The sequence below is a fragment of the Pinus tabuliformis genome, chromosome 6 (assembly GCF_031772625.1).
Source record: "Pinus tabuliformis cultivar Carrire ecotype Pingquan chromosome 6, CPIR1, whole genome shotgun sequence".
NCBI classification, from domain to species: Eukaryota; Viridiplantae; Streptophyta; class Pinopsida; order Pinales; family Pinaceae; genus Pinus; species Pinus tabuliformis.
Window position 1 is genome coordinate 269,456,545 of NC_142292.1, and position 144,179 is coordinate 269,600,723.

The 144,179-nt window shown below is 37.0% G+C and overlaps 1 protein-coding gene across 1 annotated transcript; it reads left to right on the forward strand.

The window, feature by feature from the left end:
* The first annotated feature begins 29,394 nt into the window (after nucleotides 1-29,394).
* Nucleotides 29,395-107,203, forward strand: LOC149258401 (glycine-rich domain-containing protein 1-like). Its single transcript, XM_089414740.1, has 10 exons — nucleotides 29,395-29,558; nucleotides 98,425-98,542; nucleotides 98,635-98,889; nucleotides 99,003-99,497; nucleotides 99,643-100,169; nucleotides 100,255-100,385; nucleotides 106,151-106,305; nucleotides 106,400-106,552; nucleotides 106,733-106,868; nucleotides 106,965-107,203. The coding sequence occupies exons 1-10, from the start codon at nucleotides 29,395-29,397 to the stop codon at nucleotides 107,201-107,203; spliced, it is 2,373 nt and encodes a 790-aa protein (XP_089270866.1).
* The last annotated feature ends 36,976 nt before the right edge of the window (nucleotides 107,204-144,179 follow it).

Consider the following 144,179-nt stretch of genomic DNA (forward strand, 5'->3'; position numbering starts at 1 on the left):
TGCTAGTCCATCATTCAAAAACAAAGAGGATAAGTTATTCATTGAAAATCCACTTTCCTTTCATCTTCTCTTTTCGGAAATGCAGAGGGTGAACATCCTTCCTTCTCATCTACCCCTCTGTGTGATTCGTCAAATCATGAGGATGTCAACCAACACCCTGAATTTTCTGATCTTGGTTGTCATGGTCTTTTCACCTCATCATCCGATCATGATGTTGATTCACTTGTCATTAATTTGTCTAAGCCACTGGTCTACGAAGATCCATCTATCAACGAAGTCGAAACCCCACAAACCATTGAGGCAGATCAACCCGAGATGATGGTTATGTCAATCCCTCGCTGTCCTGAGGTTGATTTTGCTTCTGATCATGAAATTGTTCAAACACTCAAGGCTCCCCATCACTCATCTGTATGCATTGAAGATCCATCTAACTCACAGATCACACTTCCTCCACTCGAGCTACACGATCGAAACACGAAGTGTGGCTGTCTTCACTATTATATCTTTCTTGTATGCTGGTTTGCATGATTGGGTTACTCGCGGGATAAGCCTTCACCAACATGGGTCTACCAATACGTTGATGGCTACATTGGAAGTATCACTTCATGTGATCAGGCCCATGTAGAGTTAGTGTAGGAGTAGGAGTAGTGTTTGCTTTTAGTTTTTTGCTTGCGTGCTTTTTTTATTTCATGCTCTGATTGCTTGTTTATTTGCTTTCTTGTTTGTTTACTTGCTTTGCTTTCATTTTTGCTTCTGCTCTTTCTTTTCTTTGTTGATTGTTAGTTCGTTCGCTTGTTTCATTCATAGGTTAGTTTTGCATGAAACCATGTGTGACTCATGAAACAAGCTAGGTAAAGTACAAGAGGATTTATACATCTATCGCTACTTGGTTATCTCTCATCCTACCTCTATATGATGAACTTGTTACTCTTATTCCATGATACGTCGAAGGAAAATACGTACTCTTTGAAGTGAACCTTGGTGTAAGCACAACGCTTGCACACTATCTAGTGTCACTTTCTCTAGTAAATTATTTTTGGGTTAAGCCTTGTCAGCTCAGTCAAGTAGAGTAAGGTGAGGAGGAAAACCTTAATAGGAATTTCAGAGATACATTAAAATACTTCTCCACTGGAACAACCTTTGAAATGAATTAGTGCTATGCATAGTGAAAATGAGAAATGAAAAAATGAAAAGTCAAAAAATTCAAAATGAAAAATGAATAAGGTGAAAGAAGAGAAAGGATTTTTGCAAAGGGAGGTGATGCAAGTAACTCCATCGATGTACCAACCAAGCTCGCTGGAAACGGAGCCATGCTTGTGTTCCTATGTGACTCCACTCGAGTATTGTCCAAGCCTGCTAGTAGTGGAGCTACACTAGAGATGAAACTAAGACTCTAACGACTTTACTGCTTGTGCACCAATATACCCCTCAACCCTAATTGAAACAACTATGTTTCCCTGGCTTGGAATGTGTGTCAATCAACCAAGAGTCTGGCAGATGCTACCTCTTACATCAAGTTAGTGTGAAACTAATATGAGCTAAGAGCTGAACAATACTTCCAGAGGTGTTAGACTTGCTTTTCACGAACAAGGTCTATGTAGGTAGCTAGAGTTCTTCCAGTGTGTCGCCAAGTGTTGTAGCAGCTACAACCACCCTCAAAAATTTTTCCTTAGCCTATTTTAGAGCCTCCATACCAACCTTTCATAGCACCTTTTCATGCTTCATCAAGTGCTCAAGCTTCAATGCTTTCCTCGCACAAAGGCAGCTTGTCGATCACAATTTATCCATTTCCCTCACAAGCTGCTTACCTAGACTTGGTCCAGCTGCAGACTGAGCAGCTTCCCCTTGAAAATTGTGCATTCCTGTAGGGAAACCAACCTTTCCCTCTAGGAATTGTGGAATCCTCTCTGAAATCCTGTTGGTCTCCTAGATTGCGCAATCCTGCCAGCCAACCCTCCTAGCATGAATTGCACAATTTTTCCCATCAACAAGCAGTTCAGCCCAGGATTTGTGCAAATCTAGGTAGAAATCAACTATTAGGCCTAGAAATTGGGCAATCCCCTTGGGAAGTCATCCTAGATTAAAGTCAGGAATGCACATTTTTCCCAAGCAGTTGAGCATTGGCATGCATGGACAGTCCAATTGACCAGTTCCACCCGGGACCAAGGAAACTTGACTTGCATGCATGCATGACTTGATATTCCCAGAATAGAAAGAGGAAACATGCAAAAGGTATCCCATGATTTAGGGAGCTATTTTTAGCAGCTAGGGGTTACATGCAAAGATGGTTCAGAAGTTTCCCTCCAAGTGTCGCTTTTTCCTAGATTTGTGACATGCGCATCTTGAGACCAAAATTATTTATTCGACACATCAGATCTCATTCAGTCACATTGATCTTGGAGCTCTGACATCCCACATCACATCCAAGACTCTTCGACACATCCGGCTCAGCTATTCATGGGTAAGTGGCCTCAACTTGTCTTTTTCAGTATTTCTGTCGCTTTTTGTGTATTCCTTGTGTGAGTGTTGTTTGCTTGATTTATTTGAATGTTTGCTACCATTTACATATATTCTATCTTTTCCTAGCTCTGTTTCAATTTTCATTGCTATGTCGTTGTTGTCGCATGCATGAAATTATTTTTCATAGACGTTCACCCAACTGGCGAATGACCTCAGCCACATGCATGTTGATCTGTTTGCTCAATCTTCCATTCATGTTTTGCATGCATTGTTCATCACTTCTGCTATCACTTAATGTCACCATGCATTTCATCAACTTACTTGCTTTCAGTTTTCCGTTGCCGAGTCGTGCTAACCTTGGCTCGGTCTCTGCCTTCACCAAGGATGTATTACACAATTTGGAGAAGGAAGGCTCACCTTCCTTTCTAGATTTGTGCATTCTATCCCAACACTGACCTCTTGGATTGAATTGTGCATTTTTGGAGGTTAATGGCTACTTGGCCCAAAAATTTGTGCAAAATTGTCCCTCGGCCAACAATATTTCCCAATTGGAATCGCACATTGTGCCATCCCAGCAACCCACTACCCAACTAGATTGCTCATTTTTTAGATCCACCAGCCAGTTCAACCTTTAAATCAGTCCAGACTACCTTTTGTGCAGTCCTAGTAGCCAGGCACTCAGCCTCCCAGTGAAATTTGTGCAATCTTCCTCATCAGTTCCCCAAGTATGTGTTGTCTCCTTCCCCGGATTTACTTTGTTTTCACTAACATATTTCTTGCCATGCATGCTGCTTTTTTTCCATATCTTTCAGGTGTTCATCTGTGTCAGTGGCTTCCAAGAGAACATCATCCCAAGACACTGATGGTGTCACAACTGGAACAACAGTTGAACGGGTGTCCTCTAGCATGTCGATCTACGAAGATACGAAGCTGTATCTAGACAAGGACATCAAACTGAAGTGGAAAGAGGTGAATGAAACATTCACAGGTAATTTTGTGGAAGACCTTGAAGATCATTAGGTGTGTGTGAACATACATAAGTTTGACCTGTACCAGATTGCATGTAGATACCCCACGTTCCTATGTGTGGATATGATTCACTGGATTGCCTCTCACACTACCCCCGAGATGATGACGTTGAGCAGTGTCAGTGGGAAGAAGCTTGCAACTTTCTGGGCACAAGATTATGATAAGATGTATCATATGGACAAGCCTGTGACTATCATGACCCCTCAGTTTAGCTTGTCCAATAACAGAAGCCACTCCAGAGATATTCTACAAGATTGGGTAAAGGAGCTAGCTCGTTTCAAGATGACCCCTAACTGGATCTATAAGACGAAGATATTGAGGAAGGAATACCAATACTTGGTCATATTCGCATGGAAATTGAGTGGCTAAGCAAGCACTGAGACCTTCCCTCAAATTTGGGTGGTCGCGTTGGACCAAATGGCTAGAGAAGGAAGACCGTGTAACTGGTCTGACATACTGGCCCATCAGCTGAAGGAACAATTCATTAAGGTTCGATAGTCACCCAAAAGGCATGCATGCAGAGACTTATTTGTTTGCCTACATTCTAGATGTAGTCTATTCCTGACATGAGTTCGTGAGCTTAGGTTGGGCATGGTCACTGGTGGACACTATTGTGAGCACATATTTCAAGCTATTCTCTGAGTGCAGCTTAAGAGGAGTGATGATACGACTGTTTGACCATCTTTTCACCCCAGTGTATAGGCTAATATTCGAACAAGATTGACCCTGCATGTCAGAAGAAGCGATGAAGGCATTGATAGGCATTACAGATTGGTATGCATCACTGGACGGCACATTCATCAGAGTGTTCAGTGTGGAGAAGCCTCCGCGTGTTCTACCAAAGTTTTCTTTGGATGTGCTTGTCATGCAGGAAGTAGCGTATCATATCTCAGCAGGATTAACAACTAGATTTCACTGGAAGAAGAAGGCACCTTGGCCCACTCTTCCGTTGCAGATTGGGTTATACGAGATCCGGAGCATCAAGCAAGTGGATTTCAAAGCTAACCAGATGAAGAAGTACCTGTTCAACCTCTGAAGCTTCAACCCGTATGATCCACATTGCATTGTGAAGGATCACTGCATGAGAGTTCAGTTCAATTGGATCAATGGGGCATGTCATTGGACCGAGGAGGACTCATGGAGTTAATGCTTCAATTCCTCTAGGCCCAATGAACATGTTGGTTTCGCCATAGAGTGGCTAGCACAGCAGCATGAAGCAACATCACTGAGAACACCAGCAGTAGTAGCAACAGTAGAGGCAACAGAGCCAACCATACATGTGTGCGATAAAGGGAAGAGAAAGATTGTTGGCCACATGGAGGAGGAACAAAGCTACAAGTTTCGAGCAAATCAGCTTGTAGAGCAAGCAGCTATGGCTATTCAACATAAGAGGCAACAACACAAAAAGAGAATCGCAAGAAGGCAGAGAGATAATAAGAGAATGGAAGAAGCGAAGAAGGAGTTGCATGAGCTGAGGGAGCAACTTTGGAGATAACAACAGTTGTGCCAACAGAAGAAGGAAGTGCAACAGTAGTAGATTCAGTAGGGGGCACATCACATGCAGACAGACGAAGCAACGCCCATACAAGTAGTTGATTCTTCTCAAAAGATGGCATCAGGCAAACAGGGTGAGCCCTCATAGGGGAAAGACTTTTATCATGAGATAGAATAGGCTTTCGAACAGTTGGATGCAGACATGGAGCAACCAGAATTGGAACAACACATTGGCCTCATGCCTCACCACAGAGAGGTTGACTTGCCCGCTAAAATTCATCCAGATGATGAGAAAGTATCAAATGACCAAGGATGCACTAAGATCCTTGGTGGTCAGTTAGAAGCAAAGATGTGTGATAACTCCTTTGATGAATCTCAACATAGAGTTGTGCACCCTAATAGAGTACTAACTCTAGAGGACTAAACATCCCCTATGCATGTCGAAGAACAATTGATTGTGACCGATGTGCACAAGAACCCAACTACTTTGGCTGATGCAACTAGAGTGTATGTCGAAGCCACTAGCTCCAATGTTCGGTTCCTCACAACTGAGAATGAGAAAATGGAGAAGGAATTAAAAGTGGCCAAGCAGGGAGGAGACTTGTTGACAATGTCTACCCGAGCTGAACTAAAGAAGTTAATACTAGAAGAATTTTTGTCCTTGGACATGGTTATGCGAGCATTATACTCCAAGTTTAGTACCATGCATCAAGCAGTCATTCATCTTCATGGAAGGAAGCATCAATGTGTGAGAAGAGCTCACATCTTGAAGAACATACATGCTAGAGAGAAGTCTTTTGGATTAATCACAGAGTAAGGTTGATAGCATGCGAGCATGGATGATGAAGTATAAAGGAGCCCTACTTCATTTTCCAAAGTTGATGAAGGCCAATGTGGTCGAGATGCAAGGACGTATCCAGAGTCAGATCTAGAACTATGAGGACCTATCGCAACTCATCACTAACATACAGGCTTCCCATGCATGAGTATTCAAGAGCATGGAGGTTGTTGTGCACACGTATGTGATTCCATCAATTAGGACTCTCACCCGAGCGAAGACCAAGAAGGAGGTCCAACTGGAACTTGACTTGTACTTCAATGAGTTGAGGCACATCACCAGCAGTCTAGACTTTCCTATCAATGTAGACATCATGCGCAAGTATGTTGCTGGTTCGACCACATTGAGGTCAATGATGCGTATGCTTTCAGATGAGATGGACAGAGGAGCCCAAGCAGTGTACTCGGATGCCATGGAGGTAAGGTCCAGGTTCCAGACGGATGTCATATCGGAACACATGGACACTATCATAGACTACCAATCTTGGAACCAATATGTTACTGTTTATCAGCATAAGGATGTTGAGCAGTTGGACTTCTATAGTTATCTAAGTCAGAGTGTTGTCTAGTTTGGCTTGTTCAAGCCATTGTTCACATGGGTACATGTGCATTGTAATGTTGAGTCATGTCAAGTGTAATTCAAGTCTCAAGAGTGAATGTAATAGTCATAGAGTAGGTGAAGAGTCATGAGGGTAGTTGAATGGTCACAAAGGGGAATGTCAAAGGTCATCCCACCCTTTTCTATAAATAGTCCCTCATAACTCATTGCATAGGCTTTTGGTCAGCGAAGCTTCTACTAAGACTATCTTGAAGAAGACTTGGACAGTATTGTAATGCGCCTTGGCTTCTCCACTGAACAGAGCTAGTTCATCACTTTGGAGGAGCAAGCGGATGTGGCTGTAACGTTCCATTGATGGGGCTAGTAGGTTTACATGGTGTATTGTATGATTGTGACTTACACTTATTTATATAATAAAAGCCAACACATTTTCATGCATATGTTGTTATTGTAGTTGGACTACTCCGGTTGCCTTAATGATATATGTTGTTTAACTTACATACTTGTATATGAACTGATTTGTATGAAATTATACGAATCTTGTTGTTAATGTGTTGCATATTTTGTTAATTCTGTCACCATCCATGTCAACTGCTCTATCAGAAATCAGACAGACCTTTCTCATGAACCTAGTTATATCAACTGGCACACTCGTCTCGGAATGATCCATGAGTGTTGTTCATGTTATCTTACCTTGTATGTTGTGATTTTCGCATCTATGTCAACTGCTCTACTATAAGTTGTGCATGTCCTTTGTGTGGTGTGTTCCTAGCTGAGTTGGGACTGACCCCTTTCAACCCGGAACTCACTTTCACCTTCTCCTCCATTTGAATTGTTGGAACCTCTCATACACATTCCTTGACTCACTGCATCCGACACACCCTTTCTACTGACAGAGTTATCTTACTTGCCTCTGAGCAACATTGCGGTCAAGGCATTACCTTACGACCCATTGCTGGGACTCCTACACCAAACGGTCTGCGGTCTAATTGGGACTTCTTACCGGGGAGATCCCCTTGACATGTTGGTGGGTCCGGCACCATCAATAGGTTTGTATATGTTTGCACAATCACTGGTTTCTATCATAGAGTGCTCAGTCTGGAAGTGTTTGTGAAATTCTTTTTATTTTTTTCCTTATTCCTCACCAAGTGTGCTTTCTTCTCAGACAGCCACGCTACTAGTGCAACTTTTATTAAAACAATTGTGACAATCCCCTGTTTAGTGCCATTTTGGTAGTAACAGCTACGTTGATACCTGAGATTGGAAGAAAACCTAGGGTTTCTCTATTAAACTTCAATGTGTCTGAGCCCCTGAGGTCTTGTTTGTCTTTCATGACTGGATTTATTGATGGTTTGACTAATTACTTCATTCTATTAGCAATTTTTTACTTCTTTGAACTTTCAATTGCTTGAGTGCAATTGGACTTTTTTAGGGTTTATAGGTCATTTGATTTCCACTTGCCGCCTGCGAGTGTCATTGAATCTCTGGTTTGTTGAATGATTAAGTATGTTCATCTGGTAAAATCACTTGAAACATTGATTTCCATCAGTTTCATTTTGTCTTGTGCAAAGTTGATTTTCATTTGTACTAGGTCACCTTGCATTTGAAATCCATCTTTGTCATTTATCAAGCATAGATTACATTGTTTGGTTTACAAACTAAAATGAGTATATTTTCTTATTTATTCAAAAAAGAAAGTGAAAGGAATTTTCATTGAGTTATTTTGAATTTGGTGTTACTTTGATTGATGCCTTGTTTGCATTAGGCGTTTTTGAATCAAAATCTTCACTTTTTCTTTAGTTGAAGCTTAGTTGCACGTGAGCATCTAAAATCAAAGAGAACATCATATAGGTAACATGCATCTTAGTAAATTAAAAGTCATTTATGCTTTCAATAGATTGCATATTCATTAGTGAAAGTGAAGTTTATTTTTGCTCCATTTTTCATTTGGAAAAGTTAGTGGAGGCATTGATCCAGGTGGACGTTGGTGGCCACCCACCTATCCCATTTGGACCCCCACAATTGTCTCTTTCAGTTTTTCAGTTTCCTTAATTATAGCACAGTTTACTATTTTTAGCAGTTTTTCGGGTCCTAAACTTCTGGAGCCGTTTTGAGGCCCTAAACGACGTTTTTTGGGAAATCCACCGCCAGTGATTTTTCTGATAAAAATCGTCTTTTCTGTCGTAGTCCTCGGAGAGATCTTTCCAATGGGCTATCATGTGCGTCAGACGGAGATAATACGACCAATTCGCAACCCCGGGAAGTTGGTTGTCCAACTCACCCCAAAACGGGACCCACAATTTGGCGTTTCATCTTCTAGGGTTAGGTCTTGGAATGTGAATGGTTTTCCATTGTTTCTCAATAATAAATAGGCCTTCGAGCCTCATTGTAAAGACACTTCGAAACAGTACAGAGGCATGTAGCCGACACATCTCTTCTCAGAGATAAGCTACCATCGCCCTAGCTGGGTTATTTCTATTTGTAAGCATATTTCAGTATTCTCCATTAATGAAATGAAGTATTATTTCCGCTGCATCTCTGTTTTTATGGTTATCGCATCTCTGTATTTATGGTTATCTCTGTAATCTATTGCGTTCCTGCTTAAATCTGGATCAGTGGTATCAGAGCGATATGCTTTTTCTCTGTTTTTCTTTGCATGTCCCCAATGAGGTCGGGATATAAGGAGTTAGGGCTTGAATTGGTCGAACCTTTGCAAGACCAGCCTCGCAAATCTCGACGACCTCCCATGGCGGATGAGAAGAAAGACAAGGGGGCAGGAGATCCTATCAGAATCTTACTCGAAGAAGCCCTCGAGTGGCAAAGGAACGCGATGATGGATAGCTTTGCGCAGATCCTTCAGCGGCTACCCAGAGGCGACGCATCGGCTTCCAACAGCTATTATGGAAACGCCACACCGTTTAAGGTACAAGTTAATTTTGAAATCCCCATCTTCGAGGGTCAAATAGACGCAGATGTCGTAGATAAATGGTTAAATCTGCTAGATGGGTATTTTTCTGTTCATGAATTTTCAAGTCGGGGAAAGATTGTTTTCTCTCTTCTCAAAGCAGCCCCCCACGTTAAGGACTGGTGGGAAACATACTGCGAGAAAAAGGATGAAAGTACAGGCTCACTGTTTTCAGCCACCCCCACTTGGAATGACTTTCTGGATGCCATCAAGGAGCAGTACTAACCTGTAAAAAGCTATGAGGACAAATACATCAAATGGACCACACTGCGGCAGGGACGAGACCAAGATGTACCAGAGTTCACAAATATTTTTCATACCCTTCGCACACAGTTGGGTATCAAAGATTCTGAGCTGCATCTGGTACTCAAATACCGCGGCTGCCTACATAGATACACCCAGGAAGAGATGGAGTTCTTGAACATCTCCTCACTCGGCACAGCATACCGATACGCTATCAAAATCGAGCAAAAGTTCAAACAGAAGAAGCGAGACTTTGGATCTGCAAATCCGAAGCCCAAAGGACAAAGCCAAGGCAGGGTGACCCAAGACAACCCCTCTACACTGCAAGAAAAGAACAACACCACGAAGCCGAAGAAGGACACAAGAAAGTGGTGTGAGTTCCACAAGAGTCCCACTCATAACACAAGTGAGTGTCGGACCAAGCAGTCGCTGGTGGCTGAGTTGAAGGCTTCTGAATCAGATGCATGTTCCGACTCTGAGTCAGAACCCCACAAGGGGAATGACAAAGGGAAGCAGATCATTGATGCGGATCCCAGTGCGATTGTGCTACTGCCAAGATCCAGAAAAATGAGCCTGAAGATCTAGAGGAGGGGGAACGTCTTTTCCACTCACAGATGTGCGTGAAGGGTTCACCGCTGCAATTCATTGTCGACAGTGGCAGCCAAAAGAACCTCATTTCAGCAGAGGTCGTGAAGCGGTTGGGCCTACCAACTACACCACACCCACAGCCGTACAGTATCGGTTGGCTTCACGAAGGACGACATCTCAAAGTTCGCCAGCAGTGCCGCCTTCCCTATAGCATCAAGCCCTTCACAGATGAGGTATTGTGTGATGTTACACCTCTGGATGTTTGTGATGTACTATTAGGCCAACCATACTTGTGGAGGCGACATGCTGTGTATGAGTCAAGGCCTCGCGCTGTCATCATTTCATTGGATAATTCATTATACAGGATACCGGAGGTAGCCCCACCTACCGCCACCTCTTTGATCACTACTAAGAAAGGCAGCAAGCTCATCTCACAGACTAGGAAATTTATTTTCTGTCTGGTTCACTCCCAAAGTAAGGGGAAGATCGGTTCTACATCCATGACCTCTGTGAAGGGTTCCTCCACACAGCAGTAGCAACAGAGGGATACAGTCTTGACAGAACACAGGAACAACTTCTCCTTACCCGAAGGGGTACCACACAAGTTTCAGGTGGGCGACAAAGTTTGGTTACATTTGCAGAGGGAGCGCCTTACTAGAACCCATCAGAAACTCAGATCGCTTCGACATGGTCCTTACACCAGTAACAAGGCTGTGGGAAACAATGCTTTGAAGCACAGCATTCCTCCATTCCTTCGCTTGCACCAATTGTTCAATGTGGACCATCGCCGACCATGCTTCCCACCATTTCTGGACACATCAGAGATTGTAGAACAGCTCACTAGAGACCCAGCTCAGCAGAAGCTTCCTCATCTCAAGGAGGAACTCAACGCAATGGGGACCATTGCTTCCTAAGGGGGGAGGAATGATCCAGGTGGACGTTGGTGGCCACCCACCTATCCCATTTGGACCCCCACAACTGTCTCTTTCAGTTTTTCAGTTTCCTTAATTATAGCACAGTTTACTATTTTTAGCAGTTTTTCGGGTCCTAAACTTCCGGAGCCGTTTTGAGGCCCTAAACGATGTTTTTTGGGAAATCCACCGAAAATCGTCTTTCCGTCGTAGTCCTCGAAGAGATCTTTCCAACGGGCTATCATGCGCATCAAACGGAGATAATACGACCAATTCGCGACCCCGGGAAGTTGGCTGTCCAACTCACCCCAAAACGGGGCCCACAATTTGGCGTTTCATCTTCTAGGGTTAGGTCTTGGAATGTGAAGGGTTTTCCATTGTTTCTCAATAATAAATAGGCCTTCGAGCCTCATTGTAAAGACACTTCGAAACAATTCAGAGGAATGTAGCCGACACATCTCTTCTCAGAGATAAGCTACCATCGCCCTAGCTGGGTTATTTCTATTTGTAAGCATATTTTAGTATTCTCCATTAATGAAATGAAGTATTATTTCCGTTGCATCTCTGTTTTTATGGTTATCGCATCTCTGTATTTATGGTTATCTCTGTAATCTATTGCGTTCCTACTTAAATCCCATATTGTTTGATGCATTAATTGATTGAACTTTCTTCCCTCACTAGTGTATAATTCATTGAAATGAAAGGTTTCCTTTTACTCATATAGTGCATTCTAGGATTCAAGTGACATCATTTGAGCCCAAAATTGAAATATAATTCAATAAAAACATTAGCATTTACTGAATTAACCTAAGGAGAATTTGGAACTTAACAAAAACATTTAGAGGTCTAGGATAGAGACGTGTTCCATCATATATAAACCTAGCAGCTATCGTTAACTACCTGCATTGTATCCCGGGGGTGAAATCTCATTGTAGTACGAAAGTATATCGGAGGTTCTCTAGTACTATTGGGTATCTCAGAGGCACTCTAGTATGGCAAGTATATGGAAATTCTCTCATCAAACACTTATGCATTAGACAACACTATCATGAAATTTTGCTCCCCGTACTGTTGAGTATATATTGAGAGACCCCACTAGGTTGCTATCCTTTGGCCACAGGTAACTGAGTCAGCTGCCTTGTAAATGTGATACATCGAACACAACAGTCGGGCAGATCATCCATCGTATGTTAAGTCTTTCATTTCGGCTAAGGTGTATATAACGATTCATGGATACTTGGTAAACCCTCTTGCCTATTACACCCTTTGTGATTAAGTTTTTGTTTTTAAGTTATAAAAGTTAATTTCCCATGATAACATGACTTACCTATGGAGTTATCCTTGGCCTCACATTGCTTGATTAACAGTAAACTTTAATTGTAGGCTCAAATCAACCACCCCTTATTGTTTTTTAGAAAAGGTCATCGCGGCTGAACCATCAGGTTCACCTTACATTTCCCCTTCATCATCTGACACTGAAGGGTCATCACAAGGAGTTCATCCTAAGATTTCATAGTCACTTGAAGCCTAAGGTCTTGAACTTGGAATTATCCTGAGTATTTAGCCCCTTGCTTCTCATCCTCTACCTAGAGACTCATCATCTTAGGAATATAATCCAGAAACTCCTAAGAGTCCACAAAGCTTTTTTTTATTCCATTTGAATCCACTTTTTCATCCATTGGTTATATCTCCTCAACAGACTTATATTCCATACGATAATCTTGGTGTGCCGTTCGAGTTATCTCCACGATCATATCAAATTCCCCCTTGTCACGTATTTCCACCCATGGCTTCAGAAGGTGAGTTTCCAACCTCTTCCCAATGTCCTCTAGAAGTCTTAGGCACTCATACACTTGGCATTGACAATGATTCTGAATATGACTTCCCACCCAAAGGTTATCCATATGTGGGAAGTGTTGCACCTCCACCACCGCCTTAAAGAAATGAAGTTTTGTTTCTCACTGGTTATACTTGTTTGGCTCAATTGGTTTCAGGTACTCCAAGTGCATCTTCACTTTATCACAATCCTGTTTGGTCATCGGGTGCCATGCCTACTTCTAATCCATTTGGATCAAACGTGGCCTCTCAAATTCCTGTACCAACTACAATTTTGTTAGTTCCTCTACAACTGACAAATATGGTTGGGGAATTAATGTCCCTATAAGTTCCTCGGGTCCTCCATTAAGTGGACAATATGTGCCAGCACCTATTCCACTTCATGGTGGGAATAGCAACCTCCGCCTTATGCACCTCCTGTTTCGGGTGGAGCTTATGTAACTGCACATCAAACTCATGCTTTCGGGGCTAGTCAAAATGTTGGAAGTGTACCTTATCCTAGTGGATCATCGATTCCATCTGGATCAAGCCAAATTCCATATCAACAGCCTCTTCCAGCCCAGATACCATACCAACAACCATACCCTCTATATGGCTCACAACAACCTCAAAATCCACCTTTTACTTAACAGGTAGGCCCTTAAATGTGACCTAGTTTAAATCCCTCATTTGGGGCATCTGGTCAAATTCAAGATGGAACCTATCAGTATCAACCTAGAACTCGACAAATTCCACAAGGAACTTTCCAACAACAACAACCTTATGTACACCAAGGACCTAATGTGCAACAAGGGATCGACCAACAACCATTGCAACAGCAAGGACAACCCTTGCAGCAAAAAAACCAACCCTTTTATCAACAAGGGAAACCCTTACAACCACAAGCTCAACCCCTACAACATCAAGGATAACAATTCTACCACCAGTATCAATAGTTGCAACAAAAACCTTATAATCCATATGCTTCGCAAGTCATTTATCCACCTTATGGTTTTCAACATCCCATGGCGGGTCCGTATCAAACTTACCCTGGTTAAAACCCACCTTTGTGGGGGCAGAATCAATCTTTGTATGGTCTGAATACCGCTTAGTGGGGGAAATATCAAGCTCCTTATGGTCAAAATCTACCACTTTGGGGACATTAACCGTACCAACAAGGATGGAATCCACAAGTTGGGCATTATCAAAGGCCTCCCATGCCTTTCAATCCATAATTTCCGTTTCTATCAACGTTAGAACTACCAGATGCGTCAAGAATCACTAATGATACAATACTTCATTCAGCATATTGGCCTCTGGTTCCTACTAATATTCCTAGCAATTGTCTGAAATTCGAAGGAAAGTTTGGAGAAGACCCCCAGGCCAATGTTATGACCTACCATTTATGGTGTTCATCTAATTCCTGGGTTGAAGCCTCTGTTCGTCTACGTATTTTCTAGTGAACCCTCACGGGTGCTGTCGTGAAATGGTACATCGAGTTGCCCTGAGGTGCCTATGAAGACTTCAATTCTTTGGCAATGGCCTTCCTTACTCACTGCCACTTACTTGTTCACTATGAAACTAGTACCCATCTGGTTATGTCTTTGAAACAAAATACTACTACCCACATCTTTGATCATATTCATGAATGGATACATCAACGTTTCCTTATCATGTTTGAGATACCTGATGAGCTGCTAAATGAAAGGTTTACCAAATCATTTTTCAAAAAAATTGCCAAGGAAAGGTTGTGTAACCAAAGATCAAGCCATTTTCCATGCCCAATATTTGGATTTGGTGTATTCCCAATTTGGTAGGTTATATGATGTCTTTCCTGATGCTCTGAGACCATCTATGGATATGACATCTTCTAAACCTTTGGATGTACCACTTATCGATGGTATTATTGGATCAGTGACTCAAACTTCTAGTAAAGCTTCTTCGAAGAAAAAAATCATTTCGAATTCTGCATCCAATCCTCCTTCGAATCCCTCTTCAAATCGTGGTAAAACCTCTGAGGTTAATGCCATTCATTATATCCTGATAGACAAAACCTCCAAATCTAAAACAAATGTTAAAGGAAAAGTAAAATCTGATACCCAAAATAGGATCCTCCAAATTCATCTGCTGATGATACATATAAACATAAGCCCAAATATCCTTGCCTCATTTGTGAGGAAGATCACTATACCCAGGATTTTCCCCGTCACGCAGAAGTTAGTCGATTGTTAAAATGCACTCAAGGGGCACCAGCTATACTGAAAGAACTCTTTCCATCACATCAGACGCAATTGGCACAATAACCACAATCTTCTACATCTCCTGGTTCTCAAGTTTATATGAGTGGAACAATGCCTATTTTTATCACCACTCGATCAAAAGACTATCTGACTCCTCCCATATAGACTGTGGAGAAAGAAGTTATGAATACACCTTCTACTTCTACTCCACCTAGTTTTTGTCCTCTTCATATTGAGAGACCTAGTAATTATTCCGTTATCTAACCACCTCCTAAGGGTGTCCTTCAGAAATCATCCTATAATCTAAATGCGCAAGCTGCCCAACATTAAAATATTTTTGAAGATTTAGTCAAGCACCTTCGACGATGTCTACCTTGGAAGTTGTCCAAAGTTTTCCATCACAATAGAAATCATTACTATCGGCTATATGAGGAATTAACCCTATTGATTTTAGTTTGATTACTTTTGACCTAGAAAATCATGTTCCACGTCTTCCCCATCAACTTGAATTTTTAATCCAAGTCATTATAAAAGGAAAGACGATTCATCGAACTGTGATTAATGAGGGTGCTTCCACCTGCATTATGTCCATTTCATGTTGGAAAGCTATAGGCTCTCCCCCTCTCAACCAGTCTTCGAACACCTTAGAATCCTTTGATGGCAGAGGATATCGTCCTTACGCTATTCTCACAAGTTTTCCCAACATGTTGGAAGGGAAAATTGTTGAATTATAACCTTCTACTTGGGCGAAGTTGGACTCATGCTATGTTTTGTGTGGTTTCTTCTTTGTTCCATGTGCTTAGTTTTCCTCATGAAGGGAAAATAGTCACTGTTGATCAGTTAGCCTTTTTATCTTATGGTTCTTCTAATCGAAACATGCCATATGTTGGGAATACTGACATTCCTTATGAGAGTGTTGGGGCAGGTCTTTTTAAAGACTCTCCTCTTATGGGAATTTTTTCCCTCCCACCTCTGAATGTTGCTTTTGTCAACATGATCTCCATTTCTTACAATCCTTGGATCGTTCCTTCCCCTGATCAGGTTAATTCTTTTGGCGATGTCATACCACTCAGCCCAGCAAAACAAGCCTATCAAGCTACTGTTTTGGCTTTGGAGGCCTCTTCTAAAAGTCATGATGCTCTTAGTGTGCATCTAGATGCAAATTCACAGTCTCCTTGGCTTGGTTCTTGGGATTATCTAGATCCCTTGAACGAGACATTTCCCACTGACGAGAGTATCATCGAGGTTATGTCTCTTGAGGAAACTCCCTGGAACGATTCTCATCATCGTTCCTCATTTATCCCATGTCTCTAAGAGATTTCATTGTGTTTAGATACCTTTGCTTCCCGTACACTCACCCATCCACTTCAAACGCCCATTTTGGTGCATGAAGTTTTGTGTGAGGGAAACATAGGGAATGTTATTGTTACCATGCCTATTGAAATTTCTATTAAACCAAGAATTGTCGAAAACATCCATGTCAGGGTTTCTGTTCTCCTAATGAGATCAAGATTTACACTGCCCTTTTTAAGGAATTCTGCGATGTCTTTTCTTGGTCATATGAAGAGATGCCTGGCATAGATCCTAGTATAGTTGTGTAGGAAATTCCTACCTACCCAAATGTGAAGCATGTTATTAGTGACTTTTTTTAGTGAACCCTAGAAAGGCAACCACTATTAAGGGAGAGGTTGAAAAACTTCTAAAGGCTGGTTTCATTTACCCCATTCCATTGATAGATTAGGTTTTGAACATTGTCCCTGTCACTAATAAACAAGGGACTATCCTCGTTTGTGTTGATTACCATGATATCAATTGGGCGTGTCCCAAAGACAATTATACAACTCCTTTTATTGATCAGATCATTAATGAGTGTGCCGGGAGTGAGATTTATTTATTTATTTATTTTTCTGGATGGTTTGGCTACAACCAAATTAAAATTATTCTCACTGATCAACAGAAAACTGCTTTTATCTAACCATGGGGAACCTTTGCCTACAAGAAACTCCCTTTCAATCTGAAAAAAGTTGGCGCTACCTTCAAACGAGCGATGTCTTATGCTTTTCGTGACATCAAACACATTGTTCAATTGTATCTTGACGACTTACCGACTCATTTTGCTAAGCGTCATGATCATCCTAACCACCCACGAGCGACTTTTCTTTGTTGCAGACACTACAATATCCATTTAAATATGCATAAGTGTGTCTTCTACGTTGAATCGGGTCATCTCCTAGGGTTTTCGGTATCTAAGGAAGGCATCCGGATTTACCCCCCCATAGTTGAGGCCATTTTAAATTTACCCCCTCTATCATCTTTACATCAGTTGCAAATCTTGCAAGGGAAAGCTAATTTCCTTGGTCATTTTGTACCCAATTATGCTTATCTTGCCAAGGGATTTACTCATTTGCTGCAAAGGGGATCCCTTTTATTTTGGATGAAATTGCTCAAAAATCTTTCGATGCATTAAAGAACACCCTCATTAGTGCTCCTTTGTTGCATCCCCCCAACTATCATCGAAATTACTTCTTGTACTTGCCCGCAACCAATAGTACTATTGCCATGGTACTGGTGCAAGATGATGACGATGGAAACAAACATGTGATTTACTACTTAAGCCAAAATCTCATTGATACCGAACATCGATATCCCCATGTTGAGAAACTTGCTTTAGCAGCTGTTCGCGTTGTTCAATGCTTTTGACACTATATTCTCTTGCAGAAAACTACTGTGATTTTCAATTGCAACCCCATGACCTACATCTTGACTCGTTAGTTGCTGGGGGGAAATATTCTAATTGGATTGTTATCCTTCAAGAGTTTGATTTGGAGTTTTCTACAACCAAATCAAAGAAATCTTTAGTTTTCGCTAAGTTAATTTGTGACCTTCTCTCCGCAACCACATCTTCGACTTTTGATGAGTTTATTCCTAACAAGACTCTATTTCTTATCAAAACACTTGACCCATGGCATGCAGATATTATTGTCTATCTCCAAACCAAAAAATTTTGATCATAGATGTCCAATTCTGATTGTCGTCGCATTTGACATCAGTCCCAACCATATCGAATCATTGGCAATACTATGTACCATGTTGGTGTTGATTCTATCCTTTGTAAATGTTTGACACTCGAATAAACTGAGAGATTCCTCAATCACTACCACTTTGGGGCTTGTGGTGGTCACATGTCAAGGTACACTACTACTCATAAAATTTTTGTTCCATTTATTTCTAGCCTTCAATCTTTAAATATTGCATTTTAGAAGTCCAAAAATGTCACACTTTCTAGATTTACAACTGTAAATAGCATGCCCCACCCACACCCCTACACCCAATTGTTACCGTTGGCTCCTTTGCTAAATGAGATATTGATTTCATGACCTCTAACCCTCACTCATACAGGGGGTGTGGTTATATCCTCACTGCAGTTGATTTTTTCACTAAATGGGCCGAGGCAATGCCCACACATGATGTTGATGGTAAAATTGCTACTCAATTTCTTTTCAATCATGTCATAGCTCGATTTGGTGTCCCTCAAGCCATCGTTACTATTCATGGATCTCATTTCCTAAATTACATGATGGAAGAGCTTACTGCTCTATTGGGTTTGTGTCATGACAACTCAACTCCTTATTATCGATAGGCCAATGGCCAAGTTGAGGTAGTCAACAAAGTCTTGGTTACTATGCTCCAATGCACCATTGGGATGCATAAATCAAATTGGCATCTTATGTTATCTCTAGCTCTTTGGGCTTACCAAATTGTAGCTAAGACTTCCATTTGATTTACACCCTTTCAGCTGGTGTATGGCTTGGAGGAACTCTTCCAATTGCGTGTGAAACTATTTCACTAAATCCATTGAACTACCCCTTGATACCTCACTTGAAGAGGAACATTTACTTTACCTTGAGAGGCTCAACCAAACTCACCGCTTTGCAGCGTTAGTAATTAGATCCTGAAAGAAAAGAGTTAAGGCTCAATATGATAAAACTGTTTCTCCCTGCATTTTTGCTAAGGGTGACTTGGTCTTGCTATATGATCAAGCCAATGACAATTTGGGAGTTGGGAAATTCAAACCAATGTGGCATGGGTTGTACATTGTCAAACGAGTTTCACAAAAATGTGCCTATCTATAAGCATGCTGGAAATGAGACTTTGTTTCCTCATGCAATGCTTGTGCCCCAACTACTGGGGCCATGGTGTGTAGGATTGTTCACAGTGAGAGGTTGGTTATGGTCCTTATGTCAATTTTTCCACTGCGGGTATTTTTGGCCCCTAGACAATGCCTCACAATGACCATATACGTGCTTTGTCCTCTAGTGCGTGATCCAAACAACTGCATCCGTTGTCCCTTTTGGGAAAACCCAATGATGAAATAGATGTCAAAAACCTCTATTTCAAGCTCTTGATCCCTGAACATGAACAGTTGAAGATCTACATCCCACCAACTAATCAGGTGTTGCAATAAATCAGGTTGTGATCTAATCAAAGAAATCATGAAGAACTTGAGAAATAAACATGCTCATAGGGGATCAATACAATCTTGATCCTGCATAGCCTGATGGTCTTCAGCTTCATGACCCCTCTCTTTCCATTCAATCACCGTTTTGGATTGGTTATCCTGCAAAAAATTAACAAACCGACATTTCATGAGCATCCATGGAGAGAAAATAAAAAATAAACTATTTCTTTTACAGGGAATTTCACTTTAAAATTTTCACCTCCGCGCTAGCATGCCTATTTATGAGTTTTCTTGCACTGCTAGTGTTAGGGCCTAATTGACCGTAGGGTGATCAATGTGAGACCAATGGGTAAAATCCACGCTGGTCGCCCATGATAAGAATTTTTTTTTATCCTTCCTTGTACCCTTTCCTATGGATGAAAATGCATAAATGACTACCAAAATGAAGGGAAGGGACATATCTTTTACCTACAATGAGCGGCTTGACGAATGGTGTCCTGGATTGAGTGTGCTCCTTGCTTGAAAATCGACGTAAATGAGGTAAAAATGCTCTCACAATTGCAAATTGGTAAAATGGTAAAAATCATTTACTTTTTTCCCTATTTATAAGCTTTGAATAGTATTTTTACCAAATTAGGGCATATTTCACTCATTTTTTAATATTTTTCCTCGAAATCGGTAATGTGTGTTCCTTTATGCAGCGATAGGTTATATATTCTTGGTGACAGTGATTTATCTTGACTGATTCAAACGAGTTCTATTTTATCACTTTTTCGGACTCGTCGAAAATAAACAAAAAGTGACCCCTCGGAGTTATCTTTAGTCTCTTTTCTGACTCTCAAAAAATGAAAATATTAACAAGTACCTGTCATTTTGAACTTGTAAAAGTAAATGAAATGACGTCTTCCTAGTATAAGTTTAACCCTTTTCCGGACTGAGATAGACTATTGTACGAAAAAGGAATACCTTAGTCAAACATGGCTAAGAGGTTCTCTTCAATATCATTTTCTACCATTTTGGATTCAAGAGATGATTTACAAAAAGGGACCTTTGGAGTTTTCTTTTTCGCTTCTTTTTCAAACTCTCTAAACATGAAAAAGATGTCGAGTTTCACCTCTGTCGGACTCATAAAAACTTAAATGACGCGAGACTTGTCACTATGAACAGACCAAGCTTCTCCTTCCTAGGGCTCATGAAACTTACTAGGATGGATTCATCTAAAGGATGAACTTATATGGCAAGCATATGCTATCCCCTTCAAGCTTGCAATAAAAAAATATATGGGGTACTCGCCCAAAACGGTGGGGGAAAATTGAAAGTGATCATATCTTGTATTTTGTAAATCCATCATATCACTCTTGAATATGACACTCATTTGTTGCTCATGTCGGGTTTGGTACATCCTCATTTAGTCACTTTCCTTCCTGGGTTTGGGAAATCCATTTTTCCTCTTATATGATTATACCATTTCTTCATCATGACCTTTGATCCTATGTTGAGTCAAATGATTCCAAACTCTATTGTCGTGTCGTTGATATGTTAAAGAGAAGTCATATCTGCAGTTCTTTATTGTTCATACACTGTCTGAATTTCTGCAACAGTCTTGGATCACACTTATCTACTCTACTACATCCTCTTGTTTCAGGTCGATGATGTGGGATTCATTATGGCCCTCCTTTGATGGATCACTTCCTGTCGACTTTAGCTCATTATCCGAGAAGATGATCTACAAACTCCCTTCCAATACCTTAGAGATTGCATGCCTCAATGGAAAGTTATTTGCATTTGACAACACGTTTACATCATTGACCTTTGATCAAATGATTCCACAGGTGTTCGACTTCAGCTTCACTCTCCACAGTCGTGGATTGTGCTGATTGTGCCTTGAGAACCATTGTCATTATTGGTGGTTTCTCTCATGCCCGTTAACGGTTTACATCATTGATCAGTAATCAAGTGGTTTTCTATCATGTTCAACTTTGACACATCTATTCACATGATTATAATTCATACATTTATCGGGTCGAGACGGGAGCGCATGACAATGGACTTTGTCTAATAAAGTCTAAGTTGCATGGAGTTATGAGTTATTCATGATTGTACATAGGTTTCCTCTAGATGGATGGTTGTGACCATACTGTGGGTCCATATTCATGATCCTTCTCATTTGGATGGTTGTGACCATGCCGAGGATCTTTTCACATGATCCCTCCTATTCAGATGGTTGCGTCCATACCATAGATTCATGTATTATTAGATTCCTATTCATGTATCATTGGGTATGATCTCAGATATGTATATGTATATGCTTGATTGGCAGGTCTCCTGACGGTGTTATTCTCATCCTTGGACTAACTTGTAAAGCATCTCAGCCATCACTCCCTGTTCTGCCTTCATGCTTTAGGGGGCATCTGTTACACAATATTTTGTCACACCTCCTGTTCAATTCCTATGCATATCTTGAAGTACCAAAACATTGACTACTGTGCAGCATATCCATCATGATATAAATACCAAAACCTCCCTGAAGAATCAAAGGAAAACTACCATGAATTCATTCAGAAGAAGGTTAATTAAAAACCCTAATTTTAGCATTAGCGTGTTCTCCTCCACTGCGTTCCCTTGCTGATGGCAGGTTGCTTAGTTATACACTTGCACTGACAGTGTGGGTTTCTATAGGAAAACTTGTGTTGAACCTCTTCTGGAAGATTTCCAAAACTGGAGGAGAAGCTTCGCTCACTAGAACCTTCAAGAATAGCGAGCTGGATATTGGTTGTTGTTGATATGGTCGAATTCTCTCATTTGGGTCTCTTGATCTTATCATCATGGGATTCCCCCTTGATATGTGGACCTTCCTCCCTCATTCTTGGATCCCCAACTCCCTCTCCCTTCCTATAAATTCACTCCCTTCCATTCCCAAATGGTTGGTCATTGATTGTTGCATCCCTATGCTGAGATTACGCTTACATGCTACCCATTCTAGCTTGGAGAAGGAGTGCTCGAAGAGTATTTTCTTAGACTTGGACATCCACCAAAAGGAGGCCTCCAACATCAAGGCATAGGTTGTATGCTTCCCTTTTTAGCTTATTAATATAAACATATGATGTTCACTTTCCATAATTGTGTAAATGTTTATGCTATTAGCTTAATGTTCCTTGATCTATTAAGCAGTTTATGTTTGATGTATGCCATTTATACTTGTGTATTTTTCATTTCTCTTTGATATTCATTGTAGGGACTCGGATGTGAAGAAAAAGTAAGGAGTGAGGCTTGGAGCGAAATATTCAAAGCCATATCCAAGGACTAAGCAATTAGCATCAGAACGAGGTAGGTTCCTCCTTCTATTTGTAGTTGTAAAACATAATCTAGGAAAGCATATGATTAGTTTGTTAAGTTTGTTGCTAGAACCACTCATTAGGCTAGAGAGATCACCTGAGTCCACACAGGGAATTTTCCTTCACAAAAAGGTAATCCTTTTGGATATGTTACATAAGTTGTTTTAGTAATTTATTCTATGTCTTGTATCCTAGACCTATTGGTTGCATAGATGCCAAGTGTTTGAAATAATTATAGTTTAGGTTGGGGATGCTTAGGCCTAGTTCCGAGGTTTGTTTTGATTGATCAACATTGTTATCATGTATTTAATGAATTCTAAAGGTTGTAGCAAATTCCGGGCAGAGGATGAGATTCTGGGCTAGCAAAGTGGCTTAAATCCAAGGGTTGCTGGCACAGAACTGGCAATTTTTGTTCATAGTCACTGGAAGGCTTGTGAGAGTGACTTTAGGTTTTCGGTCACTCCCTTGCCCATATCATGAGAGTAATTATGGCCTAAGAGACCCAGAACAACAGTGGGACCTAGGGATAAGTTGTGTGAATGCTTGACTTGTCTCTAGAGGGTTCTGTTGATGATGTTCAATGACTCTGTGTGATGTTCCGTCAATTCCATTTCCTTAAGTTTACCAAGGAGATTGAATCCCTTATAGTAATCTCTCTCATCACATGTTTTCACGGCTAGTCGGCTGCTTGGGTTAGCCTGGGAGGAGGGGGTGTTACACAACACCCCTCAAAATAGTTCATGGATGGACCTTTCCAATATATATTAGAGAGCTCAAGGGGGTCCTCCCTCCTCTCCTCTAGCATTACAAACTACTAGTTCATATGCCCAAGGATCACATGAACTACTCTCCTTATTTTATTGGCAGTTAACATAGTCTCTTTTTAAATGCTACCCTCCATAATGCTAACCAAAAATAAAATTCCTTTCCTTTTCAACCCTATGAGGCCACTTTTTGGGTCTGTCAAAATTACATTTTCCCACCTCTAAAGAGGTTGATGCATGCAACAACAACCCTTGCATGCATGACAAGATTTATATCAAAATTGTGCTTAACCTTGCTTGTTCCTTTTACTTCTTTAGTAGTCTTCTATTTTTTTCCTTGTAGCTCTTCAGTTCAACCTTCAAGCTCTTCAAAAATTCTATTCCTTCAGATAAGTTTCCCCTCTCTTTCACATGGTGGACTTGGTTAATGCTAATATGCACCATCTCATGGTCGATGATTTTATTTCTTGCTACAATTGAGTCTTCTTATATATTATCACACACACTCAACTGTCAGTTATGTCAACACAAACAAATCAACTTATTACCTTGCCATGCTAATACCAAGGATTTTTATCTCCTGATGTTCAAACATCTAAAATTCATGTTATCATGTTCCAAGAACCAACAAATGCAAGTCAACATGTCTACAACCATGTTATCACTATGTTTGAAATCAACCATTTACCAAGACTAGCACCCATGTCCTTTGTAAGGTTAAAATCCGATTAGAAAACAATCTAACACATCAGGACATGCTCTTTCTATCATGTCATAATTATAATATCATCATGGATATGCATACACCCCATAATCTACAATCAACACACAATCATCAATCACGGTGCTACAACTAGCACCTACTTGCACACAACAAGCAGTCATTAGAAAATATCATGCTCTAACAGAGTTCCATTTTTTTTTCCAAAAAGGTCTAGCATAAAACCATTGCTTTTTCATTTCATCTATGTAGAGCCCTTTCATCCAAGCATTGAACCTATATTCCCTAACATTAATTCGTAACTGATCCCATCATATTATCATACTCCATTAGAGTCAACTTTATCTCCAAAGGTCGAGTGTTGAACCTTTTGCTCTGCTACCATCAGGGCCCTAGCCACATCATTATGAAACCATGCCTCCTTTCCTTCTCGGCTAGTCAAGGTGAGATTCCATACCTCTCAAGTACAACAAACATCTCTCCATATACCATAGGGAAACTTCTTTTTCCTCAACGTCGTTACCTACAACTCTACCCCACTTGTCCATTCCAATAGCAAGAGAACCCACAGTGTGACAACAACATTTCTCTATCAAATGTCAGGAATATTTCCATCTCCTAGCCTCATCAGTCGTAACTCGTCCACTAAAATTCACACATGAACCTTTTGTGGTCCATGACCCACGATGACATCATGCCTCCACGTTGCCCGTCTAAAGATGCCATGTGCCATTGAAAATTATGTCACTTGACCCTCCAAGAAAGCCTTTAGTGCCTGCCATGTGTTATTTTGGTTGCATGCCACATGCTCATCCTTTGTACATCCCTCTACCTGCTTGGCTTTGGCTTGGGTCCCACTAGGGTCTCAGCTCCATAAGCAAACCCATATATCTCCATTACAAAACTTTTAGGGTTGTTGTGGAGCCCAACCTATAGGTCTCCATGTGCTTTCACCCTAACATGTTCTTGCTATAACATCAAGGGAAACCCTCACCTCAAGGCCCATGGCTATGAATGTCACATCTCTTGATGGATGGAATATTTTTCCCTCCTCCATCTAGCGGTCTCCATGTACTAGGATTGCACCACCCATGGTACTTACTTCCCACCAAGGCCCACAATCCAACATGAAGGTCTCTATCCCCTGACAGGATGTACTTCTACCTTGCACCATTCACATAAGTTTACCACTTTGCAATCCCATGATGCAACAAAGGTCTAGGATTTTGATAATGGGGATATAACTATCAAATACCTGGTACACTTAGTCAGTTATTCTCCCTCTCGTGACATAAAAACAACTTAAAAATAGTGCCTGTTGATCCTCACACATGGATTTAACACCTCCATCCCTTTTAGTCATGATACCTACACCCAACAAATATCAAGGGAGATTAAACCAACTCCCCTGCATTGTCTTCGACCATCCAAGCCTCCATTGGAATTCTTGTCAAGTAATAATTTTTGGCCATGGGATTTTGTCTACCACATGAACACATCCAATTTTTCATATAATAAGCGTGTTATGAACTATTAAGAGCATAGTGATTTCTAAGGGACCCTCAAGCCCATATGGCACAAGGACAAGCATTCATACCATTCATGAGCATAATAAATGATACTTGCAAGTGCATCTCAACATTATAGGACTTATCAAACCATTACAAATGAGATAATGACTCATAAAACATTTTATTACAATGCTTTGCATTCCAACACATGTAGATAAACATTTCTCTTGACAGTCACTCAACCAATAACACACAACAACATAAGTAATCGTCACTTTACATAGACAAGCATGAAAGTGAAGAAAATCATTTATTTTGATTATATAGAGATCTCAATACCTTCTGAGCTAGATATACCTAATATACACAAAACATAGTTCACACTACTAATGAGGACACCATTGAGGGACTTATCTGATAGATATGTAATTCACCAAGAATGCCACAACCACATGATTCATTCAATCCCATAACATTATACTCGTATTCACATAAAAAAATTATAAGTTAATGGGTATAAGGTAACTAAAGAATCCTTGGCTACTATAGACCATCAGGCATATGTATACCAACCCTCCTGCAATGAGTCATCTAGGTTAAATCCACCTAGTTCAGACAATTCAATTCGCCATAATATCTTCAATGGCTAGTCACTCTAGATATATGATGAACCAAACATTATTAATCGAATTTTATAGGAGATAGTCATTGGTCATTCATAATACAAGTATTTACAAGAAAATAAACACTTATCTTATACAAAGATGGTGGTAACTAGAGAAGGGACTTCGACTCTCCTCCTAACCATAGGTTAATATGCACTACTATATATCTTGCAGATAAACACCCCTGACACAAATTAATAACATAAGTAATGAAGTAATCAAGGGAATAAGCTCCATCTAGTCAATAAAATACCCAAGAGTCCAAGGATTTCACAATGATTCCACCTACAATCCCGATCATGAATTTTCCAACCACTATGACTCCTATTCAACACCAACTCATTGTTCCTTTCTTTCCTTCAGTCATGCACACCAGTATATAGAAAAATAAATGCCCCTATCTATGCCTATCTGTATAAAGTCATTTTGTTTCCTCCTTGGCCTTCTCTTTTTCACCATCTCCCCTATTTGTCTATGCCAAAAGGAGTTTCTTGTCCTCTTTTTTCCCTCTGTATGTGCGTATGTATATGCCCTATATCATGAATGATCCAAAAAAAAAAAAAATTCCTCCTCATGCAAATTACCCTCTCTTTCTTTGCCCTCGAGCCAACACCACATCCTCCCTACTTCTACCTATCATGCTAACCATACCAACAAAACTTACTAGGCATAAGGACAATGGGGCTCATCCTCCTGTGTAGGATCCCCATCCCTTTTCTTAATTGTCTGTATCGGCTTGTATTTTCTTATAGATGAAGCTAGATAACTTCGTAATTACACCCCTAAGTGTAATCTTTTCCCAAGCACTTCCCCCAACAACTTCACCACTCAAGCTTTGAATATATGTCCTCTCCTCAACTGGTCAGTGTATTGCATTTTCTACATTATTTACATGAATTTACAATTCATAATAATGTTTACAAGAGGGATTATAAAAACTGTTTTTACAGAGCTAAACCTCAAACATACCTATGTTCTTCTTGATTCTCAGGGAAAAAATCACCTCCCTCCCCCACTCTTGTCACCCATGGGTTCCATTTCACTTCTCCATCAAACCTTAAGAAGAAATGTTTATGCTTGAAGAGACACAATTCAAATTTCTCCTTAGATAATCTTACTTTCCAACTCTTGCTAAAATGTGTTCTCTCAATGAACCACTTTGGATCAAAAAATGTAATCCTTTCTAATTTCTCCCCATCCAAATTCTTATCCTCTTCATTTATATTCTTAGCCTAGAAAGATTCTCCAAGAAGGCTTATTGTTGATTTCATTGTCCCCATGGCATCCACCCTTTCATCTTAAAAACAAATTGATTTCTACCTAGAATTTTTTTTCAAGATACATATTTAGGTAGTACTTCCCAAGTTCTATTCATTAATTCATTCCTTGCAAAAGATCCATTATAACATTTTCCCCATTTTCCCAACAAGTCTCACAGCAAAGAAGGCCAAATTACTATTGATTTTAATTGAGATAATATCACTCCCCATACATCAAATGTGAAAGGGAATTTCAAGAAGAGATAATGTATATTTTTAGGAATTTTCTTGCACAAGGTGCACCACGAAGGTACAATAATACCCATTTTCAATAAATTAGCGTCTCTTAGGATCTTCCTATGAGCCAATGTCAAACAAAAGAAATTAATTTTTGGGAGGTAGTTCAAGCTCCAAATAAAGGGTCAAGCTAAGAAGAGGGAGGTATAAATCTAGGGAAGAGAAAATATTGATAACCCCTTTTAACAGAGTACAACTCACCCGCCCAACCCCATGAGTCTCAATCAAACAAGGAGGACAAAGCACATCCAACAAGAGCGAAGAGATTTGGAAATACTAACAAGATCTTAGATGACCTAGAATGTTACCCCAAGCCTAGCTCAACCAATGCTCATCAATAAGCAGAAGGAGATATCCCACCAAGGGATTTTATGTTGGGAAATTAGCCAATTACACAAGGGATGAATAGGGGATTTGATCCTAGAGGAGGATTTCCCATAATTTCCTCAATCAAAAAATTTATTGATTTCCCAATTCTTAGAGTCCAAGTTAGCTTAGACCTAATTAAATGAATAGAATCCAACATCAACTTCCATATTGAGGAGATGCCTCTATTGTGAATTATATGATGATTACAAGATTCTCTCCCATTAAAACATTTTTAATGAAGCACTTGTTTCCACCAATCATTATCTTTTGTGATTAGCCACCAAACTAGGTTTTCCCCACGGGATCTATTCATTCTAAGGGGGCTTCTTATTCCAAACTCCTCCATGGATTTTGGAATCCTCGCATGAACGATTAAAATATCGCGGATATCGCGGATTGTGGTGCTGATTAGGTCACTGAGATTCTGCATGTCTGTGAGCTCATTTTCAGTGACTCATTATTAAATATTAAATATATTGTAGCTGTTTTTATTTCAAACTCTGAACAATTCTAAATTATTTTGGCACAATTTAGTGCGCAGACGCCATCATGATTCACAAGGTTGCGTTCAGAGAAAAAGGTCAAACGGTATATGCGAACCCTTCAGATCCGATTGATGATTGATTGCACTGGATAAGAATCTAAACTTTATTTTTTGGAAGATTCAGATCCGATTGATGATTGATTGCATTGGATAAGAATCTAAACTTTATTTATTGGAAGATCTGTGCGTGCAAAATGGTTGACTTTATTTTTTGATTGTCAGTGTATTTACGGCCCTTTTTTAGTACATTTATAGAGATGAAAATATAACAATTGCAGTAACCCTAACTGATAACTAAGATTTAAGGTTGGGGAGGTTTTTTGCGAAGGATGAATGCGGCGGAGGAAGAGGAATGGCGAAAAGCACAGGTGATAAGTATCAGCGCAGGCCTGGATCTCATCACTGCTGCGAAACAGCAACTACAGTTTCTTGCTTCAGTCGACAGGTATCGGTGCCTTTATGATGGACCAGCTTTACACAGAGCCATTTACAGGTAAAATATATGTGAAACTTCTCATATACAGAAATCTGATATTTTTTTCTATATAATTTTGGATATTAAATGTGGTAATATTGATATAAACATGATAACCAGATTCTCTGAATTTTCTTCTGTTTGGATCCTAAATTTTGTTGGGTACGACTGACTTTTCTTTGGCTGAATTTTTGTATTATTTCAAAATGAAAATTTATCGGTTTGGATTAATCACTATTTCTGTGAAGACATTTTATTTCAATTTATTCGTGTGGATTAATCATATTTTTTCCTTTTGGTTGAAGATTTTTTATCTCAAGTTAGGGTAGATGACGATCTGTTGTTTTTTTTATTTATTTTTTTAATTGATGTCCTAAATTCATTCTCAAAAAATATGCTTAACAAATGCTAAGTCTGAATTCTTATTAAGCGCTATATTGTGTTACATAGTTGGTTAGGTTGGAATAAATTTAAAAAATTAGATTCCTACCACTTCAGCCCACCAATTTCTTAGGGATTTGAAATTATTCCAATTCTAATAAGTTCCTCCATGATAAGTTCCTTATTATTATTTATAAAATTCATTTATATATAAGCAAATTTTATTTAGCAAAATGGTTAATTTTACAATAAAATGTGTAATTCCTTTTTTCTCAAATTAAAGTTGACCCATAACTTTTTTAACATAGTTAATGAGGTAAATGTGTGCATTGGTAAGACATTCTAGTGTTGCAATAGTTTTTTTTGTTATATTTATGTTGTCTTTGGCTATATCAATCACATTAATATTTTTAATGTGATTGTACTAGTTTTCAAGATGTTTATATGGTTGAATTTTGTATTAATCATTAATTATTTTATTAATTGTTGCATATGCTGAATTTTTATTTATTGAATTTCGTATGAATCATCATCTTTCGTTTTCTCAGATCTCATTTATGATTTGGATATTTATGTTTATGATATAAACTTAAATACTTGTTAAAAGTAATAATATTTTTTAATTCAATTATATATATAGATATATATATAGATATATATGAAAATTTGTGCTTATTGGACATAATGAATCAAAAAAATATACTTCTTTTTTGCTAAAGTTGAAGAGAGAGGTTGTTGGTTCCTTGTAAGACCATAACATATCCATGTAAAATAGTTATTATCTTACAAAGTTTAAAGATACCAACTCACAAAATATGATCTTGAGTGGGGAGAATTACAACAATTCCATCCAATTACCCAAATAAACTAGATTCACACATACACAATTTTAAACAAAATTATACTTTAAATAATTTTCATCCTCTACTATATTTAAAATTAGCAATTTTTTTTTATTAATACCATATTTATACTTCAGACAATTTTCATCCTCTAATATATTTAAAATTAACAATTTTTATTTATTAATGCCATGTTATTTTATATTTTTTATTATATTGAGTTTCCTCTTAGCCAAAGATAAGAGAGAGGTTACTAGTACCTCCCAACACCCCAATATTTTAGAGCAACATAGTTATTCTCTTCTAAAGCATAAACATACCAACTTACAAGACATGATCTTGAGTGGGGCGGATAACAACACTCCACCCAATCACTCAAACTAAATTTAATTTATAGATATATCCATCATTTCCATAAAAAATTTAAACAAATTTCAGATATGTTTCATCCTTTAGTGTATTTATACTTCATATGTTTCATCCTTTAGTGTATTTAAAATCAACAAATTTAGTATATTAATATCATGTTATTTTATATTTCTCTGGCCAACTTGAAACAAGAAATCCTCTCATAAAGGTTTTGGTGGTATAGTTTTTATATAAAAATAATATTCCTTCTCACGTTCGACTTCATAAGATCTACCCCCCTTAATCAATATATATAGATCCAAATTTCTGATTCTACACCATATAGATTTTTTCACAATTTAGTATTTCGCTCCTATAAACTCTAACTCTTATAAGAAAAATAACCTAGATAAGAATTTCCCCTTCAATACCTTAGAATAGGATATCCATAGTCTAAGGAATGAAGATAATATCATTTTCCTTAGAACTACTACTAACCACGCTACTCTCCTAAGTAATAACTCTGACCCTAACCCCCTATCGATAGATGAGGATTCTAACTTAGCTAATAGATTCACAAGAAATTCTAAAGATACAACCTAGAACCTATTTGGTACTGAGCTTATCAAGCTTTGTAGTTCCCAAGACTTGATAATTTGTAATAGAATTAATAAATGACCAACTTCTAGCCGAATGAATTGTATCGATGGGTTGGGTAGTAGCATTGCAGACTATCCTATATCAGACACCCATGTTCTCAACCATATTGTAAATTTTGACCTCGTAAATTACCACCATCCTATTCTGACCGCAAACCTCTATCCTTAACCCTAAATATTGACATGCAAACTAACCACATGTAGAAGAATTGTGAGAGTCAAAGGCACATTTGTTTTGACAGAACTAAAATGGATCTCTTCTTACAAGATTTAAAGAGCCATTTAGGCTTCTTAATATATAATGATAATATTGTTGAAATCTACTACAATTTTACTAGAACCCTTTCCACTACCGTTAACCAATTCTCTATCGAAGTGTCGTATAAAAACAATAATAGAAATTTCAGCCCTTTGTATGATAATGATCTTAAAAATTCCAGGAAAGTGATTAGAGATGCTCCTAACAAAACTGTAAAGATTGAAAAAATAAGTGGGTACAAATATCTTATCAAAAGGAAGAAAAGGTCTTATATTAATAAGAGGCAAGAGTGTCTTCTTCACCTTACTAAAGTTGAACCTAGAAAGTTCTGGAGGAATATCCGTGTTCGTAAAACAAAACAAAAAAATAATTCGATCCCCTTAAAGAAATGGGATATTTATCTTAAGAATCTTTATGGCTCCCTAGAGACCATGAGAAACATCTTTTCTTTGCAATATGTGGAGTTCAGGATTAAGAAACTCACTATTGGGAAAGTTAGGGATATTGAATGCTACCAAATTGAAATTTTCAAAATGGGAAGGCCTATCCTCAACTCTCATATTCACAATCTTCTCAATTTGGCCGTAAAACATTGCTTACTTAAGCCTTGGATGCAAATCCTTATTGTTCCTATCTTTAAAAGTATGGATAAAAGCATTCCCTCTAACTATAGGACCATTTAATGATTAGCCACATTTTATCCAAACTATATGGGATCGTTTTCGAAAAGAAGATTAGCCTCTTACTTGAAAACCATGGTAAAAGAGCTAAAGAGAAGGTTGGTTTAAGGAGACATCACTCAACTATTGACCATGTTTTCACTCTTAATATCATTGTCGAGTAACGTCGCAATACTAAAACTGATCTTTTGTTTTGTTTTTTTTACTTTCATAAAGATTTCAACACAGTTCCTCAAGATAACCTATCGAAAAGACTCGAATAGTAATGGTTTCTCTCGAACTCAGGGTTGTTGTGATTCGACTATATGAGAATGTTTTTTCCAAGCTTAAGATCACCGAGAGTTGGTCTAAAAAAATTAAATCCAATATCGACATTAATGAAGGGTGTCCCCTATCCCTTACCTTTTTTGGCATCTGCATTGATAAGCTAAAAGAGTGTTTGGAATTTGCAGGATGTGATGGCCCCAAGCTTGCTGGCATGGTCATTACTCTTCTCCTTTATGCTGATGATATCTTCATCCCATTTAGAAGCCATGATGATCTCGAAAATAAGCTTAAAATCCTCCATGATTATTTCTCCAAGATGGGTATGACTGTTAAAACCGACAAGACTAAAGTCATGATAATTAAAACCAAAATGATAAACCATGATAATTTCATCTATGAAAACTATTACTTGGATAATATTTATTCATACAAATATTTAGGTATTGACATTCATCATCAACTCTACTGGAATTATAGCATTAAGGAAAATATTATTAGAGGTTAAAAAAATTACTATGAACTTGAAAATAATTGTAAGTCGAATGATCTTTGGGTTTGAAGTAAAAAAATATACTCTTTGAGACTCGTGTCACCCTTGTTATTTTAGCTAATTGTGAGGTTTGGGGTTGTAATATATCTAGAGAATCATAGAGGAAGATTGAATTACTCCAAAATAAATTTACAACCTCAATATTAAATGAAATACTCTTTATCCCATCCTCCTGATTGGAGCTAGCCTTTCTCCCATTGAAAGCATGGATATGTTTATGTATCTATTTTATGAGAATAAGCTTTACAAAATGGGAGCCAAGAGGTTACCCAAAATTTCTTCTGACTCTAGTCAAAACCCCCACCTCTGGCTTAAACAAGGATCGCACAAGGATGCCCAAAATTGGCTCAACCATTGGGGAATAAAGGAGAAGATCATCTTGGAGAATAAGGATAATATTAAAAATACTATTACTTCATAATTTAAGGATAAGTTGTGGAATGCTAAGGAGCTAGAGTGGTAAATGAAGTTGAAGCATTATAAGGAGGTGATCAACCTCACTCTTGCTAACCAAAGTTGTCTTTCTACTTTGAATAATGCTACGAATAAATGAACATTGTGAAGACAAGAAATAATTGTCACGAGCTTGAAAGTGAAACTAGGCATTAACACCTTGGGATGAAAGAAGCTATCACCTTTACAATACTAAGATGGTTGAAGATGAAAAGCACTTTCTCTTGAATTGTCTAGCTCTTACTCGCATCTGTTCTCATTTCAAAAACATCTACCACACTACCAACCTCCTTGACCTGTTAAGTCAACAAAACTATAGTGATATAGGAACACTTTTTTCCCTTCAATTTTTCCATAGAAATAAAATATTAAAGAGCCTCAATTAATCTTACTTTTTGAAGGTTTGATAGACCACATTGGTCTTAGTGGACGTTCATCATCATCATTATCATTATCTATAAAAAAATATTTAATTTTAATATCCATATTAATAAATATGATATTGATTAATTGTATATTTTATTTTAAATAAATAAAATTATGTAAATTAAAAAATATAAAAAATAAATAAATAAACATAATAAATTATTATTATAAAATGATAATTTTTAATAAAGATGGTAGATAGATGATATAACTTAACCTATTTTAAAAAAAAACCCATGTTTAGAAAAAGAAATATTATTTATCGTAGAGGAGACAACATAAGGTACATAATTTTTATCCTTAACATGTCACTGCATTCACAAAGTGACATCTAGTTTTCGTGTTGGTGTATTAATATAACCCATACCAAAAATTTTATGAAATTTTTTCCACTTTCCTATGTTAAACTTTATAATTGAATTTATTTTTAAGTGTTGGTGTTGGCTCGCCGCCACCACCAAGGCTACAGAGCCCCACGCACAACATCATCCATATTTTCGGAAGATGTATACATGTCACAAGTGTACCAAGCAGTATTTCATCATCGGAGAGCTAAAAACACAATCGGTGGAAGTTGTCCTACAACACTACATTCACTAGGAAGGACAATATTTTCAGCCATAGCAACCTGTTTGAAGGTCACCATCCCATCCTTCCTTCCAGCGAAGCCACCACCAAAATCAGAAGAGGAAAATAACACTCGGGCCAGTGAAAATCGGTTGGATTGTTTTGTGGGAGATGTGGCAAGGATGGCTAACAATACCGAGAGCTATTGCAATTCCTATGGTTATGACATGCTGCTTCGTGTAGGATCAAACCAGCAAAATGAGGCGATAGTAGGTTCTATAAATTTGACATTTTTTGGGGCGATTTATCATATTAGTATCATATTTTATAGATAAACATTAATAAAAAAAATTCCCATTTTTTGGGGCGATTTATCATATTAGTATCGTATTCTATAGATGAACATTAATAAAATAATTCCCATAGCCTTCCATGTGAAGGCTTCCATCTCGATAATGTAATAGTGTTAAAAGATAGGGTTTCTCAGAATAGATGAAATATTTCTATGGATTTCCATGTTAAACCTAATCATCTCTGAATGTGCGCTGCATGAACATTATTAAATTATGTAATGAAATCGAGTCTAGTCTTGACATTGTTCTTCTCTCTGATACTTATTTAGCAATGTCTAGGGAAAACCCTAGAGAAAAACATTATTGAATGTGTTGTAGGAACTTCATAAATAATCTCATTCTTGAAACCTGATTTTATGTAAGATCTCAAACAACTAATTAATCAATAGATATGGTACATTTTAGTGTTCTAATTGAAATGCTTATAAGAAGCTAAACACAAAATATTAAAGATCTAAAAAAAAGATGCAACCCTTATTTATATTATTATTTGAAATTGATACATGCAAGAATCATCAACCATGAAATTTCCCTACCGAATGGCATTCACGACTACTCAACAAGGCTACTAAAAACACTAAAGCACAATCCTTGACAATGAATAGATCCACCAGACAAATCACACCCACGAGGTTTTCGTCCCGGGGATCAAACTAGAACTGGCCACACCAAGTTCTCAAGAAAACACAATAATATAGATAGACTCAAGATGATTCAAATTCCTAGCTCCTGTCCCCTTTAATATGATTGATGGACTCTCTAGAAACCTTATTTTATTATTTTCCCTTGAAAACGATGGTAAATACTATGGGCAGATCTAGTGGGAAAATACCATGGTAAATACCATGGGTAGATTCCATCCATTTTGACCACATAAAGAAAAGGGAATATTACAAATCCTCCCACCCAAAGATTGTGATACAAGAACATTGTATTTTAGTAGACATAGGGGGTCTTGTGCTTTCAAGGAAGTTGGTTTCCTATGTTTTGAATTAATGCAATTATTAAGGTTTTGAGTGATTTTAATGAGAAAAGCTAGAATAGGGATCTAATTAAGTATAGTGAGGCATATTAGTAAATATTCTCGAATATAGGATAACATGAGAGAATTGGGATAGTTGAGAGATTGAGAGATTTGAGAATTAATTGTAAATCTTAGATTAGGAGTTAATTCATGATTTTTTGGATTAAAGAGGATCCTTAGAGATAAGGAAGAGATTTTAGGATTTTGTTGAGAATATTATGGATCTAAACCAAGAATTGGTTGTAGAATCCCTTTTGTATAAATGTAAGCCTAAAAAGCATAGTAAGAGGTTGGTTAGCTAGTTAGCTAGGAGTTAGAGTGCGAAGAGTTTGAATGTAAGCCTATGGCAGATTGTGAAACAGAGGCCACTGATATTGGAAATAAGGCCTAATAGAAGAAACTGTGTAAATACTTGTTATTAATACAAACAACTCAATTTTGAGTGTATGTGTGTGTGTGGAGTAATATAATTGTAACCTATGCGTGAACTAGAAGTAACTTCTATGTAACAGAGTTGCATGTGCAGAATTAGAGGCGAAATACAAAGAAGAGTAACAGAGAGGTGTTATGGATTTGTACACATCGACAGCACAGGAGGAAACCTTTAGTGTTACAGTGAAGGTGGAAGAGCATAAAAGCGTGAGCAGAGTTAAGGAGGAAGTTGTGTAGTGGAACAGTGAAGGACTAGAACCCTGAAGAAAATTGGAATCACAAAAGAACATTGAAGAACGACATAACCACGAAGTAAAGAAAAGGGCGAAGAAATGAAGAACGATGCACAAGAGTCATTGAATCTGAAGATCAACGAATGAGGCTGAAGACGATGGGCGACCAAGATTAAGTGGTACAATATAAGTAAAAGAAATGAATGGCAGACATTCAATCCAAGTACTTGCAGAAGGTGAAAGGTGGGAATTGATCCGGACCATCAAATCGACAGATCTGGTAGATTGATGGTGATTAGTAACCGCGTCGGGGGTAGAGAGTGTACGGGTTCTTTAATCATGGTTGAAGGCCCGTAATTGTTACTAACCATTGGTCGTAAATCCAAATGCTTACGTCGTAGTCAACTACGGGGGTTGAAAGCTTGATAACCCACATGCTAATTGAATGGTCGCGGACCATAAGATTGGATGGCCTCCGCCATCCAACAGATATCGGGCCGTAAAGAGATCGAACTTTAACCTCAAGGGCGAACCCGAACATCTATAGGTTAAGGTTTATAATCTATATCTGCTCCGTAAGACCAGCTAAACATTGTGCAAGTGGTCTGTGTGATATCATTGTGGACTGTCAGATCAAATGGGTTTTGATCTATGACGCAGGATCACCGAGCAACTCTGCTTATCAGGGAAGATATCAACCATCGGATTAAAGGTAAGATTGATGGTAGAGATTGAAGCAGACCTGAGAAGGTTATAGGCGCGGTATTATTTCATTTGAAGTCTAGTTGTGTTATTGCATATCGCATGCAAGAGGAGAGGAATGCGATGAAATCACATGTTGGTATGATGCGAGATTGCGATAGCCGTTGATCTGGTGGACAAAATCATTGGTGGAAAAGAGCAATCGCATGTCGCAAGTCAGCAATTCTGAATGCACATTCTATTTAGTCCTTTGAACTCCATGATTGCGATAAAGGATGAGCTGGAATGTAAAGCAGGATTTGGTTAATATGCGCAGTTATAGAATTAACCAAAGTTATCATAAAGGATGAAGGGTTGAGTTAAAGGGTTCTATAGCAAAGGATTACCAAGGATTCAGATTGGAGTTAGTTATTAACTCGTTCCACATGATACCAATTAAGGGGTCTTGAACCTTAAGTAATGAAGGTTTGACCAAGAAGGTCTTTTAAATTCCTGGGAAATGCGAGATTATTCAATTTATATGCATACTGTGGGTATCACAAGTTTTCCCTGTGTCATTTGAATCAGGGCTAAATTGTGACTGAAACATTTGATATTAAAGCACAAAGAAATTTTGTGTGAAAATTTCTTTGAAAAGAATTTAGAACAGAGTTATGTTCTGAAGGTGTGTAAACAGGCGAATGGTGATGAAAGCAGGCAAGAGGAGATTTGATTCTAATCTGACAGACAGTAAGCACACAGAGATAAAGTATAGCATAATATTGGGAGAATTGCAGATGCAAGGGAATAGAGGACAATCCATTCAAAGTGTAAGTGAATGGTAGAACAAGATCGTGCAGAAGTCTTGAAGGAGAGATGGTATGTTTTAATTTAATATGATTTGAAGATTGGAGAGTGTGTGGTCTTTATATTGATACACAGGTAACAACAAAATAAGGTAAGAAGTTTGCAATGGCCTAGAGCAAGGAGTGCTCAATTGGTTCAAGAGGAAAGAACCAGAGAGATGCTAAAAGACTCAGATCAGAGGAGAGAAGCTTAGTGAGGCATATGTAGCAAGAAGGAGACATTTTACTGCAGAGGTATTGTGGCAACTCACAATAAGATCATAAGGGCAATTCCATAGAGGATGTGGGTAGAATTGCTATGTAATGAAGGACACTGATAAGACTTTCTAAGTTAAAGAAGAAGTGGTCAGAACTAAGTATTTCATTGTGATTGAAATACGAGAGGATAGTTGTGTTCTTAGAATATGCAGATGAGTTGAAGCCTAAAGGAGCAGAGAGAACTGCTCAAAAGAGGTTCTAGATATAGAGAACCAAGGGCTTGCCAAAAGACCAAGTACAAAGGAAAGCTTGGTGAGGTAAGAGACAACAGGGAGGACTTGTTGTTGCATAGGCTTTAATGCAGCTGATAGTGAATGAGTGAGGAACTCATAGAGATGGAGGAGAAAATGACTACTTATAGTCATAGCAGAGGTTCCGAGGAAGACCATAGCAGAAGAAAAGTGAAGAAGGAAGATGCCAAGGAAAATGGTAAGAGAATAAGTCAAGAGGAATTTGACAAAGAAATTGGAGAGATTAAAGAACAACTTGATGCATTAAAAAGGATACTGGAGGAAAGCTAGAGATTAGGTTGGGTATTAAAGAAGAAGCTAGTAAAGTTGCATAAGCTACAGAGAAGGATAGAATAGAGGCAAGTAAATTCGCTGATGGGAAAACTCAAAGAAGCTGAGTTGGAAATGAAAGTTTCCATTTGTGAACCAAAACAGGGTGAAGTTCTGGGTGAAAGTGAAGAGTGGAGATTAGTGAACTATTGGGATAGTTCAAAGAAGCATACTGAAGTGTTGCCAAAGGAAGAAGAGACATTGATGTCTTATGTTTTTAAATATAATTATTGTTTTGAGAGTGCAGGTTTTGCAGAGGATTGGCAGCCTTATGAAGCTATCATAAAACTTGATAAAAATTACCAGAGTTCAGAGGAGAACTTGGATCAGTATACTGATGTATGGACAGAGGATGAAGAGTACCTTTCACAGGATAAGTATTCTAGAGCAGAGTATGATGAAGAATGCTTCTTGAATGAGGAAATTATTGAATTGTTGCAACAGAAAGAAATTATTGAATTGTTGCAGCAGAAAGAAATTATTGATGAATTGATATTTGGAATTGTTATAAAACAAGGACAATTCCTTGTGCGAAAATGAGATGAAGATCAGCCTGAAAAGCTAATATGTGAAACGTTAGTTGAGGCTGTTGAGCCCTACATTTTTCAAACTAACAATTGTTCTGTGAATAGAGGGATTATAAGTGTTGAACAGGAACTTATTTCTATGGAGATGAATGAGACAAAATTGTCTGAGGAAGGCAGTCTAATTGAATCATTGGCAATAGTGACCATGTAAAGGATGAAGGTGGAAATGGAGAGCATTGTGATAAGACACTTTCTAAATTTAAAGAGGAAATGGAATTGCTAGAGAATTTTCTAGGAGAGCGTGGCAATAGAAAAGAAGTGGTTATAGCATTACTTAATAGTAGCAGAGGTTCTTTAAAAGACATAGAGACAGAAGAGTGTTTTAATTTACAAACCAATAGTTTGTTTGCAGGAATAGAGAATAGAATGAATGAGTGTGATGTTGTGATCGAAGTAATTGAACAGAAGTTATTTGGGAATGAAATGGAAGTTCAGAAGCAACCAAAGGGTAAGGATGTAAGGGTGGCAATAAGGAACTAGCAACTACAAAGAGAAGGTAACCAACATAAGGTTAAAGGAAAATTTAAAGAAGAGACTATGTTAGCTAAAAACATAGTAAAGGATCATCATTCCATCATGATGATAGGCACAATGGAGATAAATAGGGAAACTGTTGAAGCAATCAATAAAGAAGAAGGACTAAACTCTCATCAAAGGATCAGTGAATGGGAGATAGAATTGGAGCTATTGGAGAAATGGCTGAAAGCACCAGTAGGGAATAAGGAAACTAATAAAGATTGTAAAGGATATGCAAGAGAGGAAGAGGAAAGAGTCCAACAAAGAAGTGAGTTGGACATTGAAATTGAACTAATCTTGGATTTGATGAGAAAAGAGTCTCAAAGGGGGAAGACAACAGGAAGAAAGCCAAGCAGCAACAAGAAAAAGACAACAACAGACTGTGAAAGCATAGCTAGTGGGGAAATGTAGCATAAAGTGTGGAGACCTGGAGAAAAAACAATAACAGCAACCAAGGATAGACTATAGAAAAAAGTATGGGATCCAGGAGGACACAAATCAAAAGCATGTGATTAGGAGATCATGATTATTTTCAACCTTGAGAGTCTGATGCAGGAGAATTTAGCTCAATAATATCATTATATTTTAGTAGACATAGGGGGTCTTGTGCTTTCAAGGAAGTTGGTTTTCTATGTTTTGAATTAACGTAATTATTAGGGTTTTGAGTGATTTTAATGAGAAAAGCTAGAATAGGGATTTAATTAAGTATAGTGAGGCATATTAGTAAATATTCTCGAATGTAGGAGAACATGAGAGAATCAAAACAGTTGAGAGATTGAGAGATTTGAGAATTAATTGTAATTCTTAGATTAGGAGCTAATTCATGATTTTGTGGATTAGAGAGGATCCTTAGAGATAAGGAAGAGATTTTAGGATTTTGTTGAGAAGATTATGGATCTAAACCAGGAATTGGTTGTAGGATCCCTTTTGTATAATTGTAAGCCTAAAAGGCATAGTCAGGGGTTGGTTAGCTAGTTAGTTATGAGTTAGAGTGTGAAGAGTTTGATTGTAAGCCTATGGGCAGATTGTGAAGCAGAGGCCACTGATATTGGAAATCAAGCCTGAGACAAGAAATTGTGTAAATACTTGTTATTAATACAAACAACTCAATTCTGAGTGTATCTCTGTGTATGGAGTAATATAATTGTAACCTGTGTGTAAACTAGAAGTAAATTCTACGTAACAGAGTTGCATGTGCAGAATCAGAGGCGAAATACAGAGAAGAGTAACAGAAAGGTGTTACGGCTTTGTACACATCGACAGTACAGGGTAAAGCCTTTAGTGTTACAGTGAAGGTGGAGGAGCATAAAGGCATTAGCAGAGTTAAGGAGGAATTTTTGTAGTGGAACAACGAATGACTAGAACCATAAAGAAAACTAGAATCACAAAAGAACATTGAAGAACGACATAACTGTGAAGTAAAGAAAAGGGCGAAGAAATGAAGATGAATGCACAGGAGTCATTGGATCTGAAGATCAATGAACGAGGTTGAAGGCGATGGGTGACCAGGATTAAGTCGTACAATATAAGTAAAAGAAATGAATGATGGATATTCAATCCAAGTACTTGCAGAAGGTGAAAGGCGGGAATCGATCTAGACCATCAGATTGGCATATCTAGTAGATCAATGGTAATTAGTAATCGTAGCGGGGGTAGATAGTGTACAGGTGCCTTAATCGTGGTTGAAGGCCCATAATTGTTATTAATCATCAATCGTAAATCCAAATGCTTATGTCATAGTCAACTACGGTGGTTGAAAGCTTGATAACCAGTGTGCTAATTGAAGGGTCACAAATTGTAGGATTGGATGGCCTCTGTCATCCAATGGATATCAAGCTATAAAGAGATCGAACTTTAACCTCAAGTGTGGACCCGAACATTTATAGGTTAAGGTTTATAATCTATATCGGCTCCGTAAGACCAGCTAAATGTCATGCAAGTGTTTTGTGCGATATCATTGTGGACCATCGGATCAAATGGGTTTTGATCTACGGCGCATGATCACCGAGTAGTTCTGTTGATCAGGGAAGATATCAACCATCTGATTAAAGGTATGACTGATGGTGGATATTGAAGCAGACCTGAGAAGGTTATAGGCATGGTTTTATTTCATTTGAAGTCTGAGTGTGTTATCGCATATCTCATGTGAGAGGAGAGGAATGCGATGAAGTCACATGTTGGTAAGATGCGAGATTGTGACAGCCATTGATCTGGTGGATGAAATCAATGGTGGAAAAGGGCAATCGCATGTTGCAAGTTGGGGGTTCTGAATGCACATTCTATTGAGTCCTTTGAACTCTGCGATTGCGATAAAGGATGTGTTAGCATGTAGAGCGGGGTTTGGTTAATATGTGCGGCTATAGAATTAGCCAAAGTTATCATAAAGGATGAAGGGTTGAGTTAAAGGGTTCCGCAACAAAGGATTACCAAGGGGTTAGATTAGAGTTATTTATTAATTCATTCTGCATGAGACCAATTACGGGGCCTTGAACCTTAAGTAATGAAGGTTTGACTAGGAAGGTCTTTGAAACTCCTGGGGAAAACAAGATTACGCAATTTATATGCATATTGTGGGTATCACAGGTTTTCCCTGCGTTAGATTGCTTTCCCTCAAGAAATCCACCTTTATCCACAACAAAAGCATCTATATACTAATACCTGGATCCCATACAACCCAGTGTGTTATTCCATGCATCCATGCTAAATGATCATGAATGGATCCTTTGATACCTTGATCTCAAATAATCCTCTAGTCAATCCTACCCTTAATAGATTCACCTAGATCCCAATGCCGCCTATGTCCTAGGACTAGTGGGTTATGATACCATCTCAGCCGTCAATCACTGTCTGTACCTATGGGCCCAAGTTACAATATTCCCTTAGCTAAGGGTATCCTCCTAAGAGTCAACCCATCGATAGAGTTCCAACTCATAACATCTTGCCAATACATCATGTGGGAAGGATCTAATGCAGTAATGCCTACATATGGTATAAGTATACTATGTTGATGTTTCCTGATGCTCAATTCATGCTGCTCCACTCAGTCACCCAACATGATCCATTTGGTGGACTTTGCCCTATTCTCCCCAATGTATAAAGGCAGGTTGGTAGTACTGCAAGCCTTAGCTATGTACTCTTGTAGATGGATGCTCTAGAACTCCCAACTATACTCCTCTTGTTGCTTTATGAGGGACTTGAGTCGCTTCTCAACACTAGACAACTTGGTCATTGATTCGAAACCTACCCCTATGAGCTCATCAAATTTTCTAATCTCATGTAAGATAGTGTCTCAGACTGTCCAGGCTCTCTGCTTCAAAATAATAAGATTTGTCTTGAAATGCATGATATTTTCACGAAATTCCTCTACTGGAAATTCTAGTGCCCTGTTGAATGCCTCCATATCTATCTACACCAGACTCTCAACTATCATATCTCTCGCTTGAACCTTTGACCAGCTCTCCAAAAATGGCTCATCCTGCATACTATATTTTTCATCTTGCCCCTCATGTTAATGCTCGTCATGTTTGTTTATTACTACTAACTCCTCCTTTGAGTCTCCTTGAATGTCTACTTCATAGCATTATCCACATGTGGGGACAATTTGTTGTTCACCCTCTCTAGTTGTTAAACATGGATGTATAGGTGGACTATTATCTAAACCTAATTTCCCATACTCTTTATGGATGTCCTCCTCAATGTATACGGACTCAACTATACAAGAGTCTACCACATTGTCAGGAGTAATTACGTCCTTCCTTTCCCCATGTACTTTTTCAAGCTAACTAATTATCATCGGCTTGTGCTGCAAGTCTCTCTAACAAACATTGTGTTATTGCTCACCATCTGTACTTGACTACTCATATACTTTGTGGGTAATGTCCTAAAAACCGATGAACCCAACTATAGGTGAATCCCCATAATATGGAGTCTCCAACTGTTCAACCCTTGTCTCCCCCTTATCGCCTAGACATGAATGGTTAAGTGTGGAAGGTCCTTTGCAGATAAAACATAGTCCTCTCCTTCTTATTTCATTCTTGCTACAGGTTTTACCACCTTTGTTATTGCTTCCTCCATCAATCCTTTTAAGCTCCTTCTCAGTCAACACGCTTCTGAGAAATTTTATGTTTTGTATGACCAACCTCTTGACTAGATCATAGGCAACTAGTGATACAACTAGATCCTTTCTCCAAATGGTTAACAATTTGGATCTCGGTATCTTGTATATTTCAACGTCTCCTTCTAAAAACAAGGACATAATCTTTTGCATGCTTGTTTTGATAATATTTGGATGATCTAATGTAATGCTGGTGTCTAGAACACCTGAAAGATCAAGTCCTTACATTTTATATTTAGCATGAATGTGTGAAAGTTGAACCATGCCATGAGTTCTAAGATTTTGTTCTACTTTTGAAAGGTAGGAAGCATGATGTTTTTCAACACTTGAGGGGATTCCACTATTAGCTGCAATATCTCCCTCGTCATATCATTATTGTAAGGCAGTAATGGTGATGTTACAACTATGAGCCTATTGAGATAAGAAGCAATTGTGAGCCTGACCTATTCACAAGGATTCTCCCAGATTTTGGATTATACTAATGGAAGTATGTATGGATTGAGATCCCAACTAGGTTTATTCCATTTTGGCTACCCCACCCTGGATAGATGTGTCTAATTCTTACAACTTATGAAGGTCTATGTTTGACTTCGTTTGTTACAACTCAGAGCCAAGTTGGAAGAGCTTAACCCCTCTAATGTGTCCTTCCTTCACTTCACATGGGTTTTTTTGTTGCATAATGGCATAGAATATTTTTGAGAAAGGCCTGCTATTCTAATGTAAAGTGGTATTGCTGAGAAAAGGCCCCCATGTTTCTTTTATTTCATCTAGAATTTTGTCCAGAATTTTATGGGTGTTTTCTAGGGAAGGTCCCATTTCCCCTCATACCAAAGCATGAATACACTAATTCTTCAACAAATTTGGCCCCAAGATAATCTAGGTACAAAATTAATTGATAATAGATAGACCTAAGATGATTGTCCCACTTCCTTTCTTTCATTTTTCCCTTTTTGTTTTTTACAAAAAATCCCCTTTCTAATTTCAAACTTCAAAATTTCAAAAACCCCTTTAAAATTCTAAACCCAGTTAGAAATTTCAAAGCTATAAACATGTCTTAGTCCATAACCCACCATCTATCATGCTCCAAATACAGCTCATTTCCACACTAAGATTTTTGAGTAGAAAATCTGTCTAGATGGAAAGGGAATCAGTTGTCACATGAAGACTTGGATCTTCATACGCCAATCAAGACTCCATGGACCCAATAATTTTTCCCTTGTGAGTGATCAATGGATCATGTGTGGCCCTGAATTTGATGTTGTAGGTTTCAAATGTATAGGCATAAGAATATATTTGACGATGGTAATCCTCTACACCAAACCATCCATACAATGCAACATACTATATAACAAAAAAAAACATAGCATTTCTTTTTTTAATTATGGTGACCCACCATGAATATTTTGATGAAATATAATTTACCGGATTCCATAAAAATACGATGGATTTTCCTCAATGATTGATGTTTGAGTGATATTGATGTGGCAAGATGAATTTATCTGCTGCCTCTCAGCCCTGTCTCATAATCAAACAACTCTGGTAGGGGTGGCCTTGAAATGACAAGCGACACCAAAATTCATGTTGGGATGGGGTCCCTTGTGTTTTTTGGGGGTTATGATAACCCAATTTTTGGTACAGTTTTCTAAATAATGTAAAGTCTCCGCGCTCTATGGATGCAGAGCACGTAGATGAATATGACTCAAAGGGGCTTAGCCCCTTGTTTTATGTAAATTTTTGAGTTGGTTTTGAGATTCACCCATGGTCCATGGACCATGGAATTGTATGAAAAATATATAAATAATGTCTTAACAAAGGAACAAGGAGAGTTATAAAAAAGGGAAGAACAAGAGCGAACTAAGAGAGAATTGGGTTGAACAGTCTAGGATAGGAGCTAGGGCATGAAGGTTCTTCTTCCTATGCTTAGATAGGGAAAGAAAGGCTCTGCAGCTGATTGCGGGGAGGCCTAGGTAGAGTCCACAATTGAGTGCGCTAGCCCCTAAAGCTGTGTGCATAAGGGAGTTCGAGTCTGTAACCTTGAATTGAAGATCAATAAAATTAGTTTTTCCGAATAATTTTTGAGTATTTTGTTTACCTCTGTTAATGTTATATACTACTGATAAATTATTTTTTTATGAAATATTGATTGAATGTTACACAATTCTCTTGAATAAGTCTTAATAATGTACGCAATGCATGTTTAAATACTTTTGCAAAGACTCTGTCGATTTCTATTATGTTCAATAATGACTTAAGTAAATTTGTGCAAACACTAAATTAGGACTGCTCTCTGATGTGCATAAGTAGGAAAAATGACTATTAGAGGTATGCAAGGACTAATCATAGGCCTTCACGAAGGTTTGAAGGTCGTTTTAACAAAGTTGTAGCAACGTGCCCTAAGAGTGTATCGATCTATGTGGAGGCAGATCCAAGGCGCCGAAAGACATCACACTAGTCTCTGGATGCAGAAACTTATTTCTTTCATCCCCCTATACTACTTCAGGTGATACTGCAGCCTTCGCTACATGGGTTTTTTCCGAAATGGCCAATAGTGTAGGGTTTTGTTGGTTGGCACAACTAACTCTGAACCTGGTTCAGGGCCCCCTAAGCTAACAAATGGTTCCATTGTCAGGACTAGGATCTGCTTGAAAGAGATGTGTGATGTCACATCATTGGAATTTGACTAAGAAAGAAATTGAAACGTGGTTGGATCGAAAGATTCGCAACTTCACAACACAAGAAAATAAGAATCCGCGCCTATCAAAGGAGGAGTGGTTGAATAGGTATCCATATACTAGGATACATGAGATCTTATTCTACACCTTCCCCATTGAACTGTATGAGTGGTTAGCTAAATTGATAGAGAGTCAAGGAAGGTGGAAGCTCGATAGTCCTATAGTGTGGACCCTATAATTAGTGTGATGACTATAAACTTATGAAAACAAGATTGTGCGGGTTGACGATCATTGGCTCGATCAAATTCTGGGAGGATTTGTTATAGAATTTACAGTTGATACCTCAGTCAGGCATAGTGAAGTGGAATGGTGACTTTTCTAAGGACCGCGAGGTAAGTATTTAAGATCATTGAATACTTGGATTAAAATGTTGTTATGTGAAAAATGGGTGATGCCATTACCTTGATGTTCAGATCTACGCGAAGCGAACGATTCTTTAGAAATCATGAAGGATGAGGACCAGAGTATAGTCCATTGATTGGACCTCCTCCAAGTCATGATGAAGGGGTGGGGCAGACTCCCTCACAAAGTGTTGTTCAGCTAATCACTCAGGGGATTCCTCGAGAAACTCATCCTTTCCAAATTTGTTTTTGTTTTTGTTCATTCCTTTTTTTTTAAGAAGTTAAGGGAGGCTCATCAACTCCTTAAGAGTCAAGGATGGTGTAAAAAGTAAAAAAGTGCCAATAAAAAAGTTCCTCAGTTTCTTCATCATATTTTTTAAGGGAGCCACCATTTGAATGTGTAATAAGATAAAAACTAGTATGGTGGTGATTTATCATGAACAATTTATAATGTATCCAAAAAATAGACATAATAAGGTATATTCATAGATAGAGCATGTTAGATTAAAAATATTCACCAAAAGGATAAAAATCATGATGATCTAAAGGTTACTGCTTTTAAGGATTTAGATCAAACTCATAACCAAAAATAATGACCAGCATGGAATGATAGTAATGGGAACAACAACCATTCATTGTGATGGATAAACAATTGTGCTTTTGAAAAAGGGAAAATCAAATGTTTCATTTGAAGAGGGAACATCAATTATTTCGTCGAAGAGGGAACAACAACTACTCCTTCAAAAAGGGAACAACAATTATCTCATCAAAGAGGGAAAAACAATTGCTCCTTCGAAAATGGAACAACAATTGTTTCTTCGAAAAGAGAACAACTGTTTCTTGGAGAAGGGAAAAACAATTGTTTCATTGAAAAGGGAACAACAACTATTTCTTCGCAAAGGGAACAAAAAATGTTTCTTTGAAAAGGGAACAAAAACTATTTCTTTGCAAAGGGAACATCAAATGTTTCTTTGCAAAGGGAACAACAATTGTTTCTTCAAAAAGGGAACAACAATTGTTTCTTTGCAAAGGGAACAACAATTGTTTCTTCAAAAAGGGAACAACAACTTGCGACGAAGGAAACAACACCTATGCTTCAAGGAGAGAAAAAGCAGTCGAGTATAAAACAATTTTTGTATCAAAATTCTATATTGCTAAATAAGAAATAAGAAAAGAAAGATAGAACAAAATTTCTAAGTCGGTTTCAAGGAAAATATGTACATTATTTACAATATGGAAAGAAAACAATTTTTTTAGAAATGAAGTTGTTGGGTTACCATCCTTTGCAGCTATGATTTGGAGAGTAGGGTCATTACTTACCTACTAATAAAATGACTCCCTTGTGAGTGGCTAATGATAAAGTCACAACCGATTTCCATTCACTAGAAAGGGAGCACCAAACCCATCAATGGTGATTAAAGTTATGGTGCCATTATTATGCACTTCTTGAATCTCATAAGGGTTGAGCCACCTTGATTGTAGTTTCCCTGGTAATTCCTGGAATCTGGAGTCATAGAGGAGTGCCCAATCACCTTTCTGAAATGATTTATTTTTAATAAGCCTATCATGCCACTTGGCCCTTTGTTGTTGAATAATTGTTGTATGTTGCTAGGCAAGTAAGCATGCTTCATCTAGTTCATTTAATTGTTGAAGTCGTTATGTTTAGGCCTCTGTAAGATCCATTCCAACCTCCTAGGTTGTCCTAAGAGTCTTTATCTCAAACTCTATTGGGAAGATCAGTTATTTTCCAAAAACATTTTGGTAAGGGGAGTACCCAGTAGTATTATGCCATGTTGTGCGATAGGCCCGCAAGGCCTCTGGAAGTTTAGCGACCCAGTCCCATCAATTTTTCGTAACTATCTTAGTAAAGATTTCTTCTAGGACTTTATTGGTTCTCTCCACCTATCCATTTACATGTGGGTGATACGGAGAGGTAACTTGATGTTTGATATGATTATTTCATAGAGTAGCCGAAATTTTATGCCCTGTAAACTGTTGTCCTCCGTCGGTTATTACCTCCCTTGGTAGGCCATATCGTATGAATAGTTCAAAAGGGAAAGTAATCATTGTTTCTTATATGTCCCGTGACAAGGCTACTATTCCTACCCATTTAGTCACATAGTATGTGGCAACCAGTATATAGACCTTTTGATTTGAAGGTGGGTTAAAGGGCCCAACAAAGTTAAGCACCCATCCTTCAAAGCATTCCACCACCAACTGAGGCTACAATGACATCTCATCATCCTGGCTAGGACAACCCATCCTCTGGAAGCTATCATGAGTTTGAACATATTTCCTAGAATCTTTGAATATGGTGGGTCAGTAATAGCCCATTTGAAGGATTTTATGCTCGGTTCTGAAATTTGTGAAATGTTCTCCATAAGTCTCGTCATGATAGGCCTTCAGGATATCATAGACCTCATCTTCTTCAATACACCTTTGAATCTATAGGTTAGACCCAATGTGGAAAAGATACCCTCCCATCCATGAAAATCGAGCATTGCGTTGGACAATCAGGTTCCTTTCCTTGGGAAACAAAGGTGTTGGTAACTTCCCAACTGCTAAATAATTCACTACATGTACATACCAAGACGCTTTAACCATTACAATGAGCATGTTCTCATATGGAAATTGATCATATACTGATAACGGATCATTCGTCTTAGGCACCCATGATAGGAATTCTACAATAGGATTTTCTTTTCCTGGTCGATCCTTTATGGTAATATCGAACTCTTACAATAATAATAGCCATCGAGTTACTCGCCCATTAGTGATTGGTTTGTTCGCCAAGTACCTGATAGAAGAGTGGTTAGTATATAGGAAGTCTGGATAGCCTGTTATATAATGTCTAAAATTATTGATAGCATATATAACAGCGAAAAATTATTTTTCTACTAGTGTATAATTTAACTTGGCAGGGTTAAGATTTTTGCTAATATAATAAATAGCATAGGGCTTCATGTCCTCTTCTTGTCCAAGAACAACACCTATAGTTGTGTCTGATGACTCTGAAGAGATATGGAAAGGTAACTCCCAGTTTGGTCCTCACAATACTGGTGCAGTTGAAATCAATTTCTTTAGTTCTGCAAAGGAAACATCACATTTGTCAGACCAGTCAAATTCAACATTACCTGTTAAGACATATAAAGGTGCAATAATTTTTGAAATTTTTTCTATAAATCTGAAGTACTAACCTACATATCCATGGAAACTACGTACCTTTTTCTGTGTGCAAGGTGTAGTTAGTGCAAGAATTACCTTTATTTTCGTTGGATCTACCTGTATTCCAGCCACAAAGATGTAGTGTCCCAGAACCACACCTTCGGTCATCATCATGTGACACTTTACGTGGCTTAGGAATAACTTGGTAGTAATGAATTGTTCAAGTACCTTTTCAGAATTCCATAAACCCTGCTCAAAGTCACTTCCATAGGGGGTAAAATCGTCCACATAATTTTCAAGTCCTTCATTATTCAGATTAAAAAAAAATTCTCAATATTGCTCTCTGAAATGTGCCTAGAGCATTGCATAAGATAAGGGGTAAAAATCTATATGCAGACATACCCCAAGGGTAGGTAAACATATTTTTATCCCAGTCTTCAGGGGAAATCTAAATCTGATTATAGCCATTGAAGCCATCAAGGAAGGAAAAAAAATCCCTGCTAAGGTATCAAGAACTTGATCAATAAAACGAAGAGGGAAATGGTCCTTTTGGGTGGCTTTGTTTAGTTCTCTGTAGTCCATGCAAATTCACCATTTCCCATTTTTCTTGGGAATGACTACCAACGGGGAGACCCATTGACTATCTGAGATAGGATAAATAAAATTTACATCCAACAATGTTTTCAGTTCTTCTTTCACAATTTCTCTGTGGTGCAGATTCAACCTCTTCTGAGGCTGCTGGATGGTGTGAGTGGCTTTCTCAATGTAAATATAATGGGTACACAACTGAGGATTTATACCTTTCATGTCTGAGTATTCCCAAGGAAAAGCTTCTTAATATTTCTGAAGAACCTGAATAAGTATTTGTTATTGATGACTATCCAAGTTTCTATTAATATTAATCATTTTACCCGGTTCAATCTCAATTGGTCTACTATTATAAACAACAATCGTGGGTATATGCTGATCATCAGTGTCCCTCAAGGGATATCCTTGTGCTTCATTATCGAGGATGTCCTTTAACACTTGGCATTTCGGATTATTCATGGAAATGGGTCTATTAATGAAGCTATTAATCAAATCATCTTCCGTTTGATTCTTAAATTCAAGAGCTTTTTCCAGTGTGAGAGGAGACCGTATGCTTTCCTTCAGGTATCTAAGTGGGTGTAACTGAGCATTTACAATACGCGGACTTGGTTTATCTGGGGGATACAAAACAATATTTTTCACAGCATTTCCTTGGGTGACAGTCATGTTTCCTGCACGACATCCTATATAAGCATCTGTTGTTGCTAACAAAGGTCAACCCAATATCAAAGGAAATCCATCTAGCCTACTTCTTGGGTTGATGAATAGAAATTCCATAGGATATTCCCAGGAGTCGACAGAGACAGTCACATCCTATAAGGTTCCTTCTGGTCTAACCACTGATCTCTCGGCAAGTTCTAATATGGTTGAGGTGGGTTCTAAAGTTGTAATGCCTAGAACTTTACAAGTTTCAGCAGTCAGAGTATTAATGGCTACCCCAAGATCTACTAGTGTGTTTCGAAAGGTACAACCATGTATCTGAACTGTAACTACAGTGTTTCCTTGGTCTTCATATTTAATTAGTGCTTGTTTACCGAAAAGTAGATGAGATAAAGTTCCTACCACATGTACTGTTGGAGGATTTTTTAATTTCCTCCCAGGATTCTTCCCACATAATTCCTTAATTATCTTTGCATAAATCAGGATGTCATGTATGGCCTAGAGGAGTGGAATATTTATACATAAATTTTCCAATTCCTCTAAGATATCAAAATCAGGATAGACAACTAGTTTAGCTATCGCTAGTCTCTTAGGAAATGGGGGAGAACAAACTATAATTTTATTGGGGTTTTGTTGCTCGACTGTGTCTTCTCCCTGTTTTATTTCCGTGGTAATCATAGTCGAAGGATTTATTGTGGGTTGTTTTTATTTTTCACTCTCTCTATTTTCTTCCGTAGTAATAATGTGCCTTGAACTTAGCCAAAGCTCATTTCATTCTACTCGTTCTGTTTCATTATCCAAATTCTAAAAAATCTGCACATATTGAACTGGTTTATTAGTAGGATTCAGATTTGGTTAAGCTGGAAATTGGGAGCATACTAAAGGCTGAGGGTTCTAGAATGGAGCTAGAAATGTGGGCTGAGGGTGAGAACCCATTCCCATGGGTAGATTGGTCATCCCCATAGGTCGTTGCCAGTTTTGAGACCAATTAAGGTTGTGTGAGGTGGAAGTAGCCCATTGTGAAAGGTAAGGATTATAACTGAATTTTGCCAGAAGGGGGCAAAGCATTGTGAAGTTGGCCAGGCAACCCCTAGGAAGGGTTGGTTTGGCGAGGGTGACATGGAATATTGTTGGGATTCCATGCAAAGAAGGGTGGTTTACCTTACCATGTTCTTCTAGGATTCTTCTATTGATTATATTGTGTAGGAAAGAACAAAGAAGGGCCTTGTGGCATGCCTGAGGGTCGCGCTTGACATTGTCAATGTTGAGCCATTAATTATGTCGAGATGTTCCTTCCTCAGCTTCTTTAAGCACTACTTTTAATCCAGGACATGATGGACACATATCTATTGCATGATCCTTGGTAATGTGGCATGGAGGAATCTCTACAAATTATACTGAAACCATTCAACATATTCTTCTAAAGTTTAATTATCCTTCACATTCATTTTGAAGATCTCATCTTTTAGATCCCTATTCCTATAGTAGTCCTGGTATTTGGTGAGAAAATTTCCCTTCATTTCATCCCATGAGTTAATGGTACTTCCACCTAAACCCATAAACCATCACAAAACTGCTCCCTTTAAGGTAGAGGGGAACAACATCAATTTTTGAGGATTGGTGGTGTAGTCGTATCCTCTACACAGGACATCAAACTCAAATAGAAAAGAATATGGATCCTTTGAGGTCATCCCATGAAAGGTTGGGATATTTTGTAAAGGAATGGCCTTCATCGGGGCTTTGGCTACTCGGTTGACGATAGGATATTCCAATGTCGAGGTTTCACCTTGAGATGGTTGATTTTACATTTGATGAAAGATGTGCCAATAATATTCACAGATTTCTTGGTAAGGGGGTGTTATTTGGGCAGATGGAGTATTCAAAATTCGAAGGGGCTTTACTGCACTAGTTAGATCTGGGATATCAGGTACTTTGTTTTTAGCCAAGGTCATAGGAGATTCTAATTCAGATGGTTGTGGGTCTAGTTTAGCAGCTCCACTAGTTTCTCCCTCTCCTTCTTTTAAATTACATGATCTTCCCTCTTGTGAAGGACTAGAGTGTAGATTATTTGTGTTTTTAAAACTCTGCTCATATCCTTCATTTTTTCTATTGATCTCGACATAAGCTACAGTTGGTGATTCTGCTGCTTGAGGGACCGAAGTAGAGCCCTTTCCATATACTGTCTTGGGTCCTACTGATGCCTGAGATTTAGTTCTCTAAATTATTTTTCCTATAAAGGTTGGTCTCCCAAGGGTATATGATCCCTGGCCTTTGGTGGTTTTTGGTACTGCTTTCTGATCTATTGGTGTCTTTCTTCTCCTATTCATTCATGCCTACACAACCTATGTGTATCTACTGAGAGTGGCCACTAGGAACAAGCTTTTTGCTTGTTGTATATGTAAGTTCTGACCTCCCACCTTCAATGCCCAATTCTCTTTAGAGATATAATTTAACTATTATCCTGACAACCTCCCCGGCAACGGCACCAAAATGTTGGTGCACTAAGATGAATTTATAAATCAATCTTAATCCTACATTAATATGTCAATCTGGGATTCGTCTTTCTATTTCAAGGTTGTAAGAATTTTCTGTGCGATAACAATCAGATATTGGAATGCAAATAATTAATCCTAAATCCTAACTAATCGTTGCATAAATAAACAATTTCTCAACAACTCATTAACTCTAGAAATTCAAATGCAAAACAAAAATTATTCTATGGTTCAAAATTGGAAAGATGAATCAATTGCAAACTATTTTCAGATAAGTATCTCAATCTAACATTCTAAATGCCATAAAGAAATCAAATTGAATAATCAATACACACGTATTTAAGGAAATTGCTCAAATTACACTAATCAAAAGGAGCATCCAAAGCTAGAAATAATGAATTCTGTAATAACAGAAAGTGTATACAGAGAGAAAATAACAATCAAATACAAGACTTACTTCACTATGAATTATAAAAACGACATTAACTGAGATGTAAAACTTAGTCAATCTCAACTTGTAGAAGGAACAACAATGTAAATCGTGATAGAAAAGAGTAATTAACATAATACAAATGAGCAGTAGATCTTCCAGTGACCAGGCTTGAAGCCTCTAGAAGGAACTTCTATAGAAACTCAATGCATGGATTTAATGTGAAATCTCCAATTTCTTCATTCACTTTCAAAAATAAGTTAAAAAATAACTACAATATTTAAGGTTGAATCTGCATTCATAGTCTTGCCGGAAATTAACAATGATTAAAAGTTAAAATCTGTTTTCATCTACTAGTGTTATATATTCTCTGTGAAATGCTAGCAAATCAGAGCTTATCCTGAGGATCAGAAGATCCTCAAGATTACTTAGCTGAATAATTGGATTTTCCACGTTAATTGGATGTTTTACCTCCTGCCTTTATCTTCGCCCACGTAGTTGAAATAACAACATCTTCCTTTATTGGCACTGTTGTCTTATCCAAAGGAACATCAGTTGTCCAATCCAGTAATCCTGCACATAAACAAGAAAAAACTTAGGAGGAAATTCTTTGAGAACATGTTCAAGATGAGAGAAAATTCATGAAAACCATATTATTAATCAAGTAAATGAGGAGAAAAAACATACCTTTTCCACAACCCAAAAATGACCTCCTTTTTTACTATGAATAATTTGGCCTCTAAAAATAAAGAATTTGATCTTGGAATTGGAAGAGAATATGTCCTTGATTATTAATTCAAAAATCAATCTTCCATAGTTATATCCAGTTATAGGAAAACTGGAAAATATGAAACCACATGGAGAAATTTTTGTCGACGCGTTTCGAACCAACTTGTCCTAATGATGAACCACACTGGTTGGTTCGAAACGCATCGACAAAAATTTCTCCATGTGATTTTCGCCGAATAATTCTTCAAAAATTTGATATGGATCACAGAAGTCTCAATTCAATAATATGAAGCCAACTAGGGTGATATTAAATACCACCAAAGATAGAAGATGCTAGTTAGTGTGAGAAGAAATCTCACCAAAGATCCTTGCATAAAACCCTCAGGATGGGATGGCACAACTCTGATACCTCTGTAAGATCCAGAACAACTAATTAATCAATAGATATGGAACATTTCACTATTCTAATTGAAATTCTAAGAAGTGAAACACAAAACACAAGAGATCTAAAAAAAAGATCAAACCCTTATTTATATTACTATTTGAAACTAATACATGCTAGATTGATCAACCATGGAATCTCCCTGCCAGATGGCATGCACAGCTGCTCAACAAGACTTGAAAACACTGAAACACAATCGTGGACCCTGAATGGATCCACCAGAAAAATCACATCCACGGGGTTTTTGTCCCTGGGATCAAACTAGAACTAGCCACACCAAGTTCTCAAGAAAACACAATCAGATAAATAGACTCAATATTATTCAAATGTCTAGCTCTTATCCCCTTTAATAGGCTTGATGGCCTCCTTAGAAACCTTATTTTATTATTTTCCCTCTAAAATGAAGGAAAATACTATGGGCATATCCCATGGGAAAATACCAGGGGTAGATTCCATCCATTTTGACCACATCAAGAAACATGAATTTTACATTTTAGTGAACCATATAGGTTTGTTTTCTCTTCTCAGTCAACTATGTTATGAGTGTTAAATTGAAATAGTTGAAATCGTAGTGGATATTAGAGCTCAAAGTAATTATTTTCTCTTATCAACCTTTAGTTTTTTGTTACATTCTCAACTTCAAGTATTTTATGGAAATTTGCATCACACGCTTCGACAATGAAATAAAAGATCATTTTTTGTTTAGAGAAGAGTTGTATTTCACTAATTTTTTTGTTCAAAGAAGTTAGAAACTCATTTTTAATGAAAATAATGGTCTAATTTGGAATATATTTTGACTATCACACTATTGTCAAACTTTCATGTGTGCCTGATGTATGCACTATAGCCCAAATCCATCTAATATATAGTTTGATATGCAACTTTTAATTTTTATATCTTGGCATGCCTCTTGAAACTCTGGTTTGTGTTGCAATGAAAACAACACTGGCATATCCATACAAACATGAACTATAGAAGTTCAAAGGTTAGTGTTGAAATTAGTTAAACATGCCTATGGCATGTATCTTAAAAGCCTTATTTGGGTTGAAATGTGAACTAACGTTGAGTTGTCCCAGGAAAACATGAACTCTGGAAGTTGAAAGCTTAATTTTTTTTCAACGGGTTATTTAGAATGTTGAGTGAGGTGACCAAAGAAAATGAACCCTAGTAAGGTGTTCTCAAACTCCACGTTGACTCTTTGGGTTATTTACATATTTGGCAGATTATTTCATATCAAGATGTATGTCCAAAGAATGTGTAATTTGAGAAATTTTCCCCTTTTTAAATATAACTATTTTCAATACATTTTATATAGAGTTCAAAATTTTTAGAATTTCCAAATTTCTATGTTATTTTATTAATTGAAAATTTTAATTTTTAAAATACATCAAAAAATCATAGGTTTTTTCTCACATGACTTGAATACAATTTTATAAAATCATATTGTCCATGTGGTCTAGGATAAACAATGATCGGGTGTTAGGATAAATAGTGATCGGGTGCTCTATTAAGGCACTCCTTGAAGTCCAATCACCGATTCAATTCCCCACCCCGATTGGGATAATATATTGGACATGATGAAGATGTAGTCGTGCCAAGTTACACTTTTTTTTAATAAAATCATACTAATAAAAAACATTTTACAATATTTTTTAAAGTATTGTTTTTTTATAAGATACATATAATTTATATATATGATTTGAAATTAATATGTGTGTGTGTGTGTGTGTGTGTGTGTGTGTGTGTGTGTGTGTGTGTATTTTTATTTAATTATTTAATTATTTTTCATTTAAAAAAAATATTTTTATATTTCAATTTAAAATGAGAATTACGTTTGTATGTGGCTGAAATAAATTATAGATGAAAAATATATGAAATTGAAACTACATTGGTAAGAAAATGGAATTGGAGACAACATGGATAGTTGTTCCCATCACCTTAGTGAAGAAAAAGATCAAGATTATTTATAATTAAGTCATATATCAAAATGGACCAATGGCTTATTTGAACTAGAAGTGTCATTTTCATGAAATTGCTTTACTCCCTTAACATAAACTAGTACAACTCCTAATTGGTTGTTTTCATTTTGTGACTTTCGAATAGTACGTTTCTCTGTGGGAGAATTGACAACTTGCCAATGGGCTTGAAGCTATATATCTCTATATAAATTTAGATGTATATAATATATTATATAGTAATACATATATTATATAAGTATATGTATTTTGTTAGTGTCAATATTTGCATGTTTCCATCAATGATCAAAAATCCTCTTTTCATATCATATTAGGGTCCCATTCTGAAAGTTTTGTCATTCCACTAGGTCGTCATGCAAAAATTTGGTCACTGAAGGTTGAATTAGGGTTTTCTTTACTCCTTTTAGAAATTTAGACCTTGCTAGCTCATTCCAACCTTGCTGAGTATCCATTGTCCATAAAGTTAATGACATCATGCCATCATATCAGTCATGTCATCTTGAAATTCCGTCCTTCAAGGTCTCATTAGGTCTTTTAGGGTTTTTCAGGGTTTCATTAGGTCATTAGGGTTTCTAAGGTTCCAATAAAACTCCATTCCATTGCATAAGACCAACAAGTAAAGGGTGATCGAATAACATCTCTTCACCATGTGTAGATGATTTGTAAAGAGAAATGCTTATTTCATCATGTAATTTTATGTTCACTATATGTAATAAGTATTGTTCCTAAGCTGCCAACTCAATCTCTATATGCCAACTTCATTAAAAAAAGTCAAATTCAAAGAGTTCTCAAAGACCATCAAAAGATCAATTTGTCAAAGGAAATAGTCAAGTGAAAGGATAATGTTTCAAAAAGTTAAGTGAATGCCAAAGGGAGTTGTCTTTTCCCAGGGGTGTTCAAATCATCATTTTCCACAAGCACTAAACCCTAACTTCCTCTCCCAATGAGCTAAGGTTGCCTATGGAATCAAAGACATCTGAGTAGAGGAGGCATAAGGGAGGTCATTTTAGTAATTATGAGGCCATTCCAAATTCATGAAAATCATGCCTCCATCATTTTTCAAGAATTCATTTCAAGGGACAAATCATTTGCCAAACATAGGGCTAGTTTTGCTTCAAAGTATGTCTCCAACCAAACAGAGATGGGATTTATAAACGTGAGAGAGGTTTTTATCCATAATAGTCCAAGGATGAAAAACCACCTTCATTTTTTACATAAGTGTCATCGTTTTGGAGAAATGTCAAAAATACAGTTTCTACAAGAGAGTTGTTGTACCTTTGGAGTGACCTTGGGAAAATCATTTTTTCTTATAGATGCAGTATGAAAATGACTTTATTGATGATTAAAATGATAACTAGGAAGAAATATCTTTCTCATGAGCTATCATGAGATTAATTTGGAGTTGAGGAAGACCTCCAAGAGTTTCTTGCATGATCACACTTCATTTTTTCATACTCATTCTGCACTTTTTGACCAGTCTTGGGTGAATGAACTTTTGGAGGGTACAATCAAGTCCATTTTGAAACATAAAGGAATATTTGGAAACTACATAGGACAAGCTTTCCAATGTGCTATCTTGGGCTAAATTTTGACAAGTGTTGAGAAAATTGTGCAAGTTGTGAATTATTGTGTTTTATGAGGCATTTTTAACACATTAAAAAGGTCAAACATGTCGTACCTAGGGTGCTGAATTATTTTTTGGGACATCTAATGAGAAAAAGGTCAACATAATTGGATTCAGAGTGATGAGGACATGCACCTTGTGCATTTTCTAGGCATTTGGAGACAAACAGGTCAGTAAAAAAGGTCAAAAACCACCAAAAACCGACTTTTCTGCCTCATTTCTGGCTTGGGCGCTACGCATTTACCAGTCTTGGGAGATTGAGTTTTTGACAAGGAAAATGAGCTCCAATTTGAAAACTGAAGACATGTCTAGAAAGTAGACTTGAAAGGATTTCAAACAAGCCATCTTGGAGAAAATTTGGACACCGAGAAAGCACCCAAAAGCAGTCTTGAACTTGGAGGGCATGTTTGAAAAAAAAAGGGTGTCTATGAAAAAGAGAGGGTGCATTTGATAGTCTTCTCCAATTTTTTGAGTTTCTCTCCTGTTTTGATTTTCAACTTGGCAAATGATAATTTTACCTATATAAACGATTAAATTGGATGTAATTATCATGTTTTTACTATTACCTAGGGTAAATGCATTAGGTAAATCAAACAGGTGAGGTGTAAGGGATCAGTTCACTTAAGATAGGAATGAGTCACTTGGCCCATCCTACAATTTATCTTTTAGTTCATATTTTTACGTAGTATCTTCCTCACCTTATGGATTCGACCCCTAAGGATGAGGGGAAGTGGTTTTCATGTCTATTTAGTCCATTTATTCACCACACAGAAAGGTTGGACTTAGTTGGATGTTGTAGTATTGATCAAAGACACTAGTGTAATCAGTATTTGGTAGAATTTAATGAATGAGTTACATCTATTTTGATGGAATAGCTGTGGTATGGAATTTTGACACAGTTTCTTCTTATGTTGCATATGTTTGAATGTTTTTTACTCCCATATTTCATTTCACTTCTATGATATGTTGATTTTCAAGTTGATGAGGAGAATACATCTTATATGCTCTATTTTGGGGAAATCTTCATAATTTATCCATTTTCTTCAATTTAGAAAGAATACATGTTTGACTTGTTCTTTCTAGCACCTCACCGGTCTTATCCATCTCACTTTAGAACCTTAAAGTGTCTGAGTGCCTACCTACCTTACTCCATCAGATGACTGCAATCATACCCTTATTTTCCCTGACCTAGTCTCCTTGACCTAATCCTCTTCCAACAAACACACCAAAATCAAATTAAACAACCTCTACACATCATATCTAGCCTAAAACCCTAATCTACCCAACCTTGTTGGCTATGATCCTTTGGAGAGATCCCTCTCAGACTTGGTAGGACTAGCTACCAAGTCAAAATATTGGTCTGTGGTTACCTCAACTAGACTCCTTCTCAGCCTTGGAGACCCAGAGGAGTGATAACATACTGGCGACGTTGCCAAGGAATGAAAGATTCATTTTCCCTTGGTGTACGACAAATTTTAGATATAGTTTTTGATGGTGAACAACAGTTGGACACATAGGAAGGATATACCATTCACCTGGTCACTCCATTGACTAAAAGATCCGGAAAATCAACACTTCATGGCGACTCCAGTGTATTAAGATCAGTAGCTTGAATAACTTTCAAGATGCAATCTATTGTAGGAAGGTACGCTCCAATGAAAAGAGATCACATTCTAGGTTTCCCAAATAAAATGCCTAAGGTAAATTGGCAAAGTAATTTTCCTATCTTCAAAGATGTCAAAGGTTATGATGCTTCTCTTCATCTGGTCAGATTTCACATGCATGTGTGTAGGTTAAAGATTTATTTTCCTGAAGACTGCTTGCTGAAGATATTCATGGCCACTCCAGAAGATGAAGCTAAATCTTGGTATGAAATTTTTTCACCTGCTTGTATTTATTGTTTAAAGGTCTTCATACCATGTTCTTTGAAAGGTATAACTAATATTTTCCATCCTTAATATTAGTTTAGAACTGTTGTAAAAATGTTGATAGTTTTATTGAAAACCTTGAGAATGTTTATGGTGATCATGAATTCATAGACAATGAGATCATGGAAGCCCTGTATGAAAATCCATTTCAGCAGCATAAAGAAAGCTTAGAGGATACTTGTCAAGATGCTCAGGAAAGTTCACAACACGCTGAATATTTTTGTATAGTTGAAAATGATGGAAGACAAGGTCTTATTTTAGATCTACTTACAGCAGAAGATGGTATGAAGGAAAATCAAGTTCCAATTTCAGATTGTGATAAGGTCAAGCTAGCTATTCCAAATCTAGATTAGAATTGTGATGATGAAGAGTATCTTGTTCTGGGTCCCATGAAAGAGAGCTCTATTGTTGAGATCACCTTGAATGAACAAAACAAAGTTATCGACGCAAGTGTTCTCATCCCATCAAAATAAAGTCTTCAGAAGGAGGTAATCCAATCCCTTTATGATAAAAAAGAAAAGATCTTTATTTATGTAAGTGAAAAATCTTCTTTCGATGACTTTGTGGTAAATGATAGGAATTTTAGTTTTCAGTTTCAAGGACAATCTGAAGAAGCTAGTCACTTTGATACACAAGACCATATTCAACACCCTTGTGAATCTTTAGGAGGGAAAGAAGATGATTATTGTTTTAGCAAAAGAAAACAAAAATTATTGTCTCCTTTGTCTAAAGATGAGATAGATCAACTCCTGAAAAGTCATGTTACAGCCCAAGCTAATGCCGATTTGCAGTGTTCACATAGTCAAGAAGGTGTTAGTGAAACTTCTTTCACTTTTGGAAATGAAAATCTAAGTTTAAATGAGGACGGTCTTGAAATTAGATCGATATATCAGCTAACACATATTGTTTTCTTTCTTGAAGAATGTTTTCTGTTTAAAGATGACTTAGACTATGAATTTGAGGAGTGTGAGCCTGAGAGAGATAGTATGCTAGAAACTGAGTTTGAATTTCTCATGCATGAGGAATTTACAACCAACGCTCAGATATTAGAAGGTTATACTTTGCTATGCCTTCCTATTAATCAGCAACCAACTTTTCTTTCATATCAGAGTGAAGGGAGTACTTGTATTTTTGTTGTTGGATATCAAGACAAGGTAATGCTTTAGGATTTTCAAGATCCCTTCGACATTATTTTGCAAGCATTGGAGAAGATGAATATTTTATGGTTTGTTAGAATAAGCCTTGGTTTCAGTTGTTATTGTGAGTTTCCTACATGTACATCATTTTTCCTGCTCGAGGAAAGTGAGAGCAGAATTTCAATAAGTAGCCATCTGCTAGATTGGTTACACTGGAAGGATAACTTCACATTATTGTACATATTTCTTTAGTAGGCAAGTGGTTGTGATCAAGATTTGAAGCCCTCAAATCTTGATGGTTTTCTGCTATTAATAAGTTTTGTATGTACTTGTGTCATTTGGGTTGTCAACATTTAGTCATGCATTTCAGTTTAAGTTTTTGATCGTATTGGCCCACGTGGTTAGGCACTTGGTCTACGGTGTTCTTGACACCTCCAAGGAGATGTCATCCCCAATAAGGTCGATTTTAGTGTCAATATTTTCATTCTATCATCAATGATAAAAAAATCCTCTTTTCATATCATATTAGGGTCCCATTCTGAAATTTTTTGTCATTCCACTAGGTCATCATGCAAAAATTTGGTCACTGAAGGTTGAATTAGAGTTTCCTTTACTCCTTTTAGAAATTTACTCCTTGCTAGCTCATTTCGACCTTGCTGAGTATCCATTGTCCATAAATTTAATAACATCATGCCATCACATCAATCATGTCATCATGAGATTCAGTCCTTCAAGGTCTCATTAGGTCTTTTAGGGTTTTTCAAGGTTTCATTAGGTCGTTAGGGTTTCCAAGGTTCCAATAAAACTCCATTCCATTGCATAAGACTAGAAAGAGAAGGGTGATCAAATAACATCTCTTCACCATGTGAAGATGATTTGTAAAGAGAAATGCTTATTTCATCATGTAATTTTATGTTCACTCTATGTAATAAGTATTGTTACTAAGTTGCCAACTCAATCTCTATATGCCAACTTCAATAAAGAAAAGTCAAATTCAAAGAATTATCAAAGACCATCAAAAGATCAATTTGTCAAAGGAAATAGTCAAATGAAAGGGTAATGTTTCAAAAAATTAAGTGAATGCCAAAGGGAGTTGTCTTTTCCCAAGGGTGTCCAAATCATCATTTTCCACAAGCACTAAACCCTAATTTCTTGTCCCAGTGAGCTAGGGTTGGCTATGGAATCAGAGACATTTGAGTAGAGGAGGCCTAAGGTAGGTTATTTCAGCAAGTACTAGGCCATTCCAAACTCATGAACATCATGCCTCCATCATTTTCAAGAATTCATTCCAAGGGACAAATCATTTGCCACACATAGGGTCAGTTTTGCTTCAAAGTATGTCTCCAACCAAACAGAGATGAAATTTACAAAAGTTAGAGAGTTTGTTGTCCCTAATAGGCCAAAAATGAAACACCTCCTTCAGTTTTTACACCGGTGTCATGGTTTTGGTGAAATGTCAAAACTACAGTTGCTACAAGACAGTTGTTGCACTTCTGGAGTGACCTTGGGAAAATAAATATTTCTCCTAGATTTAGTGCCCAAATGACATTTTTGATGTGTCAAATGCTAACCCGGCAAAAATATACTTTTAATGAGCTATCATGAGCTCAATTTGGAGTTGAGGAAGACCTCCAAAAGTTTGTTGCAAGATCACACTTCATTTTTGCACCCTCATTCTGCACTTTTTGACCAATCTTGGGAGAATAAACTTTTGGAGGGTAAAATCAAGTCTATTTCGAAAAATAAAGGTATATTTGGAAACTAGACAGGATAAGACTTCCAATGAGCTATCCTAGGCTCAATTGTGACAAGTTTTGATCAAATTGTGCAAGCTGTTAATTACTGTGTTGTTTGAGGCAATTTTAACACAGTAAAAAGGTCAAACACGTAGCACCAAGGGCGTTGCACTCTTTTTTGGGGCATATAATGAGAAAAAGGTCAACATAATTGGATTCATAGTGATGATGAAATGCACCCTGTGTATTTTCTAGGCATTTGGAGACAAACATGCTAGTCAAAAAGGTCAAAAACCACCAAAAACCCACCTTTCTGCCTCATTTCTAGCTTGGGCATTGCGCATTTACCAGTCTTGGGAGATTGCGTTTTTCACAAGGCAAATGAGCTCCAATTTGAAAAATAAGGCATGTCTAGAAATTAGACATGAAGGGCTTTCAAACAAGCCATCTTGGAGCAAATTTGGATACCAGGAAGGCACCCAAAGTCAGTCCTAAACTTGGAGGGTGTCTTTGACAAAGAAAGGGCACGTTTGACAAAGAGAGGGCGCGTTTGATAGTCTTCTCCAATTTTCTGAGTTTCTCTCTTGTTTAGATTTTCACCTTGGCAAATGATGATTTTACCTATGTAAACGATTAAATTGGATGTAATTATCATGCTTTTACTATTACCTAGGGTAAATGCATTAGGTAAATCAAACAGGTGAGGTGTAAGGGATCAGTTCACTTAAGATAGGAATGAGTCACTTGGCCCATCCTACAATTTATCTTTTAGTTCAGATTTTTACGTAATATCTTCCTCACCTTATGGATTCGACCCCTAAGGATGAGGGGAAGTGGTTTTCATGTCTATTTAGTCCATTTATTCACCACACAGAAAGGTTGGACTCAGTTGGATGTTGTACTATTGATCAAAGACACTAGTGTAATCAGTATTTGGCAGAATTTAATGAATGAGTTACAGCTATTTTGATGGAATAGTTGTGGTATGGAATTTTGACACAGTTTCTTCTTATGTTGCATATGTTTGAATTTTTTGTACTCCCATATTTCATTTCACTTCTATGATATGTTGATTTTCAAGTTGATGAGCAAAATACATCTTATATGCTCTGTTTTGGGGAAATCTTCATAATTTGTCCGTCTTCTTAATTTTAGAAAGAATACATGCTTTTCTTGCTCTTTCTATCACCTCACCGATCTTATCCATCTCACTTCATAACCTTAAAGTGTTTAAGTGCCTACCTACCTTGCTCCATCAAATGTCTACAATCATACCCTTATTTTCCTTGACATAGTCTCTTTGACCTAATCCTCTTCCAACAACCCCACAAAAATCAAATTAAACAACCTCTGCACATCATATCTAGCCTAAAAACCTAATCTATCCAGCCCAATTGGCTGTGATCCTTTTGAGAGATCCCTCTCCGGCTTGGTAGGGCTAGCTACCAAGTCAAAATATTGGTTTGTGGTTACCTCAGCTGAACTCTTTCTCATCCTTGGAGATCTAGAGGAGTGATAACATATTGTATATGGAGAAGCATGCTTTGATATATATGCAATGTGTGTATATATAATGCAATGAGAAACGTTGTTTGTATTTTTTCATGGACGATGTAATACAAGCTCCCTTCCTATATGAGTGTGTATGTTCATTATTTTATATGGTTTAGAGTGTATGTATTCATTTATTTATCACCATGAGAACCTTGAAGTGTGTGGTAATATTCTTCTCGATATCTTTTCATTGTTTGATTTTGATTATCCACAAAGTTCGGCATTATTTTATTGTTAACATTTATCCTCCACAAAGTAGAACTTGATTAATATTTTTATATAATGAAATATATATGCGTTAGATTCAACTATCAAAAATATTCTAGGAAGGGTTTGTGATTTCGATAATTAACGGAAACCACAAATTCACAAAATTTGACATGGGGCAACAATTATCCCATTATATTTTGCATTTGATTTACATTTCCAAAAGCCAACAAACCGAAAAAGCAAAAACAAGAACCATGTTTACATTTCCAAATTTAGCCAACAAACCGAAAAAGCAAAAACATGTAGAACTTATGCAAAAACAGTGACATTTCCACCATCTTGCTAATTAAGGAAAGTGTTGTTCTTCCATTTTCTTTTAATAATAATTCATTAATTTATTTTATTTTTATAAACTGAAATTAAATTAATAAAATCTCTTTCTTTTTTTTCTTTCATCAAGTTGTTTGATTTATCCAGAGATTACTAAAGGCTTGGCATTTGGATTGAGAAACCACAACCCAAGGGCATCTAAGACATCAAAATCAGTTGGGGACCGCACCTGGCCTAGGCCACACTAGCCCTTAACATGGATAGATTTGTTTCCATAGGGTTTGGAACTGTTTACATTCACATCACGGAGTGACTTAATAGTACAACCCATCACCATCTATTATACATGCCATGGGCTAAAATATGTCTTGCTTAAATTATATGTGTATTTATATTATAATTAAAATGAAATTATAATAAAAGCATATAATGAAATAAATTTATTGGTTTAAATATATGGAAATTTAAAAAAAAAATGAAATTTTAAAATTTTAAAAAGTGCACACACACACACATATATCTTGTAATTCTTAAAATATTTTAAAATATATTGACGGACTATATTTTAGAATCTATTAACAAATAACTTATATATTATATAATAATAATCTAAATAACAATTGAATTCTAACAACATTTTAGGGAGAATTGGCTTTTCTAGGATTTATGCCTTGCAAACCAATCTACAAACCCTACACACCCTTTTGAATCATGCAGTCTCTGATAAGTTACGTTTTAGACTCAGACTCCATTGCCACTGCCAGATCTGAACGAATACATGAAAGCTGACATGGTGAGAGATGTGAACCCCTCCTTCAAGAAAGTTATGACTAGAGATAACTGGATGCATGCCATTAGTGATGAATGACCTAAAATCCTAATGGAGGAGGGGAACCACATGATAATACACCTCTAGGAGCATAATGGAAAAAACAATTCAAGAGTCGATTTAACAACAAATCCAAAATATGAGGTAAGGCCTAATAAATTGGAAGGATATGGAAAATATATGAAGGATCATGCCCTTATGTGTAAGTTCATTGGAATATGGCCTTCTATGAGAGGGCTAGTTAGATGGATCTATAACAAATGACAACCAAAAGGCCAAATTAATATGGAAGTGGGAGCAAAGGGTTTATTTATAGTTATATTCAAAAGTCTAGAAGATAGGGCTAGAGTCTTTGAAAATAGTCTTTAATTTTACAATAATTCAAGTTTATCTATGTAGAGTTTGGGAATGCTACAACCTTGAAAAAGAGAAATTTCTAGTAGCCCTCTTATGGGTGAGCTTGTTTTCTCTACCCAAAGAATTCTAGGATCCAAATATTCTTGAAAGAATTGGTAACCCAATAGTCTCTTTTTTTAAACTATTAGAGCTCACAATACAAGGGAGGTATACCTCATATGCTATAATATGTCTCTACATCAATATTTTCCAGCTATTATTGGAGTTTATTGAAATCAAATGCCAAGATGAAATCTGGAACCAACCTTTGGATTATGAACATGTTCCTCTTCATCACCAAGCTTGTCATGAATATGGCCATTTGTATATAGATTTCCCTATGCATCAAGAAGAGGCTCAAAGGGAACCCCATATGATAGATCGATATGGTTTCCAAAGGACAATAACTAGACAAAGAAACGTAAGGAACCATTCCACTCAACTAGAGGTATCCTCAATACAAACCAAGAATAAGTACTCGACACTCACAAATCATGATGTGAAACTAGATCTACTTGAGGATCTCATGAATCTGGAATCAAACATAAAGTAAACCTAGCCAAAAGCCTCACCCAAGAGGAAACCCTCAAAAATGCCATAGGAATCCCCTACTCAGGATGAGATACCATGCCAGATGTGGAAATAATGGACGCAGAAGAGGACATAGACAACTTGAATAGAGATGAGAAAATATTGATAAAATTTCTTAAGGAATATACAAATAAATATCTAAGCATGATTCTTGTGCATCAAATGATCCAATGTCACCAAATATACTTAAGAGTGAAAGACCAATTGCAAGCATCCATCGAGTAGTTGGGATCATCGAGCAAGGGTGTAGGAATGCATGCAAAAATTTGAAAGGGGAAAGCTCAGTCATGTAAGGAAATCAAAAATAGAGGAAGAAATATGAACAAAGGTTTGATCTAGATAGTCATGGAGCATTTTTTCAATACAAGTCAATTAACATTGTTGTCATAGGTGTTTGCCTCGTCAAAAAATTCCACAAAATGAAAAACATTTCATGGAACATATGTGGTATCAATATTAGAGGTAAGAAAAGATATCTCAAATATTGAGTTAAAAAGGAAAGCTTGATAATTTTCATGATACAAGAAACCAAAATATCATGTGAAAGAGTTAAGGGAATAGCCTCTCAATGTTGGAGGGGATGTGAATCTATAGGCTTATATGCTAAAGAAAATGCTAGTGGTTTGGTAAGTCTCTAAAAACCTCAAGAAGTATGCTTCCATGACTGGAAAGTGCTCCCATGAATATTCTCGAGTAGATTCCAATATGTAGGAGCCACAAAAACAAAGTGCATAACAAAAATTTACAATCCACATAAACCTGCAGAAAATATAGGATTTCTCGAAAATATTAGGATAATAAGGTTAATCCACAATTAGGAGCTATGGATATTAGGTGGATGATTCTAACTTAAATAGGAACACAAAAATTATAGATATAATCATAAATACAAAGATGCAACAGAAATAACACTTCATTTCATTAATATCAAATACTGAAATATGCTTACAAAGAAAATGGAAATAAGACTAGCTCGGGCGATGGTAGCTTATATATGAGAAGAGATGTGGTGGCTACATGCCTTTTAACTATGTTACAATGAGGCTCAAAGTCCTATTTATTATTGGGACAAAATGGAAAACCATAAACATCCAAAAAACTAAGCCTGGGAGATGAAGCGCCAAAACTATGGGTCGTGTTTGGGTAAATTGGTACATCAACTTCCCGGGGACGTAACTTTGGCATACAATCCAAGTTTGATGCACACAATACCTCGTTAAAAATATCTATCCGAGGACTACATCTTTTGAGTGGAAAAAAAAGGGCTATGATTACCCTATTTTTCCCAAAAAACTTTGTTTAGGGCCACAAAACGGCTCCAAAAGTTTAGGACCCAAAAATATGCCAAAAATAGTAAGTTGCGCTACAATTAAGGAAACTAAAAGACTGAAAGAGATAATGGTGGGGGTCCAAGTGGAATAGGTGGGTGGCCACCAACATCCACCTAGATCAACCTCCCCCCTTAAGAAGAAATGGTCCCCATTGTGTTGAGTGCCTCCATGAGATGGGGAAACTTCTGCTAAACTTGGTCCCTAGTGAGCCACTTGCCTTGGTGTAGGAGTTGGCTAGCTTTCACAACCCAATATAGTTGGATATTTTGTTGGTGAGTTGTGTCATGTTCTTTGTTGTCTACATTTAAGTCTGTTGGTGTGAGTTTTTCTGCAATGTCTAATGTGTCTAGTAATGGTGGGAAGTATGGTCCAAGGCAGTCCACAATGAACAATGGGTCCAGGCAAAGGAATGGGGAAATGGTCAGCTCAAAAGCATTGTCTCCCACAACCTTGGTAATGGTGTAAGGACCATATTGGAGTGGTATGAGATTTCGATGGCCTCTGGTAAGGCATTCTTTCTATAAATGCAACCAAACTTTTTTGCCCACCTGAAACTTGTGTGGCACTCGATGTTGATCATGCCTCTTCTTGTACTTGGCATTTGACTTCTCCAAAATGCCATGAGCCTACTCACAAATGTGATGGATGCGTTCAATAAATTTGGTCGCCTTATCAGCCTCAGACAATACATGTGTGGATTATGTCTGTGTAGTCACATGAGGCGTGGCAACATCAATCGGACAAACTAGTCAAGCTATGGAGAGATCTATTATAACTATGTTGAACATAAGGAAGACTCTCATCGAGGTTTGTGGATGCTTGGAGTTGTACATGTGGAGTATGTGCACTATCATCCTATTGATGACCTCTATCTGGACAACAGTCTAGGGATGGAAGGTAGTCGACTTGGTGAGCTTGATGTCCAATAGTGTCCAAAGGCTTGACCAGAATGTGCTTAGGAACCTACTATCTCGATCTTATATAATGGTCTACAGGATCCCATAATGTACCCATACTTTTTCAAAGAAAAGTTTGGAAGTGTCCTCTACTATGATACTCTTATTGCAGATCACAAATATAGCCATCTTAGAAAATTTGTCCACAACCACAAATACACAGTCATTACCGTACTTGGTAGAAGGGAGCCTAGACATATAGTCCATGGAGATGGATTCCCATGGTTGGTTGGGAGTAGGCAGAGGAGTATACAGGCTTTTCTTCTTGATGGTTGGCTTGGTGATGGCGCAGGCAGTGCAGGATCTTATATATTTCCCAACATCCAGTCAGATTTTGGGCCAATAAAAGTAATTTTGTAGTACACCCACATTTTTCTCCACACCAAAATATTGTTAAAAATAGCAACAAGAAATTACAATTTAATTTGTTCTTGAACTAAATTGTGAATTAAAATTGTAATTCTATTCTCATAGAAACTTGTAATAAACAATTAAGTTAAATTGACTTAATTAACTTAGGAAATTCAAGTTGGAAGTATATCTAGAGTCATGTAAAGTGATCCCTAAATTTTAGGGGCCCAGGTTGAGTTCTTAGGAGTTGTAATTAGATAACTAAGTCTAACTGAGTTATAGTCAGTTAAACTAGTTCTAACTGTTAGAGGAACTAGTAGAGGTCTAGCAGTGGAGTAGTTCACTAATTCATCACCAGTACCACACCAATTAACTGAATATTCACTCACAAATAATTCATGCATGTCAGTTCGAATGAAGACCCACTTGAGATTAGAGTTCGGGGACTGTTTACTATCAGTTGTATAATTTTCCAAGTTGTACATATGGTGCATACAATCAATTGATGACCTATATTTGGATTGCGTAGTTATTTGTATAATTTTCTAAGTTCTACATATGGTGCATGCAATCAGTTGATGACCTATATTTGGATTGTGAAGTTATGTAGAGTGGATTTCCGAATAAAATATTTGTTGATTCCTCTAGGAATTGCACAAGGAAGTAGGGGCTTGGCAAGCAACAAAATTGGCTAAATGTTGGCTTGAGCTAGCTTTTGCGGCAGAGAGTTAGATTGTACTAGTGCGGGAATTGTTCAGGATGAACAAGCATTGTATTTTCTTCTCATATATTCTAGCTAATGCAATATATATATATATATATATATATATATATATATATGTGTGTGTGTGTGTGTGTGTGTGTGTGTGTGTGTGTGTGTGTGTGTGTGTGTGTGTGTGTATATATATAGTTGTGGTTTTTAGTAGTTTCTTTCCCTAGAGAAATATTGTGTTATGTGCGATTGATATTCTTCCTCTTTCTAGTTAATGTTTTCATCGATCAATTTTGGTTTCTTTTGAAGAGTAGAGTAGATTCTTGTCTTTTGTTTTATCATATCACATAAATTATTGAATCCACATAATAAAAATCGACATGGTATTAGAGCTGAAGACAATATAGAAGAGGAGATTTCAAGTTTGGTGTGCAAGTGAAAATGGAATTCTCAAGTTCATACTTCAGAACATAAATATGTCTTTCTACAAGTTTCTACTTGAGTATGCCATGGAGGGAAGCTTGAATTACATAGCTTCGAAGAAAAAGATGGAGGAAGTGCTGGAAAAAAATGGCCTCAAGGAATTCATAGATCATGAAAATCCTAAGCCTCCAACATCGGATGCTAAAGATCTGGTTGAATGGGGAAGTGTGTGCAAAAGGCGAGAAGGATTATCCTGGAGGGAGTTCGATACCACGTTGTCTCGAGTCTCCATGGAAAGGATACTCCATACTCAATGTGGAAGGCATTAACAAACCTGTTTCAAAATAGTAATTTCCATTGGAAATTGGTACTGAAGGACGAACTCAGAAAGATCAAGATGGAGAAGGGTGACTCTATTCCGAAGTACTTAACCAAGTTCACCCATTGTTGGGATGAGATTGGAAGTGTCAAGATCACTTTTTCTGAGGATGATATGGTGAGCCTCGCTATTCTAGGACTTCCCAAGAGTTGGCACAATTATCATGACTCTTTCAATGGGAGGGAGAAGCTACTAGATTGGGAATGGTTGTGGTCGTATTTGGTACAGGAAGAGATTCAAAAGAATACTAGAGACAGATCCTCATCAAAGACTAATGATGAGGAAAATTGTGCCATAACGGATAAGGAAAATAAAGGGAAGGGGAAGGCATCCCATTCAAAATCAAATTCTTGTCATGGAGGCAAGAAGAAGGACATGTTGAAACTTAATTGATTTCATTGTCACGAGTTGGAAAAATTTTCCACAAATTGTTCACTCAAGAAGGTCGGTAAGAAGCCCCCTGGAGGAGCAGCAGGAGGTGAGGTTGTTTCCTCACAATTCGAACTATACTTTATCCTCATCACATGTATGGTGTCATCGATGATGGGTAGTGTATGGTACCTGGACAGTTGAGCTTCTTTCCCAATGACTGGTAACAAATAGCTCTCTAGTAGCTTGGAGGAGAAGGATCTCTAGATGCATATTGAGATGGTTGATGACGGGAGGTATAGTCCTACCAGTCTTCATATAGCTACCTTTCAGAGGGAGTTGGGTGCTCCCCTCACTTTGTGATATGCTATGTATGTTCCTGGTTTGAAGAAGAACTTGGTATTTGTTCCCATGTTGGAGGATAGAGTCTATGATGTGATCTTTAGTAAGGGAAAGGCATTCCTTTGTCACATAGCCACGGGATAGGTAGAGAGGAAAGGGGTTCGGGTGAAAAGTCTCTACAAGTTGGAGGTATAAGATTATGTTGCCTTGAGCATGAAAGTAGAGAGGGTGAAAAGCTGAGACATCAGTGAGTTGTGGAACAGGTGGTTGGGTCATTTTCATCATGGTGGTTTGAAAATCATGCATCAAATTTCTATCAGTCTTCCCAAAGTCACACTAGAGAAAGTTGACACATGGAAAGGGTGTACTTTGGGAAAATACACCAAAGCTTCCTTTCATGATAAAGATAGTTTAGCACAGGATATCCTCATTCGAGTCCATTTAGATGTGTGTGGACCGTTCTCAACAACATCCATGGCCAAGCACAGGTATTATGTTATATTTGTTGATGATTTTTCTTGTAAATGTTGGATCTTCTTCATGCAGAAGAAAGATCAGAGTTTTTCAAAAAATTTTGAATTTAAAGCATTGGTCAAGAAAGGTACTAGAAGGAAGGTTAAAGCTCTCAGCAGTGATAATGGTGGAGAGTATGTGTCAAATGAGTTTAAAAACTTATGTGTGCCAAAAGGCATTCAAGGAGAGGTGACAAAACCTTATGACCCATAGTAGAATGGGTTGCTAAAAGGAAGAATATAATCATATTAGGGTCAGCATGGGCAATGTTGCATGATTAGCGCCTACCACGACACTTGTGGGCTGAGGCATGCAACACAATTCTTTATTTGCAGAACATAAGCCCTCATCGAATTCATGGGATGAGTACATGAAAAGATGCCCTTTCAGGTAAGAAACTAGATGTGTGTCACTTTAGGATTTTTTGTTCATGGGTCTACTGCCATGTAACCAAAGATGCATGGAAGAAGCTTGAGCCAACAACAGAGTTGGGTATATTTTTGGGGTACACTGATACACCTCACAACTATCGGGTGTACCTATCAACCAACAGGATGGCAATGGTTCGCAGGGATGTAAAATTTGATGGAGAGAAGGCCATGAGATGTTCCCTTAAAAGCCAACTTCAGCTACATGTGGTTGAGGAGCCTTTAACTCCTAAGTTGAAACCTCAGATTGATGTGGATCAGCCACATGCAGAGGATCAAGGAGTGGAGACACCCACCTAGGAAGTCTTCCAAATATGGAAGAAAGCACACCAAAGAGGCTGATAGGTTATTGCATGATACGAGAGAGAGTGTGGGAGCACCCACATCACAACGTAGGTAGAGGAGGTCACTAGAGAGGTACACTAAATACATGGCTCTTATGAGAAAATGTGTTGAGACAGAGCCATATTCTTTTGAGGAGGAAGTGCAGCAACCGGTTTGGGTTGATGCCATGGTTGAGAAGTATGACTCCATTGTCAGGAAGAGTGTTTGGGATGTGGTCCCAAGACTGGAAGACAATTCAGTGGTGAGTTCTTGATGGCTTTACAAGGTAAAGCAAGCAGCAAATGGTAGTATGGAGAAACATAAGGCCAAGTTTATGGCTTGAGGATTTTCTCAGGTAGAGAGGATTGATTACAATGAGAATTTTTCTCCTGTTGCAATTTACTCATCAATCAGATCCATATTGGCACTGTCAGCATAGATGCGATGGAAGATACATCAGATGGATGTAAAGACAGCCTTCCTTAATGGCGTGATTGAGGAAGAGATGTATATTAAGCAGCTTGAAGGTTTTTAGACCTTCGACCGAGAGTCGCATGTGTGTTGACTCAAGCAAACGTTGTATTGGCTGAAGCAAGCACCCCGTGCTTGGTGCACCAGGATTGATAGCTACTACATTGGGTTGGGCTTCAAAAAAAGTGAAGCAGATGTGGACCTGTATCATTTTTGTGGTTGAAGGTAAATTTTTTACTATTATTTTATATGTCAACGATTTGATTCTAACAGGTGATGATAAGCTGATGAAGTATTTCAAAGAGGAACTTGCAAGATAGTTTGAAATGAAGGACTTGAGGCTCATGCACTACTTTCTGGGCATGGAAGTAGGGCAAGGTGATGAGGAAATTTTTGTCTCTCAGGGAAAGTATGCCAACGAGATACTAAAAAGGTTCCACTTGGAGAGTAGTAAACCCATGGAGACTCTTCTAGCAGGTAACTAGAGGAAGGAGGATGCTACTTCCGGTGAAGTAGTGGAAGCTACTATTTACATGCAGCTTGTGGGTTCACTCATGTATTTGGTGAACACATGACCGGCCATGTGCTATGTAGTTAACCAGCTTAGTCAAGCGATGGTTAAGACAACCAAGTTGTATTGGAAGGCAGCCAAGCATGTGTTGAGATACCTTAGCGGCACTGCCCAATATGGTTTATGGTATAAACGGATAGAGGGAGTGAAGAATCAAGGCTTCACCAATGCAGATTACGCAGGGATTCCATCTAACAGGAAGAGCACAGTAGCAGGATATTCAATATTAGGTCAACAACTATTTATTGGTATAGCAAGAACAAAGATCAATTGCACTTAGTTCAGTAGAGGCAGAGTACATAGCTACTAGTCAAGCAACTTGTGAGGTTATCTGGATGTGGAAGATTCTCGTTGGTTTGTTTGGTCAACAGATGGATCCAACTGTGATTACTGTGACAATCAGAGTTGTATCAAAATTTATGAAAATCTAGTTTTTCATGATCGGTCTAAGCATACTGATATCTAGTATCATCATATTGGAGATTATGTGCAAAGGAGAATTATGTTGTTGGAGTACATTCCCACAGAGGAGCAAGATGAAGATATTTTGACAAAGGTATTTTTAAGATGAAAATTTGAGTTTCACAGAGACAGGATTGGGGTATTTGGTAATCCATTTCTTGTTGAGAGGGAGGGTTAAAAATAGCAACAAGAAATCCCAATTTAATTTGTCCTTGAATTAGATTGTGAAATAAAATTGTAATTCTACTCTCATAGCAACTTGTAATAGTTAATTAAGCTAAATTGACTTAATTGATTTAGCAAATTTCGGTTGGAATTGTATATAGATTCATGTAAAGTGATCCCTAAATTCTAGGGGACCAGGTTGAGTTCTTTGGAGTTGTAATTAGATAACTCAGACTAACTGAGTTATAGTCAGTTAGACTAGTTCTAAATGTTGGAGGAACTAGTAGAGGTCTAGTAGTGAAGTAGCGCACTAGCGCATCATCAATACCACACCAATTAACTAAAGATTCACTCACAAATAATTCATGCATGTCAATTTAGATGAAGACCCAGTTGAGATTAGAGTTTAGGGACAATGTACTATTAGTTGTATAATTTTCTGAGTTGTATAGATGGTGCATGAAATTAGTTGAGGACCTATGTTTGGATTGCACAGTTATGGAGAGTGGGTTTCCTAATTAAATATGGCTTGATTCCTCTATTAATTGTGCAACGAAGTAGGGGCTTCACAGGAAGCAGAATTGGCTAAGTGTTGGCTTGAGTTGGATTGTGTGGGAGAGAGTTAGATTGCGCTAGTGCATGAATTATTTAGGACGAACAAGCATTGTATTTTATTCTCAGATATTGTGGTTAATGTAATATAGATAGTCAGTGGTTTTAGTAGTTTCGTTCCCCAGAGAAATATTGTGTTATGCGCGATTGATATTATTCCTCTTTCTACTTATTATTTTCATCGACCAATTTTGGTTTTCGCTGAAGAGTAGAGTAGATTCTTGTCTTATGTTTTACCATATCACATAAGTTGTTGAATATAAATAGTAAAAATCTACAAGTGCCCTGCGACTCGACTGTAGTGCACCTCCCAAACCAGCTGGACACGCTTGCTTGAAGTAACACAAAGGTGGCCTAGGTAGCATAATAATGCATCCTAGAGGTGGAAATCAAGAACTTTCTTTCCATCTACTAGCATTTGGTATGTGGAGGTGAACTCTAGATCATTTCTGTATAGTTTTAGACATCCAAAGGTCTCATGGCCACAAGAGTTGAGAACAGTATTTAGTACTACAACTGGGGGCTAGATGAGGCAGTCTGCAACATGATTGGTGTTACCCTTTTGTATTTAATGTTCAAGTGTAATTGTTGCAGATACATAGACCACTTTTGATGGTTATTGTTTTGCAACTTCCCTTGTGTCTGTATAAACTGAAGATGTTGGTGATCGGTGTGGATGATAGTCTCCTTCTCCAGGATGTAATGCTTCCATTGTCATCAAGACTATATGATGGAATACATATCTTTATCATAGGCAGGGTACTTCTGAATTGTATCAGAAAGTGTCTCACTATGATAGGCCACTGGATGTTGTTGTTCGGTGAGGACTGCACTAATGGCATAGTCTGAGGCATCTATCTCGATTTCAAATGGATGTTGTGGGTCTGACAATTTTAGTACCGGTGCGAAGCAGAGGTGGTGCTTCAACGAAATGAACACCTTCTATTAGAACTCGGACCATGAAAAAATTTGTTTCACCCTGCCCTTCATAATCTGAATCAAAGGCCAAGTGATATGGGAGAATCCCAACATGAACCTCTGATAAAATTTTGCAAGGCCCAAAAAGTTTTGAAGCTCTATTAGTGTGGTCAGAGATGGCTAATTTCGAATGACTTTGATCTTAGTCAGATCCACATGCATTCCATGCTCATCTTTGATGTAACCCAAATATTGGACCTGCCTCATGCTAAATGTGCATTTCTCTAGGTTGTCACATAGTTTGTGTTGTCGAAGGACCTGCTGAATGTGTTACAAGTGTTCTTCCCAACTCTTGCTAAAGATGAGGATGTCATATAGATAAACAACCATGAATGAGTTGCTGAAGGTTAGCAAGATGTCATCCATTAGCCTCATAAAAGTAGCAGGGGAAATTTTCAACCCGAAAGGCATAACCAACCATTCAACAATGCCTTCCTTAGAGTTGAAGGTGGTCTTCCATTCATCTATGGGCTCTATTGGAACCTGGTGATAGCCAGACTTTAGATCGATCTTGCTGAAATACTTGGCCCCCTTGAGTTGGTCCAGAAGGTCATCAATCTATGGGATTGGATACCTGTTCCTGACAGTGGTTTTGTTTAGAGATCGACAATCATTGTAGAGACTCGAGGTCCCATCCTTCTTTTGTACAAATATAATCAGGCTCCCACAAGGTGAGGCACTTGGTCGGATGTGCCCTTTTTGTAGAAACTCCTAAATTTCCCACTTGATCTCTTCAATTTCCAAAATGGAGCGACGATATATCGAAACGTTGGGTAGAGGTGATTTGGGAGTCAGATCGATTGAATTCTTGATCTAACAGTGGAAAGGTACCCCTATGGGTGAGGAGAAGATGTCCCTGTATTCTTCCACGACCATATGGACTTACTTTTGCTGCGTGAAGGAACCCTTCCTAGGGGCCATGGATTTGGCTATGATATTACCCTTAATTTGAGAGCGAATAAAAAAGGAAATGAATTTCCAAGTCTGGGAGATGATCTTACTACATTTCTTAGCAGAGATCAAAGGGATGGTGGTAGGCAGGGCTACCTCTGGTATCCTATATAAATTATTACCCAAAGAAATAATAACATAGCAAGGTTTAGACTCATATACAACATATTTCTTCCACAAGTATGGTTGTCCTAATAATACATCACAAACTTCAAGAGGAGAAACATCACACAGTACCTCATCCGTGAATGGCTTGATGTTGTAGGGAAGGCAACACTACTAGTTGATGTGGAGATCTCGTCCTTGGTGAAGCCACTCAATGGTGTATGACTTCAGATGTGTTGTAGTTGGCAGGCCAAATCGTTTCACGGTCTCTACTGAAATGAGGTTATTTTGGCTCCCGCTATTGACAATGAACTCCAGCAGAGAACCCTTCACCCACATTTGTGAGTGGAATAGGTGTTACCCCTCCTTTGGATCTTCAACCTCAATATTCTAGATTTTGGTGGTGGCCACGGTGACACTGGGCTACCCATCAATGATCTGTTTTCCTTTGTCATTCCCCTTGTCGATTTCTGGATCAAACTCAGAACATGCATCTTATTCAAAAGCCTTCAGCCCAGCCACCAATGACTACTTCGCCCGACACTGATCATTTGTGTTGTGAGTGGAGCTCTTATGGAACTCACACCACTTTCCTATGTCCTTCTTTGTCTTCTTGTTGTTTTTCCTTGCTTGTGGCTTCAGCGGGTTATCCTGGGTCGCCATGCCTTGGATTTCTCCTTTGCTCTATGGTTTGGGTCCACCTCTCCCTTGCTTCAGATTTGCAGATCTAAGTCTCACTTTTTTTGTTTAAAACTTTTTCTCAATCTTGGCAGCATATCGGTACATCATGCCGAGCGAGAAGATCTCCAAGAACTGCATCTCATACTAGATGTACCTATGTAGATAGTTGCGTAATTGACTACCAAATGCCACTTAGAATCCTTGATAACCAACTTCGTGCGAAGGGTATGAAAAACATTGGTAAACTTCATCATGTCTTGGTCCATTCCCTGCCACAACGTGGTCCACATTATGTATTTATACTCATAGCTCCCAACATGGTAGTACTTCTCCATGATGGCATCTAGGAATGAATTCTGGATGGGTGTGGCTGAAAATAGTGAGGGTGTATTTTTTTCCTTCTTCTCACAGTAAGTTTCCCACTAGTTCTTGACGTGGGGGGCAACAATGAGAAGTGAAAAAGTAATATTTTCCTGGCTAGAAAAATCGTGAAAAGAAAAATATCCTTCTAATAGATATAGCCCTTTATCTACGGTGTCTGCATCTATCTGGCCTTCAAATATGGGGATGTCAAAGTTAACTTGTACCTTAAAGGGTGTGGCGCTTCCAAAGTGTAACACTGTCCTCCCACATCAACCAAAGTAACTATCCAAATGGGGTAAACATGTGATGATAGGTTATTATGGTTGGATTCGACGTCCTATGTGACCTTAAGGAAAGGGAATCAATACAAACACAACAATAAGACCTTCCACATCAGCTATAAGACCCCTGAGAACCATCCCAACACCTCAGGAAGTTTGCCCCTAGGTCCCACTAAAGTTTCTGAACACTTCACCTCTCGACGCTCAAATGACATAGGCCTACTAGCATCTAGGAGTCTCTAAATGCTCTCATGTTATAGGCATGTCAACATCTAGCGACTATTTTTTCCATTTCAATGCCAGTGTCCCTGGGATTTAAGCCACTTTTTCAGGCCCAGAGCCCAGGTCACTTCGCATAATGGAATGAAATCTTCAAAATAGTAAAATAACGGGGAAAAAATGATGCAAAAGAAATTAATTGAACAATCCCTTAACCAAACCCCTATTAGACATGACAGGAATTTCGTCAAACATATCACAAATATGTAATCTACAGGGGTAACCAATCAAATTTAAGCATATTTATCTCATACTTATTTAACAATCGCTAATAACCATTGTTCCCTCATGTCATTTGTTGCATTATCATCTATTAGGTCATAGATACATTGTCCATTCATTTACAAGTAAAAACATGATGAGATCCATACATAGTCACTATCATAAAACATATACATAACCAACATAGTAACAACAGAAATACCATAAATACATTATCCATAGAATCCACATAAAAACCAGTACATTTACACATGAAAATCTAACGGAATGAATTTCACATTAATGAATATAGAAACCAACTGGGGATGGGACTACCATGTTCCACCTAACTATAGATTTCTTGAGCCAAATCTCTCTTCAGCCAATCACCCCCGTGCGATATTCCAAGCATGAATTTGGGACTCATAACCAACTAAAAAGAAACAAACAAGCATGGATGCTACCAAATTTCTCCACCTACACTGTGAGGAATTTGAGTGCCCCCTAGTCTCTTAGGCTTTACTATAATCCAGATTCTAATCTAGGGATCACTAGGCCCTACACCGAGGCCCACTCTCCAAGCTTTAGTATACATCCCATCTTGGGACTAATATGCCCAACAGAGAGAAATCCACCTCTTCTATTTACCATATATCCTTCCATTCATGGGTAAGGATTCCTAGGCCCACCGAGGCACACAATCCTAGCTTTACCACAACCCACACTTAGGGGTTACTATGCCAGTTGCTTTACCATGATCCACAGTCTGATTCAAGGACCACTAGGCCATGTGCTTGCCATTTTGGATATCCACCCCACTCAGCTTCGAATACATCCATCAATCTAGCTCAAGCAAAGTATGAAAACCCATCTCATCAAGGCTACCGTGAAATGGAAAGGGTAGGCTGAAAACACTTCAACACCTAGAAAAACCCATGCCATGATAGAAAAGAGTCATATGCAATACCGTGAATGCCAAATATAGCAAATAAAATATACATGCAAATCGACACCCACAAAGAATCTTGTTGTAGTTGCTTCATCTTGCTCTTCCTTTCTTGCTTCTTCCTTCCTCTTGCCTTCTTTTCCTTCCTTGATCCAATGCCAAAGTGCTCCAAGAAAACTCTAAGTGTCCAAGAGTGAGAGAGAGAGAGAATAGAAGAGAGGTCCAACAAAACTGAACTGACTAAGCTTACCAACTGATCCTTAGAAACCTTTTTATCAATTAGGCCTCTATTTTCTTCATTTTCCATTATTTTCCTTCATTTTCCTCCTCACATGCAACCTATGACCTTTCACCTTCCTTTTCTCTCAATTTCCATTATTTTCATAAATAATTGTGCCAAAAAATTCATTTTTCCTTCCCAAAGCCTTAGCCATAATAAACTGAATGAACATCCACTAGGATGTTTTTCCCACCATTCAGCTTTGAATATGTGTCCCATCAACCCTCATCTTATATATTTTTACATGGATTTTTAACCAGGGTTGTTACAAAACCTTCCCCCTTGGGGGAACACCATCCTCGGTGTTCAATGACACCTATAACTAGCAAGACTATTGAAAGAAAAACGTACTACCCATAGAGCTTTAAACATAGATTGTTGTAGTATTTACAATGACCATCTGCTAAAACATGACAAACATATCGTTTATTAGAGATTTATAACACAACTCATTACAATATTTACAATAATAACCACTTATACACACATACACATTTGCTTCACCCAACGAATAATCATACTGTCTATGGAGCTTTATAAATCCAGCTCGATATAATATTTACAATAATATACACATATGCACATTTTCTCAACCAGCAAACAAAAGGATACGATGTCTACATCCACAACAAGGAAATCTAGAGGCTCACACCTCCACCCTCAAGATAATACCAGGATTTAGCTCCTTCCCAAGAAGTCCAGAATCCACAACAAGGCCAAATTTTCATCCAATGTCTTGCGCTATAATCCTACACCACTTTTCCTCTCATTGAACAGTTACCGACTCATTGTTTCATGGCTTATTCCTAATGTGCATTTGATTCCATCTGGAAATGATAATGACAAAAACAAATATATCCCTAGTCTTCCTTTCTCTACTACATAATCCCTCGGGAAATCCATTCACCCGTTTTTGTGTAGTCACATGCCTTCCAAATTCCACTGGTACCACCATCCTGGGTAGTCCATCCCTTGGCAAGGCTTCCTCACATTAGAATATGCAAAAACTGAGTATATCATTGCATCAAAACCATCATACTGGTCATGGCATACTCATGGAAATCAATGGACACTATTGGGTACCATTGTCCCACAATGGCCCTGCTCTTGAATACTTTACCAACATACTGCTGCATTTTCCAATTCCTTTTGCTTGACACTGCTAATTCTTGTAGTTAGCTTCAACCACCCAACTATGAATTTCCGTTCTTCCCATGCCAAGCACATAATTTCCATTAGATTCAAAATAAATTGAAATAACTTCAAATCATACCTCATTGGTAGTCCATAAATAAGGTACACTTGCAATTATGTTCACTTCTTGTCACAGTAAATCAAACTAGAATACTTGACCAAATAATCATCTATAAACATATCACATTAGGTTAGGTCAAGGCACAACCATCATAGATCAAAATCATAAATCACATGTAACCATCATAAACCAGAATCATAGATCACATATAATCATCATAGACCAAAACCATAAATTGCATGCATAATAAAACTGAAATAAAATATTGATACTTATCCTTTAATCAATCCTTAGCTTCTACCTTGTCCTTATTCTGTATGCACACTATATCAATTTCCACATCCGACAAACACCCAGTGCCTTCTCCTCAACCATGTGCACATACACATAGTGTGCATCACACACATGCAACGACACACGATATACAACACCATGAAATATATACATATACACCTAACACACAACACATACACTTCCACCCAGTGTACAACACAACACAATACATGTGCCTAGACCCAGTGCACACCATCACACAATACATACAACTACACCTGGCATACAACACAACACAACACAATGCATGTACTACATAGAGTACACATAACGAGTACAGCACAACAAGTACACATGTCACGATACCACAACTACACAAAGCACATACATAGTACCATATGCACACAACACAACATGTATGACATGCACATAATACCACATGAACACCAGTACCACATGTATGGCATGTACACAGTACCACTTGGACACCGCACCACCTGCACAACGTGTACACAACATCACATGTACACGGAACCACCTACATAATGTTTACACAATGCCACATGTACATTGCACCATTTGTACAATGTGTACATAATACCACATGTACACAACATCACATGCACGACATGTACACAACCCCACATGTACACAACATCACATGCACGACATGTACACAACCCCACATGTACACAACATCATATGCATGACATGTACACAGCACCACCCATACATAATGCCACTTTTACAACATGTACATGGCACCACATGATCACAACATCACTTGTACAATCATGCACACAACACCTTATGCAAACAACATTAATGGTACCACCATGTACATAACATTACATAAACAATAGGTACACACACTATATATACAACAACACCACATGCGCACAACATCACAAATGAAACATGTATAACATATATAATATATGGACAACAGTAGTACCACACATCCAAAACCACACTATCTCTAAGAAGAAACCTTGCTTCCAGTGTCTCTCTACCATCTATGCTTATCCTAGCATGCCACAGGGCACATTTATTTCATCCCGTTGATGCATCCCTTGGTATAGCATGTCCATAAGATAAACATAGGCATAATACAAGCATACAATATAAATTCATATCCACATGATACTGACCTCATATATTTGTCATGAATACTCTTCCCACTTGATTCCTCATAGCCAGGAACCTCTTTTTGCCATTTACCTTCATAAGCGACCATTCCTCCACAAGAATGATCCCTAACAACCCTTTCACGTAGTGACACATATACATACACACACACACACACACACACACAAACACACACACAGATATATAATCATTAGCATAAACAAATCATCATCCTGTCAAACAACGACATACATACACACATATATACATCAAACAACCATGATCCATGATGACCCTGTCAAACACGACATACATACATACATAAATATATGAATACATATATAAACATGATCATAATTACCAAATATCATAAGGCCAAGGTCAAGAGAACTCCTTTTATCCATGCACATCATGCACTAAATTGAGAACAATTGTTCCAAACATATCGAAGGCATTTGACACCTCAGATCTGTTTACTTTACCTTTCCTAGTTATCTTTGTCATGTTTGTACTGCCACCATCCATTTACCACAATGGACCCAACTAGTCCAACAGACTATCATAGTCTTACCTTTCGTCGTGCTTACTCATGCGTAGAGCTTCATATGAGTCTTACATTACCTATTGGGTACCACATGAATCTCCCTAAGCTCCATTAACTTTCCTCTTTCCCAAACCAATTCCAAAGACTCAAAACATAAAAGGAAAGACAAGAAACAAATAAGAAGAAAACCATCAAAATCAAAAACACCGTGAACAAAGTGGTATGGCGATACACTAGATGTAAACAAATCCACTATCAAACACAAAAAATCGCCAAAATATCAAAAGCACAAGACTAGCAACAACACCATGACTCAATCCCCATGGTTCCCAGTTCTTCTAAAGGAAAGCTCAACCTGAGCCTTCTTCATAATGTCATGATAGTCTCTCTTGCCATGCAACTCCCTGCATCACACTATCATTAACACATATCTGTCACTGCATAAATAAACATAAAAATACATCAATTAACTTACCTTACTATGCCAATCACATTGCTTGCAACTGAACACATCCACACCATGTCTCAAGGGACTCCAATTCCCTTGACAGATCTACCTATAACTGGACACCAGCAGCTATACCTATCAAATACATGTCTATGAATATATCACATATCCACATAATTTTAGGAAAATTAGGGTTAAGAAGGCTTTCGGTATGCAAAACACTCATTCGTTTGGAATTAGGGTTTCCAAACATAGCCAAAGGAATTCTTACCCAATTCCTTTCTTTTATCTTTTTACTTTGTTGCAATAGAGTCTTACTATGCAATGTAACATCACCCAATTGTTAGTTATATAACACATCGACTATTACCTTGCCAAGATAATACCAAGCATGTTACCCTACAGCTGCTCACACATGTTAGCCACATGTTCAAATTATCAAGACAATCATATCTATCAATTTGAAATCAACCTTTACCAAGACTAACAATCATGTCATAATCCATAATCAACTCATAGTCATTACTAATTAGACATAATGCTACAATTGTCACCTACTACACTCAAGTACATATCAACTGTCTCAACACATATGTGTTAGTACAATTATCTTAAAACAAGATCATTACAATACATACTCATATTATGAAATTCATCAAACATTCAACCAACTTGCAAACATACCACGTTAAATAAATCAATTAGAAGACAAAATAGACACCAAACACTCAAACACCAAATAAAAGCCATAATCAAATAGTAAAGCACAAAGTAGATGGCATAAGCAAGTTCATACCTTAATGTATCTTAGGGGAGGTGATCTTTTCTACACAATCAATCCAGATTAACATGATCAAATGAACTGCAAATGAGGTCATGATATTTGTAATAGTCACTAGCTAACATGTTAACATCATAAACTCATAAACATTTTCCGCTTATGCATAACAATCACGTATGCAAAGTCAATCTAGATTAGTACAACACCATATCACAAAAATTTCGGCTTATACCTAAATATCGTAACCACAACCATTTGAATATGCCAATCTAGTTTAACACAATACATATAACATCAAGATCTTAAATGAAAGAACCTTAATCATTAGGTTACTATCATATACAATAACAAGTTAACCTATAACATGATCATCAACCATATATAACCTAATCATCAAGCTATCTATAATATAACAACAAAGGTTAACCTATAACATACTCCTCAATAACATAGAACATAATCATCAAGTTATCTAACATAAAACAATAGAAATTCATACAACCATAGGTTACTATCATTCATGACTATCTGACACATGTGCATATGACTACACTAATAAACTATCATCTATCATGTATGTAACCATAACATCAATAGACATGTACATAAACCTAATGTATATAACCCTAATGATTTTCACCTCCTGCTCCATCTCAACCAACACATTAGAATCATAACATACCAAGACCATCATGATGACCTAATTTCATACAACGACCTCACAATGCATGTCTGATCTACCATACATGCATAACTATAACCATGACAATGCATACATAACAACATATAGACACTGACATGCATAACAAATGCATATCCAACCATACACTCATGACGACACATCCAACAAAAACATCATCAACCTTCAAATTATGACATCACTACAACCATGATCAACACCATGCAAATGAAACAAGAACATGGACCATAATGATGATTAACACACATGCAACTAACATGAATGTATGACCAACACACAACCCATCCAGTACAAGGAGTGAACTCTGCTCTTATACCACTCTGTAACACCCGCCTCCCACATCTACCTAGGTAACTGACCAAGCAGGGTAAACATGTGACGAGAGGATACTATGGTAGGATTCGACCTCCTATGTGACCTTAAGGAAATGGAATCAATAGAAACAAAACAAATAGACCTTCCACATCAGCTACAGGACCCCTAAGAACCATCCCAACACCTCAGGAAGCTTTCCCCTAGGTCCCACTAAAGTTTTTGATCACTTGACCTTTGGATGTTGTCATGACATAGGCCTGCCAATGTCTAGGAGGCTCTAGACACTCTCATGCTATAGGCATGTCAACATCCATGGACTATTTTTTCCATTTCTATGCTAGTGTCCCTAGGATTTAAGCCACTTTTTCAGGCCTAGAGCCCAGGTCACTTCCGAGAATGGAATGACATCTTCAAAATATTAAAATAACAAGGAAACAACGATGAAAAGAAATTAGTCGAAAAAACCCTTAACTAGACCCCTACTAGCCCTGACAGGCATTTTGTTAAACATATCACAATTATGTAATCTACAGCTGTAACTAATCAAATTTAAGCATAGGGACCTCATACTTATCTAAGAATTGCTAAGAACCATTGTTCCCTCATGTCATTTGCTGCATTATCATCTATTAGGTCATAGATACATTTTCCATTCATTTACAAGTAAAAACATGATGAGAGCCATACATAGTTGTTGTCATAAAACATATACATAACCAACATAGTAACAACAGAAATACCATAAATACATCAGCCATAGAATCCACATAAAAACCAGTACATTTACACATGAAAAACTAAGGAAATAAATTTCTCATTAATGAATATAGAAACTAACCGAGGATGAGAATACCACGTTCCACCTGACCATAGATCGGTTGAACCAAATCTCTCTTCAGCCAATCACCCCCATGCCATATTTCAAGCATGAATGTGGGACTCATAACTAACCGAAAGGAACCAAACAAGCATGGATGCTAAGGGAGTTCTCCACCTACACTGTGAGGAATTTGAGTGCCTCCTAGTTCTCAGGCTTTACTGTAATCCACGGTCTGATATAGGGATCACTAGGCCCTACACCAAGACCCAGTCTCCAGGCTTTACTGTACAACCCATCTCGGGACTACTAGGCCCAACGGAGAGAAATCCAACTCTTTTCTTTACCGTATATCCTGCCATTCACCGGTAAGGATTCTTAGGCCCACCGAGGCACACAATCCTATATTTACCACAACCCATAGTCTAGATCAGGGGTTACTACACAAGTGTCTTTACTATGATCCACAATTCATTTCAGGGACCACTAGGCTATTTGTTTGTCATTTCGAAGATCCACCCCACTTAGCTTCGAATCCATCCATCAATCCAGCTCAACCAAAGTGTGAGAACCCATCTCATCAAGGCTATCAGGAAATAGCAAGGCTAGGCTAAAAACACTGTCACACCTGGCAAAACCCATGCCATGACAGAAAAGAACCACATGCAATACCATGCATGCCAAATCTAGCAAGGAAAATAAACCTGTAAATCGATACCTGCAAAGAATCCTGTTGTAGTTGCTTGATCCCACTCTTCCTTGTTTTCTTGTTCCTTCCTCTTACCTTATTTTCCTATCTTGATCTAATGCCAAAGTTATCCAAGAAAACTCTAAGTGTCCAAGAGTGATAGAGAGAGAGAATATAAGAGAGCTCCACTAAAACTCAACTGGCCAAGCTTACCAACTAACTGTCAGAAGCCTTTTTATCAATGAGGCCTATATTTTCTTCATTTTCCATTATTTTCCTTCATTTTCCTCCTTACATGCAACCTGATACCTTTCACCTTCCTTTTCTCTTAATTTCCATTATTTTCATAAATAATTGTGCCAAAAATGCCATTTTGCCTTTCCGAAGCCTTATCCATTGCCTTTGCCAATTTCCTTCGCCCTAATAAACCGAATGAACACCTGATAGGATGTTTTTCCCACCATTCAGCTTGGAATACATGTCCCATCAACTGTGGTCTTATATATTTTTTACATGGATATTTAACCAAGGTTGTTACACAAAGTAGCTATTGGAAGGAGATGCATCACCTTTGGGTAAACATTGAAGGATCTGGGTAAAGTTGTCCATCATCATGTTCCTCTATCACTCGAGCACTTCTTCGAGCAATATTTTGAAAGGATCTCTTGCCCCCTCATCTTTCTTCTCTTCCTCCATGGGAGACTGTAGGGATTTGCAAGGTTGGCCTTGCAAAGGTTTGACCAGTTTGATCCTTAACTCCTTATATCCTGACCTTGTTGGGGACATGCAAAGAAAAATAGAGAAATGGAAGACCGCTTTGATACCACTGATCCAAACTTAAACATGAATGCAACAAATTACAAATATAACCATAAATACAGGTATGCATAAGAAATAATACTTCATTTCATTAATATCAAATACTGAAATATGCTTACAAACAGAATGGAAATAAGACTAGCTTGGGCATTGGTAACTTATCTCTAAGAAGATATGTGGAAGCTACATGCCTCTAAACTATGTTACAATGAGGCTCAAAGGCCTATTTATTATTGAGAAATAATGGAAAACCCTAAACATCCAAAAACCTAACCCTAGGAGATGAAGCACCAAAACTATGGGCCCCGTTGGATAAATTGGCACATCAACTTCCCAGGGTTGCAACTAAGGAATACAACTCTTGAGTGGCAAATGAGGGCCCATGTATGCCCCATTCTCCCCAAGAAATGTCGTTTAGGGCCTCAAAACGACTCTGAAAGTTCCAGACATGAAAAACTGCCAAAAATAGTAAATTGTGCTACAATTAAGGAAACTGAAAATCTGAAAGAGATAGTAGTGGGGTCCAAGTGGAATAGGTAGGTGGCCACCAACATCCACCTAGATCAGTGGAAATCACAGCCTTATCAAAACCTTGGAAGAGAAGAAGGGGTAGATTAGAATATTAGAACTAGAGGCACATTAATTAGTGACCTACTACACCAACATCAAGTTACATATTTGACCAATATAAATGGAATCTACACTGGGAATACTCACAAAGGAGGAAAACATCAAGTTTATAAAAATCTAGATCAATTTATAGTTTTAGAGACCCTTCTAGAACAAGATATTTTTGTTGAAGCCTCCATCCTTCCAAGTATTGGATTGGATCATTGGCCCATAAATTTGGAACTAGACCTCAAAGCGATTCCTTACAACCATCATTTTATCTTTGACAACTTTTATCTCTATGACCCACACTTTCTTTCAAAAGCCAAAGGTTGGTGGGAAAAAATCTATGTCCAAGGTATAAGTAGTATGCATACATTTCAACTGAAGCTCAAATAATTAAATCCAAACTTAGATCTTGGAATAGGAAAGAATTTGGACACATAATCAAGGCGAAAAAATCTGTGGAATCTTGTATTCAATAGGTGCAACAAGAAATTATTTAAGGAGGTTGCATGGATGCCTTAGTGTTGGAAGAGGGGTAGTTAATCAATCAATTAAGCCATGGAGAAAGCAGGATGAGCTCCTTTGGAAACAAAAATATAAAGTGCGGTGGATGAGAGAAGGAGAGAGGAACTTGTAGTTCTTCCATAGGGCTATGGTAATGGATAAACACAACAATATAATTTTTTCTCTCACCTCTTAGCATGGGTAACATCTGGTGCAACATGTAGAATTGGAAAAGGAGCTAGTATTCTACTACCACTGCTTTTTAATGGAGTCTATACCGAATGGTGTAGAATCCATCCGATGAATTACATATCGCATTATAGCCTTAATACATCTAGCCCATAATGAAGCCTTGATTTAGGCAGTCTCTTTCACAGATGTGGACAATGTATTGATGGTGCTACCAAAAACAAAGATATGGGACCAGAAGGATTTACAACGTACTTTTTCCAAGCCCATTGGACTTTCCAAGGTCCAAAGGTACATGCATTAGTAGAAGAATCCCATCTCCCACAATCAATGTGGCTAGGATGTAATGCCATTTATATCACCTTAATCCCTAAATATGATAGAGTTGACTCTGCCAATGGTTTTAGACCAATATCCCTTTGTAATGTCATCTATAAGATTATATTGACTATAATTGTCAAATGTCTTAAACATCTACTTATTTTAGTCATATCTCCTAAAAAGGCAATCTTGGTGGAAGAATTTCAAATCTTAGGCAGAATAGTGGTTTCCTAAGAAGTTATCTACACCCTTAAAAAGTCAAAGAAAGTAAGGATGATGATAAAACTTGATCTCTCAAAAGCCTATAATCCATTGGACTGGGAATATATTCTTCAAGTCCCCCATGCATTTTGGTTTTCACATCAATGGAATTCCTAGATTAAATCTGTAGTTTCTACTCACTTTTTTTCTATCCTTCTAAACAGTTCCCCAACATCGACTTTCAACCCATCTAGAGTGTTGAAATTAGGGGATCCAATCTCTCCATTTCTTTTCATTATAACAATGGAGGGATTGGGTAGATATATTAAATTTGTAGGCTTCCAAAATAAGCTTAGGGTGCTTTGCCTGTATGGTGTTGATATCCCCATCACTCATCAACATTTCGTTGATGATATTATGTTATTTGGATTACCAATGGTGGGTGAGAATAATACTTTGCAAACAGTCCTCAGTAAATTCGTGGAGGCCTTAGGTACAATGATTAATAGTGACAAAAAAATATTTATTTTTTCAATTCTAATGCTACTATAGATAAACATCTAGTTGTTTACTAAATAGTAAAGTAGGGAAGCTCCCCACTAAGTACTTGGGAGCTCCTCTAGTTGAGAACTCTCTTTGTGTAGCTTATTGGTAGGGTGTATTGTAGAATCTTTGTCAAAAGTTCGATAGTTGGGAATTTTGAAAACTTGACTTGGAAGGATGTCTAGTACTACTCAAATATGTCCTTCAATAACTCCCAATATACCAACCATCTATAATGGAAGCTCCTTAAGCAGTCTTTAAGGACATCACAAAATTGTAGAGAAATTTTCTTTGGAAAGGAGAAAAGAGAGAAATAAAATGGTCCTTGGTTACCTGAGAGAAAATATGTATTCCTAAGATGGCACATGGTTTAGGTATATGAGATCTAGACATTCTCAACAAAGAAATGGGAGGTAAAATCTAGTGGACATTGATCCATGGGGGGGATTAATTATGGAAACCAAATTTGAATAGGACATGCAATCAATACTCGTCTTAATAGACTAAGTTAAGAGTAATGGAACACCCCGAAGGATCCTCAATATGGAACCTGGAATGAGTGAATCAGAGTCTTATTCAAATCCATGCCTTCTGGAAAATCAAGGATGGTTTGACGACATTATTTTAGAAAGATGCATGGCAACAATTGCCTTGTATGGGAAAGCAAGAGGAACTTTGAGACTTGGAAGCTTTTACATTAGCATTGTAACATTGTTTTAAAGTAACAAAATTTTAGAAACCATCCCCTAGATCTACTTTATGGAGATATTGGAAGACTATGGAGGATTATCTTGATCACCTTGCCACAACAACATAGCCCATACTAGCTAAAGAGTTGTCAAACTGTCAAATCTCAATTGAACAAGGTCAAGATAAACTCTGATGTGTATATCAAACCAAAGGAATTTTCATCTTAAAGGAAGCTCATACTTTGTTGGTTGGCCACAAATATCTTCTAAAAAATCCAATTTGATGTAAGATTTGAATGCAAGGACACCGACTGGTCACTCAATTCTTATGGTTGATAGGAAGAAGAAAGATACTCTCTTGTGACCAAAATTGGAAAAATGGATTCTAGGGTCCCTTAATCTTCCCTCTATGGAGGAATCAAGAGAAGAATGTGAAGCATTTACTTAATGTGTGTCCTTTTTCAAATTTTCTATGGACCCAAATATTAGTTTTATTTGAATACTTATACTGGAACTACAATGACCTTCTAGAAATAATGGAGCAATGACAACGACATATTTTCAACAATCTGTCCTTAATCAAGCATGGCTCTTGCTTTCACAATTTCTCATGTGGTTAATATGGAAAGAAATAAACAAGAGGATATTCAAGCAGATGGAAACTAAAGAAGCGAAACTATGGAAATCCATCAATCGAAATGTCACAAAAACCATCTTAGTTAAGGACTAGACTCATGAGGATTGGAAAGCTAATCAACATGAGACAGAGATTCTAAACAAGTTGGAACTTCCACCATATATGATTACTCATATAAAAAACAAGTCTTTGAGCATAAGAAATGATTCTCTTCTAACATTTACTCTTCATCCAATGGGATTTGTAAAGTTTAATTGTGATGATGCTTCTAAAGGGATTCTTAGTCAATCTGGATATTGTCAGATATTTTGTGACTACGAGAGATAAGCACTAGTTATTTACACTATAAATTATGGGATAGAAAGCAATAATATAACTAAGTTAATTTCTTTGGATACAAGTCTAAGTCTTTCCAAGAATGAAGGACATTCCAATTATAGGTAAATGGTGATTATCAACTAGTAGCCGTAACAACCAAGAGAATCTTATATGGGACTAGATTGGAGAAATTATGTAAAATATGTAAAATAGAGATCTTCATATCTCAAATTCAAATCTTCATCCATTCCATTCCTTCCATAATTATCTACCATTCTCAATGATTAGGACACAAGGTCATTGATTTTATTATTAATGGTTAGGAACAAAATATCTACTTGACAGTTACATGGTATGATGATGTGTGGCAAAATTATGAGTATCTATAACTCATTCTCGGTCAAGACAAAAAATCTTTGATCAAGGTGTTGGAAGTAATGTCAACCCGGGGGTAGCTCACCACCCTTCCTCCTCTCATCACATTTTAGATGGGGGGATGGTGTGGGTATCCCACCCCATGTACCCACACATGTTAATCAACTTTCATTCCTTTCACATTATAATGGCATATTGTACTATGTGTGAGCTCTTGGCTAGGTAAACTTAGCTCCATGTTCTTTTACAGCCCTCATGACATTCCCTTATAGAAAGTGGGATATTTCCCCCAAGGTGTTGGATTTGTGGAGTCCAGACCCAATTATTGTGGCCCTACATTTTATGGTAATCCTTTTGACCCATCTCTAGTGCAGGGGGAATATCTCTCTCATGGTGTTCGTTTTGGGAAAAAAATATTACATGATTGTCTTGGCTCCTGGGAAGCTGGCCTTCAGTGCATGCACATGCTGGTGACCATTCATGTGAGGTGTAAGGTGATAATGAGCGATGAGGTAATCTCTGGATGTTGGTAGCAATAACATCAGAGGATAGAATAGGGGCAATTAGTGACTTGGAAAGATTTTTCCTTTGCCTGAAGCATTTCCAAGCCTGGTGGGTCGACCATTACACTGTACTTTTTCTATGTCCAATATCTACCTCTCTTTTAGTTTGATAGTCTTTGCATGGTGGAATTTAGTTCATAACCTACAAAGTGTCTTGGTGGTGCACACTATTATTGGTGTCACTAGATTCCTATGGCTATTAGACCCTACCGAAAGCCCTTCCCTCTTAGCTTATCCTTTGTTACAACATTCTAGATTATGCTCTTATCTTTCCTAGCAACTAATGTTATTTTTTTGTCCACTCTACTATGAATCATATCATCATATTTTATCAATCTCCCTACCTACTAGGGGTCATCCTTATTTTGGCCCTTCGTATCTTGTACTAGCATGACCCGGTAGCAGATGCATTGTCACCGGCACTATGGAGGCAAAGGCCCTCAATCTCATCCATCACCTTAGTCCTAGGCTCAAAACACTACATCCATATTATATGCTTCCACTCCTTTAGAGATCCAATATGGGGAAATCCTCGTTTAGGGCCAAATCCACATATATATCGCCAGTAAGACCAATTTTCCTGATCGAGTGGACTTCCTTTCACTTGACCAGGAAACATTCCACCTATATGAGACCTCAAGTGTTAAAATCACTCCCTACCTAGCACTACCCACTTGGTTCAACAATAGATTATGTAGCAGTAGCAAGGATAATAGTGGATTAAGTCCTTGACGTAGTAGCCATTACTATGATGACAATGAGGAAAGTTTCCAACTAGAAGCCTTGACTACCAATGACCACCAAGCATACTTGGATTCTGAAATCTAAGCTAAAGTAGCCAATTAGGTTCCTGACCCTAGGCATACTAGGGGAAATTGAAGCAAATATCATAAGTCCATTACTCTTCATTGGCAAATGAAGGCACTCTTCGGTAGGGTCCTAAAGGAAAAGCATGAGGACCATAGTGATATCATCTCCTTTCTAAATGAAATTCAATAAATCCAACACCACTAGCACTCTTGTATCATCAGTCTAGATGCTCATTTAGCACACTTGGAGGTCCATCTTCAGCATAGCCTGAGGCCTCTAGCCCCATCAGGTACAAGCACCCAAGATCTGGCCCCACTCACGTCATCACATACTTGATGCTTCATTCAACCTCTTGGCTTATTCCTTTTACTTTCATTAGAATAGTTGATTTTGGTTGTTATGTATTTAGCAGTAATGGGTATTTTCATTTTGATAGACCTATATCTTTGTTAGCTATCAGCAGTTTAGAATTCCCTAGTGGCACACTATGGAAAGACTCAATTTAAATAGTGATCTTTGGTTTTGTAAAATAATGTTTTGAGCCAATAGAAATTCTAATTAAAAATAATAATAGAAAACAGAAAATAATTAATATAATATATTAAATGTATTAAAAGTATTAAGGTGTTTTAATAACTTAGTTTGATACCTGGTGGAAGCTTAATGTTTGGCCATTTTATTTTTTTCCCATTTTTTTTTTGCTGAAATTTTATTAGAAAAAATTATTGAAATTATAAAATTGTCATTTTTTTTTATAAATAGATTCAAAATGTTTCAATATTTAGATCATGCAAAATTAACATCGTCTAAATTTAGTAAGTAATTTGATTCAAAGTGTAACTGAAAATTTATCTATCTATATAGATAGTTCATAAGAGTTTGGGAACCAAAGGATAAAAAAGTTGGCGAATTTTTGGATTTTATGAAATTGTTTCTTTTAATGCATAAATAAATTTAGCATTATCAAATAGATTTATTTTAATTAGATTTTGTAAGGTTAATCTTTAATATTTACAATTTTATTTATTTATTTAACCTACAAATTTGAAAAAAATACTAATTTTCTTTTTTATTATTTTTAACGACGAGGACAAATCATTTTGAATATTATTATTAAAAAAAAATATCATTTTTTAATTTGTTTAAATGATTGTTTTAAAATAGAGAATAACAGTGACCCATTTATTTTTGAGTCTACAAGGGAGAAATTGCGCGGTCCGAATCCGAGCAAAAAAAATTCAAAAAGTCTTGTAGATGTAGTGTTTGAATTGTGTTTTTGATGGTGGAAATGTATTAAGCACCATAAAAAACGTCTAGGACACTTAAAATTTTGAAATTTAACAATTATAACTTGGATTTACAAAAATCCTTGCAGGATTTTCTCTAAATATAACCAGAATTTCGATTACTTTCCGGGCAATTCCTCCCGCTAGTTAGACAATGGCATTTTTATTTCTTTTTTCTAACACATATTTAAATGAAATGATATTAGTCTATATTATAGATTTGTTCATATATATATATATATATATAATAAATTTAAAATTCAATGATAAATTACAAAATAATATAATTAGTTAATTATCTATTTTGAAACATTATATTTAATAATAAATATTAACATTATTATTAAATATTAACATTATAATATTAAAAATATTTTTTATTTTTTATTTTAATAATTAACTGTTATCTTTTAACATAGAGTAAGGATTCACAAATATATATTCCTATCCAGGGAGGGAATTTGACGAGAAAATTGTCCGTAGGGTGATCCTTCAACATAGAGTTAAGGATTCGAAAATATATACTCCCATTCAAGGATTCGAAAATATATACTCCCATTCAAGGATGGAATTTTACAAATACAATTTAAAATATCACTTAAAATTTTACAAGAACGTCAAAATTCTTAGTTGAAATTGTGAAAACTAGCCATGAAAGTGTGAAAACCATTAATTTTAACCAATAAATCTATTTTGAAATTCCAACTCTGTCCCATCCAGTGACCATTCACCTTTTCATTTTGTCTTTAAGAGATAGCTTAAGTGGAAAATGGTAAGGATCAAATACCGATAGAAGAGTTAAGGATTTACAAATATATCCTATCATCCATCCACCATTCACCTTTTCATTTTGGATTTAAGAGATATCTTAGCTCGAAAATGGTAAGAGTCAAATATCCATATTCATTATTTTTAAATACCCAAAGAAATTTTATACACTCCCACCCACCATTCAACTTTTCATTGTGGATTTAAGAGATATCATGCCTCTACACTAGTAAGGGTCATATATCCAAATTTATTAATTTTAATAACGGATGAAAGTTTACTGTAGCTTTGCTCTTAACACTAACACACTACTTACCTAACTTTGATAGCAATAACATTTCTCTGCCTACAAAGAATTAAATTTAAAACACAAAGCTCATAAGAAGGAAAGTTATTTGTAAGATGCAATACTCAATGCATGACCCCAATGCTTTACAAACTTGAATTTAATTTACATATGAAAATTGTGATACAAGGGAAATGCAAGGGACCGATGACATCATATCAACACGCCATTGGAATTAAATTGATATATTAAAATTGATATACAAGAAACACATCACATACATACGCTTATTAAATAAATAAATTGAAAATATTAAACTCAACTGGTCGTAAACTCTTAGAAATGGTTAAGATGGTTAAAAAAATCCATAATTGAAAAACCTAGTCCTAAACTAAGTTTCATATATAAAAATATCTGAATAATACATGAAACTAAGTTTCTTTGTTTCTTCGTTGATTCTACATTGTTATAATTTTGTTTTTAAATAAATAATATACATTTTTTAATTATAATATTAAATAATTCTATTTCTAATAATATACAAGATTTTTGGTTATAATATTTAATATTGTTTTTAAATTATATTGGACAGGTACGAGCAGTGCTGGCTCCCATTGCTTGCTGAACACACCCTATGGGACGATGCAAAATTTCAGCTTGTTGTTCCTCTCGATTGTGAATGGATCTGGCACTGCCACAGGCTCAATCCAGTATGATCAGATCAAGTCATTGCTCTTGTAATGTTTAACCATTGGAGTCTGATTTCTGGTTCTTATTGCTTTTTATAAAATGTGGTTTGCAGGTCCAATATGGAAAGGATTGCGATAAGATATATGGCAGAATACTGGATGCTTCTTTTGTGGAGTCATCTACCAGAGAAGCTGACAGAAAAGAGACAGAAATGATATGGAAATATTTGTATCCAGAAGAACCATATGAGCTTGATTTGAGTCATTCTGTTTCAGCAAAGTCTCCTGGAATTATTTTTAGAAGCATGCTTAAGATCCAGTATGATCTTATTGAAGCAGTCCGGAGGCAAAGTTCCTTTTTTCACCAGGTATTTAAATTTTGTTCTGTTTCCTCCTATTTTTCAGTATTTTTCTTGTATAGGTTTTGCTATATTTTCTGTATCAGCTTCATATTTTGAACTAGATGATGTGGTCTCTGCAGGTGTCCCGGCCACACATGTTCGATGATCGGTTCCTTAAAGGAGCTGAAGAAAGATACAAAGGGTTTCTGTACCTTATCAAGAAAAACAGAGACAGCTCTGACAACTGCTTCTGTGTTCCAACCTATGACATTGATCTGATGTGGCATTCTCACCAGCTGCAGCCGATTGCCTACACGAGAGACATGTTGAATTTGCTGGGCAAAATGCTGGATCACGATGACATGGATTCTGACAGAAGCAAGGGTAAGAAACTGGACGTTGGATTTACAGAAACCAAAATACAATGGGAAAGCACTTTCGGCAGGCGCTACTGGAGAGCTGGGGCTATGCACAGAAGAGACGCACCTTCACCCGTGTCCCTTGCTCCTTTTTTGTCAGAGAACTGTGATCGTGAGGACACTGGTGATGAGGACTCTGATTGTTTACATGAACCTCTGTTTCACTCTAATAAAGATCGGTACCACACGGATCAGACACCAGTAAAGACTGTGGAGGTCGGTTTTGCAACAATCTAAACCTATTTCCGTTTCGGCCTTTTCAAAATTTCATTCCTGCATGTAATTTCTGTGAAATGCATAACTTTCTCTTAGAAAGAGAGTTTGAAACTCAGAACTATACCTGTGGTTGATCGTTTTGCAGGTGCTTTTGGAGGTGGTCGGCATCAAAAACGTACCTAATGACCACAGGGATCTGATGTTTGTCAGATTTTACAGGGATAACTGTCCTGAAATGGAGGCCAAAAAGATACAAATAAACTCTGAATCTCGATCCAAACCAATCGCTTCCTTCCAGTGTACAGCCACTGGGAATTTTATCTTCGAGCTCATATCTCGATCTTCTCCGACTGCAAAAAAGGCTAGCAAAGTTGTGGGCCAAGCATCTATTCCAATGCAGACGTTGCTGGATTCAACAACCTTATCAATAGAGAATTGGTTTCCATTATCAAGAAATGCGCAGTGGCCAGTTGGTTCCGAACCCATGAGCTTGCACATTGCAGTTTCTATAACTCCTTCCACATCTTCTTCTTATCTGCTCTGGTCTATTAGGCCACATAGCTCTGAAAGGAAATTCCAACTTCTGGAACTTATCCTAGGGATTAACCGAGCAAAAGCGGTGAAAATATATTTTGACCATGATGATAACGAAATCTTCACGGTGAAAACAAGGTAAAGCGTCGAAATCTCTGTGTCTGCTTGCTTTCAAGATCAAAGCTTATAACAGTGATTTGTTTTGTCTTTCTCTCGCTTGCAGAAAAACGGCAAAGCCATACACTGGCTCTATCGTTAGATCCGGGGAAGTAAGTTTGCAAGGCTTACCTGACAAGAGGCGAATTGTCACTGTTTATCAAAGAAATCCGAATTCTAAGCCGTCGAGATCTTACGGTAAGAAGCACCTTAAAAACAAAAAGAAAATAAAAAATGCATGGTCATTCCCATACCGCTGATTTTCTTTACACAGTATTCATTCCCATTGGTGGTGGTGGTGGCGGCGGCGGCGGACGTTTTTTTTAACGGGAATGTAAATTCGATTGAAAATTCTAAAATATTTTAAAAGTAATATGAAATATTTTTAAAACATTTTGAAATATTTTACAATTTTGATAAATATAATAAAGAATAAACATAAAATAAAACAATAAACCCAATTTTATATTTTAAGATTACCAGATTTTGATCAATATCTTAAGATACATTTATATCTCAAGGTAAATTTTTTTCAGGGTTTCATGTGATTTGCAATCCTCTGTGGCACGTCAATATTTGAGGGAAGATTCTTTGGAGCAACCTCACTCTCAAAAAGCTTTGGTTACCCTAGCCGCAGTGATTTGGGGGTTACTTTTAATGTTAAATCGAAATTTTCCAAAGGGTTTCTACCTATTTCAAGTTTGATTCCGCAAAGATCTGTAAGTTGAAGCTTGAAATAATCCTAATCAAAATATTTTAAGGCCATGTGCTTGATCTGCGCTTAAACCTTTGTTTCTCTCTTGGACAGTTAGGGCTCTAGGTGATTAAAAGCAGATTTCGAGAGCCATTGTCTTTTTCCTAGTAGGATTGAGGTTTCTCTGGGGCGGATTGATCTATTCCCTTTCTGGACGTTGGCTTTCCTCACCGCAAGTTTTGAAGGATCCTCGTCATTTATACGAATTTTTTTGGGCGTTCTATGCAGTTGGAGCGAAATTTTTTAGATGGATTATCTGTTTTGATCTGGAAGAAATGTGAAAGCCTTTAGCATTGAATTAATTCCTAGCCTATCTCTTGGCCGCAGCATCGAATTCCCTTGAGGAGCCATGAGTACTTTAATGGGAGTTATCTCCTCGGCCATTCGCATTCTTCCGCATGACTTTTTCATTCTTCCGTAGGGGCATGCATAAGCTTGGGAATCATCAATTGACCTTGATCCAGATGGCTCCCAGCTTCGCAAAGATATCTGTTGGCTCAGTTCCGTCTGCCTCTAGGGGGCAAGCTCCTGCCCATATCGCCAGTGAAGTCCTAACTCCCTATGTCCAGGTGGTCCAAGCCTCACTCGATGAGGCTTTGAAGTTTTCTAAAAGTGCCCTAATCTGTCAGTTCAATGGTTTTTTATGGCGGCTGACAGCTCTCCACAGTTGGATCTCAGAGGTATGGAAGTCTATCATTTATGACAAAATTAATATCTACCCCTATGCTAGGGGTTTTTTTATAGTAGATTTTGAAAACCCTGAAATTAGACAATGTATTCTAGATTCTGACCCTTGGTTTTGGGAAAAATCACGCCTATTCATAAAGCCATGGAACCTATCATTCGATCCATCAACAACAATCATAACCTCAGCACCAGTTTGGGTGAGATTGCCAAATCTACCCTTGCATATCTGGAATCTCTCCTTGCTAAAAGCCATTGGAAATGCAATTGGGAAATTTTACTGTAGGTGCCCAGAAATAGAGGAATATGCCAGAACCACCTATGCACGCATCTGTGTGGAAATGGACTTCAGCGCCAAATTCCCAACTGAAATAAACTTAACAAGTAAAGACTATGTGTCGAACCAGAAACTCGATACTTAACAAGTAAAGACTATGTGTGGAACTAGAAACTCGATTATGAAAGTGTCCTCTTCAGATGTCGATCGTACTTTGAGACAGGCCATCTAACAAAAAATTGCCCAAAAGCCTCCCAAAAAAATTCTGCTAGAAAGAATCACCACAGATCTACATGGTGGGAAGGAGCACAAAAAGAACATTACACTGTCATCAAAGAAGAATACTCTCCAGAGAACTCTGAATCGCAAGAAATAGGGCACAAAAGAAACAACTCTCAAGAAAAACAGGGGGAAAGCCCCGTCCAACAGCAAAAAATTGAACTCAAAAACCCCTCAAGCATCAACAGTTATGAGGATTTGAATACCGCACAAAATAGATCTTCATTTAACAACAAAGTAGATCTCCCAAACCAAACTTCTTCTCCAACTATCTTCAAAAGGATGAACACAACAGATCGTGAAGCTAAGACACCAATGTCCCAAAAACTAGAAGAGATGAAGGAGATGCAAGATAGAGGAATTTGGAAGACTGTATAGAAAAAAAAGAAAGCTATAGCACCAATCTCACTAAGAAGACGAGAAGCCAGACAATTAAGAACTAAGAAAATTATAGGTCCTGAATGGACGTTAACCACCACCATCATCATCACTATAATATATTATTGTTTACATCTAAAAAGACACTTTAAGATTTATGAGTAAGAGCTATGGAAAGTCAACTCGAAAAACAACTTTAAAATTTTAAAATCTCACATAACTATTTACTTCTTTGGAGAGGATTTTGCATGGTTTATAAACTATCTATATATTTATGCTTTATTTTTAGCATATACCATTGAAGTATTAATAGGTTTTAATTTCAATTTTTTAATTGCGAGCTTAAATAGAAATATTATTTTTTCATTTATTTATATTTATAAGTAAGTGTTAACATTTTATTGATAAAGTAAATATAAGTATTATTATATATATATATATTTTATCTAGCTATTTTTAAAATTTATAATAACCATGTTATTCTCCTCTGCATGTTGTTAGTTTTTTTAATAAAATAGTGCATACATTAATAATTATTTAATTATTTTATAAAAAAAATTATAGGTTTTTTATTTTTTTAACTTAAAATGATAATAATAAAATGAATTACTATTTTATAGAAATAATAATTATAATATTTAAATAAATTTTGAGAGTTAGTTTAATTGGTTGAGTTCTTATAGTTAAAGTGTTTTTCCATTGAGAGATTATAGGTACAAATATTCCATGGATATAACTTTCCTCAATTTCAGTGAATAAAAAAAAAAAAAAAAATAATATGAGAAACAGTAACAAAATAAAAATAATAATTGTCGTTTTATTAATTAATTAAATATTAATATAACCATTGAGATAATAAGACAATATATTAATAAGATAAATATAAATAGTTTCAAGTATAACCTTTTAATAAATTTATTAATATTATCAAAACCCTAGTCAAATATAACCGTTGGGTTAATAATTTGACTTCAATATATATTGATTAAATAAACAATTAATTAAATAATTAAATTTATTTAAATAATATAAAAGTTTTCCCTTTGCCTCCCTTGGTCAAATATAGCGATTTTTCTAGGTGTTAGGTTGACCTCTCTCTATTTAACCCTCTTTCTAGATCTACTTCTTCATAGTGACGTGAAGATGAACCACACTTGTTGGTTAGAAACGGGTTGAAGATGAACTACACTGGTTCGAAAAGCATCGACCAAAATCTTCAATGGTGATTTCTTCTGAAAAAACATTTTATACATTAAAAATAAAATATTCTACACTGGTTCGAAAAGCATCGACCAAAATCTTCAATGGTGATTTCTTCTGAAAAAACATTTTATACATTAAAAATAAAATATTTAAAATAAGATAAGAACCTTAGGTTTTATTAGTTGACTTATAAAAGATTTGAACATGGGATCTTTAACATAGCTCTCTATTATCGAGGTGATCACCAATTAAGCTACCACCATGAGCATTATAATATTATTGTTAATTTAAAAAGAATTATATATATCATAAATGATTTTTTTTCCAGTTTAAGTTTTTATTGATATCTTTGAATTTAATTACATATATTATAAATTACTATAATACTTGTTTCTAATAATAAGTATATTTGCTTGTACTCATACATAATTGCCTAATAACTATTATAAATATATTTTAATTTTAAATTTATCAAGTTTTGAGAGGGATCGAATCTCTCAAGATGCAAGCTTTTTTAGTGCAAAACTTGAGTAAATGTTTGCATCTCAAGATATTTGATTCTTGTGGACTCTTGATACATATAGAATTAAAATGGATCTATGCTTATTTTGAACAATATATTAAAAAAATGTTTTAACTATAAGAATTTTTAAAATTTCCACTTGTTTTGTATAATATATATATAATTAATTAGCTTATTAGGGTAGCTTGATCAACGATCCTCTTGATTGTGAAAACTAAAAACCCAGAATTTAAAGATTCAAACCAACAAAATATATATATAAGATAATTTTGTTATTAATATTTTTTAATTTGCTCATATAAGTATTATTTTGAAATATAAAATTAAGTAACAACATCTCTCGTACTTTACATATTGATATTGAAATGTAAAATGCTTATCAACCCAACAACAATTAATTAAATTTTAAATTCTCAAAATCATTTAATTTTGAGTTTTATTTATTTTTAAAATAAATATAAATTTGTTTCTAATATTTATAGTGAGTTAGATTTTTACTTTTCAAGTATCTTTACTCAATGTAATTTTAATATAATTTTATTTTTATTTTTTAATTCATTTCACTTGCTCACATTTAAGTATTTAGCTAAGGATATTTGATTAGTACTTCGTGGAATTTTTAATTAAAAAAATTAATAAAAAATTACCATAATATATACATATTTATTAACTAAATTTGATATTGGTAAAAATTCTTTTTTGAAACTTAAGTCATTCTAGTTATCTTATATGGATGTGAGGTTTGGGGTTGTAGATTCTCTAGAGATGCATTCTAGTTATCTTATATGGATGTGAGGTTTGGGGTTGTAGCATCTCTAGAGAATCTTGGAGAAAGATTGAGCAAATCTAGAAGCGTTTTATAACGTATAACCTCAAAACTAAAAGCAACACACCTTATCCTATTCTCCTTATAGAACTGGGTTTTTCCTCATATTGAAAGCTTAGCTATGACTAGGCTTCTGTTGTACAAGCACAAACTCAATAACATAGGAGGCCATAGAATTCCTAAGCTAGTTTTAAATTCTAGCTAAAACCACCTAAGGCTCAAACGAAGTTGGTATAAAGACACGAGGGCCTCGTTAAACCATTGGGGGATCCACTAGAATGTTGCATTACAAAACATTAATAACATTAAAAATATTGTTACTTCTAAGTTCAAAAAAAAAATGTGGTGTGAGAAAGATTTAGCAGCTAAAAGAAAATTAAGATATTATAAGGAGGTCATCAACCATGGATGGAAAGGTTCTTCCATCTCTTTGAGAATACGAACATCTAGGATGAAAATCACTTTCTCTTAGAGTGCCCGGATACAACCACATTAGATCTCAGTTTTAAAATCTTTGTTGCAATCTTCCTAACCTTTTAGGTTGTCAAAATTACAGTGAGCTCTCTAGGCTTCTCTCCAAGCTTTTTGAGCACAAGAATAAAATCTTAAATCAAACTAAATAATTCGTTTCTTTAGGTGCTCCTTAACGACCATTAACCACCACTACCACCACCATCATCATTATCTTACTTAAGATTTTTTTTTTTATAATTTACTTTTGGTTTATTTTTTTTTATTAATTTATTTTAAAATCTCTCTGATCATTCAATAAACCAGATTAAGTTATTAAATAATATCTATTCACATGAAATTTAGACAAGATAATTGTATGTTTCGAGTAAAGATTTCTCAAATTCCAACTCCACAACTATATATGTTACATATGTATTTACAAATTGGTCCTTCAGGTTTCTTTGCAGTGACCTTCCGAAACAGCATAAAATGTTGTAAAACATGTTTTTGGGTATGGTAGGTTTCAGGTTTATGAATTTCATTTTAATTTGGATGCTGACAGATGCTGACTTATCACCCACAGCAGGAGAAACTGCGGCCACTGCCGAGGAGCTGCGGACAGTCGGAGGAACAGCAGAATGGGCTTTAATGAATCATTCCTGCAATCTGCTGATTAGAAATCTCAATACCATTATTAATGAAGAACCCATATTCGAGCTCGGAGGAAACCTCGGCAGTCCTGTAAGTTTTTTTCGGCTTTTCCTCCACCTCCCTCTCTGCATATCATAAATAAGTTTAATATTGTTCATTAACATTCCTGATATGGATTACACAGTTGAGGCTATTCTCCGGTAGAAAGCTGCAGTATGATCTTCCATTTGCTAACCCAGAGATAGAGCACGAATTTGTGACTTTAATTCGATACACTCCGGAAGCTCCATTTGGGCAAGCTACAGCTATTTTCAACTGGAATTCTGGAGTCGTAGAGGTACCTGCAACTTCAAGAACACCCTGTTTTTATGAGTAAATTTCCTCAATGTGGCATCCGTCCATCCTGAACATGATAAGTTCTTTTCTTCTCCATTGTAAAGCATTTCAGTAGCCAGGGTAGCCTTGTTACAAATTTAGAAGCTTAGAGTGACTATTAAACATGGTGGTCACTATGCAGGTTACTGAGCAAGAGAGCGTGCTGTTGGTGGCGTTGCTAGCGGAAGTCATTTCAGTATCACTAACAAAACACCAGAAGCGATTGAAATACAGTTCCGCGCTCCATACAGAGGCTGACAAGAAAGTTTTCCCTACAGGTGTGTATAACAAAATGAAAATAGAATGAATAAAATATTAAAAAATTGACATAGAAGTGTGTAAGGTCATCGTTTCGGGGTATGATGGTTTTACAGGACCTGAAGCGAGTGATGGTACAGGTGTCAATGGCAGTGACCAGTTGATCAACTCCAGGAGTAATCGGTGTCGGGATAGCTATGGAAACGGGTGTTGCGGTGGACGCTCTGGTGCTAAGCCTAATGGGGACGATGAAACCAAACCTACTAAAGCGGAAATGACTCTTCCATTAGGGTTAACAGCGGCAACACTGGCAACGAATCCGGGTGGTGGTTGTGGAGGTGGCTGTGGAGGCTGATGTGGCGGCGGCGGCGGGCTATAGATTGATAGCAAAGCAGTCCTAGCTTTTTCCTCGTCAACCATGAATTCTCTCTCTACTCTGCTGGTTAAAATTGTTGCATAAAGGTTTTTAAGTTATTCAAATAATATCTTTCCAGGGATTGTATAGATTTCGACTTTAAACTCGTTTGGTTGGTGCAATAAAGTTTGCTCTTTATTGTTTCGTGCAACAAATTAAGATTCTTAGCATTGGAAAGAGAATTACTTGTTTTCAGCATGCATATTCAAAAATTCGAATGCTAACCATTGGTAAAGACTTTACTATTGTTTCCAATTCAAATGATATTATTCAATGGAGTGATCTGATCTTTCAGGGTACTGAATAAGTACCTTGAGAATTGTTTGCGTTTCATAAATCTCTAAGATGTTCCAGTAACCTCAATAAATTGTCTTTTCGATTTGTTTCCCCTGTCAACAGATGGGCAGCTTCATGATCGTGCGTCTTTTCCACATCTTACTTCAATCTCCCTTTCTTTTCCTTGAGATGTTTGTACAGATTTAATATTATTCTTATCCATCTTTCCAGTTCCTTGAGATATGGTAATTTTTTTTATTTCTGTTTTAGTTGTTCGAATTACTCAATTTAATTGAGTTCAGCTGTACTGTAATTAATTAATCACAAGCTGATATATAAATTTACCAATTCAAAGTTCAGATCGATTTGTTAGGATAATTTTAATTTCCCTTTTTTTTTAGTTTCAAGTGCCAAGTAAGGGTTTGAGAAAACTAATCGTACTTGCCGGCTCTTGGAATGCTAAGGATTTGAGGGATTTGGGTTGAGGTTTCGCAGTCGATGCTCAAATTATAGTTAGGGTTTACGTTTTGCACGATAGTCGTTCTTATGCAGTGCACTCGGTTGCATGCATTCATTGATGCGCTCTGGCCATGTAGCCACTGATTTATCTGGTTTTGGATTTAATATTTATCTATAAGATTGGTGTTGACTCTGGGCTACGCTCAACTTCGTGGAGGAAAAAATTAAAATATACTTGAATGTTTAATTATCCTGGCTTAACCATATAAGCCATATCTAAAATGGAAAGCTAAAGTTTTGTAATTAAAATAAAATTCAGGTAAAATAGTCGATTTAATCTATGGTTGGGGTTAGAAAGATTTGGTTAGGATTCTCAAAGCTATTTATCTTAGCTCTATAGCCACGGAAAATGAGTTTTATAAAATTTATAACTTAATTACTTGATACTCCTTCCGATTAGATGTTTTTAATATAACTCCAAGCCCAACCTCCACACCCTTGGTCACATGACATTGACACATTCAACAATTTGAGATTCCAATATAGAGACAGAAAACTACGTAATCAAAGGAGACTTATGGCCGTGAGGATTTCAAATTTACCAATTTGTAATTTTAATTTACCACTAGCATCTTAAGAGTATTATCTATGAGAATTTACCATTGTTATCCTCAAAAGATTATATGTGAGAAGCCCTTATTAATGAACATCTTGTAGACCGAGATACTCTTCCATTATTTCAAATGGGGCCAAAATCCAATGGCTAGCAGTGAGATATGTGACTTATTAGCACTAGCTATGTCACAAATTAGTCATCAAATCATTGCTCAAATTCTATCAAATAGTCAACAATTTAATAACCATTGGATATTTGACAATACAGATGTCAATTACCTGATACAAAAAAAAAAAACTAAAATGGTCATAAAAAAATTGACGTTTTGAAGTGAATTTTATGACGCTATAAAGCATCGCATATTCGACGCACCAAATGGCAAATACTCAACAGGTCTCACATCAGTTCGTCGTCGGATATTCGACACATGGCTAGTATTGTCTGACGAGAAAAACCAACCTTTAGGCACAATGTTATGCTCTTGACCTATGAGAAGATGCCAGTATACCAAATATGCGAAGAAATACAACCCAGAACACAGAACAAAATGAGAAATAATTGCATGTATTTTATTATTCAGAGATGAAAGCAATGTTCACTTGCCTCTTCGAGGGGGCAACCTCTAATAGAGCAGTGCTCGATTACAGAATAAGACACGATGCTGCTCAATGGAGAGTCTCTATCATTTATATAGGATTCATACATGCAATACCATGGGTCAGTACCATGGTTCTATTAATACCATCTATCTAATACCATGGCCCATTTGCAACTAACTGTGGTCCCTTTCTTTAAATGCGGGTCAACCACTTACAATTATTAATATGGGCTTTATTGACTCTTTAACTAACTATAACTATGACTCGACCTATTACATAAATAAGGGGGTTAGGGTTGGACCCTACCATGCCCTCCCCTATAAAAACAGCCTTTTCCTCAAGGCTGAAGCTATGGAAACTGCTGAAGAATAGTGGCTGGTTCCCAGGTTGCATCTTCTAGAGAGGTGTCTTTCCACTTGACGAGGACTTTCTTGATTGTGCGACTGCGCAACTACTGTTCTCGCATGTCAAGAACTTGTTCAACTTGGAGCCAGATTGAAACTTCGTCATCTAATTCTGGTAGACTGGTTTGAATTCTGCAATTGTTCCCTACCACTTTCTTGAAGCATGAGACATGGAAGATGGGATGTATTTTTGCAGTGGGTGGCAAGGCTAGCTTGTAGGCTACTTCTCCAATGCGCTGAATTATCTGATACGGTCCGTAGAATTTTGGAGATAATTTCTGATGACCATTGTCTTTGAGTGATGTTTGCTTGTATGGTTACAACCTCAAGAATACCTGATCCCCTTCTTGAAATGTGCACTCTAAACAATGTTGGTCTGCCTATTGCTTCATGCAATTCTGAGCTTGATGGAGATAATCTTTGAGGTGGGCGAGCATGGTTGCATGGTTCTGTAGGAGTTGATCCACTGCTTGTACCTTAGAGCATCCAGGGATATAAGAAGTAGGTGAAGGGGGAAGTTGACCATAAACTGCTTCATATGGAGTCATCTTGGTGGCAACGTGATAGTTAGTCTTATACCACCATTCAGCCAAAGGTAACCACTGTACCCATAGATGTTTCTTTTTGAAGTGAAACACCTGAGGTAGCTCTCCAGACATTTGTTGACTACTTTAGTTTGTCCATCAGTTTGGGGATGATAGGAAGTACTGAGTTGGAGTTGGGTGCCCTGTAGCTTGAAAAGTTCTTGCCAAAAGTTACTAGTGAAGATCAAGTCACAATCAGACACAATGGAAGTGGGCATGCCATGCAATTTGAAGATCTGGTCCATGAAAGATTGAGCCACCAAAGTGGGTGTAAAAGGGTGGGGTAGGGCACAAAATGACCATATTTAGAAAGTCTGACCAAAATCACCATGACGACTAACTTGTTGCCTAAATTTGGAAGACCAAGAAAGAAATCCATAAAAGCATCCGTCCAGATTGAGGGAGGTATAGGAAATGGTTGTAAAGTGCCTAGGGACTTGACTATTTCTCCTTTGTGGTGCTGACACACATCACATTCTGCTACAAAACTAAGAATGTCCTTTTTCATGCCTGTCCAAAAGAAGGAACGACGAGTGCGAGCATAAGTCTTCTAAAAGCCTGAATAGTCTGCAGTGGGAGATGAGTTCAACTCTGCCAAAATGCCCCTTTTGAGGGTGGATGTTGGTGATATCACTACTTTGTCCTTGTAGCGAAGAATATCATCCTTCCAAGAGTAGCCTACTGTGGAATTTGAATCTGCTTGCAAGTTATGAATGAGTTGGGAAAGAGAAGGATGTGAAAACAATTCCTTGCGAGCTTCTTCAATCCACTCTGGAGTGGGAAGAGATATTGCTAGCAGGGTGCTATCCTCCTCAAATTGACATGATAAATCATTCTCTACGACATTTTCACACCCTTTCTTGTAAATTAACTCATAATCCTATCCCAACATTTTGGCTAGCCATTTATTTTGCTGTGGTGAGGATAGGCATTGCTCCAAAAAATATTTAAGGCTTTGATGGTCTGTGCAGATTTGGAATTGTCGCCCCAATAAGTATGGTCACCAGGTATCCACTACATGTAAGATGGCCATCATCTCTTTCTCATAGGTAGATTGTCCCAGATGTTTCCCACTTAGTTGTTGGCTAGTGAAGGCCAAGGGTTGACCTTCTTGCATTAAGATAGCCCCAATACCCGTACCTGAAGCATCACATTCAATCACAAAAGATTTGGTGAAGTTGGGTAGTGCCAATACGGGAGTGGAACACATGGCATGTTTGAGAGCTATAAACGCCTGTTGTGCTTCATAATTCCATAAGAATGATTTTTTCTTGAGAAGGTGAGTTAGGGGTCTAGTAATGTGACCATAATTGTAGAAAAATTTGCGATAGTAGCCGATGAGACCCAAGAATCCTCTCAAACTCTTCAAGGTCTTTGGTTGGTGTTATAGACAGTTTTGGGCACTGCAACCCCAATCAAACATGTCCATAAACCAAGGGCTCCTAAGTCCCTAAAAGTGTTGTTCCATCCCCTAAAAGAACAAGGTCAGCTGATTACAGCATCTCCCAGAAGTTCTCCATGAAAAACTACTCAGAACTGGTCAAAACTAGACCATCTCACCTGCTCCATGGTCAAAGTGTGCTGCATCCCACCTAAATGCACACGGGAGGTGCAATGAATACTGAAAAGCCCTTATATGGGGTGCGATGGGCGAGAGTGGACAAATGGCAGAGTCAATTTGCGAGGTGGAGGATCATGGAATCTTCTAGAAACTTCTCCTGCGACACTTGCCTCTCTGCATTCGCCCAGGGATGAGTAAGACATCATCAATCTCCAAGTGGAATCAAGAACTATCAGAGAAAGAACACTAATCAAATCTTAGAAGCTGACTCACCTCCCTGCAATCATCTATATATGGATCCCTCATCCCAGGGATCCAGAGGCTGGAATTTGTATCTTGTAAGGAAGTGCTACTGGTTTCTTGGTGTAACATCATAGTGTTGGGTGATCTAAGCTTTTCATGAGGTGAAGAAGGGCTTTCTTGCTGAGAGGATGACGCTGGGTCAGAACAATTGGTTGTAATCCTCTTCGCTATTCTTGATATTAATAAATTTATTCAAGTTTTCCTCCATATTCTTGTATGATTGATGATATATGCATTTGTGTGGTCAACATATATCTGCTCCTATATTGTTTATGATAGTAGATCTCTTTTCTTGGATAGTGTTATGCTGCTTTGATTCCACAAGTGCTCTTTGAAGCTGGGTAAACGAGGAAGCGGGTGGCAAAGATCTATCAAAAGGGAGAGGAATCAAGAAAGGAACCAAGCGCAAGACAAAGGTTGGTCTCCTTTGTTCCCCTCTTATCTACTTCTCATAAAGGAAAAAAAAAAGTAGTTTTAGTGTGTTTGTTTCTAAGATAGCTACCAGTCTTAGTGGGACTAGCAGCTCTGTATAGACACTAGATTTCCTGGTAAAAAAATGGCGACTCTGCTGGGGAACGAATATATTGTTTGTTTGTCTATATTTGTTTGCTTTATAAACTTATAGACAGAGCCTGAAGTCAAACCAACTAGCCTTCGAACTGCATTTTCTATGCAAGTGCAAAGTAGATCAATGTTGCTTCAGTCTATCTCCGGGTTTTGTTTATAGACTGAACAATAGATTTACAAACTCTCTAATTGCCCTTGTGGTGGCTCTAGTAACCTCCTTAGATCTGCCACTGTGATTTATTTACTGATTATCACTTGCTCGGCCTAAATCCCTTAACTGTGCTGTAAACTGTGATCAAGAACTGGATCAAAAGTCTCGCATTGTACCATCGCACCCTCTCTTCAAGGATATCAGTATGCATCGTACTTCCCATGTGCTATAGGTGGGATGCATACTGGAATCCTTGCGTAACAGGTGCGCTGATCAGAGAAGGCTAATTTTGCCTCCATACTTTGGTTTTTCTTCACTTTTTTCAGCTCTATTCAGGAGTTGCTGTCTGTAGTCAATATACCTCTGTGGAAACCCCCTTCCTTGCCATTATTCCACCTCCATTTTGCAAAGAACTGTAAATGTTTTTATGTATTGTGAGCCATTTTCAGTTCTCTTTTACAAAGAAGTAGCGTAATTGAACTGTCGTTTCTTGATTTGGAAGTGTCGCAAGTGTCGTTTTCAGTCATAGAAGAGAATCCAATTGTTCTTGATAGTCGATTACACTGTTACTCTTGTATTTGATTTGAATTGGTAGTTTTTCAAGTGTCGAAAGCAAGTTTTCCATTCCAAATCGCAAAGTGTCATCATTGTCTTCATTTTGTCTTGAAAAGAAGCTTGTTAGTAATGTCACTTTGAAAAATAATTTAGATTTGCGCTTAGCTTTCTTTTTATCATTCACACATTAAGAAGGCTGAAAACAAATACATGCATGTGCATTTGCATTTAGATTGTTTGTTTGTTTGATTTAGGACAGTGCATAATGTGTGTGCTCTTTGCTCTATGTTGAAAGAATATGATCTCTCTTTCTTTAGTAGCTAGGATTTTCATTGCAAAAAGAAAATTAAATGATTGTTTATCATCTTAGATTGCATTTTATGCATTGTATATCTACATCACGCGGTGAACCTGAAAGGAAAATTTCTTAAACAAGATAAACTGTAAAATAAATTTAATGAATCTAAAAATTCTTTGGAAGCTAATGCACAACATTTAGAAGTCTAGGCTAGAGACGTATTCCGACGTCGTAAAGCCTGGTAACTATTGTTTTCATTGTTGGTTGGGTGATTCCTCCACTTTGAGATGACAATTGCCAGTACGAACTTGTGCTTCCACGTACTGTCAAGTATATATTGGGAGACCACAATAGGCTATATCCTTTATCCATAGGAAGCCGTGTCTACCGCCCTATCGATCGCAATGCACTGAACACAACATTCGGGAAGATTGACTGCCGTAGCATAAAAAGTATTCTGCAGTTTTGCGATTGGTTTGGTAATCCCTCTGTCTAGATTTCCAGAGTAGTCTCTTTCATTCCTTTTCAGACTCCTTAAAGGAAATGGTCCATCTGAGCACTTGTCACTTCAAGCTCATTAAAAATCGAATGCGATTAGATTCATCTTTTGGTTTTTCTTGACTCTTCAAAATTGAAAAAAAAAGTTGTGTCAAAGCGTCTAAAATTTATTTTAATCGGAATAAACATCACCTTTCCTACTTTGGTCTTAGGTTGAGGAAAATGGAGTCCACCAACCAAGGATTTCCCCTTGGAGGAAATCCTAGTCCTTTCTCCTCTTGGGGAGATGTTGGTGCACCCCATATGGCCACATTGTCACTTCCAGGATTGACAATCGGCCTGCCCGTATGGCTCTTCTCGACCTTTGTCGTTCAGAACACCATGTTTCCTGAGCAATCAAGTAAGCAACTAGACGATAACAAAGCTACCCCCCAACCTTCTACTTTGTTTGATTCTCCCTCTCCTCCTTCCTCTTCGCTTGATGAAGCTGGTAAAGCCAAAATTCAAGTAACTAAGAAGAAGAAGGAGAAGAAGAAGAAAGAGAAGAAGAAGAAGGAGCCAACGAGGACAAGGGGCAACCAAGCATCATCTAGTGAAAATCCACACACTGCATTGTCAAAGCCTAAATCTCCATGTGTCATTTGCAAAGGAGATCACTATCATCGAGATTGTCCTTGCATCCCTTGGATCTTAAGGGACTGGTCTCCTCATTTGCACAATCTAGTGTCGACAACCTCTGATGATCATGTTGAGAGTACATCGTCAACTAGTGAAAGAGAAATGTCGGGACAGAAAAGGAAAAGTAAATTCCCTTGTAAACTGTGTGAAGCTGATCACGCCGTCCACCGTTGTCCCTTCCTAGATGAGGCTAAAAGAGTTGTGGATGACCGTCTGGTTTCACCGTTACGACTTCCTCCTGGATATAAGAAACTCTTGCCAAGTCCATCACTAGTTGAAAATCTAACTGACACACCATTGTGGTCGATCGAAGAGTCTATCATTGAAGATAAACCATCTGAATTCACACCAAACAAAAGTCAAAATGTCGAGGCGACAGTTGACCCAGTCTTTCCTTCAGAGGGTCCATCTTCAGATGATACAGTCACCGAAGAGAACAAGAGCAACATCATTCAGATTCTCTTCGTAAACACAGACTCCGATGAAGATGGGGGCAGCCTACCCGTTCCTTTACCACAGTAAGGAAGTTCGTCAAAGTCATATCTGGCCGTCTATTTGGTCCCACCTCCAAGCAACCTAGTTGTTTCCTTCGATTGGAATCTACTAGGCAACCCCTGTTTACTAGCTAGTGTAGCATTTTGAATCATTGCTCAAATATACAGAATCGTCATGGTTGGTACCATCATAGACGAAGGGGATTCTGTGAGTATCCTTTCCTCAACTGCTTGGAAAGCGCTTGTTTCGCCACCGCTTTTGCCTGAAATGAGAAATCTAACGGGCTTTGATAAAGGAACCATTCGACCGTTAGGGATCCTTCCCAATGTGCCGATAACATTGAGAAGGAAAACCGTTCACATGAACGTAATGGTAGTCAAAGGACCCTTGGATTATAATCTACTCCTTGGACGCGACTATATTTATTGCATGGGAGCCATTATCTCCTCACTATTTAGAGTAATGTGTTTTCCGCATGAAGGAAGAGTGGTCAAGCTCGTAGACCAAATTTCATTCGATCCCTGAATGGTCTTTTCATGCAAGGAATGTCTCATCAATCCCCAGTGCGTCCACCTGATGAGCGTGATTGATTCAAGAGGACATGTATAAAACCCAGGGGGCATGCACCCTGGTTTTTTTCGGTAGAAAAATCTTGGGTATAGGGTACGTTTCCGCGAAGGATATATGACTAGTTTATGAGATTAGGCCGGAATACGATTCCTCCATCAAAGTTATGTGAGTGAAGGCAAGTTGCGCCACTCACCTTTTTCTATTTCGGTAGACATCGCCGACGAAGTATTTTGTCTGCAGTGCGGATAGAACAATCTTTGGTGACCTGGAAATTTTTCACTATACCTGGGGGCATGGAAACTTTTTGGCATGCAAGTGAAGAGCGACCATTTATATTTTAAATTTGTAGGTCCTCTAACCCTTTAAACTCGTAGGATTGGTCGTTTCCTAACTTGCAAAAAGAAAGGATGTGGGGCAAAGCTTTGTAAAAATTCCATCTTAGATGAGACATCCCTATTATACGACTGGATCAAGCAGTTTCTATGTGGGGTTCAAGCTCGTTAAAAATTAAACATAAGCAGTGAGCAAATGTTTCCCCTAGAGTTTAAGCTCATTCATTAAAAAATGAACCAATTTTTGGTAAATAACCATCGTGAATGCATTATCATCATCCTTTGAAGCCTTGGTCGTGTTCTCATCATCACCTCCACTCTATTTTGGCCGATCATTCACCTCCATTTGATTGTTTACCCTTTTTGAGGAACAACTACGAAGAGTGATCCTGTTAGCCATCCTTGTGACACTGTCGTGATTGGAAAATTCCAAACCTTACCTGGAATTAGCTGCTACCCGAATTTATCACTCGTTCCTCAAAAAACGAGTCTCCTCTAAGCTCTTTTCATCTGACTCATAAAATATGAAAAGATTGCCGAGTAATTGGCCTCTCCAGCTCGTTAAAGTGACCAGAAGGGCTATCCCTCCTTTAGATTTTAATCTTTTTGGACTTGAGGGATTATTACACAAAAACATCGAGTGCTTGTTTTGTTCAGCTCATTAAAATTACCGAAAATTCATCCCTTTTGTATTATTTTATACTTTTCCGGACTTAAGGGATTATATGATGAAAAAGGATTATTGGAGTTTTCTTTATGTCACTTTTCAGACTCTCTAAAATTGAAAAGGACCGAGTTATCTTTGTTGTTAAACTTCTTAAAACCGAATAGCGACAAACTTGTCCATACAAACAAGAACGAATTTCACTATCGCTAGGCTCGTTAAAACATAGCGATGGGTTTGCCCGAAGGGCAAATTATAGAACAAGCATATGTTATCCTCCTCAAGATTGAAAAAAATAAAGAGGTACTGGTCAGCAATGACTGGGGAAAAATTGGGAAGAAAACTTGAAGAAACTTTATTGGTAGCAAGTCTCTCTTGAACATGACACTTTCACTCCGCATCCGAGTCGGGTTGGGTTGTTTCGTTCACCGGTCATATCACCATTGGTCCATCACACCATCCATATTTGGGGTTAACGCTACCAATCCATCATGTCAGTGTCACCAGTATGTTCAAGAGAAGTCGCTGAGAGAATTCACCTGTGTCTCATCCACTGCAATACATTCACGCTCCATTCTTTCATGGCCGCCACCCTGAACCCTGTATCATCAGACTGTTTTCACCTCCAAAAGCATTTACTTCGTTCTGTGCCATAGATGTGGGATTCATTAAGGCCCTCCTATGGTGGGTCGCTTCTTGTCAACATCAGCTCATTATCCAAGAAGTTGACTTAGGGACAACCCTTTCAATACTTTGAAGCTTGCATGCCTCAAAGGCAAGTTTCTCACTTCCGGTGACAGGTTTACCTCAATGGCCTTCGACCAAAAGATTTTGCATGGTGTTCGACGCCAAGTCCCTTATTCAGACCACATGAATTGTACTGTAGTACCTTGAGGGTCATCATCATTATCGGTGATTCCTCTCGTGCCTGTTAATAGCTTACATCATTGGCTGGTAATCACGCAATGTCTTTCCATGTTCGACTCCAGAACATCTCTCACATGGATCGACTTGTACTTTGAGTGAAGATCGAACGAGATTGAAGACCCCGGATCTAGTTTCATCCATCCGGGCGATATATATTCAGGAAAATAAAGACATCAAATGTACATTATTGCTGCATAGATAATCATCCAACCTAAGGGATGATGGCTCTACCAGAATCATCAGTCTGCACACAGACGATTGTCTGTCTTATGTACATGAAAATGAATTTATAAAGCTGAGCATGGGAATTCTTGCCTCAGCTAGATCATGAAAATATTATGAAGACCATGTATTGTATTGTATCTTATTACAGGTCGCCTTCCAGCTCGAAAAAACTTCGGATCCTCATGATAAAGCATTTCACCCGACATCAAAAGATTAACGACCTCATGCTTTAGGGGGCAACTGTTATAGACATTTTTGGGCACTGCAACCCAAATCAAACATGTCCATAAACTAAGGGCTCCTAAGTCCCTAAAAGTATTGTTCCATCCCCTAAAAGAACAAGGTTAGCTGATTACATCATCTCCCAGAAGTTCTCCATGAAAAACTACTCAGAACTGGTCAAAACTGGACCATCTCACCCGCTCCATGGTCAAAGTGTGCTGCATCCCACCTAAATGCACATGGGAGGTGCAATGCATACTGAAAAGCCCTTATATGGGGTGCGATGGGCGAGAGTGGACAATTGGCAGAGTCAATTTGCAAGGTGGAGGATAATGGAATCTTCTAGAAACTTCTCCTGTGACACTTGCCTCTCTGCATTTGCCCAGGGATGAGTAAGAGATCATCAATCTCCAAGTGGAATCAAGAACTATCAGAGAGAGGACACTAATCAAATCTCAGAAGCTAACTCACCTCCCTACCATCATCTATATATGGATCCCTCATCCCAAAGATCCAGAGGCTGGAATTTTGTATCTTGTAAGGAAGTGCTCACTGCTGCTGGTTTCTTGGTGTAACATCATAGTGTTGGGTGATCTCAGCTTTTCATGAGGTGAAGAAGGGCTTTCTTACTGAGGGGATGATGCTGGGTCAAAACAATTGGTTGTAATCCTCTTTGCTATTCTTGATATTAATAAAGCTATTCAAGTTTTCCTCCATATTCTTGTATGATTGATGATATATGCATTTGTGTGGTCAATATGTATCTGGTCCTATATTGTTTATGATAGTAGATCTCTATTCTTGGATAGTGTTATGTTGCTTTTATTCCACAAGTGCTCTTTGAAGTTGGGTAGATGAGGAAGCGAGTGGCAGAGATCTATCAGAAGGGAGAGGAATCAAGCAAGGAACCAAGCGCAAGACAGAGATTGGTCTCCTTTGTTCCCCTCTTATCTACTTCTCATAAAGGAAAACGAAAGTATTTTTTGTTTGTTTGTTTCTAAGATAGCTACCAGTCTTAGTGGGACTAGCAGCTCTGCATAAACACTATATTTCTCGGTAACAGTTGGGCCCAATCCTGCATTGCCTGGATCTTTTTGGGATCCACACTAACACCTTCATGCCCCACAATGTGGCTAAAATACTTAACTTTTTTCATGCCAAAAGAGAACTTGGACAATTTGAAAAATAATTTATGCTTCCCAAGAAGTTGCAAGAGTAGGTATACATGCTGAAGATGTTTTTCCCAGGTGAGGCTGTAGATGAGAATGTCGTCAAAGAAAACAAGGACAAATTTTCTGAGATATGGTTTGAGTAGGTGATTCATGAGACTCTGAAAAGTGGATGGGGCATTACAAAGACCAAATGGCATGACCAAGAATTCATAATGTCCTTCATGAGTTCGGAAAGTAGTCTTCAAAATGTCTACTTCTTTCATGCGAATCTGGTGATAGCCCGAGCAAAGGTCTAGCTTAGTAAAGAATTGAGCCCCATTCAATTCACCCAGCAAATCATCAACAACCGGGATGGGGAATTTATCTTTAACCATCAACTTGTTGAGGGCCCTAAAGTCTGGACACATACGCCATTCCCCATCTTTCTTGAGCACCATGACCATAGGCAATGAATAAGGACTAATGCTAGGGCGAATGACACCGACTTCCATGAGTTCCTTGATGATATTTTCAATTTCATTATTTTGGGCGAAAGGGTATCTATATGGATACACATTTAGTGGTTGTGCCCCTGGGGCCAAAGTAATGCTATGATCATGTTCCCCTCTCGATGGTGGAAGCTCATAAGGTTTGTCAAAGACTTGTAGATGGTTGTTTAAGACCTGTTGCATCTCAGGATGAATATGAAGAGTAGGGAGCTCAAAGACCTGAATGGCATTAAATGGGGCGATAACTCCATGGTGGCCCTTTTTTAACAACGTTTGCATCCGGTGCAAGCTGATGATAGAAGGAGTACCTATTTGGAGTATGCAAAGAGTATGTGTGTGGTCATTCTGCTTAAAGCTCATATATAACTCTTGGAAATCCATTGTGATTGGGCCGAGTGTGCAGAGCCACTCAGCACCCAAGACAATGTCACACCCACCCATGTTGACGGCAAACATGTGGGTCTTTAGGTCGTAATCTCCCATCTGAAGTTTGATATTTTTAGAGTGGCCGTCACATTTCATTATCCCCCCATCAACAATCTATACCTGGAAATTAGAGACTACTCTGACAAAAAAATGCACATCTTTTGCGACTCTTTGATGGATAAACTTATGCGTGTTTCCACTATCAATCAAGACTACTATAGGGCGATGTTTAATAAAACCTCTAATTTTGAGAGTTTGGGGAGAAGAAATGCCTTCTAAAGCATGGAGAGAGATAACTGGTTCTTCTGGTGTAGCTGGGAGCTCATTTTGCTACTAGTTGTCCTCATGTTCCTCCTCTGGGCCCTCAAAGCATGGGGCTTCCTCGGATGAACTGTGATCAGTAGCATCAATTTGAAAGAATTTGGGTTCCTTGCATTTATGGCTCGGAGAGTGTTTGTCATCACAGTAGTAACAAAATCCTTTCTTTCTTCTTTCCGCCATTTCTACTGGTGACACCTTTTGAACCTTAAATGTTTGGGTAGTGCCCGAAGCCTGGGTGCGGTGTCCCTTGGCTATGAAATTTGGACAAGGCGGCTAGACCGCTAACACGTGTTCCACTTTGTGAGCTGTTGTGCAAGTTTCCAGCCATGTGGGTGGGTGGTGCATCCAGACGTGAGCTTGGATGGCATCTTTGAGACCACTGATAAAACATTCCAAGTAGAATTCATTTCCCAGACCTCTTGTGCGAAAGTCTAATTTCTCAAAGGCTATAATATAGTCCTTTATTGTTCTTGTCTGTCTGAGCTTAGTAAGATGACCCAAAAAATTGGATTAACGTTCAAAGTGTTCAAAAAGGGATTTTGAGAATGCCTGCCAAGTAATTGGCCTTGCATAGCATTTTTTATGCCATTGCCACCACTGTCATCTTTCCTGGTCCATGTAAAGGCCTCCCGCATGTAGCTTAGTCTCATCATCTCTGATGTGATTCAACATGAAATATTGGTCCATTTGTGATAGCCATATTGTCGGATTGGAGCCATCAAATTTGTACATGTCCAGCTTGGGTGGTCGAGGGTGGGAATGTTGGTGGTTTCCGTGGAAGTGAAGAGAATGACTAGATTCTCCTTCATGGTCTTCATTAAAACCATATGCCTCTAATTGTGCCATTGACTTGCCCTTTGTGACTATGTCGTTCAATGTCTGGATTTTCCTCGTTAATTCCTCCAACTTGTTTTCAAGGGATTCCATCTTCTCATTGGCCATAGCTTGAGCACTGGTTTCTACCATACATAGATCCGGTCGTCACTGTGAAAAAATTTGGGATTTCCTGAAAATTGAAGCTGACAAGTGAATGGTACCACCTTGCTTAGCCCGTCATCCTGATTCTTATGGGCTAAGTCTCTTATAAGCGTCCTGCAAAAGTTAATCCTGCCTAATCTCCTACGAGAATCACCCCAAGGTATAGGAGCCACAAGCCTCCCTACATAAATGGTCAGATCTGTCTATGAAACACACAACTGCAGAGTGTGAGTAGGAATGTGGCAGCGACCGAACCCCCGTTGCTAGATCGAAATGGTATTCTGATGGATCTGATTGTTGTGGCAGTGCATAACGCAATCTACTAGATCTGATCTGGCAAAGAATATGATGGGAAAGCTTTAGAGACAAGGGAACTATGGTCTTAAGGAGTGTTAGGTGCTACAGATCACAATATACATAAGGTTCCAACAGTAGTACTCGACCCAATATTGCAGGGTACTAACTAAGGAGGATGAACCGTACCCTTAGTCATACTACCCGACTACCCCATCATACGTGTGAGTAATCTCCCCAAGTGTTGTTCTCGATGTACTGTAGCAGCAAGACAGCTGACGGTTTATCTACGGCGAGGTTTCAAGTGAGCCTAGGAGTTTTCTGATATACCCAGAGGGTATATGGAAGACAGCCCGTGCGCGATTCTGTCTAATGCACTACTAGTCGAAGGGGTATCCACATGGGTTACAAGGTAGTCCAACAAGTGTGACCACCTCTTGTATTTCGTACATGCATGCCTCCCCAAATCCACAGGTTTATGCGCTTAATGACAGATCCCATGATTTAAAGACGCCAGAACACGTCTCTAACCAAAAAAAAATCTTCTACAAATGGAGATACCATTGGCCCTAGAAAGTGCTCTGATACGACTTGTTATGCTCTTGACCTGCGAGAAGATGACAGTATACCAAATATGCGAAGAAATATAACCTAGAACACAGAACAAAATGAGAATTAAAAACATGTATTTTATTATTCAGAGATGAAAGCAATGTTCACTTGCCTCTTCAACGGGGCAACCTTCAATAGAGTAGTGCTCGATTACAAAATAAGACATGACGCTCCTCAATGGGGAGTCTCTATCATTTATATAGGATTCATACATGCAATACCATGGGTCAGTACCATGGTTCTATTAATACCATCTATCTAATACCATTGGCCATTTGCAACTAACTGTGGTCCCTTTCTTTAAATGCGGGTCAACCACTTAAAATTATTAATATGGGCTTTATTGACTCTTTAACTAGCTATAACTATGACTCGACCCTATTACATAAATAAAGGGGGTTAGGGTTGGACCCTAACACATGAGGTAATTGACAGTATGGGTAAATTGTGCGACATGAGTGTTATCACTTTGAGGCTCCCTTCTGTCAATCTTAAGTAGCCCGTTTGATGTATACACGTCAGATAATAGACGTCAAGTTGAATTAGTTCAACAAAAGTTTTGAATATCATGTTGGATCTTTTTTTATGAAAGGAACACTAACATAATCAACATATAATTTCACAAGTGAATGTCATGATAAGAGAAATCAAATTGAAGGATCTAACTCACATAAGGCCCTAGATTTCTCAACGCAGTATCATATTTAGGGCTTTTAAGAGAGGGCAGAGGGAAGAAATAATATTGTTTCACTACTCTAGACTGAATTTGTGAGGCTAAAGGCTCAATTATCCTAGGCACATACACTCACACAAATAGCAGAGATATTTTCTATTATAGAGGATCGAAAGGATAATTTGGTAACGTAAGGTAGAACAACGAAGGTCTTCGTCAAATCTCCATTAGAAGAATCTAAATAGCTGGAAGAAAAAAATATTTCTAGACTGAGCTTCCTTGGCTATAGATTGAAGTTCTAAGGAAACTAGACATGCTATGAAATCACTCCAAAAGATTTAAATTATGTAGCTTCAAAAATTCAAGTTTTGTGTTGTTTCAAGAGGACTGAAGCCTAATTTGTGCATAAAAGAAACTCAAGGTCAAGACTTTTGAATTAATCTATCACCCTCTATCATGTCATCATCTTGGAGCAAGTATTTCATTGATATTACAGTAGTATGTCACATCAAATTTGGTGGTAATGACCCTTTGTTCTAGGCATATATATATATATATATATACACACACACACACAACACTATTTTTAAGGCTATAAGAAGTGACATCAGTCACTATGATATTACCTTCTAAGAATAAGTATATTAAAAGGATTCAATCATAGGAACCAATATTTCCCACATTACTTTTTAGCATAAAGGATATCGAGAGTGAAGGCTCATTAGGCCTATCATCTAGCTACAGTCACCTTAGAAGATAAATTTTGTAGTATAAGTTCTATGCAGAGTTGCAATGTCAATATTGGTATATATGTATACACAACTCAAGCCTATACAATTCATTGAGCCAAGAAAAGATACAAGTATCTCTCTTGAATATATCTACAAAAAAATTTGATGAAAGCAGTGGATATCTTAAGACATGTACACCACATAAAAAAACAGGAAGGATTCTACAGTTAGAATTAGTAACATGACATTAACAAAAGTCAATATACCCCTTGAAGACAGTTTTTCTGATCATGCCATGCAGCAGCAGGCCTAACAATAGTCTCCATGATCATAAAAGAAAAAGATACAGTCTCTAAGAAGGAATTATCGCCTTGATTCGATGATGGGAAATTTAAACTTCTATAGCAATTAAGATATGCTGACAAATAGTAACTCTTAAAATCACCTTTATGAAGTCCAATTCTAATCAGTGGTGAACAAGACATTTGTATTTATATAAATAAGTAGAAATGGATGTGGAACAAACAACTATAAGGATCAAAGTTTACAAGCAAGAAATCATGAAAATGTTATGAGGAATTCTCTCTAGAATCCTTGGCACCAAGACCTCATGTATCTCATGTAAGTACTTTCTTTATCTTCTATGTTTTGGTTATCCAACAACTAGTCTTCAACTTGCAAAGGGAAACAAGCAAAGGCAAAGTTATGTATTTATAAGATATGTATGATCAAGATTTGGGTCATCTTAGGGTTTAGCAAATTTAATATTGGTAGTTTCTATCCAATAGTGTAAAACCCTAGGTAAGTCATGAAGAACCCTAGTCATATGGTTTGTAAAAGAAATTTTGATCTCCAAAGTTTGTAATTGGAAACTTTAATTTCCTAGGAAACCCTAGATTGACTTCATAGTTTTTGGTATCATATAGTTTGATTTGTTGTACTTTCGATTAAGTATTGCAAGTATAAACTGTGATTCATGAGAGGGAGAACTCCAAGGAAAAACCCTACAAGGTTTGTAAAAGAAGCAAATTCAGGTATGTCTATTTGCAAAAACTTATTTATAGAAATTATTTTAAAATTTTCCTTATATTACTAGCTATTTTATATTTATAATTTTGAATAATAAAAGATTCTTATTAGGAGGATAAATCTCTAGATTAAACCTACCTCTATCATATCTCTTGTCATGGTTTCATTCTTGTGGAAACCATAATTTTTAGTTTTCACTATAAAACTCTAATTTGTTGATGCTTAGAATATATTGTCGATAATATTGAAATCCTAGGATACTTAGGGTTTGTAAGTCTAACAATATTTAGAATTTTTTGTAATACTTTGGTGAAAACTAATCTTTTAGGGTTTTCATAAAACCTTAAAACTTTAGGATTTGGTGAATTATTGAAACCCTAGTCAAAATTTCGAAGGCTTAATGCTTGTATCCATGTAGAAGATTAGTATGAATGAAACCCTAGATGTAAACTTTCTAGTTCTAAGGTTTGTAACAAAACCTAGTAAAGTATATCATGAAATTCTAAAAAGAATATTGTTGAAACCCTAGATGTACAATATTTGATTTTGTGGGTGTTGAATCTAGTTTTTGGGACTTAAAGAATTTCTTTCACTATTAAGTTGCTAATACCTCAAATTTGACTTTGGAATCTAGGGATTATGTCAAAAACCCTAGCAAAAGATCTCGAGTTGGATCTGAAAGATTATTATTGTTAAAGATATGGAAATTTGACTACTTATGATTGATATTATCTTCATGTTGATATGGTAACCCTATATTAATCTTATACTCGTGTATATTTTTATTTGGTTACTAGATTTGTAGGTACACAATCTTCAAAGATGTTCACCTATCTTGAAAATGACTTAATGATGAGCATGATAAAAAGAAGAACCTCATAAAGTCTATTTTTTATTTAAGGGGGAGCTTGGATATCCTCCATGAGTTCATGAGATGTTGATAATAAAGTTGAAGAAGATTTGAATGTTTCTTTTTTAAATGCAACAAGATATATGAGTAGCATCAAGATAATTGAAAACCCTAAGTTTCATATTAACGTATATATGTATTGAAAGGTTATTGCTAATTTAGGTTGTGTTTGCGCAAGATCTCTCCATGATAAAATATGAATTTTTGGAATCATTCCTGACTAATGTATATATATCTAGTTTATAAGGAGAGATGTAAGCATCTGGGGCTGAGTGCCTGATGCTTGGGAGGACATCTGGTTGACCCATGTCTTGATGTCTAGATCTCAAAGTATGGAGAGTGGCATTGGTTATAGAACTCTAACCTTGGATATGCACCTAGATCCTTGGGTTCGTGTTAGAGTGGAAGCCTAGTGGTACATATAGTGGCTAAAGCTTGGAACACACCTTAGTCCCACCTAGTTAGATACCTTGGTCAAATATCTAATTTGAAAGAGTTGTGGTGTTGTATGACTCTTTATCTTTGTAGATGATTTCATTTTGAGTTCATCCTTGTACCTATATGTACAAATTATGAATGCCTCTGTAGATAAGGGCGAGTGTCAAAGAATGTAACTAGTTTTAGTCTTCATAATTATATTTGAGTCATAAGAAAGAAAAGAAAATTATTTTTATTGACTTATTCAAGCATGGGTTCATGCTTGGGTCAAAGGTCAATAGATTAAGCCTTCATTGTAGGCTTCTAAGAGTTTTTTTGTGTCAAAGTCAAAGTCATTTTTGTAAGAGACTCTTCTTGGGCTCCTTAAGGTCAAGAAAGGAAATTTTTTTATATATATAAATATATCCTCCCCCAAATCAGATCCTTCTCCAAAACGGATTACCATTCATTCTTCAAAGTTGGCCTCCAAACATAAGATAATCATGTTGACCTTCATTACAAGCCTACAAGTCAGCTTCAAGTCAAATTGTTCATGTAAGCTCAAATGCACAATGAACAACAAGTATAAATAGGCTACTATTTCACCATTTGAAGGAGAGAAGTGAAGCATTTGTTCAAGAATTAAGAGAAACTATTACAGGATCGATAAATGGAGAGGAAGTCAAGAATATTAGAAGACTATTATAGAGAGGAAACCAAAAATGTGAATTGTAGAAATAATTACAGGGAGGCTGAAGTTCCTTGTTGCAAAGATGATTACATAATGGGTGGAGGCTATTGCAAAAGGAAGGTCAAGATTTCTGAAGTTGGGAGGAAGATATTTTTGAAGTAGGAGAGTTGATACTATTGCTGAAGGAGGGTCAAAATTTTGAAGTTGAAACAGAAGAAGCCAAGAACCATGATTACAAGGACAATTTGTAGGAGGAAGTAGTCTGGTGGTTGGAGTAAGTCTATTTCTTTAGTCAAAGGGTCAAGTGCGTCTCCACCTAATTTAATCTACTAGAGAAAGAGTTGACTGGGTTTTTCCCTTGATAGGGGTTTTCCCCTGGCTATGCACCTACAACTTCTATTCTTGTCTTTGTGATCTTCATGTTGGCATTTATTTGATGGAAGGAACACTAATATAATAAACATATAATTCCACAAGTAAATGTCAAGATAAGACAAATCAAATTGAAGAATCTAACTCACATAATGCCCTAGATTTCTCAACAAAGGAGAGGTATTGGACCTCATTTGAGTCACACAAGTAATTTGGTCTCTTCAATAAGTCTGAGGAAAATTTAGAGTGAGAAATAGGTGAAGGATACTGAGGAAAGAAATAAAGTCTATTTGTTTGGCTTGTGCATCAATTCTTTGTTTGGGAAGATTGCACGTATGGGAAGAAATCTACCTCTATTCAGATTTTGAGTTAGAGAAGAGCAACAAATCGTGTAATAGAGAGAAGAATTGTTGTTTGGGTGGCTGGCCTATCACTTGGTGAGTCTTCTTGATCAAAATTCTTCGAGTTATTCCTTGAATTTCTATAAGAAGAGAATTTTTTAGGTTTTTCCCCTATTGAGTCGGTTTGTCCTCCCTTAGAGCCTATTTCTGGTGTTCTTGTTCGCAATGTGATCTTCTTTACTAGCATTGTCTTGATGATGAGCACAAAATAATAATGATGATGTTGAAATAACATTATATCACAAGAATTATCAATATAACAAGAGAAAAGATTGTAAATGAAACCCTAATTTTTTTTGCCCTAGTTTTTCTCAACATCTATGGTATTGGAAGATTTACAATCTAGAAATAAAAAATTGCTTGAAATCAAATGCAACGCAAAACTAAATCATGTACCTAGTAACCAAGCGCTTGGTAGGCTAAAGTTGAGCAATACTTTGATGAGCTTCTTTTACGCATATGACTCCAACCCTATTTAAACTTTCAAATCTAGATATGCGAATGAAAGTAGATGTAAAAAAAATGAAGGAGGAGAAGTTATATGTGATAACTAATTAATAAAATAGAAGAAAAATCATATGAGTGCCTTATGCCCAATTAACAGAGTAAGAGTTTATCCTACTGCCCTACATGAAAAATGATAGTTTATGGTCTTTCACTCAAATACAAACACAATTGTCAAAGAAAGACAAATAATACATGATTTTTTCCATGTAAAATTTTGTTATTTCTTATAAAACATTATGTAACTCCCACTCAGCTAAGACATACAACACAAATATTAAACAATTTTTTTGCCTCACCTAAACCCTTACCATTTTGAGTTATTTTCTTCAAATAGTTGTTCCACTTCAACATCTGAATTGAAACTGGTTGTCCTATACATATTCATGAGACCAATGAGGAAAACATAGATTAAATTTAATTGCAAGAATAAATAATAATTAAAAGGACTTGCATGCATGAATACTTGAGTGAACTCCTCTTAGTTTCAAGAATAAATTGTTGGAGTAGTTTAATCTTGGAGCAAACCTCCCTCCACTCTATGAAGAAACAACGAAGTCAACATTCAATTTTTTGTTAATCTATTAGATTCAGGGCGTTTTTCTCCAAGATTATGCAAATCCTAATTTATTCTCTTCTGAATAGGGTGAACCATGTGAATATGGAAGCTCTCATGGCCATTCCCGCTGCCCCCCCACATCACTCTCAATTCCCCAGTACCTAATATATATACTATATAGGAAATAATTGAAAGAAAGAAATTAAGATACATAAAAAAACAAATAGCAAACATTTATTCATTTGTAAATCCACAAAATATTTCATCTCAATAAATTTTATCATAAAAAATATGTTTACATAATATGAAACAAGGTCATGTACATAAGAGACATATAGAAATTATTCATTAACATATAGCATTTATTCATTCATTCATTAATCATAGACATAAAATAGTTCATCTCAGAAAAAATTATTATAAAAAATATGTTTTCATAATCTGGTACATGATGTTTCTAATGATATAACTATTACAATCATTTCATTTTATTTTTCTTTCTTTTTGATGCCCTGGTCATGTACTCATGACGTTATTGATGCTTCTGCAAGAGGGATGGATCATTAGTTGTAACAGGAAAGAAATGTTAAATTTATATTTTTTGTTATTATTCATTAATAAAAATAACATTAGAGTTTTATGTACCCCGTGTGCTAGTCGACATTGTTGGAATGGTTTCTATATTTTCTACTATATTTATTGTAACTAATCTATATATTGGTTGTATTTTCTAATCTATATTAGTCAATTTTTTTTTAACATATATTAGATGTCAATTCACAAAAGTTTGTAATTATGATGACAATTTAAGAACATATGAGTGTAATGTCCACGGGGGCTTCACTAGGGGAGAAATACCATACCACGTGGGTTGATATTGGGGGATATATATTCAAGAAAGAATGGAATAATATATTGGAGGGTATATAGGGGGTAAATGGTTTTTATATTGGCAAGTATAAAAAATTGAACTCAAAGTTAATGAAAAAGTATAAAGGATTATAAAAAATGTTAATGAAAAAATGGATGCATACAATATCTAGTGGAAATAGTGGTTTTTTAATTTGAGAATGTGTATTGGGTTCGTATTGGTAGGGGGTTAAATAATGTGATTTTTAGGGGTATTTTCCAATATGTAGTCAAATTAAGGGTATTGTTTAATATGCCACAAACACACGTGATAAGTTAGTGGTTCATTGAGTGAAGTCCCCGTGGTAATGTCCATGATAGGATTAATGAATTATCCTTCACACATTGCCCGTTAATGATTATAACGTTGAATGGGCTAGCATTGGTTTATCGTCACCATCTCAAAATGATCTAGCAGATGAAAAATTAACACATCTGTCATCATCACTTCACACTGTCTCGCAGATGACCCCTTCTACATATTATATGCATGAATTTATGGTAGGTCATCCCCTCTACCTAGCTTATAATTGATTGTGAGAACAGGTGTAAAAATTACAATTTATAAGTAGGGGATCTTGTCAATAAAGATCCATCAATTTTCCTTTATCACTTGTTGTCACAATTGATCATAGGATAAGTAGAGGGGATGACCTTCCATAAATTCATGCATATAATTTGTAGAAAGGGTCATTCATTAGATAGTGTGAAGTGATGATGACAAAATTTGTAAATTTTCTTCTTTCAGGTCATTTTGTGATGATGAGATAGACTAGTGTTAGCCCATTTAAGGTTATAATCATTATTGGGCAATTTCGAGAGGACAATTCATACATCCCATCATGGAATTACACACATATGTACTTAAATTTTCATCATAATAACAATTTTTTGTGATTAGGAATTGAAGTAGTAGCTAGCACCTAAATTAGGAGTAAGGTAGTGTATGGTGGAGTTGGATAAGTATACAAATTAGTGGATGGTTGACTTATAATGGGAACAAATTGTGTAAGGATTTAGTTTAACACAAGAATCTGATTATAGGCTCTTAGTGTTCGTAACAGAGTAATTGACTTATACCATGAATTTATCAATTATATGGTATTCTACACTCTCCTTGTATTTGAGGTTAGTGAACATGGGTTATCAAGCCCAAGTGGGATAGACAATCCCTGGTGTATACCCTAACCCTATCTGCCTCTCTATATGTATGGACTAAATTGATGATTTTTTGGCCTATTTGTGCTAGCCAAGATTGATCAACTATGAACCTATGATGATTTTATTGGGTTATATATCTATGAATGACCCATCACATTGATTTGTAGCCAAAGCCATGGAAGGATCTAAATCTCAAGAAAGTGTAAAATACTAAAGTGTCAAAGTGTCAAAGATCTAAACCCTTCACTATTCATTTGGAAGGTTGATTAGGGCATCAATGCTAAGGGAGTAGTTCAGGGAGAAGAGAAGAAAGGTATTATTCAAGGAAAGAAAGGCTTTGACTCTTTTATTAACAAGAATGTTAGAAGTATTGTAAGACAATATTGTGGATGGAAACTCCTAAAGGTCATGTGTATTTCAATATAATAATCCATTAGTCCACAACTCAGATTTGGAGTTAGTATGATCAAATCCTTCACTAAAAAAATGTTTATAAGTATCTCATCCCCAAGAAACAAAGTTACTAATCAAACTAGAACTATTACCTCAAAACAAGAAATCTAGCAAAATAAACCCAAAAACACATGAAAAAAAGCCTGAAAATGAAGTGTTGAAGATGGAATAATTTTTTTGTTTTTAAATGGAAGTAAAAGCCAATTTTTTTGTTTGAAAAACACCAAGAAAACGAAAAGTGTTGATGTTGGAATAACGTCTTTTTTTGTGGTAAATTTTCAACAATTTTGAATGATGATGTTAAAGATAAAATATCCTGACTCCTAAAACCCTTCAAATTCCAATGATAGGCATGACATTAAATATAAAATATCACGTCTCTGAAAAATCTTAAAATTCCAACAATTTTCAGGAATGATATTAAAGATAAAATATCATGTCTCTTAAAATCCTTAAAATTCCAATTATTTTTCATGCGTGTAATTAAAGATAAAATATCGCGTCTATAAAAAGCCTTAAAAATCTAACAAATTTCAGCCATGATGTTAAAGAAAAAATACTTAAAACTATGTTCAACCATAGCCTTAAAGATATAATATCATGACTTAGAAAAACCTTAAAATTTTGACAATTTTTCAACCGTAGATTTAAACCAAAAGATCATGACTACAAAAAACCTTAAGTTTTCAACATATTTCAACCATGGCATTATGGAAAAATTTAATGACTAAAAAAACTTTAAAAATGAACACCTGAATGAACGAGCCATTATACCAAGAGTAATTTCTTTTTTAAATACTAAAAGTATAGAAATTTTAAAATCTTAGCCTAAGACAACTTGATAAATTGCAACAAAAATTTAAAAATCAACCATCAAATTCACAACAATGTAACTGAATTCGACAAATTATAGTGACAACTTAAAGACCAACCATTAAATTGATACATTGTGGGGCAGATTCAATAAATTACAAAAAAAACTCTAAAATCAACTATCATATTGACACATAATAAGATCAGATTGCTAATCGATGATTGACACAAACCCTGTAGGAAAAGTAAAACAAAACAAAACAATAAATAAATATATAAAAAAATACAAAAGAAAACAAAATTTAAAACATTGAAAAAAAATGAAAACAAAAACACAAAAAAACACAAAAAATTTTAAAAATAATAACGAGTAAATAAAAATATATATTAAAACATTAAAAAAATAAAAATAAAAACACGATAAAAAAATCCAATATAAAAAAGACAGAAAAAATCAAACATAAAAAATGTGAAAAAATAGGGAATGAACTTATAAAAGATAAAAATTAAAAAAAAAAACAAAAAATACAAAATACAAAAAAATAAATAAATAAACAAAAAAGAAAATATTTTCAAAAAACCATAATTTAACAAAATAAATTAACAAAAAGTAGAAAAATAAATAATATTGATTGGATAATTAAAATAAAAGAAACAAACAAACAAAAACATTAAAATAAAAATAAAAAAACATAAAAAAAATGAATAATAACAATTAAAAAATTTAAAAGAAATAGTTATAAACATATAAAAATAAAAATAAAAAATATATATTGAAAAAAATGTTTTATAAAAAAATAAAAAATAATTCTCCAAATTTACATTTTTTTAATTATTTTTCTATTATTTTTAATTTGGTTTTTTAGGGTTTTTTATTTCTTTATTTTTATTTAAATATTATTTTTCCAATTTATTTGTTTCAATTTCATTCTTTTTTCTTAAAATAATTGTTTTAATGTTTGTTTGTTTTTCTTTTTTTATTTTAATTTAATTTTCTATTTTTAACTTTTTTATGTTTCTAATTTTCATTTTTAAGGATTTTTATTTTTATTTTTTTTGTATGTTTTTTATATAATTTATTTTTGGTTATTTTTACTTTAAATCTTATCTAAATCATTTTTTTAAAGTTTAAAAATGTCATCATATTTGAATGTAAAATTCATAAAATTTGTTATTTTGCGATGAAAAATTATTCATTTTTTTCGTAAATTTATTTTATTTAACAAGTTATTTGGAGCGAAAAGGTCTGGAAATACATATGTTTTAATTATATCTATATGCAAAAATGTGTATTTTTGTCGAGTGTTTAAAATTGTTATTTTTTAATGACAATTATTTTATGTGTATTGAAGTTTAATTAATGATATATAAATATATAAAAAATTCTAACCTCAAATTATTAATGTTATTATTGTTTTTAAGCTTTGCAAAACAAATTAAAATTTTCATTATAAAAAAACATTACAAAGAAAAGCAAAAAACACATGTTTGGAAAACCCTTAAAAAATAAACACCTTAGGATGAAAAATAAGAAGAGGGACAAGGCAACTTGAAAAATGACTAAATAATCAACATTTAAAAAACAAATGTGCATACTTAGGACATGTTGAAGGTTGGAACTTAACTGCCTCAACATCAGGGAACACCACCTGATCGGGAGCTTAAACAACTTCGTTTCCGTTGAAATTGGCAGGTCTCACTTGGTATAAAGGGACCAGTTTTATGTTTTAAGGATATTTAATATAATAACATAATGAAAATTGATGAAATGATTTTATAGCTAATGGTAAAATTATAAATTAAACTTATTCTACTTATTTCAGAGGAGAATACATCTTCACATGTGATTCAAAGAAAGATTTCACAAAGTAAATAACAATATAAATCATTCAATACTTTGATGAAAAGAAAGCATATATAATAAACTAAATTAATTAAATAGTTAATTATTTTAGTTAGTTAAAACTCAATCACATAAAAGATTTCATTATCTCATATATAATCACAAATCATTCAATCCTACACATCAATAGTGATAATCACTGATTGTTTTCAAAGCATTTATATAACGAAATAACACATAAAAGATTCACTATCTAAGTCAATAATACATAATGATAGCACAAAGATGATAGTACTTGATGCATTAGCGCTTTGCTTATGAAAAAGATAGCTTTCAGACTCAGCTTCTTAGTTAGATACCTTTGGATCAAACAATAGTGCAAGTTTAAACTTGTCTTCTCAAAATTCCCGACGACTTTCTAAATGCATGAAAGGGATTTAAATAACGCATTAATATTAAAAAAATACTAAAATTAAAATAAAGTCTTCAAAAAAGCTTTAACAAACTAAGCTAAGATAAAGGATAGTGAAATTAGTGATTTGTTGCAACAAGAACTCATGATTGTGCTCCAGATTGATTCTTCATCTGATCTTTGAGATTGTATATGGCCGTGAGTGACTTCATATGGGGGACATGAATTGCCTACATGCACATTTTTCCTGTAAACACTACATCATTAAGCGCTGGAAGAAATTATATTATTGCATTCACGAGACACCTTAGTACGAGCCACTGACTATGAGGCTTTACTAGAAAATGCCAATAACTTTCAAGGTTTTCTTGTCATAAACTCTGAATTTCTTGAACCTGATTTTTAGATGTTTCCTTCCAAGACTGCTTCAAATCTTTGACATATGGCGAGGTGTCTTTTGGGCATTCCTGAATTAGATTTGCTTGCAATAAGGTATCTTTGATGGATTCCGTAAAATTTAAGGCGATGTTGTTGGCTCTAATAATAGCCATTTCTACCCATTTCATTTTGATATCCCAGCCACCAAACACGATATCCTTCTGTGATCCTTCAATCCAAGGAAGATATGATGATCTTCCTTGAGCAATGTCTTGCCAATCTATATACTCAGAGATTTTCTCATCAATATATTCATAAAATTACCTCAAATCGAACAGTTGATTTACTAAAGAATCGTTGATCTTCATAAGTCATGAATTAAGGCCAATTTGTGATAGAAGATAGCATGTCTCTTTGTTAGGAGTGTGTCCAATTTTAATGCTTCCTTGCAGACTTCATTTATATCTGGATTTTCTCTCAACTAGTCTATCCTTTGTTGCAACTACAACATCTATTCATTCTTGTCCTTCACTTCAGATTCAAATTGTATCTTCCAATCATTAAAGCTTTTATGTAGCTTGGTAAGATATTATTGCCATTGTTGCTCAATTTCTTGCTTTTCTATCTAGAAAGTTTGTTCTAATTGAACAATCCTTTGATCCTTTACCTTTATTAGCAATTGTATTTCTACTGCTTTGTCAATGGTGGCACTAGCATAAGCTCCTGTGAACTGATATAATTTGTTCAATTCCTTCTCAAGGGTTGTTTGAGTTCCTTTCCAAAGAACTTGAAAAGGAGTCTCATCTGCAACTAGCGCTTGTCATTGTTCTATTTTTTTTTCTTCCTTAACCTTATCATTACTGATTTACGCTTTGGACTATAAAATATGTCCAAAGGCGGGATTTCTTCAATCTTGAGGACTATCTCGGTAGTAGGAAATGTATGAATTATCTCCATATCATTTGCTACGGTTGATTGATTGACCATCTCAACATTAATATTATTCTCGGGAATTTTAGGAATAGTATCCCCTTATGAAGCCTGAACAATAAACTAGGTTGTCCCTGTAGTTTCTAGAATTTAGTTCATCTCTCTATTGATTGTAACTTTCTCTACTTGTATATCGGTTGAGACACCTGTAACTTATGCTTCTTCTGTGGTCAAAACACAGTTGAACTTCTCCCATACTTCATCCCATTTATTCTCCTCTTTAATTTTACTTGTTTTATCAACAACAATAGTAGTTGTTCAGAAGAATTTGGAAATAATTGGAGCTTTTGAGGAGGAAGCTGATGCATCTGAAGTTTCTGAATTCTATCAAAATTGCTTTAACAAGGATTCTGGAAAATGGGCTATTCTTCACTGACGATATTGATTGAATCTAATCAATTTGTCAGGACCTAGATGGTCCGCTGCTAATTTCTCTACCATATAATACGCTGGAACCATTTCAAACAAATCATCAAACTTGTCAGGCTCATTTTAAAATGGTTTGAGCTTAGCTTTTGTTGTAACATCTTTCGCTACACCATGTGGGTCATATTTCTATTTAGTATGGATTTCAAACTAAAGGCTTTTAATTATTCAATTTAAATTAATGAATGTTTGAAATTCTCTAAGGAATAAGTACCATAGGAGATGGGAAAACATGGCCACACAAATTTCTTGGCATCTTGAAGTACTTTAGTTAATCCCTTACCAACTGTTTGATAAGTGACTTGGACAACAAATTATCTAGGACAAAAAGGGGAAAAACATGAAGATGGGAAACGCTACCAAAAACTCGAATGTAGGTAAATGACTCTTCCCCAAACCACTTTCCTATAGGCTTCAGGTCTTTATTGGCTTATGCAATAAGTCTAGGGGATTTTCTTCTAGGGACCTCTTAGTGGATAGGGAGCATGACCTCATGACAGATTTTGTAGAAGTGAACATGCTATTTGGATTTTTAAATGATATCTAGATAAATAGATATAAGGCTAGGAAATTGGTCTATCCATTGCCATCCAAGAGATGGAAAAACATAAGAAAAACAAATTACATCCATGACATAGGCGCTCATAAAGAAAGGAGGAGTCGTTATTTCAATAGAATTGCACTTCTTTTTTTTTGTAATTGGGGATTTGGGAGGTTAAATTGTTGGATAATATAGTCACCCAATCCATTATATAGCCATCAGCAGAGCCTTCTATCAATGGAACCCATTCTTCAGATAATTTTTGCATATTTGGATAACCATAGAGGTGACGTAACATAGAAAAAATATGAGAGAAAGGGCCAACAATAGAGGCTAATGAATACATACCCCTGTCCTCTCACTTATGTTTGTTTGGGTCCCTTCTCCATTCTCTCATTAGGTCCACAGGGTTTGGATTCTCTTGCATGAATTTCTGGAAGAATTGCATATCATACCTCTTTTGAGGTTTAGGTAGATGATACATATTCCTAAAATCCTTAGCTTTAAAAGATCCAATAACTTTCTTCGTTGGAGTTATAAACGTTTTGTCTGTAATGTCTAGCTGGTCGAAAACCCATCTCACCATATCTATATATGGTAGAATTTTAGGATGGGCACAATTCTATGAAGAAATGAATTGACCACATCATTCCATGCAGCATTGTTACTTGGAGGAGAATCATCAACAGTAGTAGCCTGTTTCACAGTTATTCTCAGATTTTCATTCTCGAATAGTTTGTATATCACCTCCCAAGATATGGAACCTGCATCCAGAGTGCATGTAGTATCTGTAAGAAATGGAGAAATCTTAGACACTTCTTCAGTTGGAAAGATTGGTTTTTATTGTATTATGGACTTCCTCATTGCCTTGATTATTCTTGACATGTCCTTTAACTGCTCTTTATTAGAATTTACGTGTAAAGAAACAAAGCAAGATAAGCAGCAAGAGCTTCGAAGGATGAAAATAGTCATATCAATTCAATGCAGGTTTCATGGAAATCCTTTCACATTAACTCAAAATTATTACAAATCATCAAAAAACCTCGAAATTAGAAATACGTAGAGTGGTCATTTAATTTCCAAACGGTTTTTCACATGGCACTGACACTTGTCACTATATCAGAAAATATTTTATCGACGTGTGGTATCAAGTGACATTACATAGCTCTGCGATATACGATTTCCAAAAAGTATATAGGCACTGTATATATACTAGCGAAAGATCGGAGTTTAATAGAACACGATATTGGTATCCATCAATTGACAGAATGTGATATCGACTCTTGTCAGATTGTGATATTGGATCGACATTTCACATTTTCGTATTTCGGCTTTTCGCATTTCACATTTTCGTATTTCGGCTTTTCGCATTTCACATTTTGGCTTTTCGACATTTTACAATCGGCTCATCACTTATTTGCAATTGGCTTATCAGCTTTTCGAAATCGGCCTTTCATTGTTATTTTTTCAAATTGTCGACACCATTTGTAACTTTTAGTAAGATCAACTCTTTTATGCCTTTTTCATTTATTTGTTATGATTTCGAGGTTTGTTTAGACTTGTAATTTATCTCCTAAAATTACAAAAGGATTCCTAAAAAGGTTTTATGACCTTGTTCATAAACTTTCTTGTTTTATTCAAACATCAAAGAGTAAAAATCAAACTTATCCTATTTTATCTAAACAAAGAAGGATTCTATCCTAAAATTTTTAAAGGGTCCCCATTATTCTTTCTCCTAAGTCTAAAGATAATGGGGGGTTGTTGAGTACCACAACAGGACATAAGAATATTTAAAGTGTAAAAATTATGCCTTAAAAAATGTTTATGCTTTTCAAAATTTGCATGAAAATCACAAACATTTAAAAGAAAAAATACACTTAATACGTTAGAAAATTTAAAGTGTCAAAAATAAGCCCTCTAAAAAAAGGGGTTGTTGTTGCATCGACACTTTTCAAAACAACACGAAAGTCACTAACATATTAAAAAAAATATTCAAACTTGATACATAAGAAAATTTAAAGCGCCAAAAATATGCTAAAACAAAAAGGTGTGTTCTGAATCAACACTTTTCAAAATCACATGATTTATTTTCTACTTCAAAAAATGGGCAATCAGTAAAGTTCTCGTTTGATTGGTAATTATATTAAGACTAAAACGGGCTGCTCATTTAAAAAAATTTGGTACGTTAGAGACAAGTTTAATGCATGGTAATTCTAATTATAAAGCTTATGGAAGCTAGTGCTATAACCTATGAAATCTTCCTTTGTTTGCCTAATAATCATAAGGGTTGTACATATTTTAAAATAAATTATATACCAAGATGTTTAAAATCAACAAATTTTATGAGACAAAATATTAGAATGCTTCTTCTAGATTTTTCCCCTTAGTTTACATGGGTTTTGGTTGAGCCTATATATGTAGGTTTTAACTCGGTACAGAAATTACCTGCATATGAATTCTAAAAACAGAAAATAAACAATGGTGAGAGCATAACACATAAAATAAATATACGCAAAGATTCTCCCTTAAATCCCAAAATCAGGACTACCAGATTGATTTTTCATTATTTTCCTTTCAATGTTACAATACATATATACATGCAGAAGCATCCATAAACCCCAATCCATTAACCCTAGATTAGAGCCTAACAGTAGTTCCCTTGATCGGATCTACAAAATACCATGGGCCAAAAACCATCGCGTCCAAAACCATGTGCGAAATCCATGCACAAAACTGTAGGTAGGTCTGCCCACCTAATATAGGGTCCCAAAAAAAAAATCTCGTGGTGCTGCACCAGTCCCCATAGAGGGGGGGCTACCACCCCCCTCAAAACCCCCCTCTAACCCCCTAGTTAAACTACTAGGGTTAGTCGTGGAAAGAATATAACACAACCCAACATTCTCCCACTTGATTTTTTCTTTCCATAGGAGAGCTTAGTCATTGATCCACCCTTGCAATGCCCATTGTTTCTCTACACCAAGATAACTTCTCATTGGTCACAAACTTTTTCAATGCATCTTCAATATTCTTCAAAGTGTCCACCTTTACCAACAACATCTTTTTGTCCTCTACCATGTCCCTCACAAAGCGATACTGAACATCAATGTGCTTTATCTTTGAATGAGAAGCAGGGTTCTTTTCCAAGAAATTTTCACTTTGGCTATCACAGTCTATCCTTATAGCTTGTTGTACTAACCCCATATTTGAACACAATCTTTGCAACCAAACTACTTCCTTGCTTGCGTGAGTGGCTGCCATGTATTCTGCATCTGTAGTTAATAGTGCCACTACAGATTGACTCTTAGTCATCCAACTGACTGCACCTCCAAATATTTTAAACACATACCCACTTGTAGATCTTCTCTAATCCATATCTCCAGCCCAGTCTACATCAACAAAGCCATGAATGTCCAAAAATCTATCCAGTCTTGGTCTTCTTTGGTAGCACATATCATAATCACTAGTGCAATGCAATTACCTAAAAACACGCTTCACTGTTGTTCAATGCTCCTTCCCTGGTTTGACATAAACCTTATCAATACTCCCACTACATGTGCAATGTGTTAGCCCCCTGTTGCAACAGGTGTTCATATTTCATGATTGACATTTTTTACATGGCAAATATGTCATCTTTCATGCTGCAAGGTTCCATATTTCCTTAAAGAAAGCCAACGAAGAAGTCATAAAAGTGTGCTAGTCCAAGTGCCTCTGTTGTACTTCAATTTTTGATGAGTTGTTCCATTTTTGAAGAATTTTTCAGTTAAGGGAAGGCCAAATAGCTTAACCTTGGTCTCCTTGGGTTTCAATTTCCTGTTTTAGAATATAGAGAATGATATCTGTCCAAACAGCTTAATCTTGGCAGATTTGTAGATAGGTAGAGAATCAAAGGAGCCCAACTGCTTAATTTGGGCCCTTGGCAGAAATAAGTGTAGACTTAGATAAGAGGACAAAAAAAAAAATATAAATAAAATAAATAAAAATAAATAAAATAAAATAAAATAAAAAAATAAAAAAATTGTAAAGTTGGGTCTGCAAAAAAATAAAAAAAAAATTGTAAAGCTGGGTCTGCAAGTCTAAGTGCACCCAAACCAAAAAGAAGGAAAAAATTCTAGGAAAGTAGGCTGGGTAGGTAGTTTTGAGGTTGCAGAATGATGATTTATGATCAATTTTGTGTTTCAAAGTGTTATATATTTTCAGATCACAATCATGATGCAGTTTTTCATCTAGAAGAGCTTAAGGTGGACATAACTAACTCCCCCTTCTTCTTATTCCCCAAATCACTCACTGATTTCCCCAAAGAGGTCAAGATCTGCTTGATCCCTCTTAGTTTCATCATGTTCCATAACATTGGCCTTGGTGAAGATCTGCTTCACTCAAGGATTTCCATCCTTCCTCTATAAGTCACTTTTCCCCAAAATAGCCTAAGGTGCCTTACCTTAGTGCTTTCTTACCACTTTTCATATTAACTATTGATTGTACTATATAGCCCCCTATCTATTTCCCCTCCCCTACTAAATCTATGTAAAGAACTCCCCTATGTAAATATCCCACCTTATAGCACTATAGCTATGTATTTTTCAGTCCTGGGACATAGTAGTCCACGTGGGGCTATTGTGAACCCATCCGTGTCAAGAAACTGGGATTGGTCTAAACCTCTAGATAGACCAAGAACCATTACCCACCTTTCTGTCCTCAAAACCCTGTAACTTTACGCCCCCCCCCCCCCCCCCCCCCCCCGCAATCATTTGCACAAAGATAATCTTTAAAAGTTTTAAGAAGCATTAAGTTTTGTTCTCCCCCGCTTGTACAAACCCATAAAACCCACAAAACAAAAGTTTAACCCTCCCCACGGCATTTTATTAAGATCTGAATATTCACGCAGATCCCTCGTATAAACCTGCCGCCAGCTCTGTCTCCCGTCAGCCCTCCAATCCGCCCCTCCCAAATCTGACGGCTCTTAGCGATTTCGGAGCCGTCCCGTTGCCCGACCGTTAGCCCGGCGGTTTTCCGTCGTACAGGAGGATGCACGTCCGCCCATGATTGCATCGGAGCCGCTCTGATAGTTACCGCCCTCGTACAAAAGGCAGTCTGATGAAAACCACAAACCGCCTTCTATCCCTCCCCCTCACGAGTGCACCAGGACGCTACCACGTCATCTGTACACATCGGCCTCCTGCCAAGTCACCCTTGCCACGTCACTTCCACCGTGTCCCTGCCACATCACCCACCATACATGCTGACGTCACCATGCTAACGTCATCTGCCGTACTGGGTCCCACCTGCTAACGTCATCATCAATTTTGGCGCGAGAGGCGAAAATCATGCTTAGGAAGCCCGGATTCAAATTCTGAGGCAGTTTTTCATGCGCGATTAGCGCCTAGCACTAATCGCGCATGGCTACAGGAAAAGGGCCAAAGTGGAAAGCCCCTCATCGCGCAGCCCCCAGCAAGCCCGAAAGGCACCGAATGACCCGTTTTTCTTCGCAAAGCTTTCAGAAAGGAGCAAAAGACAGTTCTAAGGGAAACAGAGGGCTGAACAGCGGCCATTAAGTTTTGATTTGAGCCACAACAAAGGAGAAACCGGCCTGATTCATTTGTCAAAGAGAATCAGAGGAAAGATGAAGCGGCAAAGAGTATCAGTTCATTTTTTAATGAAAATCTTCAGTTCCCAAAGCAGGTCAACATTGAATGGCCTCCAGCAAAGTCAAATCAGGTGGTGCAAGCCCATCCCAGCTCTCAAATCACAGTTAAAGCACTTAAAGCCACCGAGCTACAATGGATCAGAATCCCATGCACAGTTATTACAGAAGCACTGCATCAAGCCACCGAGGACAACGCATTAATTCAGTTTTGATACGGCTGCCCTCAGCGCAGCCCATAGATATTTTCTTGCATTTATTTCTGATAGGTTTAGGTTAAAGTAATTATTTACTTTCAGACCTGTTTAGGTCACAACTATAATAAAAAATATTGGAGAATTTTTCCTATATATACGACCCTCTCTATTGTTTCAAGGGTTGGTCGATTGGTAATTTTCACTAGAGACTCGCACTGTATACCTGATATGTTTACTTAATTAAAGATTGCTGAAAAGATTGGAGGAATGACTGTCTGCTCTGTGTCTAATGGTCTGAGGAATTAAATGTGGAATTCTTGTGCCGCAACATGACTCAATAAGTGCCTCTTACCTCTGTTTTCATTTTTGCACCATCTAAATAGCAGAAAGAAAGATTAGCTTAGAAATTGTTTAACTGCACTCTAGGCTCAATTTCTGTTGTTTTCTTTATGTTTTCATCTGAAATGAATTAGACATGAATATGAATTCCCTAAGGCTCATATTTACCCTAATTCACTTGTGTATGACTGTTGTCTAGGGATTCTTTACTGCTCCTAGATAGAGCTCACTTGCCTCTCCGTTAAGCTGATTGAGAGATTCTTAATTGCCTCTCACTCCTCAACATTCTTTCCATCCTTTTAACCTGAAACATTGTTCCATGTGCAGCTACCTTGCTCCATATCTCTCTCCTTTGACCAATAAAACGCACCAGCAGTCCCACTCCTTGACTCCATGCCCAATGGTTCAAAACTTTCACACTATACCTGCCTCTTTACCTGAAAATATCAATTTTCCCACCAAAATCAAAATAAAACCCCTAGAACTCAATATCTAGCCTAAAATCATCTTCAACAGAGCTAAATCAGAAAGAGAGATCCCTCTCTGACTGCAGGTGGGCTATAATCTGCAGTCTAAAGATTGGTCTGTGGTTACCTCGGCCGTATCCCTTTACTCCAACCTGAGGGACAACCTGAGTGTTAACATAATGGTGACTCCCCTGGGGACTCATCCTCAGTTAATTTTATAAAACAGGTTGGAAAAATCTATTTTCTAATTGTTGTATATTCCTTAAAACTACAGATGAAGCCTGAATATCAGCCAAGAGGCCTTTAAAACTGTTTTTTGCTTTGCATTAACAGAAGTAAATAAAAGCTGCTTCAGTCAATCTTCATGCTAGTTCTAGGATATACACAGCTATTCCAAAATTTGATCGGTCCCTTGCCGATTCTAAAAGCATTTCCAGAAAAATACCAAAAGCAATTCGGAAGCTGGCTCCCAAGAAGAATCCACGATACACAAGGTCAAATCCAGACCCAAATCCCCCAGCTGCTTTTGAAAATCCGAACTTAATCCCAAAGATCCTTAGGAAGCAAGAAAGACAAGAAGATTTTGCTGAGTTGAGTCCTGAAACAGCTCACCCAAGCTGTGTTCCAACTCCTGTCAAAGTTTTATTTCGTTCAACCCCTACTTCCCCTTGTTCATCATCCACATCTCAAAGCACTCCTTCCACACCTCCATTCACTGCACTTACTACAACTAACACTACTGCTGTTCCAGTTACTCCACTTATCCCTGTCATCCCCGTTGTTCCAT

What these genes read in the sequence shown, in the direction of transcription:
- LOC149258401 (XM_089414740.1), top strand. Translation starts at nt 29,395, where the DNA reads ATGAATGCGGCGGAGGAAGAGGAATGGCGAAAAGCACAGGTGATAAGT. An exon ending in GGAATTCTGGAGTCGTAGAG is followed by an intron (nt 106,553 to 106,732) that starts GTACCTGCAACT and finishes GTCACTATGCAG; the next exon opens with GTTACTGAGCAAGAGAGCGT. An exon ending in CAAGAAAGTTTTCCCTACAG is followed by an intron (nt 106,869 to 106,964) that starts GTGTGTATAACA and finishes ATGGTTTTACAG; the next exon opens with GACCTGAAGCGAGTGATGGT.